Source organism: Bufo gargarizans, chromosome 3, assembly GCF_014858855.1.
Source record: "Bufo gargarizans isolate SCDJY-AF-19 chromosome 3, ASM1485885v1, whole genome shotgun sequence".
NCBI lineage: Eukaryota > Metazoa > Chordata > Amphibia > Anura > Bufonidae > Bufo > Bufo gargarizans.
Window position 1 is genome coordinate 218,224,591 of NC_058082.1, and position 144,179 is coordinate 218,368,769.

At 40.8% G+C, this 144,179-nt stretch overlaps 1 protein-coding gene and 1 long non-coding RNA gene across 2 annotated transcripts; one reads left to right on the forward strand and one right to left on the reverse strand.

Annotated features, from left to right (window-relative positions):
- Positions 1–36,584: 36,584 nt before the first annotated feature.
- LOC122930538 lies at positions 36,585–95,503 on the reverse strand. The gene is made up of 3 exons (XR_006388143.1): positions 95,380–95,503; positions 64,341–64,523; positions 36,585–36,804 (listed from the first exon to the last, which is right to left on the reverse strand). It is a non-coding gene; the product is annotated as an uncharacterized LOC122930538 (long non-coding RNA).
- Positions 95,504–98,234: 2,731 nt separating this feature from the next.
- Positions 98,235–102,945, forward strand: POU3F3 (POU class 3 homeobox 3). Its single transcript, XM_044286007.1, has one exon. It carries the CDS (start codon positions 98,687–98,689, stop codon positions 100,016–100,018), a length of 1,332 nt encoding a protein of 443 aa, XP_044141942.1. The 5' UTR covers positions 98,235–98,686; the 3' UTR covers positions 100,019–102,945.
- The last annotated feature ends 41,234 nt before the right edge of the window (positions 102,946–144,179 follow it).

The following is a 144,179-nucleotide window of genomic DNA, read 5'->3' on the forward strand; positions in this document are numbered from 1 at the left end:
ATGGTGGTTTATATTTGTGAAGCTGATGCCCAACAATATCTATTTTGTATTCATAGAAAGAACTGGCAGAAAAATAATGAGTATAATTGCATGTGATTCTTCTGTTTGCAGGACTGCTAAAGTGTCATTAGGCAGCATTTCTAGATAATATTCTGTATTAATCACACTATTTAGATGGCAAAATATATTAGATTAATATTGCTTTATACCTCAGTTCACAAGTAATGTTTTCAATGAAGCAATTTAACCGTAACACTTATTTTCTACACTAAAATCATTTAAGCAATTTCCACGGAGTAGATAAAAATTGTAAATGCATACATCTCATACTGATCTGTTCTTTGGTGATAATCCAGAAGCAGATCACAAATGTTACTACCCAAAAGAGCAGCATTTTATTATAATATAAGTATAAGATCAGTGGACTGTAGTCTGAACTAGTGTTGAGCGTGAATATTCGAATAGCGAATATTAATCGCAAATATCGCAACTTCGCTAATTCGCGAATATTTCGAATATAGTGCTATATATTCGTTAAATCGAATATTTGTCATTTTTTTACATCTGAAAACATGATTCCTCCCTGCTACTTTCTTGCGGGTCAATTAGTCATTGGCCCACGAGCAACTTAAGCAGGAAGGAATCATATGGAAAAAAAATTATTTCGAATATTCTGAAAAACAAATATATAGCAATATAGGGAATATATTCATTATTTAGAACATTCGCCTTTTTTTTCCAATCGGTACAGTTATTCACATACTCGTCCCCGACAAGCGTCCCCGTCACCATGGGAATGTCTGTGGGTTAGAAAATACCATTGGATCTGAGATTTTCCTGAGATCGTGAAAACTCTGATCCGATGGTATATTATAACCCACAGGCGTTCCCATGGTGACGGGGAAGCTTGTCGGGGAGGAGTATGCCAAAGTGGAATAACAGTACAGATTGAAAAAAAAAAAAGACGAATATTTTAAATAACAAATATATTCGCTATATTGCTATAAGTTTTTAGAATATGCGTAATATTCTAAAAAAACGAAGTTATAGAAATATAGCGAATATTCGTAAAATTCACATATAGACTGCAATTTAGCTAATATAGTGCTATAGTATTTATTTTTAATAGTGTACATTTTTTCCAAATCTGAAGTTCAGAAGAGACAAAAAAATTAGACTATAAAAAACATTATAGCACTATATTAGCTAAATTACAGTCTATATGTGTATTTTACGAATATTCGCTATATTGCTATAACTTTGTTTTTTAGAATATACGTCATATTCTTAAACAAGAATATATAGCAATATAGCAAATATTCGTCGCAATATGCGAATAATTAAATCACATATTATTCGCGCTAAATAGAATAATGACGAATATCCGATTTCGACTAATATAAGACGAATATTCAATCGAATATTCGCGAAATATCGCAAAATCGAATATGGCACCTCCCGCTCATCACTAGTCTGAACCTAAAAATAAAAGTTCTTCAGAACTGTATATTACTACACTACCTTTTTTTTTTTTTATCTTTTATATCACGGCAAATTGTTGATTAATTTAAAGGGGGCTTTTAAAGATCAATATTGATGCCTGATTCTCAGGATCTATATCTATATCTGATCTGGGGGGTCTGACTCACAGCACCCCACCAATCAGGTGTTTAACAAGTCCATAGTGCTCTGGTGAGCAGCACAGCTTCTTCCTAGCTACTACGAATGTGGAACCACTGTACCAAGTAATTAGTTTGACGTTGATCCAAACCCTAAGGGTGTTATTCCGGCATTTCATTTAACATCTTTACAAGGATGTGGACTTCACTGCAGGGGAGAAACCAGACTGCTACCTCCTGGGATGGTTCTGGTGTAGGTCAGAGACACTAGTGCAAAAGAGGAACAGATTCAGAACTTGGCAGAATAAAGCTCCAACACAGGACAAGGACAGAATCTAAGCTGATTCGAGCAAACATGTTACACAACCAGGGCAGGCCACAGAACTCAAGAAACATATGCCAGTCTGACACAAAACTCAGGAATAAATAGCTGTCTTAATGAACTCAATAAATGAGCACATACACACAAAAACATCCAGGGAATGATTAGCCCTCACAATACAGAACTAAGGGAAGATACAAGCACATTACTACAATTCCCACCACAAGTAATTGACTAGCTCCAGTTTAAACCTACCAACTATCAACACTGGCGCTCACGTTACAATGACACAAGTGAAACGCCATTGTAACACTAGGCCAGTGATGTCACATTCATTATTTGCATGGCCTATGTGCTTCTCAGTTCCATTCAAGTGAATGGGCCTGGACTGCAGTACCAAGCATAGCCATTATACAATGTACAGCGATGAGCTTGGTAAACTGAGATTAGACTACAGCACTCACCGAAGCGCCACAGCAACTGATGGGCAGGGATGTCGGGAGTTGAACCCTCACCGATCACATATTAATGACCTATCCTGAGATTAGGGCATTAATATTGAACTCCAAGAAAACCTTTATAAAAGAATTCACGATTTTTGCAGCGCTCCTTTGGTGTAATATAAACGATTACAAGACAAATACAAGGTATAGTGTGATTACCAATCCGAAGGATGGTCATCAATATACTAGAACTCCTGGAAAAAAAAATTTAAAGTATGTTCTGCATGAGGTCATATATAATGATGGACACTTTTCACAGTTCGCTTTCTTTTTCTTCTTAATTTACTATTGATCTGTTTTCTATTCTTTTATTCCTGACCACAGTTTACTTCCAGTTTTGTAACTTTTTCTCTTTCCTTACCCCCTATGGTTCACAGAATAAGGGTCCATTCACACGTCCTGGTTTTTTTCATCCTGAAAAACGGTCCGTTTTTTGCGGATCCGTTGTTCCTGAAAATGTTTCCGTATGTCATCCGTTTTTTGCGGATCCGCAAAAAACGGAAACATGTATACATTTCAATAATCAAATAAAGTTGTTTGGATTTCTTTGAAAAAAAATTGAAAAAAATAAAATAAAAAAAATTTGTTATGTGTTTCCAGGAACGGAATCCGCAAAAAACGGATGACATACGGAATGACATCCGAATGTCATCCGTTTTTTGCGGATCCATTGACTTTGTATTGTACCAGGATCCGATTTTTCAGGACAAGAATAGGACATGTTTTATATTTAAACGGACATGCGGAACGGAACAACGGAAATGGACAGCACACATTGTGCTGTCCGATTTTTTCCAGGACCCATTGAAAATGAATGGGTCCAGATCTGGTCCTGATCTGTTCCTGAAAAAACGGAACAGATCAGGAAAGAAAAAACGGACGTGTGAATGGACCCTTAAGATGTTTATCCCTCCCACTTCTCCCATTTACCCCTTTCCCGTCTCCAAATGCCATTGAAAATGTGTGGGGGATATCCACAACATCCTGACCATATCCACATCCTGACCCTTAGTGCCAATCAGCTGATCAATAGGGCTTTATGATTTGGATAATCCTCAGTTGTCAGCAGGATTTCTTGAAAATAAGCAGACCACAAAGTTCGCCTACTTTCCTTTCTTGGACCCCAAGTAACTAGCTGTAATGTGTGGCTAAACCTTGCAGTAAGCATCGAGTTTTCCTGCAGCGCCATCTCAGGGGAAATTAATCACTCACACACTGCTCATTTATTTCAGTGGGTTTTCTTTGCAGATATTCTCCATTCTCGCCAAGAGATAAGTATCCTGAACAAAAAAATGTTTTCTAAACTGTACGAACCCTTAAAAGGGTTTTCCAGGGCCAATGTATTGATGACCTATCTGTAGAAAAGTAGTCTCATAAATATGAGATTAGTAGGGGTCCAACATCTGGCACCCCCACTAATCATCTGCTAATGAAGCCAAAAATTCCTATAGCACAATTTACTGTGTAGTGGCTGTACTCTTATAGTGCAGCGGATGTTATACTTCTTATCCTATACAAGTGAATGGAAGCTGAGCTGCAATACCTGACAACGGCCACTATACAGTGTATGGAGCTGTAGTGTTCCGAGTCTGTACACCAATTACTTCTGAAATCTGCTGCTGTAGTGTTGCGGCTCTACACACCCCTGTTAAAATGTCAGGTTTCTGTGATGTAAAAAAATGAGACAAAGATAAATCATTTTAGAACTTTTTCCACCTTTAATGTGGCCTACAAACTGTACAACTCAATTGAAAACAAACTGATTTTTTTTAGGTAATGGGAAGAATTTGAAAATAAAATAATATGGTTGCATAAGTGTGCACACCCTTAAACAAATACTCTGTTGAAGCACCTTTAGTTTTTTTTACAGCACTCAGTCTTTTTGGGTATGAGTCTATCAGCATGGCACATTTTAACTTGGCAAGATTTGCCCACTCTTCTTTGCAAAACCACTCCAAATCTGTCAGATTGCAAGGGCATCTCCTGTGCATAGCCCTCTTCAAATCACCCCACAGATTTTCAATCGGATTCAGATCTGGGCTCTGGCTGGGCCATTCCAAAACTTTAATCTTCTTTTGGTGAAGCCATTCCTTTGTTGATTTGGATGTATGCTTTGGGTCGTTGTCATGCTGAAAGATGAAGCTCCTCTTCATGTTCAGCTTTCTAGCAGAAGCCTGAAGGTTTTGTGCCAATGTTGAAACTGTTCATAATTCACTCTAGCTTAACTAAGGCCCCAGTTCCAGCTGAAGAATAACAGACCCAAAGCATGATGCTGACACCACTATGCTTCACTGTGGGTATGGTATTCTTTCGGGGATGTACAGTGTTGTTTTTGCTCCAAACATATCTTTTGGAATTATGGCCAAAAAGTTCAACCTTGGTTTTTTAAGACCTTAACACCTTTTCCCACATGCTTTTGGGAGACTTCAGATGTGTTTTTGCAAAATGTAGCCTGGCTTGGATGTTTTTCTTCGTAAGAAAAGGCTTTTGTCTTGCCATCCTACCTAATAGCCCAGACATATGAAGAATACTGGAGATTGTTGTCACATGTACCACACAGCCAGTACTTGCCGGATATTCCTGCAGCTCCTTTAATGTTGCTGTAGGCCTCTTGGTAGCCTCCCAGACCAGTTTTCTTCTCATCTTTTCATCAATTTTAGAGGGACGTCCAGGTCTTGCCAAAGTTGTGCCATATGTTCTCCACTTGATAATGACTGTCTTCACTGTGTTCCATGGTATATCTAATGCCTTGGAAATTCTTTTGTACCCTTCTACTGACTGATGCCTTTTAACAATGAGATCCCTCTGATGCTTTGAAAGCTCTCTGTGGACCATGGCTTTTGCTATGGGATGCGACTAAGAAAATTTCAGGAAAGACCAACTAGAGCAGCTGAACTTTATTTGGGGTTAATCAGAGGCACTTTAAATGATGGCAGGTGTATGCTGACTCCTATTTAACATGATTTTGAATGTGATTGCTTACACTAATAACACACAAAGAACTAAATGTTACCATGTTTTTATTGAACACACCATGTAAACATTCACAGTGCAGGTGGATAAAGTATGTGAACCTTTGGATTTAATAACTGGTTGAACCTTCTTTTGGCAGCAATAACTTCAACCAAAAGTTTCCTGTAGTTGCAGATCAGATGTACACAACAGTCAGGAGTAAATCTTGACCATTCCTCTTTACAGAACTGTTTCAGTTCAGCAATATTCTTGGGATGTCTGGGTTGAATCGCTTTCTTGAGGTCATGCCACAGCATCTCAATAGGGTTGAGGTCAGGACTCTGACTGGGCCACTCCAGAAGGCGCATTTTCTTCTGTTTATACCATTCTGTTGTTGATTTACTTCTATGCTTTGGGTCGTTGTCCTATTGCAACATCCATCTTCTGTTGAGCTTCAGCTGGTGGACAGATGGCCTTAAGTTCTCCTGCAAAATGTCTTGATAAACTTGGGTATTAATTTTTCCTTCGATGATAGCAATCCGTCCAGGCCCTGACACAGCAAAGCAGCCCAAACCATGATGCCCCACCACCATACTTCAAAGTTGGGATGAGGTTTTGATGTTGGTGTGCTGTGCCTCTTTTTCTCCACACATAGTCTTGTGTGTTTCTTCCAAACAACTCAACTTTAGTTGCAAGTACTGCTGTGGAACATCCAGGTGCTCTTGTGCAAACTGTAAACCTGCAGCATTGTTTTTTTTGGACAGCAGTGGCTTCCTTTGTGGTATCCTCCCATTAAATCGATTCTTGTTTAGTGTTTTATGTATCGTAGATTCTCTAATAGGGATGTTAGCATATGCCAGAGACTTTTGTAAGTCTTTAGCTGACACTCTAGGATTCTTCACCTCATTGAGCAGTCTGCGCTGTGCTCTTGCAGTCATCTTTACAGGACGGCCACTCCTAGGAAGCGTAGCAGCAGTGCTGAACTTTCTCCATTTATAGACAATTTGTCTTACCGTGGACTGATGAACAGCAAGGCTTTTGGAGATACTTTTATAACCCTTTCCAGCTTTATGCAAGTTAACAATTCTTAATCGTAGGTCTTCTGAGAGCTCTTTTGTGCGAGGCATCATTCACATCAGGCAATGCTTCTTGTGAAAAGCAAACCCAGAACTGGTGTGTGTTTTTTATAGCGCAGAGCAGCTGTAACCAACACCTCCAATCTCATCTCATTAATAGGACTTCAGTTGGCTGACACCTGACTCCAATTAGCTCTTGGAGATGTCATTAGTCTAGGGGTTCACATACCTTTTCCATCTGCACTGTGAATGTTTACATTGTGTTTAATAAAAAACATGGTAACATTTAATTATTTGTGTGTTATTAGTTTAGGCAGACTGTGATTGTCTATTGTTGTGACTTAGATGAAGATCAGATGACATTTTATGACCAATTTGTTCAGAAATCCATATCAATCCAAGAGGTTCGCATACTTTTTCTTGCAACTGTATATTGTGGGGATTCGCTCTGATAGGTAGGGTAAACGGATGCAGTACAGAGGCAAAAAACAGTTTGTAAAGCAAAACTTCAGTGTTTATTCACACATAAGGTATAGCACAAAACGCAAGTCACTTTTCAGTCTTGGTGTTTGTTCACACACTCGAAAAGTTCATAAAGCACGAAAGTCACCTTATCTCCCGGGTGTTAGTTCACACCCTGCTGGCAGTTCTGCCTCGTCAAGTCCATAAGCAGGCTTTTAGGAGGCCTGTTTACCCTACACCCGGGTTTCAGCCCTTCAACTCGGCACAAGCCTCAAATCCCAACACAGAGATCCCCTCTGCTGATCCCAGCTGTCTTTTAAAGGGAGTCTTTCACCTAATCTGAGGACCAGAGGACGGCGGGCTGGGAACTGGCCCGCACCTGCGCACTGCTCTGCCCATTATGGGCAGAGGAACAGCCTTTCATATTGCGCATGCACCGGCCGGCTGTCTTTAGTTGGCCAGGACATGCGCAATATGAAAAAGTAGTTCCTCTGCCCATAATGGGCAGAGCAGTGCGCAGGTGCGGGTCAGTTTCCAGCCCGCCATCCTCTTGTGCCGCTCGTGACATCCGCCGGCTGGAGGTGTGTTTTTCTGGGCACATCGCCCAGTAACGCCGCCCCTGGGCACCTTCAGAAGATAATTTGCATAAGTTTAAACAGTGTTATTTTCATGATCTGGACGAGGGACACAGAAGAGAAAGGTACGATTGTAATAAGGGTCAAAGAGTCTATAACCTGATCTGAGCGGTCTAAAATGCTCAGATTAGGTGAAAGACTCCCTTTAAAGGCAGCTAGGTGTTAACAAAAACTCGGACCGGCACCTGCGATCCAGTCCGGTGTTTGACCTTACCTGACTGCTAATTAGTCCAGCAGCACACACTGGGAGGAAAATACCTGCCTCCACATACAATTCTCTTTACTGTATATATATATATATATATATATATATAGAGAGAGAGAGAGAGAGAAAGAAAGAGTCAAAAAAACGGGCAGCACTCCAGACTTGTAATGAAAAATTTTAAACTTTATTCCCCCATGTGACAAGGCAACGTTTCGGCTAAATGTGAGCCTTTCTCAAAAGTCTGGAGTGCTACCCACTTTTTGGACTCTATACATTGGGTAAGCTTATTCCCATTGGGCTTTGCACCCAAATTTTTTTCTATTTTTTTCTATTTTCGTTTTTTCCAGTGCTGCCATCTTTTGCATTTTGTATATATATATATATATATATATATATATATATATACACAGTACAGACAAAAAGTTTGGACACACCTTCTCATTCAAAGAGTTTTCTTTATTTTCATGACTATGAAAATTGTAGATTCACACTGGAGGCATCAAAACTATGAATTAACACATGTGGAATTATATACATAACAAAAAAGTGTGAAACAACTGAAAATATGTCATATTCTAGGTTCTTCAAAGTAGCCACCTTTTGCTTTGATTACTGCTTTGCACACTCTTGGCATTCTCTTGATGAGCTTCAAGAGTTAGTCACCTGAAATGGTCTTCCAACAGACTTGAAGGAGTACTTGTTGGCCCTTTTGCCTTCACTCTGCGGTCCAGCTCACCCCAAACCATCTCGATTGGGTTCAGGTCCGGAGACTGTGGAGGCCAGGTCATCTGGCGCAGCACCCGATCACTCTCCTTCATGGTCAAAAAGCCCTTACACAGCCTGTAGGTGTGTTTGGGGTCATTGTCCTGTTGAAAAATAAATGATAGTCCAACTAAACGCAAACCGGATGGAATAGAATGCCGCTGCAAGATGCTGTAGTAGCCATGCTGGTTCAGTATGCCTTCAGTTTTGAATAAATCCCCAACAGTGTCACCAGCAAAGCACCCCCACACCATCACACCTCCTCCTCCATGCTTCACGGTGGGAACCAGGCATGTAAAGTCCATCCGTTCACCTTTTCTGCGTCGCACAAAGACACGGTGGTTGGAACCAAAGATCTCAAATTTGGACTCATCAGACCAAAGCACAGATTTCCACTGGTCTAATGTCCATTCCTTGTGTTCTTTAGCCCAAACAAGTCTCTTCTCCTTGTTGCCTGTCCTTAGCAGTGGTTTCCTAGCAGATATTCTACCATGAAGGCCTGATTCACACAGTCTCCTCTTAACAGTTGTTCTAGAGATGTGTCTGCTGCTAGAACTCTGTGTGGCATTGACCTGGTCTCTAATCTGAGCTGCTGTTAACCTGCGATTTCTGAGGCTGGTGACTCGGATGAACTTATCCTCCGCAGCAGAGGTGACTCTTGGTCTTCCTTTCCTGGGGCGGTCCGCATGTGAGCCAGTTTCTTTGTAGCGCTTGATGGTTTTTGTGACTGCGTTGGGGACACTTTCAAAGTTTTCCTAATTTTTCAGACTGACTGACCTTCATTTCTTAAAGTAATGATGGCCACTAGTTTTTCTTTACTTAGCTGCTTTTTTCTTGCCATAATACAAATTCTAACAGTCTATTCAGTAGGACTATCAGCTGTGTATCCACCTGACTTCTCCACAATGCAACTGATAGTCCCAACCCCATTTATAAGGCAAGAAATCCCACTTATTAAACCTGACAGGGCACACCTGTGAAGTGAAAACCATTTCAGGTGACTACCTCTTGAAGCTCATCAAGAGAATGCCAAGATTGTGCAAAGCAGTAATCAAAGCAAAAGGTGGCTACTTTGAAGAACCTAGAATATGACATATTTTCAGTTGTTTCACACTTTTTTGTTATGTATATAATTCCACATGTGTTAATTCATAGTTTTGGTGCCTTCAGTGTGAATCTACAATTTCCATAGTCATGAAAATAAAGAAAACTCTTTGAATGAGAAGGTGTGTCCAAACTTTTGGTCTGTACTGTATATACTGTATATATATATAATAATCCAACTTTGAATAAGTTGAGCAGTTCATTGCATTAGTTTGCTATCCTACGAATAAGTTGGTCCAGGACAACCCATTTAAGCACTTCATACATTTAATTTACTGCTATTCAAACTTTTTATTTAAGCAAAAAGTTATATAAACTAAGGTGGTCATTTTTAAATAGATATGCGCCAATTTTTTGTGTATATCTGTAGCAGATTCGGTCGCAATGAAGATTTGTGGCCGAATTTGCGACTTCTTCTCTATTTATACCAAGTATGCCAGTTCTGATAAGGGGGGCGTGAAGTGGGCGGGGAAGAGGGCGGGTTGGACAACCCATTTAGAAATGAGCGAATCAAAGCTGATAAAGTGGAATTCGATCCGAATTTCAGGAAAAATTTGTTTCGCAACAAATGCAAATTTTCTTACGCTTCGTTTTAACGAATCACATTTTTCCTAAAATGGCGGATACATGTGTGATGACTGAGGACATGAGGCAAGGAACTCTGGGAAGGCGGGAAGACCCTGATTGACATGCATGCATGCATGCAGCCAATCAGCAGCCAGTCAGCACTGTGATGTCACAGCCCTATAAATACGGCAGACAATTTTTGATTCTGCCATTTTCCAGTGTTCTGAGTGCAGGGACAGACATGAGAAGGCGCTAGGGACAGTAATAAGAAAAACTTGATTGTGAAGGAAAAGGATAGGGAGGAAACATTTCACAGCATCTTAGTGCAGGGAGAGACATCAGAAGGCGCTAGAGACAGTGATAGGAAAGTGATTTGCAAGTGCAGGGAAAGATTATTTGGGGATCCAAATAGTCATTAGACAGTTCTGTCATTCCAGATCTTTGTTCTTGGGGTGCAAGTGTTATGTTGAAAAGCCTTTAGTGGCTTATATCTGTGAAAAAAGAAAAATATATACGCACTTCACTGCTGCAGTTCTTTCTGGTGAAAGCATATAGGGGCGTATTTCCGTCCTACAAGAAAAATATATACGCAGTTCACTGTTTATGTTTTTTCTGGTGAAAGCGTATAGGGGCGTATTTCATTAAAAAATATAAAAATATACGCACTACACTGTTGCAGTTATTTCTGGTGAAAGTGTATAGAGGCGTATTTTAGTCCTACAAGAAAAATACTAACTCACTTCACTGTTTCAGTTTTTTTCTGGTGAAAGCGTATAGGGGCGTATTTCTTTAAAAAAAGAAAAGTATATACGCACTGCACTGTTGCAGTTATTTCTGGTGAAAATGTATAGGGGTGTATTTCAGTACTACAAAACAAATATATAATCACTTCACTGTTTCAGAAAGCGTATAGGGGCGTATTTCAGTAAAAAAAGAAAAATACAGTGAGGAACAGAAGTATTTGAACACCCTTAGATTTTGCAAGTTCTCCCACTTAGAATTCATGGAGGGGTCTGAAATTCACATTGTAGGCACATTCCCATTCTGAAAGACAGAATTGAAAAAAAAAAAAGAAAATCACATTGTATGATTTTTAAAGAATTTATTTGTCTTGCACTGCTGAACATAATAACTATTTGAACACCTGAGAAAATCAGTGTTAATATTTGGTACAGAAGCCTTTGTTTTCAATTATAGAGGTCAAACATTTCCTGTAGTTCTTGATCAGGTTTGCACACACTACAACAGGGATTTTGGCCCACTCCTCCACACAGATCTCTTCTAGATCTGTCAGGTTTCAGGGCTGTCGCTGAGCAACGCATAGTTTCAGCTCCCTCCAAAGTTGTTCTATTAGATTTAGGTCTGGAGACTGGCTAGGCCACTCCAGAACCTTGATATGCTTCTTACAGAGCCACTCCTTGGTTATACTGGCTGTGTGCTTCAGGTCGTTGTCATGTTGTGAAGACCCAGCCACGAACCTTCTGACTGATGGAAAACATTTTTTTCTCAAAATTTCACAATAATTGGCCCCATTCATCCTCTCCTTAATACAGTGCAGTCATCTTGTCCCCTTCGCAGAAAAGCACCCCCAAAGCATGATGTTACCACCCCCATGCTTCACAGTAGGGATGATGATCTTGGGATGCAACTCATCCTTCTTTTTCCTCCAAACACGACGAGTGAAGTTTAGACCAAAAAGTTCTACTTTGGTCTTATCTGACCACATGACTTTCTCCCATGCCTCCTCTGGATCAACCAGATGGTCATTGGCAAACTTCAGATGGGCCTGGACATGTGATGACTTGAGCAGGGGAACCTTCCATGCAATGCATGATTTGAAACCATGACGGCGTAGTGTTCTACCGACAGTGACCTTTGAAACTGCGGTCCCAGCTCTCTTCATGTCATTGACCAGCTCCTCCCTTGTAGTTCTGGGTTGATTCTTCACCTTTTTATCATCAGTGATACCCCACGAGGTGAAATCTTGCATGGAGCCCCAGTCCGAGGGAAACTGACAGTTGTCTTTAACCTCTACCATTTTCTAACAATTGCTCCAACAGTTGATATATTTTTCACCAAGCTGCTTTGCAATTGTCCTGTAGCCCTATCCAGCCTTCTGGAGGTCCACAGTTTTATCTCTGGTGCCTTTTGACAGCTCTTTGGTCTTGCCCATGGTAGTAGTTGGTGTCTAACTTTGGGGTTAACAGGTGTCTTTAACCACCTCAGCCCCCCTAGCTTAAACCCCCTTAATGACCAGACCACTTTTTACAATTCTGCACTACACTACTTTCATGGTTTATTGCTCGGTCATACAATTTACCACCCAAATGAATTTTACCTCCTTTTCTTCTCACTAATAGAGCTTTCATTTGGTGGTATTTCATTGCTGCTGACATTTTTACTTTTTTTGTTATTAATCGAAATTGACAGAAATTTTAGCAAAAAAATGATATTTTTCACTTTCAGTTGTAAAATTTTTCAAATAAAACTACATTTCTATATAAATTTTTCTCTAAATTTATTGTTCTACACGTCTTTGATAAAAAAAAATGCAATAAGTGTATATTTATTGGTTTGCGCAAAAGTTATAGTGTTTACAAACTATGGTACAAAAATGTGAATTTCCGCATTTTGAAGCAGCTCTGACTTTCTGAGCACCTGTCATGTTTCCTGAGGTTCTACAATGCCCAGACAGTAGAAACACCCCACAAATGACCCCATTTCAGAGAGTAGACACCCTAAGGTATTCGCTGATGGGCATAGTGAGTTCATGGAAGTTTTTATTTTTTGTCACAAGTTAGCGGAAAATGATTATTTTTTATTTTATTTTTTCTTACAAAGTCTCATATTCAACTAACTTGTGACAAAAAATAAAATTTTATATGAACTAACCATACCCCTCACGGGGTGTCTTCTTTCCAAAATGGGGTCAAATGTGGGGTATTTATACTGCTCTGGCATTTTAGGGGCCCTAAAGCATGAGAAGTAGTTTGAAATCCAAATGCGTAAAAATGCCCTGTAAAATCCTGAAAGTACTCATTGGAATTTGGGCCCCTTTGCGCATCTTGGCTGCAAAAAAGTGTCACACATGTGGTATCGCCGTACTCAGAAGAAGTAGGGCAATGTGTTTTGGGGTGTATTTTTAAATATACCCATGCTGGGTGAGATAAATATCTTTTTTTATACAAAGTTGTCATTTTACAGAGATATTTCTCTCACCCAGCATGGGTATATGTAAAAAGACACACCAAAACACATTGCCCTACTTCTCCTGAGTACGGTGATACCACATATGTGACACTTTTTTGCAGCCTAGGTGCGCAAAAGGGCCCAAATTCCAATGAGTACCTTTTAGAAGGGCATTTTTAGTCATTTGGATTCCAGACTTCTTCTCACACTTTAGGGCCCCTAAAATGCCAGGGCAGCATAAATACCCCACATGTGACCCCATTTTGGAAAGAAGACACCCCAAGGTACTCCGTGAGGGGCATGGCGAGTTCCTAGAATTATTTTTTTTTTGCCACACGTTAGCGGAAAATGTTTTTTTCTCTTACAAAGTCTCATATTCCACTAACTTGTGACAAAAAATACAATTTTGCATGAACTCACCATGCCCCTCACGAAATACCTTGGGGTGTCTTCTTTCCAAAATGGGGTCACTTGTGGGGTATTTATACTGCCCTGGCATTTTAGGGGCCCTAAAGCGTGAGAAGAAGTCTGTAATATAAATGTCTAAAAATGTTTGCGCATTTGGATTCCGTGAGGGGTATGGTGAGTTCATGTGAGATTTTATTTTTTGTCACAAGTTAGTGGAATATGAGACTTTGCAAGAAAAAAAAAAATATCAATTTCCGCTAACTTCTATGAACTCGCCATGCCCCTCAAAAGTGATCTTTATAGCGCCACATCGATTTTACTGTGTTTTTGCAGTGATCAGAAAAAAATAAATTTCTGTCACTGCGGTGGGGCGAACTGAACGCACGTGTGTTTTTTGTAGAGCCTATAGAACATGTCCTATTCTTGTCCGCAATTGCGGTCAAGAAAAGGCATTTTCTATATAGTTCTGGCAATGTACGGTTCCGCAAAATGCGGAAAGCACATTGCCGGTGTCCGTGTTTTGCAGATCTGCGGTGTCTGTGTTTTGCGGATCCGCGGATCCGCAAAACATATACGGACGTCTGAATGGAGCCTTACAGGGGGTGATCAATGACAGGGTGGTGATCAGGGGTTAATAAGGGGTCAATAAGTGATGGGGGGCTGTAGTGTAGTGTGGTGCTTGGTGCTACTTATTACAGAGCTGCCTGTGTCCTCTGGTGGTCGATCCAAGCAAAAGGGACCACCAGAGGACCAGGTAGCAGGTATATCAGACGCTGTTAACAAAACAGCGTCTGATATACCTTTCAAGGGTTAAAAAAATCGCATCTATAGCCTGCCAGCTAATGATCATTGCTGGCAGGCTGTAGATCCACTCGTTTACCTTCGGATCCTGTGAACGCGCGCTCCTGTGTGCGCGCATTCACAGGAAATCTCGCCTCTCGCAAGATGACGCGCTGGCGCGTCCAGGAGGAATAACCCGGCCGTCCACAGGACGCAATCCTGCGTTAGGCGGTCGGGTAGTGGTTAAAGAGCTCAGACAGGTGCTACTAAGTTAGATTAATGAGTGGAGTAGAGGTGGACTTTTTAAAGGCACAGTAACAGGTCTTTAAGAGCCAGAATTCTTGCTGTTTCTCAGGTGTTCAAATATTTATGTTCAGCAGTGCAAGATAAATAAATTCTTCAAAAAATCAAACAATGTAATTTTCTTTTTTTTTTTTTTCAATTCTGTCTCTCAGAGTAGAAATGCACCTACAATGTGAATTTCAGACCCCTCCATGATTTCTAAGTGGGAGAACTTGCAAAATCGCAGGGTGTTCATATACTTCTGTTTCTCACTGTATATATGCACTGCACTGTTGCAGTTATTTCTGTTGAAAGCGTATTGGTGTGTATTTTAGTCCTACAAGAAAAATATATGAGCAGTTCACTCTTTAAGTTGCTTTCTGGTGAAAGCGTATAGGGGGGTATTTCAGTAAAAAAAAAAAAAAAAACTGCACTGTTGCAGTTATTTCTGGTGAAAGCATATAGGGGCATATTTCAGTACTACAAGACAAATATAAAAAATACAATGCAACAGCACTCAGCAAACCAAATAAAATACAAAAAAGTATTCTAATGCTATGCTTATTATGTAAATTAGAGATGCTTGGCAAATACATTTCTTACAAAACTATTTGGGCCCATCTGCCACACGTCTATTTGGGCCCGTCTGTACTTTATTTGGTTTGCATTTGGTTTGTATTTTTTACTTTGTGTTTTCAGCCACGGCAACGTGCACCTGAGCATTGGGATTTGCTGACTGACCCCCCTTTTTTTTCTTCGCAGTTTGTACTGGAGGTGTGGCTGACACTTCAGTCTTGTACTTCTGACCAGCCTGTCTGCCCCATAGGCTGATTTTAATTAGTGTGAGTATAAAGCTTAGCCTGCTCTCCCTCACTCACTGGAAGCCATTTGGCACCAGGAAAGGTATAGGCTGAACTTTCATTGTATTCGTTGGTGGCCATTTGGCACCAGGAGAGGTGTGGAGTGGGCTCTGCATCCATGTTAGTACCTGCATTCCCTGGATTTAATGGAGGCCATTTTGGAGGACAAAAATTAAGTTGGGCCCAGCATGCATGTGGAACCTATGCTTCCTGAATTGTATGGTAGCCGTCATGGCACATTTTACAGAGATCGCCTTGACGTGTGGCAGACGGGCCGAAATAGTTTTGTACAAAATGTATTTGTCAAGCATCTCTAATTTACATAATAAGCATAGAATTAGCATTAGAATGCTTTTTTGTACTTTATTTGGTTTGCAGAGAGCTGTTGCATTGTATTTTTTACTTTGTGTTTTTAGCTACGACAACATGCACCTGCGCATTGGGATGTGCTAACTGACCCCCCTTTTTTTCTTCGCAGTTTGTCAGGTGTGGCTGACACTTCAGTCGTGCACTCCTGACCAGCCTGTTTGCCACATAGGCTGATTTTAATTAGTGTGATTTTAAAGCTTAGCCTGCTCTTCCTCACTCACTGGAAGCCATTTGGCATTAGGAGAGGTATAGGCTGGACTCTCATTGTATTCATTGGTGGCCATTTGGCACCAGGAGAGGTGTGGAGTGGGCTCTGCATGCATTTTGGTACCTGCATTCCCTGGATTTAATGGAGGCCTTTTTGGCACCAAAGATGACAAAAATTAAGGTGGGCCCAGCATGCATGCGAAACCTACACTCCCTGATTTATATGGTGGCCGTCATGGCACATAACAGATAGAATTCAGTGTTAGGTTCCCGTCTTAGGCCGAATGCACACGGCCATGGAACACAGACGTGAGTGGTCCGTGGTATCCCGGCCTGGCATCCTGCTTACAGCAGGAGCGCATGGCGTCATTGGTTGCTATGACGCCGTGCGCTTCATGCCGCCGCTGCACTACAGTAATACACTCGTATAGATCATACGAGTGTATTACTGTAGTGCAGCGACAGCATGAAGCGCACGGCGTCATAGCAATCAATGACGCTGTGTGCTTCATGCACCTGCGCGTGGCAGACGGGCCAAAATAGTTTTGTACAAAATGTATTTGTCAAGCATCTCTAATTTACATAATAAGCATAGCATTAGCATTAGAATGCTTTTTTGTACTTTATTTGGTTTGCAGAGAGCTGTTGCATTGTATTTCTTACTTTGTGTTTTTAGCCACGGCAACATGCACCTGCGCATTGGGATGTGCTGACTGACCCACCCCTTTTTTTCTTTGCAGTTTGTACTGGAGGTGTGGCTGACACTTCAGTCGTGCACTCCTGACCTGTGGAGTGGGCTCTGCATGCATGTTGGTACCTGCATTCCCTGGATTTAATGGAGGCCTTTTTGGCACCAAAGATGACAAAAAGTAAGGTGGGCCCAGCATGCATGCGAAACCTACACTCCCTGATTTATATGGTGGCCGTCATGGCACATAACAGATAGAATTCAGTGTTAGGTTCCCGTCTTAGGCCTAATGCACACGGCCATGCAACACGGACGTGAGCGGGCCGTTGTATCCCGGCCTGGCATCCTGCTTACAGGATCATACGAGTGTATTACTGTAGTGCAGTGGCAGCATAACAGATAGAAGTGTCAGCCACACCTCCAGTACAAACTGCGAAGAAAAAAAGGGGGGTCAGTTAGCACATCCCAATGCGCAGGTGCATGTTGCCGTAGCTAAAAACACAAAGTAAAAAATACAATGCAACAGCTCTCTGCAAACCAAATAAAGTACAAAAAAGCATTCTAATGCTAATTCTATGCTTATTATGTAAATTAGAGATGCTTGACAAATACATTTTGTACAAAAAGTAAGGTGGGCCCAGCATGCATGCGAAACCTACACTCCCTGATTTATATGGTGGCCGTCATGGCACATAACAGATAGAATTCAGTGTTAGGTTCCCGTCTTAGGCCGAATGCACACGGCCATGGAACACGGACGTGAGCGGGCCGTGGTATCCCGGCCTGGCATCCTGCTTACAGGATCATACGAGTGTATTACTGTAGTGCAGCGGCAGCATGAAGCGCACGGCATCATAGCAATCAATGACGCTGTGTGCTCCTGCTGTCATCAGGATGCCAGGCCGGGATACCACGGACCGCTCATGTCCAAGTTCCATGGCCGTGTGCATTCGGCCTTACAGAGATCGCCTTGAGGTGTGGCAGACGGGCCCAAATAGTATTGTACAAAATGTATTTGCCAAGCATTAGCATTAGAATACTTTTTTGTACTTTATTTGGTTTGCAGGGTGCTGTTGCATTGTATTTTTTACTTTGTGTTTTCAGCCACTGCAGCGTGCACCTGTGCATTGGGATGTGCTGACTGACCCCCCTTTTTTTCTACAAGACAAATATATACACAATTCACTGCTTCAGTTTTTCCTGGTGAAAGGATATAGGGGCATTTTTCTGTAACAAAAAGAAAAATCTGTACACACTTCACTGCTTAATTTTTTCCTGGTGAAAGAGTATAGGGGCGCATTTCTGTAACCACAAGAAAAATATATACGCACTTCACTGCTTAATTTTTTCCTGGTGAAAGTGTTTGGTGGCCTATTTCAGTAACAAAAAGAAAAATCTATACACACAGTTCACTGCTAAATTTTTCCCTGGGGAAAGCGTATAGGGGCGTATTTCTGTAACAAAGAAAAATCTGTACACACTTCACTGCTTAATTCTTTCCTGGTGAAAGAGTACAGGGGCGCATTTCTGTAACCACAAGAAAAGTATATAAACACTTCACTGCTTAATTTTTTCCTGGTGAAAGCTTATAGGGGCATATTTCTGTAACAACAAGAAAAATCTATACGCACTTCACTGCTTATTTTTTTCCTGGTGAAAGCTTATAGGGGCGGATTTCAGTACTAGAAGAAAGATATATTCTCAGTTCTTTTCTGCAATTATTTTTTGGTGAAAGCGTATAGTGGCCTATTTCAGTACAACAAGAAAAATATATTTGTCGCTTTTAGAGGTGCTTTAATTTGCGTTTCATTTATCTAGTTCAGCTAAAAGTATGTCAGGTGGAGAAGTGCCAGGCCATGCACAGTGGCAAAGGCCAAAATGTTTCTGGGGCAGGCAGAGGTCGCAGCAGAGTAAGGGGGTGTGGCAGCAGACGTTGCAGCGAGAGGCCTGAGCTCCTGGTGTCATCTAGCGGTTGTGTCTTGACCAGCAACCCAGCGGTTCTTGATTGATTAACTTGGTCATCCACGTCATCCCAAGTGACATCAGACACCCCCAGCCAACAGTCGGTGGGTTTGTCAGACACAACCCTTAGTTGGCATGGCCAGGAGCACACCCTGTGCCCTCACCTGTCCTAAACCTGCCTCTGTCCTTTGCTGTTTCATCACCCACAGAAGTATTGCATGCTGTGGGCTCAGCTCCACTATACAGCAAGGAAGAGCTATTAGAGGACAGTAAGCATCTACTGCCCAGCCAAGATCTGGAGGAGCCATCTGCCGCTTCCTCTGCTAGGCGGGCAAGTAGTGATGAGGAGTGTGGCGTGGGAGGTGGTGTTGCGAGCGGTCAGGCTCCTGACCCAGAGACTGTTGAGGAGGACATCAGTAACGTGCAGACACTACTCGATGATGATGAAGTCGATCGCACTTGTGAACGGGGTGCAGAAGAGACTTCATCATCATCAGGAAAAGAGGGTGGAAGCTTACTTGTGAGCCAGCGGTGGAGCCAGCAAGTCGATAGGGTGGTCGGTAGTCAGCAGGGTGGCAGCAGTGGGAGGTCGGGAGCAAAACGGAAACAGGGTAGACCCCCTGGTTCGGAGCAGCCTACATGCCCGGTAAGTAGTGTTGAAGGGGTTCACAGAGGCAGTGGTGGTAGCAGTCAGTCAGTGCAGACTGTTGGGGCGAGAATCACCTACTCGGCAGTGTGGCAGTTTTTTGGGAAGCAGCCGGAGGAGGTGACCCTGATCATATGTAGAATGTGTGGGAAGAAAGTGAAGCGTGGCCAGGGTGCCAATGTTGGCACTTTGGCCCTGCGTCAGCATATGTAGCGTCGCCATACAGTGACCTGTGAGAACCGGGCTCCAGCATGGTGGTCCGGCCTGCCACAACAACCGCTGCATTACCCACTGGCACGCACCCGGTTTCAGCCAGTCAAGGCTTCACCACCTCAGCCGAAGGGAGCTGTCTGTCATTCCCAACTTCTGCTGGTTCATATGCTCCTGCTCCTCCTACTCCTCATCACGCATTCCATCAGCAATCGATCACCAAAGCGATTGCCAAGAGACAGCAGTGTGCGTGCATGCATCCAATGGCGCAGAAGCTAAACGTGCTCCTGTCAAAGTTACTAGTGCCTCAGTCCCTCCCTTTCCAAGTGATGGACTCTGCACCTTTCAGAGAACTGATGGCTTTTTTGGGGTTATTTTTATGGATTATTGAGCAAATGCTGACTGAGTGAAGGCGTATGCTCCACAGACGGTATCCGTTTTTTGTGGGTTATTGTTCTGACAGATCAGAGGAAGGGCAAATTAATCAGTGACATCAACACAAACTTACTGCTGACACCCTCGCCACTCTGTTGGGGAGGATCTAGTTGTATAAGCGTTTAATAGAACAGGTTCTGTAGACATCTATGTGGAATGCTGCCAATGGTGTTAAAGGAGTGCGCTTCTTCTTGATGCTAATATTGACCTGTAAGGCTGAGTTTACACTTGAGTTAGTTGGTCAGTTTTGGCCCCATAACTGCCCAAATAAGTGAAGTGCGCATTGATTCTAAGATTGATGTCATCTGCATGTCATACTGACTCATAGTATTATTTTACTGCCACATCAGACTCCCTATGTATGTTACTGCAAGGCACAGTGTTCTAAACCACTATAAAGGCTCTCTGTAGCCCAGAAATAGCTGTTTTTTTATGTAATTCGCAGTGAATAAATTCAGATCGAAGAAAATTTTTCCCCAAAAAATTCTGCGAACTGCAAATGGAATTTTTTGAAAATTCGCTCATCTCTAATAACATTTATCATTTTCTATGCCAGTTTTAGGCATAGAAAGTTATCTAAATCTGTAAAATAGGAAAATTGGATAGGGGGTCACTCAGTATCAAGCAAACATATGTTCAAGTTATATCCAAAGTAAAACCTTTATAATAGATAAAAGCATATCACATACAGATCATACACATATCGTATTACACAAAAGCTTAAAATATCGCAGATAAATATCCCAAGGCGCGTAACCCAATGTGTGAAGGTAAGTCAATCGGCAATCAGGTCTATGTCACAGTAGCATCAATTCGATTGAACTAGACATCAGGATCATATATTCGTGTATACTCGCATATATTGTAAGCCACAGAGAGTTAATGATACGCTATTGGTGTTTTACGTTACCACTTCTTCATCTGTTAACACCGGTTTGCTTGTGTGGCGTGGCGTGTATCTCCGCAATCATCTGCAAGGACCTGTAGATGAAACTTGCCCCGCTCCTAAGAGTATGTTGCAGCGGTATAGCGTAGTTCACCTTTGTGACCTGCCAGGACCTATGTGGCGTCCCACGTGGTTCATTGTCCGGTCATGTGATTTGGAAGTTTCAGGATGAGACTCGAATCGCCTTTAGACGTGAGTGGTTGACTCAAAGGAAGCGGTAACGTAAAACACCAATAGAGTATCATTAACTCTCTGTGGCTTACAATATATGCGAGTATACACGAATATATGATCCTGATGTCTAGTTCAATCGAATTGATACTATTGTGACATAGACCTAATTGCCGATTGACTTACCTTCACACATTGGGTTACGCGCCTTGGGATATTTATCTAAGACTGCGGTATTTTAAGTTTTAAGCTTTTGTGTAATACGATATGTGTATGATCTGTATGTGATATGCTTTTATCTATTATAAAGGTTTTACTTTGACTATAACTTGAACATATGTTTGCTTGATACTGAGTGACCCCCTATCCAATTTTCCTATTTCACTTTCTACTACACCAGCATTTGGGAGTGCTGTGGGGCAGTGCACCTTTCCAGAAGTGGAACAGTGAGTGAGCCAACATTTTTTCTATTTTTATCTAAATCTGTGCAAGCAAGAGAGCAGGTGTAGATTTAGGCCAGCGGTGGATGCGCCTCTACATAACTTAGGCGTCTCTACATAACTTAGGCGCATCGAGCTCCAATGGGTTATTAAGACCGGTGTCTAAAATGCCTGTCTTAATAAACAATCTCATAAGACTTGATTCTGATTTAGACTATTCCACAGCTTACCGTAAAGAACCCTTTTGGTGAGCTTGAATGTTATTTTCATTGCTTTTGAGACAGTGCCCTTTTATTTCTCGACAAATGTTGATTACATTTCCCAGAAAAACAATACATCTTCTCAAAGGCAGTTTACAGTCACACTAACAGCAGAAAGCATGAACAGGCTCTTTGATAGCAATTAAAAAAAAAAACCTATGAAATGAAAAGGTTCAGAAAGTGAGGGGCTTGGGAGATGTGTCTGTTGGACAACTAACATCCAGTTTTCACCACCCAGATAAGCTTTGTTGATAGGTCTCTCCCTATATGTGTATACTGAGAGACCTGTTAATCAAGCCAAGTTCGGTGGAGAGAAGTTGGAGTTTAGCTGCCTGGCAAATACTCTTTCCAGAGCTATACATTTCAGACAAAAACATAGTTCATTGTTATTTGGGAGGTTCTCTATAAAGGGAACCTGTCACTATGTAATGAGATACAATCTGCAGGCTGCAGGTTATAGAGCAGGAGGAGCTGAGCATAATGGTATATACTGTAGATTTGTGGGAAAGGGTCAGTAAAACTTCTTATTTATAGATTTATATCTCAGCTTTTTCTGAGCTCATTTGCAAATGGTTTACATAGAATCCATATTAGTCACATAACTATTAATGAAGACAACTGTTTGTTCCCATTTAATTGACCAAATGTATTTTATAAGGGTTTCCTTCTCATAGAATATACAGTGGAGAGACTTCAGTACAGCACACATCTGCTAACCATAGTCATTAGTTCCTGTATTCATATTGCTTAATCCCAATGACATTTCATTGGCTTCCTGCTGGGAAGTCCATTTCTTGACTTTTTACAAATGAGGTCTTGTTATCCATCTGAGGGGAAAAAACGGGCATCCACAACTTGACATCACATTTGCTTAATGTGCTGTAATATAAGCTGGAAACTGAAAGATGGCCTGCCTTCTGTAAAAAGAGGAAAGGGAGGGAGAAGAAAACAGAACGGCAAGACAGAGCACATAGAAACAGATAAAGACATGATGGGAGACTGAGAGAAAAGAGAAAGAAATTCACTGTAGTCATTATTCAGGTGTGTATGTGTGTATGCATGCACGTATATGTGTATGTACTAGATGTGTATGTTGTATACATGTGTTTATTTATGTGTGTGCACAAAGCCATGTCACCTTTTGCTTCCATTATTTGCATTCATCCATCAATATCCTGAACCCAGAAAATCCCATTAAACCTAAGTTTCAGAATGATTACTTTTTCGATGCAAAAAATACAAAGGCTTATTTTTTGTGTTAGCATTACTTTAAATTATAATGTTTCTTAAAGGATTGAATTTGTCCACACCAAATCATTTAACCACTTATATCCATCACAGGCAAGTGCTCTCTGATGAATATATCCATTACAATGATCTTATGATTGCTGCCAGTGTACCTACAAATCAGCAGCAGATTGTACTACATCTGCCAGGATCAGACGTCACTTTGATCCCAGAAGTTTAACCTTTTACCTTAGATGTCACACTAAATAGTGACTCTGGCACATAATGTGAGATATGGGACAAACCCTATAAACCTTTTGGCAGCTCAGAGGTGTGGACTATTGGATTGTCTATCAATATAAGGCTGAAATCACACATGCAGCTTTTATGGTGATTTTTTTGGAGCAAAACACAGGAGTAGATACAAAATAGAGGATCAGTGATTCATTGGTGTATATGTTTCTTTTTGGATCCACTGCCAGCCTTGACTGAGTCCAACCTAATACTGAGAGGCAATCATGCTTTGGAGTTGGACTATTAGTATCCCAAAGCATCATTTTTCTGATGAACTGATTGCAGCTTTAAAATAATTGTCTGTGAATATTGACTGTTTAGGGTCCCTGCTGCTCTGGGCCTGTGTGCTGGCTCCTGTTCCTCCATCTTCTAGTTCACGATTTGTTTTCTTCCAGCCAGGGTATGGACAAAGCCATTAGTGTTGAACGAACTGAAGTGAAACAAATTGACTTTGATCTGAATATCAGGAAAAGTTTGATTCGCCACAGAGACAAATTTCCTTGCGCTTCGTGGCAACGAATCAATTTTTCCAGAGATGGCGTAAAAAAATAATAATACCTCACCCATTTTCTCGCGAATTGAGCTTTGGATCAGAGATCTGAAGTCGATTCATTTTAGCATTTTGGTTTTAATGCTGTCTCCGCATATAACATTAAAATGTATTTCCTCCGTGTAGGCAAAATTAGTTTCACCCGAAGTTGCACAAGACTTCGGTGAATTAATCCTATCTGCATCTTTTAAAACATTTAAAATAGCTATCCTAAGGGTTGGTACCAGCTGGTACCTCGATACCAAACCGGACTTCTGATTGCTAATTTTAAATGTTTTAAAAGATGTAGAAATAAATGCCTTATTCATTCACCGAAGTCTCGCGAGACTTTGGGTGAAACGAATTTTGCCTCCACAGAGGCAATACATTTTAATGCTGTGCAGAGACAGGTCACCATATAGCATTAGAACTAAGTGTTTTAATAAATCGATTCGCTAAAATAGGGTCCGCAACCTATCGGGAAAAAAAAAAAAAACAGACACGGAAACAAACAACGTTCGTGTGCATGAGGCCTCAATGTCAGATACCACAATCAGCGATGAATGCAGCATCTGAGGGGTTCAATGACGGGGGGTAGCACGGTCATTGTGTCTACTACATACAATGGAAAGCGATTTGCGGCAAAGCAATTCATAGCAAATCGATTTTCTTTGTGAACTTTGGTGAAGCAGCCGAATTGTATTTTTGATAGCCATGTATGGCCAATGATTGTCTTCAGCATTGAATTGTCATTTGGGGATCATTTGAGAAGGGTATGCAGGCTGGGGACCTTTTCTTAACTGTTAATATTCCCAGAAAACCCCTTTAAGTCCCCTAGTGAGACAAAAAATATTTTACAAAAAAATTAAAACAAACCTCCCCCCTCCCAAAAAGAAAAACAAATGTTTTTTTTACCATTTAAACAAAAAGTAAACAATAAAAAATAGATAATACGGTAGCTACAGTATATGGCCCATGAAGAAAAAATAACACATTACTTATCACATGACCCATGGTGTAAATGTAATTTTATGATGTAACATTCCATTTATTGTAATAAAAATGAATGCATTTCCTTACTAGATTATGCACTATGGCATCAAGAATACCTCTGTCCATTCATTGATCCATTGAACCATCCATTTAGCCATCTATTTGTTTATCTATCCAATATTGCTTCATATTGCCAATTTAGGTATTTTTATGCACTGATCACTTTCTGGTGTTTTTGAAACAAGTTTGAAAAAAAAAAGTAGCACTCCAATCTTCAGTCCAATAGTGTATTTATTAACACCAAACAGAAGCCTGTTCGGTGTTAATAAATACACGGTGTTACTAAATACACGATTGGACTGAAGATTGGAGTGCTACTTTTTTTTCAGACTTGTTTCGGTGATTAAGGGGTCCCTTGGGCTGGGGCCTGACACCGCAAGCACCGCCGCCAAATGATGGACTAATATATTCAGTAAGTGATGCTGTCTTTTTCTATGCTTTAAAAAAAAAAAATCTGGTGTTTTTCCCATTTCTTTCTGTTCTACATATTCTATAGAATTGTTATGTTCATGGACACATTTAAAGACCAGCAGAGCAAGTGGAATGTACTGATCAGTCCCAGCCGATATGTCTAATTTTTTATAATAAAATTAATGGTTTTTATTCAGTGTCTTATTAAATCATATCAACCTTTTAATCAAGTACCACCAGCAGGTCATGTTTTATTGATTTCACTGTGTGATAATTAGACAGACAAAAACATAACAATTAACAGAAAATAGGCTAATTATGATTGTGTTTTCTTAACATGTACAGTACAATATTAATATTAATTAGAGAAATTATTCTACCAGCTCAGTTATGGCAGGTTCCAGTAACAGAGACTGATTTAAGCTATTATAAGCACATGCACATTTAAAGCAGGTTTTTACTATATGACTTTAATATTTAAGGGAGTTGTCCAGTTTAAAAAAACATTTTGTAAATTATCAGAGAATCAGGAAATTTTGAGTTGATAGAGAAGCGTCCCCAATTAAAGTTTTGGCCAGAGCAGATATCTCTTGATGTGACATGTCTGTGCATTTCGCAGACCAAACCTAGATTCAAATAGGATCTGTGTAATGATTCTTATCTCCTGTGGTGGACGTGTATGGAAATGAAAAACTTTTTAGCAGATTTCCCCACTGATTACAACTGACTTCTGGGAGTACCAGCAAAAGGACATCATGTCCTTCAAGAGATTGTTCTCACAAAATGGTATTGGCTAACGCCGAAAAATTGAAAGTTTTTATTTTATTGTACCAAACTTTTTCTTAGCAATCATTTCTATAAATATAGTTTAATTTACAGTAGATATAAGCAAATTTCTCAAAATTAGTTTCATGTCCAAATTTGTGAATTTTTCAAGAAATTCAATTCAGGTGCAAACCAGTATCTCAGATCAGTTGAAGAAACATTTGAGATGCCTTTGCCACTCTTTCTCATTATGGAGACTGCTTAGAATAAATGATGAGTATTTTATGCCTGGCAACACTGATCTGGGTTTCTGGGGAAAATGTATGCACATTAACATAACTTATATTTGCTGGCATCAGGTAGGCTTAGTGTTCTTTTCTTTTTGGAAGGAAAGCTAATACCTGCATATCTTTGAGGTTCTGAAAGATATTCAAATTAGCTTTCCTACCAAAAATAAAAGAACACTAAACCTATTTGATGCCTAATGATGGCAGTTTCCCTAAAAATAATAAGAAAGAACACCTCCTAAGAGCACCCCCAAGGCCACTCAGATAACCAGTGCAATTCTTGTGCTTTTGGAAGGAGAACTGGCTTGCATGTCTCAGAAAAGTATTATCTCTCTTTTTGCAAACCCTATGTGAGAAGTATTCTATAATTATGACGTGTGAAAAAACCACCAATGCATGAAACAAATATAACCAAAATAGGGTTGGACATATTGCAGAATAGTATATACATATATATATATATATATATATATATATTTATGTATATATATATATATATATATATATATATTCGAGAAAACAGGACTGCACTCCAAGTTGTGATGAAAAATCAAAGCAGTTTTATTCACCCATGTTATGGCATATCTTGCGATGTTTCAGCTCTTGCGAGCCTTTCTCAATGCTTGAGAAAGGCTCGCAAGAGCTGAAACATCGCAAGATATGCCATAACATGGGTGAATAAAACTGCTTTGATTTTTCATCACAACTTGGAGTGCAGTCCTGTTTTCTCGATTATATTATTGGGGATTGCCGTTGCCCCACTTTGGATTTTGCACCCACTCTTCAGGCTGGTGCTCCCGTTGGACTTTCTTTTTCTATATATATATATATATATATATATATATATATATATACTGTTCTCCCCCAAGCCATTTTGTAGGTGATACTTTTTATGTACCATGATTGAATAATAAGCCGTAAAATGCTACTTTCCAAATAGTCGAGTAATACAATCCTACTGTTTTGTGTATACAGCACTTATGCATACCTATATGTCTAGATAGCTAAAGACTACAAGCAAACTCTGTGTGTAGTCTGATCCTGTAGTAATGCACTACTCCCATCCCACTGACCTTCCTTATCTTAAGGCCCATTTACATGGGTAAATTATCAGGACAATTATGAGAAACAGATGTTTTTACAAGCATTCACGCCCAATAATTGCCCCATGTATATGTGCTGCCAATCACCCAACAAATAAGCAAAATGTTCATTTGTCAGGGGGTCCGTCGATTATGCAGCTCATAAAATCATTTGTAAGCAGCACATGCTTCTGTCGACAAATAATGAATCTGTATGAGGGATGTATAATCATTTTAATGATGGTTCCCCACCAGGGGCGTAGCTGTAGGGAGTGCAGTCGCTACCTGGCCCAGGGGCCTGTGGGGGCCCAAAGGGAAGGGGTTAGGTCAAAAACTTGGCATAGGGGGGTGCTGTTTCAATTTTTGCCTCACGCAGCATGAAGACTATGTGCTTCCCTGCCCCTGGTCACAAAGCACTGAGGGAAGGGGGGGGCCAAGCTGAACTCTTGCACCAGGGCTCATGAGCCTTTAGCTATGCCCCTGTTCCTCACCATAAAAAGGGGATAATTGCTGCATATAAATGCAAATTTTGCCAGCTCAATCATTGCCTTGAGTATCAGGCCATTAAATGGACCCTGCATAGAAGCTACATACCCAAGATGATGGCATATCTTTTTATTCACAATAAATAGTAAATTGGCTTTATATTGTATTCTAGATGCATTGGAGAAGGGGTGCACAACCTGCGACCCAGGGGCCACATGCGGCCCTCGATTCCATTTTGTGCGGGCCCAACCATGTGGTAACAGGTATGTATTTCTATGTCTTGTGGCTGCTCACATGTATTTTTCATGTATTCTCCCATTAGATGGGAGTACTAGAAGTGTAACTAGACATTTATGATATCTACTGTATGTTCAATATGCCAAAAATATTGTATTTCAGTTGGTAGTACCTCTTTAAGTTTTATTTTCGGCCGGAATTCATTTAGGCTGACAATGTGGCCCCCAACCAGAAAAGGTTGTGCACATCTGCATTGGAGCAATAAATACAAGTGGTTGCAATATTGTAGGTAGACTATGATAAAGGCTGCAGTGTAACCTTCAAATATAGGTGATATCTTTTTTATATTTTATTAAATATTGCATTAATCAAACTGACTTCAAATTAAGTGAAAATTAACTTTTTACTTTTTTTTGTAAGGTGAATAGAGCACATATAAAAGATCCCAGAGGTCATTTTATTCTAAATTAACACTAAGCCGCTTTAGTAACATAAAAGTGTTCTGAGCCATGTGACTTGTTCATAAGTCTCATTATGATTATTTCATTATTTTTTATGCAATTATTAATTAGCTGAGATTCTACATTTTCTGAAAGATGGTTGACAAAAGATGGCAAAGCATATTATACAATTTGACATATTAATGGTTTAAATATTCATGAAGAAGAGACAAAGCATGCAGAGTTTTTTTTTATTCAATTTTAAAATCCTATCATTCATGCAAAACTAGATTGTATTTGCCTTAGAACGGTTGTACTTGCCTGTTCTTACACCTGTATGATGGAAATTGTATGATGAAATACTTCTATGTATACACAATGGCGTATAAAGGTGCCTAAATGTTCTGCGGCAGAAAAATGTGGTTATATTCGTATAGCCTGTTACTATATACAGTAGCTGATTTATAATGTATATCTGCGCTCATTTATTTTCTTCCACTAAAGCTTCATGACATTTGACTATTACATATTTACAGTATTATAGTTTTCAAATCGTTTTGGGCCTTGAATCAGATAGTATGCAAGTCTACTGAACATTCTTTAGCATGACGTGACCTTACACCGCTCACGTGGAAACCATCAAGGTTATGTTGAGATGAGGAAATTAATGGACTCTCAATACGTCTGTGAAGTGGCAACAGCAAACTCATAAAGCACAGATTATTTTAAAAGCCTTTCAAGAGATTGGTGTATCCGCACTGGCAGACAGGAGCTCACATTTAAATAGAAATATCTCATCCATTGTCAAACCTAAAGGGAACCTTTAGGATAAGAAGGTAGCAGGCACACTCATAGATGGGATAAATAAAGTGTTTTTTTATTTTGTTAAAATCTTACATATGTTAAAATTGGGTACTGGTGTTTCAAGAAAAAGGTGGGTGTAATAGTCTGGGCACTTGTTACGGGTGCCAGATGGGAGGTGACTGATATTAGGTGATCTTGGGGTAAATTCGTGGAGAATGGATGGGGGAAAAAATGGACGGTATTGGTCCGTTGGGGTAGGTGGTGTGTTGTGATAAAAAAGGGGGATGGTCGGGGAGTACAGTCTTTTGAGACTGGCTAGAGTAGGTGGGGTAGCCTTTCCCAGTAGTTTGTGATATATGGTGTAGAATAGAGTGAATTGGGCTAAAAGGGAAAAAAACAATTCATGTAGTAGGTGAAATAAAAATGGATAAAAAATAGAAAAAATATATATAAAAATAGAAAAGAGTACAGTCTTATGTATTATAGTTCAGCATCCGGTGGTCCCAAAGATAGCGCTAAAAAGAAAAATTAAAAATAGTAGAGAGATAGTATGTGTTACGTATGTAACATATTGTCCCATAAGTAGCACTTTAAACAAGATTTCAGTAAGTTAAAAAGTGATACTTTTCTGTGTAATAGAAGGCCTTATATTTGTGGGAAGATGTATAGCTCCTGTGGGGGAATTGGTGCTCTGGACCTCGGTGCGGCGTCCCGCACTGTCTTAGGTACAGAGATCGCTTACCCGCCACGTGGAGGTGTCTTCCTTCACTGCTCCGGTCAGTTGTTGCTTGCAGTAGGATTCTCCGGCTGTCGGCGTCCCTCGTGGTCTCCAGGCGCGCGCGCTCGTAGTTAGGTCTGTAATGTTCACGTGACCTAGTGTCGGTCACGTGATCGGGATCTGCCGGGCCGGTTTGCAAGTAGAAATAGAGCTGGGGGAGCGCTTCTACTTCTATATCCACTATCACTGCCCCGTTTGGCAAGATTCCTCCTTTCTCCTTAAACGCGTTTCGGGACTACACTTGGTCCCTTCTTCAGTAAGACGGAACCTGTCACAGGGAACCTGTCACAATAAACAGGCAGTCCAATTGGCGTGAAGCATGTTATAGAGCAGGAGGAGCTGAGCAGATTTAGATATAGTTCTTTGGAAAAAGGTTTAGTAAAACTTGCAAATTAATTACTTAAATCTCTTCTTATTATGGTCTTAAGAGTCCAGTGGGCGGTCCCACCATGTGATTGACAGATATATTTGTAAGCACAGTTATATAGGTAAGGCTGTCAATCAGTGAGTTACTCAATCCACGGGACTAATAAACCCAGACGGAACAGGGATTAAAAGGGCTTCTGTCACCCCCATTGTGCAATTTTCATTAGCCGACATTAGCTATTTGTTAATGTCAGCTGAGTGCAACCATACATGTCCTACCTTTGTCTGTGGCTTATTTCTTGTAAAAATCATACTTTTATCATGTGCAAATTTCTTCACTATCAGCAAGTTGGGCGTGTACTTGCTGGTAGCCGCCGGATCTGCCGCTTCTAGACACGCCCCATCTCCTCTTGATAGACAGGGCCAGCGAGCACTCTCCTCCTCCCGTTGGCCCCGTCTGCTGCTGAATTCCCGTGCCTGCGCCGTAACGTTCCTCGATCGGCGCAGGCATACTGAGTGAAGGACGTGCGCTTGTCAGCCCCTTCCTCAGTGCACCTGCGCCGATTACATCACACTACACCCGGAAGAGAAGACTGCCGGCATCAGCGATAATCAGCAGTCTTCTCTTCCGGGTGTAGTATGACGTAATCGGTGCAGGCGCACTGAGGAAGGAGCTGGCAAGCGCGAATTCAGCAGCAGGCGGGGCCAATGGAAGGAGGAGAGCACTCGCTGGCCCTGTCTATTAAGAGGAGATGGGGCGTGTCTAGAAGCGGCAGATGCGGCGGCTACCAGCAAGTACACACCCAACTTGCTGATAGTGAGGAAATTAGCATATGATAAAAGTGTGATTTTTGCAAGAAATAAGCCACAGACAAAGATAGAAAATGTATGATTGCACTCAGCAAATAGCTAATGTCGGCTAATGAAAATTGCACAATAGGGGTGACAGAAGCCCTTTGAATTAGTAAAGTACAAGTTATACTAAATCTTGTACATAACACAATATATTGCTGTCCTCTGCTCCTGCTCTGTAAAATAGGACAACATATACCAAGCTCCTTTTAAAGGTACACTAAACCTAGAAATGCACAACAAAAATCTTAATAGTAGAGATCCTACAGAGAATCCAAGTTTTAATCCTCAGCTGATCTCTTCCATCATTGACTGGAGACCAGCTAAGGGGTACAGCTTAGATAAGGGTCAAGGCTTCACAATATTTTTGTCTCCCTGCAAACAGGGAGGGAGGCTCCTGCACCAGCCAGTTGTCTTACAGCTAGTCACAGGACAGTGCGGGGGAGGAGAATATACATGGCTGAGCTCCTGGGACAAGAGTAAGAAGGGCTCAAGCTTGGGGAACAGTGCAGGGTCTTTGGGAAAATGACAGTTTCTCACAACCACACCCACTTTGCAAGGTGGACTACAGCACATTTCCCTTCACAGTGTACAGCTGCACAGGGAAAGACTGTAAAGACTTACCTGGCAATGCAGCCCCTTCCTGGCAACCGAAAGGCATTGTAAGAGGACCAGAGAGAAGAGAGCAACACAGTACTGCAGAATCAGGCCTCACACATGGTTTGATATGGCAGGATTTATTTTAAAATATATTTAAACCTTAGATATTGAGTTTGATTATTTGACAGAATCCAAGCTTAGTGTTAGGTTGAGTCTCAGCTAACATGAATTTTAAATTGTATTTAAAAAATCTCTATAATAATTATGCTGTAAAAAAACTATATATACTAGACATCTAGTGATTTGCATACATTTAGATCACCATACCAAAACACTCCTTTAAGTCATATTGATTAGCATGCACTGGAAAGTTGTATACTGTAGAATGCAACCATAAGCTAGACTAATACTGCACTACTTTCACTAGATGTGATGCACTTCACTACAGCTGCATATACAGTGCTATCTTGACTTCAGGTACACCAAAAAGGTCATGATAATGTTAGCTACATTTGTATCTCTCATTAAGTCCCATTGGAAAAAACTCTGTATACAGTTATACTGAAAATAGTAGATACTCTCAATACAGAAATATTATACCGACATATAATGACCAAACATGGCAAAAGGTCACTTTTTGACATACTTTGGGGCTAATAATAATCTGTGGACACATTAGATGTATAAATTGGTAACATATTTTCCCACATATAAAGTAGATTGAATGTAGCATTACTATAGGTTCATCAGTCAGTATATAGTTGCTGCATATCATTTTTGATCACATAACTTGATAGATTACAGTAGCATTTATTGAATGGGAAATTTGGAAATACAAATACATGTGCAAAGAAAAAGATGAAAGTGGAAATATTCACAGACAAAAACCACTTGTTATGGTGACTTATATATTGATCATGTCCTGAAGGGGGCACACTGAAAATGCCGGCAACTTGTCGGAGTTTAACTCTATCGTATCCGCACCAAAGAGCAGTTCAAGTTTTCTTGTTAATTAGTGATCCTTTCTCTCTGGTATACATGAAGGCTGCTCTGTGTATCTAGGGCTGTGTGGCTGCATTTCATTCCTATATTATCTGAAGTTGTACAATGTTTTATGCTCAGGAATACATAAACATGTTTTATATCATTGCAGTTTTATTGTACGCTTGCATTGACATTTTTACATTTACTATTTATGGACGGAAGAGAGATTTGTTTATGAGGGTCATCAGGAATAAAGAAACTAAGCCCACATACAATATGGCTTTCAAAACATCTCTGGGGGATAGACTATCCCAGAAAGCCACCCATGTCAGGGATAAAGCATGTGTCTGAAAGAGCAGTAGATTACTTCTGGGTATTCAAAGACACAGAGGTTGTAAGTTTCCAGCTTTTTTAAATGATGTTAGAATTAAAATCATATTTTGCTATTTGCCCATGATTTCTCCTTTCCACTCTAGTGTCTTCGACACGTTACAGTAGTTTGCAGGTCAGTACACTCATCTCACACAAAATAAGACGATTTCCTGAGAGAGCTGAAAAACAGACTACGGAGTATGTGTTTAGACCTTGGGTTTGGACTGAGTCCATGTCAACCCTGCATACTACTGACTACATAACAAATTTGTTACTTTATAATATACAAACTCAAAATCTGTGACGAGGTATGAAACCATCAGATAAACACGCATCAATAGTAAATTATTTTTTATATGCTAGAAAAACTGTATACTGCAAGTAAAATAAACAACATGAATGAAGGAAATAGTATTATAATGCAGAAAATATTAAACTCTTATAGCTGATTTACCCGGGTATAGCTATACGGGAGGAATCTGGGCCATGGAGTCTGAGATGACACAAAGGGCCCACACAAATGCCATATGATATTTAGGGGAGCCCTGTTATAGATTTTGCATTTGGGCCCGGGAATTTCATGTTACACCCCTGTCACTCACTATTGTTCTAGACTAACATGTCTGTTTCTGTAACTACTTGTATTCCTCATGTAATAACAATTGTGGAGCATCAATTCTTATGTTGTGCCATTTCTTTATTATTCCTGCTAGAAGTTATAAATTAATTGCCTGAAGATCCATCTGGCTGTTACCAGTTGGGGGGTGTCCTGCAAGGTCTGACATTGACAACGCTGATTGAATAGTGTCAGACTGTGCAGAGTGTAAGAAGGTACAAGGAATCATCGAGGATTATAGGTATTTGTCACCGAGGTTACTGGCTTCGGTGGAGTAAGAGCCAGTTTTCATATGTCAGCAGCAGTTGCTGTTTGACACTTTGGACACTTTGTTATTTAGTATGGCTGTAAATAGCTGATCTGAGACAGCTCTTACTGGGAGTAGTCAAAGTGCTGGGTGGGTGACTACTCCCCACATTCCAGGCCGGGTTTTGTCAGGCCTATAAAAAACAGCCAGCACTGTTAGGTGTGGGGAATTAGCTGTCTCTGACATTGGAGCTCTGGCAATCTCTGTACCGGGATCTGAGCCTTGTGCCAAGCTGGAAGCCTGAATCCGGGAGGACTGCTCTGTTCTGAGCTATGCCGGTCGGGTGTGGATTAACACCCAGGACAAAAGGTGACTATTTTGTTTTTGAGTTATCTGGGTGTGAACTAACACCAATACTGCAAATGAACTATCGTACTGTGTACTTTCAACAAGTGTGAATAAACACTGACGTTTTTGAGTTATAAACTGGTCTTTGCCTCTATACAGAGCGTCCCCACAAGAGACACATCCCCAACTCCTAACACCTATATTGCAAACTGTTAGTGATTTATTCATAACTTCTAGCAGTAATAATCAAAGAATGGCACATGGTAGACTCATAAGAATAGATGTTCCAGAACTGTCATTACAGTGGGGAAAGGGAGGATGCAAGTAGTTGCTAAAACGGACTTGTCAGGAGAGGTCACAGGTCCTCTTCAAGAAATATTGAAAGATTTCATGATGCAAAACCACTTTCTAACTTATAATCATACAGTTGTACTGGCTGTCTCCCATGATCAGCCCATTTAAGCCACTAGCTGAGTGCTGGAGCGGAGAGGTAACTACAATATCTATTGTATCCATGCATACATATGTCTATTACATCTATCTCTGAGATACTGATGGGGTTGTACGCCATGACATACTATACTTGGCAATAATATGAAACACACAGAGAGAATGCACCAAACAGATATAACACTGACTATGCTGGCAAGACATAAATACAGGTATTAAAAGCTGAGACTTTTGCCAATATGTTCCAGTCATGGAGATATCGGAGCCCATCATGCACCACGTCACGGTTCTCAGCATGGCAAGGGGTCCTAACCGCTGCTCTAACTATGGTGTGAACACGGTCTGGAGGTGATATAATTCAGCTCACAGCCAAGCTTCCCACAATTGCCCAGCATGAATACTGCGGTTGTACAATGTGGATGAAGCCAGGCCGTGAGCCACACCCACATCAGACCATGTGATGGAGGTTACCAGGTGCAAAAGAGTGTTAGAATGCCAAGTAAAGGCAAACGCACTCAAATCTAACAAGGCAGAAAAGGAAAACAAAAAAATATAGCGGCAATTCTGGAGGAGCTGCTCAGCCCATGACACTGTGGCGTGTCTTTTATTAGGGGAGCAGCCCGACCGCATGTGGACCGCAGTAATCGACTAACCCCAGCAAAATATGCATACAATGGAGGATATCGGCGCGGTCCACATGCACCACAAGAGCAAACTACACAGAATGTAGCAATCATATGAAACACACAGAGAGAATGCACCAAACAGATATAACACTGACTATGCTGGCAAGACATAAATACAGGTATTAAAAGCTGGGACTTTTGCCAATATGTTCCAGTCATGGAGATATCGGAGCCCATCATGCACCACGTCACGGTTCTCAGCATGGCAAGGGGTCCTAACCTATACTTGGCAATATACTATACTTGCACCTAAGTAGATAGTAACGATATGCGAAATAAGGGAGCGGTAGCGATGACACATCTGTATACTGTACTTGCACATTTTGCCCTACAGACCTGGTTACAGTCTAGGGTAACGTAAATGGTATTGTTTACTAACCAGTAAATTCATGAAAATGAACAATACTATAAACTGATCTGTTTAAATACATTTCTTTTTTGTCCATCAGTGTTTTTATTTAACATTTTTTGGCATGACAATTAGATCAGTTTGCTGGACTGCCCATCTATTTTCATCCATAATGTCCCGTCCCGTCCCCCCGTCCCCCCGTCCCCCCGTCCCCCGTCCCCGTCCCCCCCAAAAAAGACACTGAAGCTTTTTAACATTCACTCAGATACTCTGCTAATATGACAATATTGGATTATCTAAGGGTATATTTTAGGTAGGTTTAATCATAATGCCCAACCATGTACAATCAATACAGCCTGTAGAAAGTGGATCTATCATTTAAGTTTCTTCCAGCAATATAAGAAAACATGGACAGACGGGCACTATAGAGTCATTGTATTTCAGATACTCCATCTTGAAAGGAAATTAACGTTTAAAGTATCTGAAATAGAAGAGAAATAGTTGACATTAGATACAATTTAATTCTCTGCAAGTTTAATGCCACTGTATTATTTGGCAATATCTTACTTAACAGAAGCATTATGATTATTACTTACTGTGAGAAATGCTATAAGCACAGATTACAGTAAATTTCTGTCACTTGGAGTGGTTTACATGCATACCGAAATGTACAATAATTCTAGTAAATTACTTGCTGCTTTATATAAATACAGAGAAGTTAGCCGCAGTCACTGATATTGAACATTTGCACATTCTGAGTCTCAAAGCTGTAGTGATACGTGTATCAAGCCCTGAATGAAGCACTCCATGCTGTGAATTCTATATATACAGTTCAAATATAAAATTGTGGGTCTGCCTGGGTTTATATTAAGTACAATCTATAAAGGATTCCTAAGGCTGGATGTTACGTATGATAAACATGGAACGTAATTATAATCAGGGAGGGATTTTGAAACAAAATTTGACCACTCAGATTTCATTGAATGGAAAGCATGCCAATATCAGCCAGAACTGTGCACCACAGTGGCGCAAATGGCACTTCTTATTGCAACAGTGATGATTACTGACATCTAATTCTAACATATAGAAAATATTTTTTTCTTTAAATCTCTTTGGCACAAGAAAAATATTTTTATAGATCAGGGATGCTCAACCTGCAGCCCTTCAGCTGTTGCAAAACTACAATTCCCAGCATGCCTTGACAGCCTACAGCTATTACGGCATGCTGGGAGTTGTAGTTTTGCAATAGATGGAGGGCTGCAGGTTGAGCATCCCTGTTATAGATGGTCATAGGTTTTATACATTTTTGAGGGAGATATTTTGCATGTATTTGCAGTCAACTGCATAAACCACCATGAGCTGTTAAGTGGGAAAGATATTAGGCCACATGTATAATAGCATATTTGGATTCCATATCACATAGTACCTGTACCCAATTTTACTGAATTACTGAATACTGAAATGTTGATGTGCTATTTCTGTTTTGCAATGTTTTTTCAACAAAGTTGTTTTTAATTGTTTTCATTGCATATTATAATTTGATCTGTATTAAAATTAACTGGAATTAGTGACATCAGATGGAAAATGAGCCATCAATCATGACAGATAGGAAGGCATGGGGCAGGGATTCCGGCCAAGAGCTGAGCACTTGCCGTGATGGGGACTACCCACTTTGCACTTGCAGTCTCATTTGCATTCACCTGCCCCACAGGGAACAGCAATATCAACGGCCCAATGTGTGTAAATCTTACAAAAGTGCAATTATTCTATTTCACATTTTCTGTTCAGATGCAACCTAGAGAGGGATATATGTTGTCAAAGTATTTTCTGGTTATATATTACAATTATTGACTGTGGAGTGTGAAATTTTCCTAATTAAACATAAAACATAAGGGAAATGTATCATGATAGGGAATGTTTGAATTCAGTTTTGCTTGAGTTTATGTTGCTATACTTTGTGCCCAATTTATAAAATGTGCACATCTTTAAACTTAACACTTTTGTCTAGAAATGCTACCCCCATTTTCTACATCAGTCTCCTATCGGAGTGGCTTTGAGGCTTTTTGGGGGCTTTTTAAAAAAGTAGCTGTCATAATTCGGGATTGAAACGCATTAAACATGCCTAACCATGCCCATCTTACTTTTAAAAACTGGAGTGGTGTAAAAATTCAAAAATGTGCAATAATTTGAGAGGAAGTGACCTCAAAAAGTCACAAAAGCCCTATTTGTTTACTTTTTTAACACAGAATGTAGGAGTGTCTGGCTTGATAAATTACAACCAGAATTTGTAGATGTGAAGCAAGCAAGTTCTAAATCGGTGACATTGAAGGGCTTATTTAAAGTGGGGCAGAATGGTTTAAAAATAAAAAAGAATCACCTGCACCGGTCCCTGCTGGTCTTTACTTCCTGCTCCCGGATATGACACAAGAAATGGCTTAATGATTTTTTTAATTTATTTTTAACACATTCCACCCTAGTTTTTTTTTATAAATATAGGCCCTGGAAAACCCCTGTAATAAAAAAAATCCCATACAATGTGTTTCTACCTTTAGTTACTTACCATTGGTATTTTACATGTCTTTTTGAGTCAAAGGGATATTCTTTTAAGTTGAATTTTCAACATTCAAAGGTTTGAATCCCATTGTTTTAGTGTTTGAAGACTGTAATATTGACAGCAGACACCTGCCTTAAGAAACAGGACGTCTGGTTATCTTTTGATTGGCATGGAAGACATCAAATAGTCACTCAGATCAGTAGAATTTTAGAAGCAGCTCAAATATATCCTATCTGATCATAGCAAAGCTGTAGTTTGATGAGCATGACCAACATGTACCAAATATTAGAGCTCAGGTGTATGATTGAGATGTTAGCTTATGAAGGGCATATGTAAGGAAAAATGCTATTGTATTGGAAGATGTATAACTTCTTTGCCACATTTACATTGTGGTAATAAAATAGTTGTTACTAGGTAGTCAAACCTCTTATATAAAGAACAAGAGTGATGTATTAGGCAGTCTTGTAAGCTATTGTTTAAAAAGTGAATGACAAGAAAATCCCCCTCAAAATAGATTTTCTGTGATTTTTTAGAAATGATCATTTCAAGATCACTACTTTTTGCCATGACATTCTAAGAGACATGTACCTACACATAGTACCAAAGTTCCAAACTGCGGACCTGCCTTTTCTGTTACTGTAGGATTTCAGGGGAGATACCAAAGTAGTATGGAAATTTATAAACCATCTGGAATCATGAGAAAAAAAACTATATGTGCCTCTGTAAAAAATAAAATAAAATAAATAAACCTTTGCACATGCACAGAATGGACAATGAGTTATGGGTACTGTATGGTGTATGTGAAATACATAAGGTCAAATAAATGATGTTTCACTTTAATTATAGCTCCTAGATGGGACAAACCCAGACACTCAGCATACACACAGATATGCAGGTAAAATATTGTGCAAAGTTCATTTATTTCAGTAATGTAACTTAAAAGGTGAAACTAACATATGAGATAGACTCATTACATGCAAAGCGAGATATCTCAAGCCTTTATTTGTTATAATTTGGATGATAATGGCTTACAGCTTATAAAAACCCCAAAGTCACAATCTCAGGTCCCTTTGCTCAGGGGGTATGGATTAATTAGCTGACCAGAGTGTGAAACTTTGAGCCTAGAATATTGAACCTTTTCACAGTATTCTAATTTTAAGTTGCATTAATGCAATTCCTTTTAAGTTGCATTACTGAAATAAATGAATTTTTGCATGATATTTAAAATTTTAGAGCTTTAACTGTAATACATAAATGTATCTTTATTGAAATCGATAAAACAAAAAATAAATGCAAAAATTGGCAAAGACAGACAAAACCACATGGTAAGTGGACATAATACGTCGGGACGTCAAGTTATAGCATTGCAAGTAGTGGAAAAGCTGGGATGGAAAAACAAGTATAAATAAATATAAAATCAAATCATGTGGATCCCCCACCTAGATAATAAAACATGATTCACAACATATACACAACACAAACCTGGCTAGTGGCACCTCTTAGAGACCCCAACACGTCTTTCGCGTCAGCTTCCTCAGGGGGAGTAGAGGCATAAGGCAGAGAGGCCCCTATATATATACCCAGTACTACCAATTAGTCACACATGATGAAAATTGTGGGCGGCCGCATTGTGGGCGGCTGCTTCAGACCAGGGTCACTAGGTAAACTTGTTGCACTTGCACTTTAAACTGTGTCTCCCCCCCCTGCAGTCTCTGCCTTGTGAGGGCTGCACCCAGGTCCACACTTCCTTAAGTGGTTGGAGTGTTTTACTATGCATGTCCTGGGTGCTATTGTTGCTATATGCGCCCCACTAAGCTGACACTGCTTTATTTGTGTAGGGGGGGGATACTAGTCCCTTGTTGGTCTGGAGCTCACTCTGTTTTTATACAATTAATTGTAACACCGTCGTGTTCCCATGATGTGCTGTTTTCTGTATATGTTTTAACAATGATATACCATTTTTTTGGATATCCAATAAAGGAATTAATTAATTAGAATCGCTCTCTGTGTGGATGCTTTTTGAGCTGTGTAGGTGGTAATACGAATAACTCCATGCGAGATATTTATGATACGTTTGTTTTGGTGTTTTATGATGAAAATCATGTAAGCTAAGCCCCACTTCACATCATACATCCATTCACACAGGGCATATCCTTCTGCAAGCATGTCTAGCAGATTGCGATCATGTGATCAAAGCGTCATGTGATAAAAAAAGAGTAGTAGAAGACTGCGCTTAATAATAGCATCAAATAATGAATGATAGCCTCGACACCTCCCCCGTCGACCACATGATCCAGTGTGGGTGTGGTGCAGGCACGGAATCGAGCAGTTGCCAGATCCACCATCTTGGATAAGGGCAAAATGCCCAAGGAGAAAAACCCAACCCATAGTCACCTCCAACGTGTCCGGGTTTCATGACAGCAGTGACAGTGCAGGAAAGAGTAAGCAAGTAAAAATAAACACCAGAAAAATGAGTGAAAAAAAGTGTGTGATTTGCCAGAGGGCAAAAACCAAGAAGTGTGAACAGAAGGCAAAGGGAGAAAAAATGGAAAGTACAAACGGAAAAATGAGAATATGAATTAAATATAACACAAGGTGTGCATGTGTAAAAGGTGCAGAAAAATTTGATGAATAATTATTTTTTATTATTTTATTATTTTTGTGTGGAAACATTTTTTGGGGTAAAAGAGTAGGAAATGTGAAGAATGTAAAATGTGTGGTGTACAGAAGAAAGAAAAAAAAAAGAAAAGAAGAAAGGAAAGGAAAAATGGTAGAGGAAGTGAGGAGTAGAAGGTGTGTGTCATGTGTGACCATGGAGGGAATTTTTTTTTTATCAAGTAGAAAAAAAGAAAAAAAAATTGAGAATGCAAAAAGTGAAATATAAAAAAACACAAAATGGTTGCATGAAAACCGACTGTGAAGGGAGTGAGTGTGAGAGAAAAAGTGGAAAAAAAATGATAAAAAAATTAAACAAAAATTTAAAATTGGGACCAGGTAAGGTTAAGAAACACACTAAAATAGTGATGAAAAGGAGGTACTACCTGCCAGATCTGTAATTAAATTAGAAATAAAACGGGCTCTTGTCAGAGATCAAGAAAAAAGCTGTCACAGAAGGCCAAGGCTAAAACGTTAAAGAACTTATATAATACAGCACAAGGAGGAAAAAGGTCTACATAGAAATCAAAGATTTTTTCTTTCTTCCATGCTGATAGATCCACAGCTGAAGACTGCACAGGTGTAGGCTCAACCACAACAGGAGTGTGAATTTTAAAAATTATTTTAAAAATGTCCGATAAAATAGAGGGGCGATTGCCCAAAGGAAATCATAGGCGGATTAGTACAGGAAAATGAAAAAAAAAAGGGGGAAAGAAACGTAAAAGAAAATGTGAAATATAAGTAAATAGGTAAATATACATAAAAGAAAAGGAAACTAAGAAAAAAAAACATCAAAGATAAGATGCAAAAGACAGATTTTCATTCAAGCCCCCAGTGGTCACCGTATTCAGAGTATAAATCCATTCGGACTCCCTCTTTAATAGCAGATTTTTCAATTACCCCCTCGTTGTGAAATGAGAATTCGATCAATACCAATAAATCTGAGGAGATCACCCCTACAGTTATGGTATTGATGAAAATGTTTGGGTTTCAATGTGGACATGTCCACCGTATCCTTCGCTGCCTCTATTCCCAAAACATGTTCACGAATGCGGCGTTTAAACTCTCGGGATGTAAGTCCCACATAAATCAGATTGCAGGGACAAGTATAGGTAGAGATGAAACATGGGATGTCCAATTACAAAGTTTTTCTGGTCTGTGAAAACAAAAGAGTTTCTCTGTTGGAATACTTAGCTTGAGTATATCCAGCCCTGATATCTCGTTTGTTGTATCCATGTGTCAGAAATCTCCATTGTAAATCCACCACCTGATTTTCAGAAAGCTCCAAATTAGAGCAGATTCTTCTGGCACGTAAAAATGTGTCCAACAGGGATACTTTTAATTAGAGATTTTGGATGTGAAGAACTAACATGTATGCGCATTGACAGATGTTTCCTTTCTAAAAAGATCAGAAACCACGGTCCCATCATCTGCCACCTGAAAGTCGACATTATATTAATAAATTCAATCTTCCATGTGTCCGCCTTATAGGTAAGTTTGATATTCATATCATTATGATTCAGACCCTCTATAAAGGCATGGAGTTCCTCCAACGAGCACTGCCAGATGAAAAGCACGTCATCTCTGAATCGGCACTATAGTTGTACCTCCTCAATTTGTGGTGCAGGTTCCATAAGAAAGATCTGTCTTTCCCACAGCCCCAAGAAGAGGCCAACCCTTTAAGTTACTTTTACACAGGCCAAGGTTGGGAGTCCATTCCCAATTATTTCCCTGTGTAAATTGCTGATCAGTCAACAAATGAGTAAACATAATATTCATCTGAGTATCTTTTATCTTTTTTGCACATCAACCTGGGTAAACAGGGATGTGCTTCCTACAAACAATCAATCTGCAAGTGCATGAACAATCACAGTAGTGATTATTCATCACCATTTTTTCGGTGAGCCCATGCTCAGGGGGCTTGCCTGCTGGCCAGGTACATAACCATCCGATGCTCTCAGCATTAATTAATGCTAGGAGTGTCAGGTATTTATGCACCTGGCCGCAGATGCCCTCCTGAATTCAACTGTATCACTGTCCTCAGTATGGTGATAAAGCATTATTTTATGCTGCACTGTAGTATTTTGTGTTGCTGAGGCGGTATTTTGTGCTGCACTACAGTATTGATGCCTACTTCTGTTGTCCCTGCCTACTTGTGGCTTGTGTTTTACCTGCCGACTTCTGTTGTCCCCGCATACTTGTGGCTTCCAGGGCCACTTTAAGTTTCCAGTCTGCCCCTGTTCCCCATACAGAGGGGATCTTTGCTGCATGTAACCCTGGCTCTACAAACAGGCAATTATCGGGAACTAGTGTTGAGCAAATTGTGTTCAGACTGCTGTATCGAATCCTGATTAGTTTAAAAACTTCATTAATAATATAGCCTCCGCACTACTGTAAAATATATGGGCTCTGGGGATCTTTGAGATATTGCTGCAAATATCGCAATGCTTGCTTCATCTCGCGTCTATGACGTGACACTTCGGTTATGCACTTCTTTAATGATGCACAAAGCCGAGTTCAGCTTCGGATTTTGACACCGTTATTTATGCGCATTACCGAAGTGTCACATCATGGACATTAGACAAAGCAAGTCTCGTGATACAGAGACTTGCAGCTAGATCACAAAGACCTCCACAGTGCCCAATACATGGTAGTATGGAGAATATTCGAGTTCGGACCGGATGAGCTCAGCACTATCAGGAACATTTGACTCATTCCTGAATATTCTCTGTACATCGGCCTATGGAAATCAGATCTGGACCAAGCTCAAGGATACCACTGATGTGATCTTCTGACATGTCATTCTGACTTTCATTTGTAATTAACACTCAGTTCTGTTTGTATGTCATAACTGAGCAGTTTGGATTATGTTTCATAACAACAAAAATAAAACTATTGTTGATGATAGCTGCTTTTTACGTTATGAAGTTGTTGAGCTGCTCCCTAGCGGTACTAAGCTTTAAATGCTATTGCAAACAAATGAATATAAAGAAGGTAAAAGCGCTAAAGTGAATTGAAGAAAACGATAAACCTAAATAGCCAGTAGCTTTGAGCAAAAAGATACAAAAGTTTTTGTAATTCACAAACATAATAAAAACATTATGTGCTTTTTTAATGATTTTATTCTGTGCTCTAAATAAACATTCCCACTTCTTAGCTGCAAGCCTTCATCCTTTGCTAATTTTATGGCTTAATCAGATTTGATTGAACACTTCTGTTTCTATTATAAGCTGTTAGTTTTCATTACCAAGGAATTTCCAAATAGACAGTATTCATCAAAAGTTTAGAAATATGCCTTCAACTATAGAATGAGATAACTCGTGTCACATTAATTAAGGTTCAAACGTCCAGACAGGTACAGTATACCGGCCATCAGATCATGGAAGGATGAAACATTCTCTAACATTTCCTTGGCAAAATGTTTACCCTCAAACTTTTTATCTTTTTACCTTAAAAGCCATAAGATCTTCTATAGGTGATGTGGAAGAGGCAAGAGGCTAAAACAATGTCAGTGTTTCCCATAGCAAGCAATCAGATTTCAGTTTAAATTTTTTAACAATTACAATCATTAGCTGTGGGCAACCCTTACTCTTTTAATGACATCACATTTTACTATTTATATGTGCATGTACAACATTAAAGGAGTTTTCAAGGAGTTTAATATCGATGGTCTATGCTCAGGATAGGTCACCACTGCACCACCGCTAATCAGCTGTTTTAAAAGGCTCTCCGTTGAGTGCTGCAGCCTCTTCCTAGGCCAGTGACGTCACGTTCATCAGTCGCATGGCTTAGATACAGCTCATTCAAGTAAAAGGTCTTGGGCTGCAATAACAAACACAGATGCTATACAATGAATATGAGCTTGGTAAGCTGTAAAGATTGCTGCAGCGCTCACTAAAGCGCTGCTGCCTCTTCAAACAGCTGATCGGAGACCCCACCGATCAGAGATCGATGACCTATTTAGAGGATAAGTCTTCAATATTTTACCCAAGGAAAACCTATTTAAAGGGATCCTATCAGCAAAATCATGCAGCATCATTTAGTGACAGTTTCCCTAATCCTTTTGATATGTTTTACTCTTAAGCACTAAGGTGTTTTGGAGAAAACAATATTTTAACGCTGGGTTTGGGGAGACGCATTGAGCAGATCCTCTCTGGCTAACAGATCTATCCCTATGCACAAGCAGAGTAACAGAGCATCTAGTGGACAGATTTACAACCCCATTGTTAAAATTGTGTTTTATCTGTAACAATGTTGTGGTATTTGAAAGTAAAATAGAGTATAATGGCCCAATTACTACATTTTGTTGCCTGCAGTAAAAAAGATAAAAAATCAGAGGCTTGCTAATAGTTTCTCTTTAAAATGTAAGAACCTGCAAATGTAAGGCAATCAGCCCAAAGTGATATACCCTAGTTTTTTTAAAATATTTTAGGTAGAATTGCTAATAAAAGATATTTTTTTTTAAGAATTTCCATGTTTTTAAGTTCAGTATATGATTTAATATACATTCTGAATCTCGATACTAAATAAATTCTGCTGCATTTGTGGCCTAAAAGTGTTTAACAGCTTTGTCCATTAAGGTCCTTTGTTTAGAAATTGAATCTATCCACTTGGCACCTCTCTTGGCAGTGGTGGTGAGTTACAAATTGTTTTTAATGGCACAGTGGCTAGAACAGATCTCTTGCCAAGCTGAGGTCTTGGCTTCTATTCTGACCAGGGCACCATCTGCATGGAATTTGTTCTTCCAGTGCCTTTTACCAGGTACACCAGGTTTCCTAATACAAAAACACATTGGAACTTAGCATGCTGTCTGTAACATTAGGTATATGACCACAACTCTAGTAGTAACACAACTCTAGTAGTAAAAATAAAAAATGTAAATACATTTTTACATCTAAAAAGATATAATGGGGAGCATCACAAATTTTTTTCCACCAACAGACCCGGTCACAAGTTCATTTCATACAGGCAATTCTGCAGTATGCAGGTTTCTTGGATTTTTTAAAGACATTTGATTATCTTCAGTATAAAATATAATAATAAATTAATAATGGAGTCCCACATTTTGCATTATCTTAGTCTCAAGTATTTTATAGTATTATATATATATAGTATAGTATATACATATATATATATATATTATAGTTTTATATATAGTATAGTATTTTTATATTTGGCATGGGGAAACATTACCGCTCAATGGATTCTAAGAAGTTGTTTCTCAAGTTACAATGGTCTCAGGTTACAATATTTACAACCTAAACCCCATTCAGCCTAAAAGAACAGTAATAGAACTGGCTCAAGGAACCACACCCTAAAAATGCACGTCACTAATAAAATGCCTATGAATCAGTATATCACACTGGGGCAAGAACAGTCAGTAAGTGAGCATAGTATTACTGAAATGCATGTGCCTACTGGCTGTCTAGTGGAACCAGTAGAATGTACAGTACTCCCCTCCACCTTTGACCAGATGATCTGCTTCTTTGCCTCCATTTTATTATTACTGTAGATTATTTTGCACTTTTCTACATTGAAAGTAATTTATAGCTTTCAGAAGCCATTTCTGTTATATTTTAGGATTTTAGATGCATTGATTCTTTAATATCCACCTTTTCATACTATAAGTTGACATTTGGGGGGGACTTTGGAAACAATTTAACAACAGCTAGTTAGAGTTACTGCATGCTCTCAAGTACTAGTTATTTCAGGTTATGGTGGTTGACCTGCAACCAATTAATGATCCTAACTAAAGGAGTTGTCCCATAATATACTACATGGGCATATGGATTTCAGAGAGGTGGTCTGCATTTTGATTGGGGTTGTCTCTAATGAAAAAGCCCTTTAAGAGACTGTAATTCATATATGAGGATGACAGTCCTAACTTATGATGTCATTTATAATAGATATACACCAATTTCTGGCATATATCTGTCACCAATTAGATCTCAAAGGGAATTTGTGGGCGAATCTGAGACTTCTTCCCCATCCACACCAGGTACGACAGTTCTAAAAAAAAAAAGGGGCATGGGATGGGGGGAGAAGGGGACCCGATGGCAGGCTCATCTCATTTATCATTTTTTACACCTGTTAAGGCAAGGGAACTGGTGTAAATTTAGGCTGGCGGTGGATGTGCCTAAGTTATGTAGAGGCCAGTGCCTCTACATAACTATGGCACATCAAGCACCAGCGCAGGGGTATTAAGACCGACATCTAAAACGCTGGTCTTAAAAAAATGTCCCTATATGTGCCTAAGTATGTGCTTCTTCTTTCTGTGCATCTTTGTATACATAGTTGTACATAATTTAGTATACATTTTTCAACAAAATTATATAAAACCAAAATAATTGACATGTACATAAACCTCTTACATGGAAGTTCTATGTGATTTATATGCACATATCTTATTACAGTGTGCTCCCTAATAACACACAAACTTGTAAAATGTTTTATTTCCATACGTATTTGAATTCATACTATATGGACAAAAGTACTGGGACACACCTCTAAGTGACTGAATCCAGGTATTTCTTTCAGTCCCATTGGCACATATGTATAAAATCCAGCCCCTAGCCATTCTGTCTGCCTTTACAAACATTTGTTAAAGAATGGCTCATTCTAAAGAACTCATTGAATTTGAGCATGGTACTGTATTAGGATGCCACTATTGCAACAAGTCAGTTCAAGAAATTGCTTCTCTCCTAGATATTCCATGATCAACTAAGAATTGTATTATTGTAAAGTGTAAGTCTTTAGGAACCACAGCAACTCAGTCACGGGGTGGCAGACCACATAAAGTTACAGAGTGGCCCAGGGTCTCCAAGTGCTGAAAAGCATAGTGCCACTGCTGACTCAAAAATGCAAAGTTCCAAACCTCCTCTGGCATTAACAAGAGCACAAAGATTGTGCAAAGTTAGATTCTTTGCATGAGGTTCCATGGCCAAGCAGCTTTTTTCAAGACTGTCTAGCAGTGTGATGTACAAGTGTGGTTTGGTGAATGCCAGAAGAACGTTACCTGGCTCACAGCGTTGTGCCAACTATTAAGTTTTTTACAGAGTAGAAATAATGCTATATGTAATTTATCTGGGGTCGCTCTAGGCCTCTTATTTCCAGTGAAGGGATTTTAATGCAAGACTTTTTGGACAATTGCAAGCTAACAACTATCTAAGAAAAGTTTGGGGAAGGCCCTTTTGTGTTCCACTGTATGAAGCAAGATACATAAAGGCATGATTGGGTGAGTTTGGTGTGGAAGAACTTGACTGGTCAACACAGAGCCATGACCGAAACCACATCAAACACCTTTTGGGATGTATTAGAATAAAGATTGAAAGCCAGACCCTTTCATTCAACATCAGTGTTGAACCTAACAAATGCTCTTGGATGAATGGCCAAAAATTCCCACAGAGACATTCCAAAATATTGTAGAAAGCCTTCCCAGAAGAGTAGAAGCTGTTTTATCTGCAAGGGAGGAACCAACTCAATATTAATGGCAATGTATTTAGAAAATTATGTCATAAAAGCCCCTGTAGGTAAAATGTGTAGGTGTCCCAATAGTTTTGTCCATATAGTGTTTGTGTATACACAATCTAATATACATAATATATGCACGGACTCAGTAAGTGTGTGCATTATAACATTTTAAATGAAGTAGCTTTTTTCTCCCTCCTGTTTACAATCCATGTTAGAACTAAAGCGATATTGTATGACAGAGAGATAACAAGGAATATATACTGAAGACAAACCGGTCTACCTGTCTTTCTTTAGCAATGACTAAATTACAGGTTGCCTTATCTTCATTGAGTGGTAGTCATTCTCTGCTCATAAAAATGTCAACATATTTAATTCCTTGACATTATCAGTCTATGCATTTTTCAGAGACATGCAAGTTAATGAGACTGATATCTTCTCTGTGTTCATCAGCATTTGAGTTAATCATTTAACTATTAAAATAGACTACAGTTTCAACAGAAACTAGGATTTAATTCTTATATTCTGTTGAATTTTACTCATGTATGCTTTTAAGGGAGAGAGCAGAGAAGCTATTGGATAATGCCACTAATAAAGCCTTTTTCCTTCTGATGGCATGATAAACTCCCACACTGGGAATCTGGCTTCAAAAGTCACCCTCCAATTTTACACCAAAAAAGTGCTATACAGACGCAAACAATGTTCTACAAGCAGTTTACATATATATATGCTATAAAATAGAAAAAGAACTAATACTAATCTTACCAATCCCCTAACTCTCCTGTACTGACTCTTCTCTGGCCCTCCACAGTCTCCATTTGCTAGACTACAGCAATGATGTGTTGACACATGACCAAAACAGTCAATCACTAGATTTAGCAGATGACATGACAACACAGAGGTCACCACTGTGGCCAGTGATTGGATGCAGCAGTTATATAATGTGAACATGTCATTGATAGAGCCAGGTCAACAGAGACTTGCAGGGGACCCAAGAAACATGAGCAGGGGATTGGTAATGTGGGTATTTCTTATTTTGTTGTTGTAAGTTTGTTTGTATGTGCGTATGTGGATGGACAGTCCCTTTTAAGGAAACGGTCACAAGGCTTTTTTCTAAAATACAACTGACGGTCCACCGGAAGTCAAATTCTCATTGATTCTTTGTGAATTTGTGAGAAGAAGAGGACGCTATGTTTTCTGATACTAAAAACAATAGGCCTCATGTATAAAATCCACTGGATGGAGACAACACAGGTCCTGACCATGAAAGACAGGCAACTGCAATTTTTACAAGCAACAGAGATTTCTTTCCTGTTTCATGCTATCTTTATTTGAAGCAGTTGCTATGCAGAGGTACTATTAAAAATGTGCCAGAATTCAGGCACAAAAAGAGTGGCATACAAGATTTGCACTACTCTTATTAACTATTTTAGACCTTTTTCACCTTAGGCAACAAAGGTGCATGGCTGTGTACATGACACAGAGTCTGATTTTATCATTTTTATCTTTATACTTCATACTCTGACACTGTGCTCCTGCAAACCAGCTGTAAAATGCGTTGAGAGGACTCCCATGCTCATGCACATGGTGAAGAGGAATCATAGAGGAGTTCTCGCAATGCATTTTACTGCTGGTTTGCAGGAGCACAGTGTCAAAATGCAAGTGAGTACGAATATAAAAATTACATAATAAGACTCCCTTAACCCTTTCAGGAACAAGCCATTTTTCACCCTTCTGCCCAGGCCATTTTTAGCAAATCTGACATGTGGTAATACATTTTAAACGCTTTTACCATTCTGAGATTGTTTTCTCGTCACATATTGTACTTTATGATAGTGGTAAAATTGAATCAAAAAATTTCATTTTTATTTATAAAAAAAATACCAAATTTACCAAAAATTTGGAGAAATTTGAAAATGTCAAAATATCAATTTCTCTACTTTTATGATAGTAATAACTACACAAATAGTTACTCATTTACATTCCCCATATGTCTACTTGCCATTTTATTTTTTGGGGATGTTAGAAGGCTTAGAAGTTTAGAAGCAAATCTTGAAATTTTTCAGAAAATTTCCAAAACCCACCTTTTGAGGACCCTTTCAGGTCTGAAGTCACATACATAATAGAAATCACCCAAAATTGACCCCATTTTAGAAACTACACCCTCAATGTATTCAAAACAGATTTTACAAACTTTAACCCTTTAGGTGTTCCACAGGAATTAAAGGAAAATGTAGATGAAATTTCAGAATTTCCCTTTTTCGGCAGATTTTCCATTTTAATCCATTTTTTCACGATAACAAAGCAAGGGTTAACAGCCAAACAAAACTCAATATTTATTGCCCTGATTCTGTAGTTTACAGAAACACCCCATACGTGGTCGTAAACTGCTGTACGGGCACACTGCATCACGCAAAAGGAAAGGAACCCAATGTGTTTTTTGGAAAGCAGATTTCACTTGGATAATTTTAAGCTGCCATGTCACATTTGAAGACCCCTTGATGCACTCCTAGAGTAGAAACCCCCAAAAAGGGACCCCATTTTGGAAACTACGGGATAAGGTGGCATTTTTTTGTTGTACTATTTTAGGGTACATGTGATTTTTGGTTGCTGTATTAGACTTTTTGTGAGGCAAGATAACAAAAAATAGCTGTTTTGGCACCGTTTTTATTTTTGTTATTTCCAATGTTCATCTGACAGGTTAGATCATGTGGTATTTTTATAGAGCAGGTTGTTACAGACACGGCGATACCTAATATATATACTTTTTTAATTTATTTATGTTTTACACAATAACAGCATTTTTTTATTTAAAAAAATCATGTTTCAGTGTCTCCATATTCTGAAAGAACTTGTTTTTTGGTTTTTTTGGGGGGCGATTGTCTTACGGTTTGAATGGTACTATTTTGGGGTGCGTATGACTTTTTGATCACTTGGTATTACACTTTTTGCGATGTAAGAAGACAAAAAATTGCTTTTTTGACACAGTTTTTCTTTTTTTACGGTGTTCACCTGAGGGGTTAGGTCATGTGATATTTTTTAGAGCATGTCGTTACGGACATGTAAATACCTAATATGTATACTTTTTTTATGTAAGTTTTACACAATGATATTTTTTAAACAAAAAAATAAATGATGTTTTAGTGTATCCATAGTCTGAGAGTCATAGTTCTTTCAGTTTTTTGGGCGATTGTTCTAGGTAGGATATCATTTTTCTGGGATGAGATGATGGTTTGATTGGCACTGTTTTGGGGTGCATATCACTTTTTGATCGCTTGCTATTACACTTTTTGTAATGTAAGGTGACAAAAAATGGCTTTTATTACACAGTTTTTATTTTAATTTTTTTACGGTGTTCACCCGAGGGGTTAGGTCATTTGGTATTTTTATATAGCAGGTTGTTACAAATGCGGAGATACCTAATATGTGTACGTTTCATTTTTTTTAGAGTTAACACAATAAAAGCATTTTTGAAACAAAAAAATCATGTTTTAGTGTCTCCATAGTCTGAGAGCGCTAATTTTTTTATTTTTTGGTCGATTGGTAGGGGCTCATTTTTTGCAGGATGAGGTGACGGTTAGATTGGTACTATTTAGTTTTTATTTAAAAAATTTGACGGTGTTCACCTGAGGGGTAAGGTCATGTGATATTTTTATAGAGCCAGTCGGTACGGACGCGGTGATACCTAATAAGTCAACTTTTTGTTTTTCCCTATTTTTTTCAATTTTTCTTTTACTTTATTTTGAGAAAAAGACGCTTTTTTTTCTTGAAACTTAAAATTATTATTTTTTAAACTTTATTTTTTAAACCTTTTTTTTTTCACTCTGGGACTTCAACTTTTGGAGGTCTGATCCCCTTTACAATGCATCACAATTCTTACACTTACAGCCTGCTTGCCTGTGAGATCCAGAGGGATGGATCTCACAGGCTCTCCCGGAAGGCAGCCACGATGCATCGGGGCTGCCTTCCCTGCCATCGGGTCCCCATCACAGCAGCACAGGGACACGATGGCTGCTTCCTCCCTGCACGGACATCGCACCTGCCGCGGTCAGCACTGACCGCGGCCGTGCAGGGGTTAATGGGCCGGCACATACAGCAGGGGTCCAGCTATCAGTGACTGCCGGACCCTTGCCGCGGATCGGGCGGGCGCAGCTCCTGCACCCGCCAGATCAATGATCCGTACATGTACGGCGCTGGTCAATAAGTTAAAACACATGGGCTGCATGCCCTGTACTAAAGTAAAACAGGCTCTCAAGCAGGATAATGGGGGTGGACCCATCGGGATAGGACTAAAAACCGAATTCCACCTCCAGAAACCAAGCCCTCACTGATCCACCCTACTACAGGGCAATTGGTGAACACTCACTGTGGGAGATTGGATTGGAAACCAGGATTGCTGCATAAATATCACAGAAGCTAACAGAGCCCCTGTCACTTTAGGAATACTGCCTATCATGATTTATGAAACTCTGTGCCTGTGTGAGCGCTAACATATATCAATAATGTTAAACAATGATAGCCACTTCTGACAGTGTGTGGCTAGCAGTGCCTCATGGACTAGTATATCTGTGCTGGCTGCCTGGAGTACATTGCATTTAACAGAGATACCCCTCCTTTGTGGGGGGTTTGGCAACTCCCCCCAGTCCTTTAGCAGACCTTCAAAGGAAAGCATACTTAACTGCTTCCCAGAGCTGGCTCCCACCTCCTTCTCTTCCCAGCCTTGGCTTTGGCTCCCAGTTTCATGCCCACTTCTGCCATGAGGCGAGATGAGGCAGTAGAACTTCACCATGACCTCCTGCATCGAGTCACGGGCAGCACAATGACAAGGCGTTTGTTACTACAGCATGTCATCGCACCACCAACTCAGGCTACAGGCAGGGAGCAGGACGCAGGTGAGTATTTTATTGGTTTTTTATGTATATATGTTGACAATATTGGGGACACTACAGGGGGCAGGAGGGAAGCATTATATACAGGTGTATTCCAATAAATTAGATTGTCATCGAACAGTTTGTTTCAGTAATTCAATTAAAAAAGTGAAATATATCGTATATCATAAGATTCATTACAAACAGAGTGATCTATTTCAAACGTTTATTCCTGTTAATGCTGATAATTAGTTAGTTAGTATCTCAGAAAATTAGAATATTACATAAGACCAATTAAAAATGACTTTTGATACAGAAATGTTGGCCTACTGAAAAGTATGTACAGTATAGGCCCTCAATACTTGGTCGGGGATCCTGTTGCATGATTACTGCATCAATGGGGTATGTCACAGGCTAATCGCCTCCATGCCATGCCACATTAATGCAGTAATTCATGCAACAGGAGCCCTGTTATGGAAGCCCAGATTGCTTTGATAGCTACCATCAGCTCGTCTCCATTGTTAGGTCTGATGTTTGCCATAATTCTCTTGACAATAACCCATAGATTCTTTATAGGGTTTAGGTCAGGTGAGTTTGCTGACCAATCAAGCACAGTGATGGTGTGGTTATTAAACCAGGTATTTGTACTTTTGACAGTGTGGGAAGGTGCCATGTTCTGTTGAAAAATCAAATCAGTATCTCCATTAAACTTGCCAGCAGAGGGAAGCATGAATCCTCTAAAACTTCTTGGTAGACGGCTGCATTGACTTTGGACTTGATATAACACAGTGGACCAGTGCACCAACAGATAACATGGCTGTGCAAGCTTCACACTGGACCTCAAACAACTTGGATTGCGTGCCTCTCCACTCTTCCTCCACACTCTGGGACCTTGATTTTAAAAATAAATGTAAATATAACTTGAGAACAGGACTTTGTACCACTGAGGGACAGTCTAGCCCTTTTTCTCCTTATCCCAGGTAAGACGCTTCAGACGTTGTCTCTGGGTCATGAGGGGCTTGGCGCAAAGAATGCGACAGTTGTAACCCATGTCCTGGGGCTGCCTCCTTCTCCACTGTGCCGGTTAGTGGGTGTACTGCAGGGTAATATAACGTTTTATGAAGTCACAAAAATACTGCAGTAATTAATAAATGGCGATATTGCCATTTCTTAATACCGCGGTATATCACTAAGCACATTTCATGGAGGCATGGCAAACTGTATAGTAACAGCAGCGACAGGCACATTTCATGGGGGTATGGCACACTTTATCATAGCAGTAGCCGACACAGTTCATGGAGGTATGGCAGACCATTCAATAACAGCAGCTCCAGGCATATTTCATGGGGATATGGCACACTATATAATAACAGCAAAATCAGGCACATTTAATGGGAGTATAGTGATCTATATAATAAGCAACAGCAAACACATTTCATGGCGGTATGGCACGCTATATAACTGCAGCATAGGGCATATTTTATGAGGGGATGGCACACTATAATAACCAAAGTACAAAACACACATTTCAATGCAGGGGAGTATGGGACACTATATAAAAACTGCAGCACTAGACACATTTCATGAGGGTATGGCACACTATATAATAACAGCAGCACCAAGCACATTTCATAGTGGTATGGCACACTATATAATAACAGCAGCACTAAGCACATTTCATGGGGGTATGTCACACTATATAAAAACTGCAGCACTAGACACATTTCATGAGGGTATGGCACACTATATAATAACAGCAGCACCAAGCACATTTCATAGTGGTATGGCACACTATATAATAACAGCAGCACTAAGCACATTTCATGGGGGTATGGCACACTATATAAAAACTGCAGCACTAGACACATTTCATGAAGGTATGTCACACTATATAATAACAGCAGCACCAAGCACATTTCATGGGGGTATGTCACACTATATAATAACAGCAGCACCAAGCACATTTCATGGAGGTATGGCACACTATATAATAACAGCAGCACCAAGCACATTTCATGGGGGTATGGCACACTATATAATAACAGCAGCACCAAGCACATTTCATGAAGGTATGGCACACTATATAATAACAGCAGCACCAAGCACATTTCATGGGGGTATGGCACACTATATAATAACAGCAGCACCAAGCACATTTCATGAAGGTATGGCACACTATATAATAACAGCAGCACCAAGCACATTTCATGGGGGTAAGGCACACTATATAATAACAGCAGCACCAAGCACATTTCATGGGGGGTATAGCACACTATATAATAACAGCAGCACCAAGCACATTTCATGGGGGTATGTCACACTATATAATAACAGCAGCACCAAGCACATTTCATGGGGGTATGTCACACTATATAATAACAGCAGCACCAAGCACATTTCATGGGGGTAAGGCACACTATATAATAACAGCAGCACCAAGCACATTTCATGGGGGGTATGGCACACTATATAATAACAGCAGCACCAAGCACATTTCATGGGGGGTATGGCACACTATATAATAACAGCAGCACCAAGCACATTTCATGGGGGGTATGGCACACTATATAATAACAGCAGCACCAAGCACATTTCATGGGGGTATGTCACACTATATAATAACAGCAGCACCAAGCACATTACATGAGGGTATAGCACACTATATAATTAGAGATGAGTGAAGTTTACAAAAATTTGATTAGGCTGCTTCTGTGAATTTCACAAAGATATTCACTTCATGACATCACGAAGTGCATTTCTTTGTGAGAAGCGGGCGCAATTATGGGGATCGGCAATTGCGCCATCCCATCATTAAACTCCTCAGATGCCGCGTTCATCGTTGATCGCGGCATCTGAGATAAAAATGATGACGTTCAAGGGTTAATCAGTTAAAAAAATAATAATAATACTCACCTTGCGTGCAAAAAGGCCACTGCAGCCATCTTCATTGAAGATTTTTGTGCGGGATCTTCAATCAAGATGACCGCAGCTAATAAAATTTTCCCAGAAATTCGGGTCTAAGTTCAATTGGGATACTTTGATTCGCTCAACACTTTATAATACCAGCAGCATCAGGAAGATTTCATGGGGGAATGGCACACTACATAATAACAGCAGCACCAGGCAAATTTTATAGGGTTATGGCACTGTACATAAGAACTGCAGCACCTGGCACATTACATAGGGGTATGACACACTATATAATAACTGAAGCGCCAGGCAAATTACATGAGGGTATAGCACACTATATAATAACTGAAGCACCAGGCACATTACATGGGGGTATGGCACACTATATAATAACTGAAGCACCAGGCAAATTTCATAGGGGTATGGCACTGTACATAAAAACTGCAGCATCAGGCACATTATATGGGGGTATGGCACACTATATAATAACTGAAGCACCAGGCAAATTACATGGTGGTATAGCACACTATATAATAACTGAAGCACCAGGCATATTACATGGGGTTATAGCACACTATATAATAACTGCAGTTGCAGACTCAGTTCATGGGGGTATGGCACACTATATAATAACTGAATTACCAGGCACTGTTTATGTCACTGTTTATTTTTCCGTTCTTCTGATCCATCAGAAGAACAGCCCAAAAAAGTGGATCCTGTAGTTTGAGCGTCCGCCTTTGCACCATCAGTATTTGGTTAGCATTTGATCAGTACTAGTAAGGCAAAAACAGGAGTGGGTCAAAGACGGAGATACTATGTGATGGAAATATTTGCATGTCTTCTGTGTTTTGGACCCACTCCTGCTTTTGGCTAACAAATCATGATCAAATCCTGATGCAAAATACTGGCTGTGTGATAGAGGCCTTCTGGACGCTCAAATGTCAGGACCCATTATTTTTTTTATTTTTTTTCTGTTCTTCTGATGGGACAGCGGAAAAATGAATGGTGATGTCAACACCACCAAACAGGGAAACTAGAGGCCTTAACAGACTGGTGAGGGTGGCAACAGCATGAAGAGTCACAAAAGTAGCCCTGGAACACAGTAGGAAGGGGGGGGCAACAGCCATGTTAGTAACGGCACAAGATGGTGGCAGCGTGTGGCATCAGGCAGGTTACATCAGAATAGTGGCAGCAGGACATGGGCAAAATTAACGGGCCATTTATCACAATGTTCTGGTGTGGCAGCACACTGCAGTCAGATCATTACTGTCAGAATAATCTAGTCTGTTGTATCAGGCACCAGTGTCTGGAAATCCTGGTTGATCCAGGCCTGATAGGTGGTTTCTTCAGTAGACGGGTGAAGAAAAGTGCTCATCAGAGACTCAAGACTTAAGTTGCTGCTGATGGAGCTGGTGCTGCTCCTGACCACCCACCCCCCTCAGTGGCAGTGGAGCATGAGCTCAGAGAGTCCCCCCGGTTAGACCTTTGTGAAGATGGGAAATGGGGCGCATAGGCAGCGACAAACTGACTACAAAGGATGTCTCGATAGTACTTGAGTTTTTCATTCCTCTCAGAAGGTGTTAAAAAAGGACCCTATTTTGGACCAGTAGTGAGGATCTAATATCTTGGAGAGGCAATAGTCATCCCTCTGCCGAAAGGTCATAATACGGCTGTTACTACGCAAGCAACTCAGCATGCATCTGCCCATTTTCGCAAGGGGCTCAGAGGGACTCCCTGCCTCCATCTACACTGAATACTGCCAGAGTTTTTCAAGGCAATCTGCATCATCCTACTCGTTGCTATTCCTCCTCTTTGTGCTCTTCTTCTGTCACTTGGGCAGAAAAAACACTTAGTTCTGTATAGAATTCCTGGGCATTTATGTCCTCCTCCTCTTCCTCCTCCTCCTTCTGTGCCAGTTCAGCCTCCACAAGGCTCAGGTGGTCATGAGAGGTAGGTGCCACATCTTGTGTCCCCTCGCCAGTCAGATTTATCAGCATCTCCTACAGGACATGAAGGAGTGGAATGATATCATTCATCCCTTAGTCCTGATGCCTGACAAATAAAGTGGCCTCCTCAAAGGGCTTGAGTAAACAACAGGTGTAACAAATGATCTGCCACTGTCTAACGTCAAAGTTACATCAGGAAGTAGTGCTGTCTGTCTGCATCATCAAGAAATCAGTCTCAGGTTTCCTCTGCTCATACAGTTGGTCCGACATATGGAGGGTGGAGTTCCAACATGTGGAAACGTCACATATGAGGTGATGTAGGGGGACACTATTCTACCTTTGCAACTCAAGGAGGGCATGTTTTGCAGGGTAAAAGTGGATAAAGTGCATGCACAGTTTCCTACACATTTTCAAGAATCTCTCAGTTAGGTGGAAGACTTTGGGAACCAGGTGACAACCAGATTGAAGAAGTGCTTCACGCAGGGAACACATTCAGCACATTCAGCCTTCCCTGATGCAGCACAGACAGAATGTCCTTCCCGTTATCATTGACCATGGTTCCTATATCCAGTTGCTGAGGAGACAGCCAGGATTCGATTTATTGGTTGATGAGGCAGAGCAGTTCCTCTCTGGTGTGCCTCTGGTTGCCCAGGCCATTCAACCAGTTGCAGAACCAAGTGACAACACTGTGCTTTGCAAAGGTGGTATGCTGGAGGACCACTCTGAACCATGCATACAGTGGAAGCTGAGGACAAGGTGGAGGATGAGGAGGACATTGGCGCAGAAATCCCATGATTAAAACACGTCACAGGGAGCAGTATCAGGAGCAATAGATGAAGGGAAGGAACAATAGTTTCTTTCTGCTGAGGTTGAGGACTAGTGATAAGCGGCAAAGGCAATATTCAAATTCACTATATTTTGTAAATTTTTGGACAGATATTCGCCATAAGTTCATAAATTCAAGAATTCATGATTAGAGTTGAGCAGACACCTGGAAGTTCGGCGGGTTCGGCCGAACTTCACAAAAAAGTTTGAGTTCGGGACCCAAACTTGAGCCCAAACCTCATTGAAGTCAATGGGGACCCGAACTTTTGAGCACTAAAATGGCTCTAAAAAAGTCATGGAAAGGGCTCGAGGCCAAATGGCAGCAAAATGTGGTTAAGAGCATGGCAAGTGCTCTGCAAACAAATGTGGATAGGTAAATGACTTAAAATAACATAAAATCCAAAAAATTATAATCTTGATCTAGGAGGCGGTTGAGGAGGCAGTGGATGTGGTGGTGTAGGTGGAAGCGACGGTGGAAGAGGAGGTAGCCTACACAGTTTTTTTGTTTTAATTATTATTTTTTGTTTAAATTAGGGTACACCCCAAAACATTGGGAAATTTAACCTGTGATAAGCCCCTCCAGTCACGCTAAACAAACGCTCAGACAATACAATGGCTGCAGGGCAGGGCAGCACCTCCAAGGCGTAAATGGCAAGCTCCGGCCATGTGCCCAATTTGGAGACCCAGAAGTTGAAGGGGGGAGACCCATCAGTCAGTACGTATAGGCATGTGTACACATACTGCCCCACCATGTCGCTCGTCCCCGTGATGTTCACGATCCATTTGGATAACTTCTCTATCAACTTTCGATGTTCTTTTCTGCGCCTACCATGTTGATCACCGTTATCGGCGAATCAGGGTTCCACGCCGGCAGAGGGAGCGTGAGAAAGGGAGAGCACATCCAAGGGAGGATCAATGGCTGCAATGTGATGGAGCGGAAATATGGGACAAGTTATTAAAGCAGAAGGATTGAATGAAAGGGCCAATTAAAGACGAATTTTAGAAATTTAAGTCTCTGTCACCTATGCAGAGCAGGGGTTTCTATCCATCAAAATTGGTAAAATGTCACCTGACAATGTAGCAGACGAATTTCTGAAATTTATGTCACCTATGCAGAGGTGCCCCCATGACGTCCACCATCCATTTGGATATCTTCTCTATCAACTTTAAATGTTCTTTTCTGCACCTACCATGTTGATCACGGTTATCGGCGAATCAGGGTTCCACGTCGGAGAGGGAGCGTGAGAAAGGGAGACCACATCCAAGGGAGGTTAATTGTTTCAAATTAAATATGATAGAGCGGAAATGTGGGACAAACTATTGAAGCGCAATATGGGACAACTTGTTAAAGTTTAAGCATTAAATGAAAGGAGGTGGCGCGCATCAATTAAAGAAGAATTTTTTTAATTTAATCCCCTGTCACCTATTCAGAGCAGGGGTTTCTACCCGGCAAAATTGGTAAAATGTCACCTGATAATGTAAAAGACTATTTTTTTTTTAATTTATGTTCCTGTCATCTATGCAGAGGTGCCCCATTGACATCCACCATCCATTTGGATATCTTCTCTATCAACTTTCGATGTTCTTTTCTGCGCCTACCATGTTGATCACGGTTACGTGCGAATCAGGGTTCCACGCCGGAGAGGGAGCGTGAGAAAGAGAGACCACATCCAAGGCAGGTTAATGGCTGCAATGTGACCGTGCGGAAATGTGGGAGAAGCTATTGAAGCAGAAGGCTCGAATGAAAGGGCCAATTAAAGACAAATTTTAGAAATGTAAGTCTCTGTCATATCCGCAGAGCAGGGGTTTTTCATCGCCAGAAATGGGTTAATGTCACCCACCAATGGAACAGATGATTTTTAAAAATTTCGGGCCCTGTTACCTATGCAGAGCAGGGGTTTATTGTCCTCCTCCAGTTGGCTCTGATTAAGATATAGAGCTCGGGGCCTATGAGGGAGATCCAGGCCCCAGAAGTTAAATTCAGGAGGGCATGTGCAGTCCCTGGCAGTGTATATGAGTGCCTGATTCTCACAGCATTAATTACTACTGAGATCTCATTATGTACCCAGCCAGCGGCAGAAAGCAGAACTTGGTCGGTCCCCTGGGCATCAACCCACCGGGAAGTTTCCCGGTAAGGTCTATGGCCATTCCGCCCCTGCCTTCAAAGTATACATTCTACAAAAACCCTGTAAATCTGATTGATTGCTGTGAACAATTTTCTCTGACATACTGTATTTTCCTGCGTATAAGACTACTTTTTAACACATGAAAATCTTTTGAAAAGTCGGGGGTCGTCTTATACGCCGGGGTTCGTCTTATATGCTGGTATACGGGGTGCTGAAACTTACTTCCTAGCCGGACTGGAGAAGCTGTCCTTCTCCAGCTTCAGGGGCAGGCACCCTCTAGCTGAGCCACCGTGCTCTGCATCCCGGCCAGCCGCTCCTGAAGCAGCCCCCTCTCCCTGCTCTCAGTGGTTTTCTCATGCCGGCAGTATCACACTGCGTACTACCTCAGATCGTCTTGAAGACAGCAAGGGCTGGGCAGGCAGGGAGAGCTGATCCACCCAATCCAAGCAGGCTTTGTATGCAGTGTGCACAGAAAATACTGGTACATCGCTTGCCGTGATTGGCTGGTTGTTGTATACTGGGTTGGATTGGCGATTCTGAGGGAAGGCAGGGGAAGCAGGAGCATCTGCACTTCAGCCAAATGAAAAAGCATTAAAGAGTATGCCAAGGGGTAAGTGTGCATTAAGAAGAGGCACCCCTCATTGGCCAGAACTCGAAAAAACATTTAGCAGACATGGTGAATGATCATCGCCAAAACAGTTATGTAGTGACACGAAATAAAATACGCTTGTTTCCACTTCAGTGGGCCAAATCTAACCCAGATCACAGCAAAAGATTTAAGGCCACTGTATCCTGGTGTACTAGATTCTTGGAAAGGTATAATATGGTACTGAGGCAAAAGACGAAAATTGCACAACAATTACCTGCAGATCTTAATGCCAAAGTAAATAGTGTTGGAGGGGTAGTCTTATACGGCGAGTATAGCCTAAATCCTATATTTTAACTAGAAAAGTTGGGGGTCGTCTTATACACCCGGTCATCTTATACGCCGGAAAATACGGTAGTCTCTTTCTAATAACACAAAACTTGAACACCAATATCAAAAAGTTCTGACTTTTGTGGTTAATATGCAATTGAAATACAAACAGTGCTTACCTGCTATTTGAGATTATTTGGTTGTTGCACTCATTTGTTTGTAATTTCAATAGTCATCTTTACCTCCATTTTGGTAAGAACTACTCCTTAGTCAGATTTTACTTCAAGCATACCACATAGTAACAGTATATATCTTGATTATGTGGAAAAGACAAATCCGCAGAGAATACAGCTAGACCTCTTCTTATACCAGAATATTATTATGCTATCATAATGATGGCTTGTAACTGTCTCCACTAGCAACAACTCCTAACTTCTATCCAAAATGGTGACCATGGTAGTTATTATATGTACTAAACTGTAAAATATTTTTTTTTATAGAAATATATTGTAAAAATAAGCACTCTGGCATATTTGATTGATTGAAGATGTATGTTTATTGTTGTACTATCCCTGTAATCACTGTATAATTAAAAGGACTCAAGGACTTATGGGGAGAGCTCTTTAACTAAAACTATGTGAAAAATGTTTTGAGGGTTATCAGATCTTGGATAAAAGTACTAATGGAAGTGGGAAGCAATTCTGAGGCCATACGCAATAAGAAAAATGGTGAACATGTAGATAGTATAAATCAGGTTTAAAGGGGTAGCCTGGGCTTTTACTATTGATGATCTATGCTCAGGATAGGTCATCAATATCAGATTGGCAGGGGTCTGACACCCGGCACCCCTGCCGATCAGCTGTATGAGGACACGGCATATGCTGTGCACACATGCCATCTCCCTTCTCTCTTCTTGTCCACCACTGCTGTCTATTGCAAAGCAGCAAACAGGAAGAGAGAAGGGAGACCACACGTGCGGACAGCATGCGCCGACTACATTTGATCGGCAAAGGTGCCAGGTGTCGGACCCCCGCTGATCTGATATTGATGACCTATCCTGAGGATAGGTCATTAATAGTAAAAGCCCGGACTACTCCTTTAAGTTGCCTATAAACTTGAGATATCAGACAGGATATAGGAATTTACAGTTAACAAATTAACAGTGTTGTGATTGTGCAGCTAATACTTTACTTGCCTTTTTCTCCACCTAGCAGTTTACTCCTCATTCCCTCCCCATAAATTTGGGCAGCATGTATGTCTCTTTCTCATATTCACCTGTACTATTGATGTATTCATTACAATTAGTTCCATACACTCCACTCTAGCTTGGGCATCCTCTTTCTTACCTGATATTACCCATATGATAAGTTGGTTATGGGAGTTTCACTGTCAGGAATGGGAGACAGACTTTTTGTAGCAGTACCCCAAGTGGGGTACCTATCAGCAAACTTCCCTTTATTATTTCCATGAACTCTAGTACAGCATGTGCATATGAATTATCTACAACAGATAAAAGTGTAATCAGGGAGGTCCAACAGCTGGGATCCAGGAAAAAGAGAGCAGTAGGCTTTGGGAACAGCCAAGTATACTCACTTTTATCACACTTTTCTAGCATTTTTACTGACATACCATAGAAGTTTTTTTTTTTGTTTTTTTTTGTGGGAACACCCTTTTAAGATGCTTCCTGGTGTCCAAATATCTTTTCTCTGGAGTCCACAGCCAAACTTCATTTGTGCCTAATATGACTTACCTCTTGAAACAGGATAGGTCTACCCCTTGATGTGAATTTTGCTACAAGGTTTATTTAGTCGTCCTATATATCACCAAGAAAATCCAAAACCCAGCTGGCATTCTTCTGCTTCAGTAGTCTTCAGTTTAATACATAAAACCTTCAAATATTCCCTATGGATCCAGATAGACAGAATAAGGGAAGCTAGAGGAAAAGAGAAAAAGCGCAAAGCCACAGTTCAAACAGATGAGAAAGCAGACCAAGGTCAGCCAAAAAAGACAAACGAGATACCAAATTACTCATGTCAAGGTCACAGGCAGAGGTCAGGTAACAAAGTTATGGTAAAAGCTACAGAGAGGGACTTACAATACACCAATAATCTTGAAGAATACTGCAATTTTAATGCATGCATAGGCATCAACGTGAAAATATGAAAAATGTTTATTAAAAAAAAATATATATATCATTCAAATATTCATTACAGGAATAAGGGCAAGGATTGATAGACTAAACAGGTAAACAGAGAACAGTACATCATACCTCCTAAATGACCCTATTTGTCAGGTCAAGCTTCTTGTTTAAATCCAAAGGGCTCTATTTTGCATTTGAAATACAGATATGCATAAATAATTCATAAAAGGATTCTGAAACGTAAACATGGCTGATCCATCTATCTTTTATATCAGGGTGCCTTTTGGGAGCCACAATAATGTATAGCTGCCGCTCAGAGGCCTAAGTCATGTAAGCCAAGAAACACATGCCAAAGCATGTTTTCCAGATGTATGCCACACAAGTCTAGCTATACTCTCAAGACACCCTGATTGTGTGTGCTTTAAGTATTAGTATCACTATTGTATCCATGTTTAATCTGGGTACTGACCAGTTAAAATACACCCCTGTAACATATCTACCTCTAGTAGAAAATAGGAATGTCATTTTATAGCCTTTTGTGATATTTGTATTGTATATTACAGTGATTTTTCTTGTTATAATTGCAGTGGTGTAGCTATAGGGAGAAAAGCAGCTGCAATTGTTGCTAAGAAAGGTCTCCTGCTCTTTGGTGCTCTCAAGTGCAAGAGTGGAAGAGACAGGGGAAGATGATTCAGGTTACTCTGCTGCCCAAAGTACAGTGTCAGTAAGAAGTGAATTGAAGAATTAACAACACAGTCATGAAATAATGGCTGATGACTGCAGACCACAACCTCTCTCTTCATTACTTTCTAAGGGGCATTATTACAAAGGGAGTATTTTTACTATTTGGGTGTACAAAGGGGAAATTAATACTGTGCAGCTATCAGTTTGTGGTGGGCACAGTGGAGAAATTTTTACTTTGTGGGTCACAAATGGGGACCTAATACTGTGTAGGGTCACTGAAAGGGTACTGAGGTTAGAAGCAGGATGGAGGGTTGTGTGCAGAGATGAGTCATGGCTAGAAGCCTTCATAGTGGTCTTCTGGGCCAAGACAGAGGAAGGTGAACAAACTCATCATCAAAGATGATAACTAGAGATGAGCGAATAGAAGTTGACGAAGTGGAATTCGATCAAAATTTCCGGAAATGTTGAATTTCCTCATGCTTCGTGGTAACTAGGGATGAGCGACTCGACTTTGGAAGAAACAAATAAAGTCGATTTGCATAAAACTTCTTTCTATTACTGTTCTAAGTTCTGGAAATGTTTTTTTTACAGTACAAATTAATTTATGAAGTTAACTTCGGCTCATCGGAGCCAATACATTCTAATACTGTACGGAGCTCTTGCTCCGTACAGTATTAGAACTAGGTTTTATGCGAATCAACTTCAGATGTTTCATCCGAAGTCGATTCGCTCATCCCTAGTGGTAGCGAATTGCTTTTTTCACTAAAATGGCTGCTGCACATGTTGAGATATGGAGAAAAGAACTATGGGAACAAGGGTTCACCCACAATGCCATGGATGAAGCCAATTAGCAGCCAGCCAGCCCCTGTGATGTCAAAGCCCTTTAAATAGCCATCTTTCCAGGCTACTTAGTGCAGGGAGAGACATGACAGTATTAGGAAAGACTTTATTGTTCTGAAAAAAAAGATTTACAAGTTCAGGTAAAGATTATACAAGGTGTAAGGAAAGGATACGGAGGCATCATCCACACTATAAAAGGAGAACAGGGTCCAATAGGACGGTGTACAGCCTGGGTAATAGGTGCGATTCTATTACACCATGCTGCACTAATTGGGTATCCAAATTGCTATTATACTGCTGATTTTAGGTTTGCACTATATGATAGCTCAGTAATTCAGAAACCTTACTTGTTATTGGGGTGCAAGTGCTGTGTGATACAGCCATTTACGCGGTCTATTAATACTATACGTACGTCTTATTAGCCATTTTACGGTAAACGTGCATTTCTTTAAAGACATTTTTGTGGTGTATTAGGAAAAAAAGTACGTCTTATTAGTTGTTTTGCGGGGAACGTGCATTTCTTTATAAACATTTTTCTGGTGTATTAATAAGAAAAAAGTGTACGGCTAGTTCAGCGGTGAACATACATTTCTTTATAGACATTTTTCTGGCGCATTAATAAGAAAAAATAGTACGTCGTATTAGCCGTTCAGCGGTAAACGTACATTGTTTTATAGACATTTTTGTGGAGTAGTATTAAGAATAAAATGTACGTTTTATTAGCCGTTTTCCAGGGAACGTGCATTTCTTTATAGACATTTTTCTGGTGTATTAATACGAAAAAAATAGTACGTCGTATTAGCCGTTCAGCGGTAAACGTACATTGTTTTATAGACATTTTTGTGGAGTAGTATTAAGAATAAAACGTACGTTTTATTAGCCGTTTTCCAGGGAACGTGCATTTCTTTATAGACATTTTTCTGGTGTATTAATATGAAAAAATAGTATGTCTTACTAGCCTTTTAGCGGTGAATGTAGATTGTTTTATATAATTTTTTGTGGTGTATTAATAAGAAAAAATAATACGTCTTATTAGCCGTTCAGCAGTAAACGTACATTGTTTTATAGACATTTTTGTGGTGTAGTAATAATAACAAAACGTATGTTTTATTAGCTGTTATCCAGGGAACGTGCATTTCTTTGTAGACATTTTTTGGGTGTATTAATAAGAAAAAATTGTATGGCTAGTTCAGCGGTGAACACACATTTCTTTATAGACATTTTTCTGGCGTATTAATAAGAAAAAATAGTACATCGTATTAGCCGTTCAGCGGTAAACGTACATTGTTTTATAGACATTTTTGTGGAGTAGTATTAAGAATAAAACGTACGTTTTATTAGCCATTTTCCAGGGAACGTGCATTTCTTTATAGACATTTTTCTGGTGTATTAATACGAAAAAATAGTATGTCTTACTAGCCTTTTAGCAGTGAATGTACATTGTTTTATAGAATTTTTTGTGGTGTATTAATAAGAAAAAATAATACGTCTTATTAGCCGTTTTGCAGTGAACGTACATTGTTTTAGAGACATTTTTGTGGTGTATTAATAAGAAAAAACCTATGTCTTATTAGACGTTTTGTGGTGAACTTACATTGTTCTACTGCGATTTTTGGGGTGTATTAATTTACTTTTGATTTAATTTAATTATTTTATTTTGCAGTATGCCAGACAGACAAGTGACAGGCCCTTCAAAGAGAACGGGCAGTGGCCCAAATATTTCTGGCGCAGGCACAAGTAGTAGCAAAAGAAGGGGGTGGCAGCAGGAGTCAAAATGAGAGGCCTGAGCTCCCAGTGTCATCTAGCAGTCGTGTCTTGACCAGGAACCCAGCAGTGCTTGGGTGGTTGACTTGGTCTTCTACTTCATCTCAATTGACATCATACACCCCAGCCAAAAGTCGGTGTTTCGTCTGACACGATGCTTAGTTGGCATGGCCCAGGAGTAGGCCCTGTGGCCCCCACCCCCATCCTCAACCTGCCTCTGTCCTTTTATGTCCCCTCAGCTCAAGAAGTATTATATGCCGTAGACTTGGCTCCACTTTTCAACTAGGATGAGCTACTAGAGGACAGTCAGCAGCTACTGCCCAAGCCAGTTTTTTGTCAAGCCGCCGGAGGAGGTAAACATGGCCATTTGCCGAATCCGTGGACAGAAGGTGAAGCGTAGCCAGGGTGCCATGTAGCTTCACCATAAAGTGGCCTGGGAGAACCGTGGTGCTAATATAGTGGTCCAGCCTGCTGCAGCAGCTCCTGCTTCACCCAGTGGCCTGCACCCCTTTTCCTGCAGTCAAGGCTCCAACACCTCAGCCAAAGGGAGCTGTCTGTCCTTCCTATCATCTACTGGTGCTGATGCTCCTGCTCATCTTCCTCATACTCTTCGTCAGTCATTTTGTCAGCAATCGATAACCGAAGCAATTGCCAAGCAACAACAGTATGGAAGCACTCATCTAACGGTGCAGAATCTGAACGTGCTCCTGGCCAAGTTGCTGGTGCTGCAGTCTATCCTTTTCCAAGTGGTGGACTCTGCACCTTTCAGAGAACAAGAAAAACAAAAGAGGACTTGAGCTGCTAAACAACTAATTATAAAAAATACTTTATTGTTACATAATAATTGTTACATATATTGCCATTAAAAAGGGGAGAAGGGACAGAAAAAAACACCATACCGGCATACAATAGACCAGTAAACACCAATAAAATACATGTATAATCAGAAGTTCATCAATCAGATGTATACTATCTTTATAAATTCTGGGATGAGTCCTTAGCACTGATGGCATGAAGGGGGGGACAGGGGTGGACAAACAAGTATAAGGGTCCTCATATAAATATAAATGATATATTATAGATAGAGTGTATACCAACCTATCCACAATTAAACATAGCCTAGTATCATAACAAACAGACAAACAGTCTGGGCAATGTACTCCACACACATGGACTCACCTGGCAGAGATAATGTCTATATGCCGGGATGGCGTTACCCCGACGCGCTTTTCGGCATGCCTTCGTCTTGGGGTCGAAGGCACGCCGAAACGTTACAGATACTTGATTGCTATGGACAAGCTTTTCTCGCCAGCCAGCAGTGTGGCATCAGAGCAGGTGTTTAGTGCGGTAGAGGCCATAGTTACCCCAATGAGAACTCGCCTGTTCACCCAAAATGTGGAGAAACTGACCTTTGTCAAGATGAATCAGGCGTGGATCAGCCAGGATTTCTAACCACCAGTGCCTGATGCATCAGACTAGATCATCTATGGTGCCACAGCTAAACTTTGTCAAAAGAGACCTGTTTTTTCTGGCTACCTACTTCAGCTAATATTCTGATGTTGCCACTCGCCTGATGCCACACACCTGCTGCCAGGTGCTCCTACTGCCACCTAACATCTTTATCTGGTACTGGTATTGCTCCCTACCTCCCGACTCTGTCACTGGGCCACCCTGTGGTCTCCTCCTGCTGCTGCCACCTCACCTCTCTGTCACCTCATAACTCTGTGGTCTCCTCATGCTGCTGACACCTCACAACTCTGTCACTGGGCCACTCTGTGGTCTCTTTATGCTGCTGCCACCTCACCACTCTGTGGTCTTCCCATGCTTCTGCCAACTCAACACTCTGTGGTCTCCTCATGCTGCTGCCAACTCATTACTCTGTCACTTGCCCACTCTGTGTATTATTATTTATTATTAAAGCGCCATTCATTACATAGCGCTGTACATATGAGAAGAGGGATACATACATAATACAGACAATTGTGGGTGAGTGTAAAAAGTTTAAATAAAATAAAATTGCAACAAGTGCAATGACTGACACAGGATGGAGGCATTGGAGTGGAAGTTAAATACATTAGCCTGGCTGCTGCTTTCAGAATAGATTGGAGATGGAAGAGTTTAGTGAGGGGAACACCTGACTAAAATAATAGATGGCGGAGGTGCAGTAGACATTGCTTGTCTAGACTTTAGCAAGGATTTTGATACTGTCCCACATAGAAGGCTAATCAATAAATTAGAGTCTTTGTGCTTGGACTCCCATATTGTTGAATGGATTAGGCAGTGGCTGAGGGACAGAGGGTTGTAGTCAATGGAGTATATTCAGACCATGGTCTTGTTACCAGTGGGGTACCTCAGGGATCTGTTCTGGGACCCATATTGTTTAATATCTTTATCAGCAATATTGCAGAAGGCCTCGATGGTAAGGTGTGTCTTTTTGCTGATGACACAAAGATTTGTAACAGGGTTGATGTTCCTGGAGGGATACACTAAATGGAAAAGGATTTAGGAAAACTAGAGGAATTGTCAAAAATCTGGCAACTAAAATTTAATGTTGATAAGTGCAAGATAATGCACCTGGGGCGTAAAAACCCAAGAGAAGAATATAAAATCAGTGATACAGTCCTAACCTCAGTATCTGAGGAAAGGGATTTAGGCGTCATTATTTCAGAAGACTTAAAGGTAGGCAGACAATATCATAGAGCAGCAGGAAATGCTAGCAGAATGCTTGGATGTATAGGGAGAGGTATAAGCAGTAGAAAGAGTGAAGTGCTTATGCCGCTGTACAGAACACTGGTGAGACCTCACTTGGAGTATTGTGCGCAGTACTGGAGACCATATCTCCAGGAGGATATTGATACTTTGGAGAGAGTTCAGAGAAGAGCTACTAAACTAGTACATAGATTGCAGGATAAAACTTACCAGGAAAGATTAATGGACCTTAACATGTATAGCTTGGAAGAAAGACGAGACAGAGGGGATATGATAGAAACTTTTAAATACATAAAGGGAATCAACAAGGTAAAAGAGGAGAGAATATTTAAAAGAAGAAAAACTGCTACAAGAGGACATAGTTTTAAATTAGAGGGGCAAAGGTTTAAAAGTAATATCAGGAAGTATTACTTTACTGAGAGAGTAGTGGATGCATGGAATACCATTCCTGCAGACGTGGTAGCTGCAAATACAGTGAAGGAGTTTAAGCATGCATGGGATAGGCATAAGGCCATCCTTCATATAAGATAGGGCCAAGGGCTAGTCATAGTATTCAGTGTATTGGGCAGACTAGATGGGCCAAATGGTTCTTATCTGCCGACACATTCTATGTTTCTATGTTTCTATTAATAATGAGTTACAGAGTTACAAAGACAATAATGGGTCATAACAATAAAAGTTTTTGTTGTGTCCACAGAAATAAAAGGGTGAATTCTAGAGATGTTTTTGAGGTGTTGGCAACATGAGAGGATGGGAGGTTGAATATAGGGGTGAAGGAAAGATCAGACTCAAACATAACATAAAGACAGCAGGTGTGCTGCCTAGGTGTTATGGTGGTGCCACACACTGAGAGAAATATCAACTTAGTAGTTCAAGAAAACACAAGTAGTTCTGTTTTTGAACATTTCAGTTTCATATGGAGAGAGGAGAACAGGATAAAGTCAGAGACAACAGACAGACAGTTACTGGTGTTCTGTAGTACAGCAGGAGGATGTCCCGGGATGAAGTGTACAGTTAGGTTTCATCAGCATAGAGATGGTACTGAAAACCAAATCTACGGATAGTCTGTCCAATAGGGGCTGTGTAGGGAAAAATAGGACAGGACCTAGCAGTAAACCCTGAGGAACCCTAAAAGCAAGAGGAAGGGGAGAAGAAGTAGAGCCGGCAAATGGCACACTAAAAGCACAGCTAGAGAGATAGGAAGAAAACTAAGACAGAGCAATGTCCGTAAGCCCAGTAGATTGAAGCATACCGAGTAAGAGATGGATAGTCCACATTGTCAAATTTTAGGAGAATGAGTAGAGAGTAGTTACCATTACATTTGGCTGTGTGGAAGTCATTTGACACTTTGGTAAAGGCAGTTTCTTTAGAGTGTACAGAGCAAATACCAGATTATAAGGAGTCAAGGAAAGAGTTAGTATAGTGCCCTAGAGAAAGGGTAGCTTGGAGTTTGGACGTTTGTGAACATTTGCCCCTAGTGCCACTACACAAAACCATCAACTCTCTACTTCATGGCACTTTAAAGGGTTGACTTGTACTATTATTTATGCTGTTGTTGACACTTTTACTATTTTATATTGTTGAACTGCATTTTATTTGTTTATTATAATATATCCTGTCCATTTGTCCTGTCCATAATATATACAGTTCATTTGCACTATTATTGCACTGTATTTGCATTGCACCATTGAAATAGTTAATGCACAGCCAGCTAATACCGACAGACTTTGGGACTTTCAAGTATGAACACTTAGAAACTAGTAATTTTACATTGCGCAATAAGGGACTATGAAGAGTTGTGTTTTGGAGGAAAAAAACAGACACAGCGAACCTCTGACTGTCTGGTTTAGCTCTGCCAGGCAGTTATTTATGTGTGGAAACTGCTTAGTTCTTCAATTTACTTGTATTGAGGCCCAATACAAGTCTATAACAGACTTGAACAGCAATATTGTTTTGCGAAAGAGTATTTAAACTAGGAAGGGGGGGCAAAAGAGTGAAAATAAAAGAGTCCAATTGCCCCCCGAAACAATGCCAGAACAGGTCAGATGCACAGAGGTTAAGAAATGATAAGCTCAGAGTCCTCTCTACAAATGCTCGCAGTTTAGGTAAAAAAATCAATGAACTTGGGTCAATAATGGCATCTGAGAATGTAGATTTAGTGGCTGTTACGGAGACATGGTTTAATAAAAGAAATGACTGGGACATAACCATACCAGGGTACTCTTTATACAGAAGAGACAGAGAAGCAAGAAAGGAGGAGGAGTGGCCCTGTATGTGAAAGATAGCATTAAATCTAACCTAATACAAGTTGGTGAGGCCAACATAGAGTCAGTTTGGGTTACGTTGCAGTTTGCTAATCATGCAGTAACTCGTGTAGGTGTGATATATAGACCACCTGATCAAGTTAAAGAACTAGATGATCTACTAGTTGAAGAAATAGCTAAAATGACAATGAAAGGAGAAGTTATCATTATGGGAGATTTCAATCTTCCAGATATAAACTGGAAAACCAAAATAGCAAGTTCTACCAGGAGTACAGATATTCTAAATTCCCTACTGGGGTTATCCCTACAACAAATGGTTGAGGAGCCAACCCGGAGGGAGGCCATTTTGGATTTGATATTCACAAATGGGGATTCGGTATATGATGTCATTGTAGGCGAAACCTTGGGATCTAGTGATCACCAGTCAGTGTGGTTTAATATAAGAACTGTGAAAGAGTCCCACCACACAAAAACAAAAGTTTTAGATTTTAGAAAAACAGACTTTTCAAAAATGAAATTAGTCATAAATGAGTCCTTATCAGACTGGAACGGATTACATGGAGTCCAGGAGAAATGGGACTACTTAAAAGGTGCATTATTGAAGGCAACAGAAAATTCAATTAGACTTGTCAGTAAAAGCAAAAAAAGGAAGAGACCACTGTGGTACTCGGCAGAAGTGGCCCAAATCATTAAAAATAAAAAGCTAGCATTTTGTAATTATAAAAAAACCCAGAGCAATGAAGATAAGGAAATCTACAAGATTAGGCAGAAAGAGGCCAAGCAAGTTATAAGAACTTCTAAAGCGCAGGCAGAAGAAAAACTAGCTCAGTCTATGAAAAAAGGGGATAAGACATTCTTCAGATATATAAATGAAAAAAGGAAATTAAAACAAGGAATAACTAAATTAAAAACAAAGGACGGAAGGTATGTAGAAGAGAATAAAGGGCTAGCCGACTGCCTTAATGAATACTTCTGTTCAGTTTTTACAAAAGAAAAAGAAGGAGAAGGACCTCCACTAGAAAGGATGACTAATAAATCGTTTGATGCATGTGTCTTTACAGAGGAAGATGTTCTAAGTTTGCTGTCTAAAGTGAAGACAAATAAATCACAGGGGCCTGATGAGATACACCCAAAATTATTAAAAGAGCTTAGTGGTGAGCTGGCAAAACCGTTAACAGATTTATTTAACCAATCATTAGTAACAGGAGTCGTCCCGGAAGATTGGAAATTGGCAAATGTCGTGCCCATTCACAAGAAAGGTAGTAGGGAGGAATCGAGCAACTATAGACCAGTGAGTCTGACATCAATAGTAGGCAAATTAATGGAAACCCTATTAAAGGATAGGATTGTGGAACATCTAAAATCCCATGGATTGCAAGATGAAAAACAGCATGGGTTTACTTCAGGGAGATCATGTCAAACAAATCTTATAGATTTTTTTGACTGGGTGACTAAAATAATAGACGGTGGAGGTGCAGTAGACATCGCATATCTAGATTTTAGTAAGGCTTTTGACACTGTCCCACATAGAAGACTTATCAATAAACTGCAGTCATTGAGCATGGACTCCCATATTGTTGAGTGGATTAGGCAGTGGCTGAGTGACAGGCAACAGAGGGTTGTAGTCAATGGAGAACATTCAAAACAAGGTCATGTTACCAGTGGGGTTCCACAGGGATCTGTACTGGGACCAATTTTGTTTAATATCTTCATAAGTGATATTGCAAAAGGCCTCGATGGTAAGGTTTGTCTTTTTGCTGATGACACAAAGATATGTAACAGGGTTGATGTTCCTGGAGGGAAACGCCAAATGGAAAAGGATTTAGGAAAACTAGAAGAATGGTCAGAACTCTGGCAACTGAAATTTAATGTGGATAAGTGCAAGATAATGCACCTGGGGCGTAAAAACCCAAGGGCAGAATATAGAATATTCGACACAGTCCTGACCTCAGTATCTGAGGAAAGGGATTTAGGAGTAATTATTTCAGAAGACTTAAAGGTGGGAAGACAATGTAATAAAGCAGCACGAAATGCAAGCAGAATGCTTGGATGTATAGGGAGAGGTATAAGCAGTAGAAAGAGTGAAGTGCTTATGCCGCTGTACAGAACACTGGTGAGACCTCACTTGGAGTATTGTGCACAGTACTGGAGGCCATATCTCCAGAAGGATATAGATACTCTAGAGAGAGTTCAGAGAAGAGCTACTAAACTGGTCCATGGATTGCAGGATAAAACTTACCAGGAAAGGTTAAAAGACCTTAATATGTATAGCTTGGAAGAAAGAAGAGACCGAGGGGATATGATAGAAACTTTTAAATACATAAAGGGAATCAACTCGGTAAAGGAGGAGAGCATATTTAAAAGAAGAAAAACTACCACAAGAGGACACAGTTTTAAATTAGAGGGGCAAAGGTTTAAAAGTAATATAAGGAAGTATTACTTTACTGAGAGGGTAGTGGATGCATGGAATAGCCTTCCTGCAGAAGTGGTAGCTGCAAATACAGTGAAGGAGTTTAAGCATGCATGGGATAGGCATAAGGCCATCCTTCATATAAGATAGGGCCGGGGCTATTCATAGGATTCAGATATATTGGGCAGACTAGATGGGCCAAATGGTTCTTATCTGCCGACACATTCTATGTTTCTATGTTAGGCTTTGCTTCTCCAGCCTCACCCTCCAACTAGACTGTCCTAGATCATTTAGAAACTGTATAAAAGTACAGCAGTCAGAATCCCTAGATGTCTGCTAATAGAGACCAGTGTTTAGTAAGAGAGACTCTGCCAGACTGCATAAGTGACAAGGAGAAGAAACTGAGACAGGGATACCGTTCCTTAGGCTTAGACTGACCCATAGGGGAACAGGTAAATCCTGGCCCCTCTTCCTTCACCCCCTTCAGAAGTGGTACATGGAACTGCAGAGTGACTGCACTATATACAGATAGGCAACAGACAGCATCTCAACCAGCCTATGTTCATATAGAAAACTAAATACATTATTTAACAAATCACTCAGTTTATTATTATAGATGCATCTGGTGGGTGAGAGAACTTGCAGGTATGGAGGCAGGCAAGACAGTATCCCTGTTTCCTAGAGACCCGGCTTATTGAAGTTGCTGCAGGGACCCCCACAATCAGTCATCTTGTAGATAATATTTGCATGTATCTGTGCAGTGAGTACCCAGAGTCAATATTACTAATGGGCCCTAGGCATCCTAATCCAACACTGCCCTGCATGACTACCGAGGCACAGACCCTGAGCCACCAACCCTTTGAATAGGGTATCTGCCTTCTGAGAGAAGACTAGAGAAGCCAGCTCAGTGTATTGCCTGTATTGTTTTGCACTTGAGTTCCTCCAGAAAAGAACAACAGAGGTTTACTGCAAGGCCTGACTCTCTGGGCTTACTTCCAATTGGGGTACACCATGTCTTTCCATCCCCTCCAGGGAGCAGCAACACGTGGTGACACTTCAACAGTGGCCAGGGGATTTAACATAGTGTTTGAGCGACCTCAAACCCAATCACTGAATTAGCAGAAAGACAGTGAATAAAGCAAGAGTAGACCAGGCATTCCAAAAGTTTAGAGGTGATGGTGAGAGTAGAGATTAGAGACAGTTATGTAGTTAGTTCTGCAGCATAGGTCAAGAGACTTTTTTTCCGTAATGGGGTTATGACAGAATGTTTGAAAAAGAGGGGAGAATGCCAGAAGAGAGAGAGAACAGAAAGAGACTAGAGGGGGTGTGAGGGAATAGGGTCACTAGTGCAGGTAGCACCGTGAGAAGAAGAGAGGAGCCTGGAGACTTCTTCTGTGACTGAGTCAAATGTAGAAAGAGTACCAGAGGAAGTGCAGGGGGAAGGAGATTGTTGATGCTTGGAGACTGGAAGCTAATTTCATGATAGATGTTTTAAATTTTCTCTTTCAAGTAGGTGGGCAGAACTTTGGCACAGAGATCAGTGATGAGCGCCACAAGGATAGAAGAGAGAGGGAAAAAATGTCAAATAGTTTTTGGGATAGTGAAGAGGTAAGAGAGGTGAAATTGGTCTGTTTGGCGAGGTGGAGGGCAAATTTTTTGTAGTATAAACTTAAAATGGAGGAAATCTTCTGGTTTATGAGTATTTCTCCATGGGCGTTCTCTATAGCACTCCTGGAGCGAGTTTGAGGTGTGTGCCAGGGTTGTTTCCTTCAATGTTGGGAGGTTCTAAGTGTAGGGGCAGTACTTTATCCAGGATGCTTCTTAGGGTATCAATGTATTGTTTTGCAGAGAGATCAGTACAGGAGAGGGAAGAGATTGGGGACAATGATGACTGTACAGTGTCTTTAAGTATCTGAAGGTCAATAGCATATAGATTCCTGAATGTGCAATAAGGTGCTGGGGTGGATGATTTGTGACAGAAGGTTGTGGTCACAGAGTGGGAGAGGAGAATTAGTGAAGTGACAAACAGGTCAAGTGTATTAACATCTGTATATGCCTGGTAATTAGTAAGCTGTGAAAGGCCAAAAGAGGAGGTTAGAGATAGAACCTGGGAGGCAGATGATGAGCTTGGGATGTCTATAAGGATGTTAAAGTCACTCAAAATCAGAGTTGTTTATTCAGAAGACAGGTAATGGGGAAGCTAGGCAGTAAACTGAATCAGGAACTGGGTGGGTGCGCCAGGGGTTAGTATACATCCTTGGACCTAGGAGGTGCATTGTGGGGAAAGAAGTATGTTGACTGGGAAAAGGATGGCTTAGGGGAGCTTAAATTACAATTTACAAATGTATGAATAGACGGTGCAGAGAACTAATATCTAATGGTATTTTTATACCTAGGCCTGTAACTATGACAGGAGGGCATCATATAGCCTTTAGGAAAGAAAGTTTCACCATCATCATAGATGGAGATACTTTACTGTAACAGTAATATGAATATTGAACTCTCATGTTGTGATGTTTGATTCATTGAACAAGTGGAAGAAGGGCCTGGAATGCCTTTATTAAACGTAAAACTAGTTCTAAGTAGGTGATACTCCATGTTTCACTCTAACTTTACCGGAAAGCTAAATTAAAGGGGTTATCCAAGGCTATAAACTGCCCCCATATGCTGGGCCCCTCACACTGAATATACTTACCTGGCTTCCTGATCCCTGCGCCTCTCCTGGTCCCCACACCACCCCTGCAGCTTCTCCCTGTGAGCGGATGAAAACATCCAGTGTTGGATGGGAGCAGCCAATGGCAGGCGGGACTAGGGAGGCTCATCCCCGCCCACACGCCTGCCAATGGCTCCCCCCCGACACAGGATGTTTTCATCTGCGCACAGGGAGAAGCAGCGGTGCAGGAACCAGGAGTGGCGCAGGGAGCAGGAAGCCATATAAGTATATTCAGTGTGAGGGGCACGGCATATGGGGGAGCTTTTTATCATCTCGGATAACCCCTTTAAATCTCCACAGGTCCATGAAATTCACCTTATAATCCTATCATGTTGATCCAGAAAAGAGCAAAAACATGAGGCATAAGCCAATTGACCCATTTTAAGAGAGAAAAATTCCTTCCTGACTCCAAATATGGAAATGTGAATGTAAAAATATTGAAGGTTTTGGATACTAGATTTCTGGAGATAGGACATTGATCCGGTGATTTATTCTGGACTCCAAATTTGGAGTCAGGAAGGAATTGCGAACTGTAACTATCATTGGTCACCTGGACGATGGTCAACATCGTCCAACAAGCTGATAATGATCCTATGGGCAGGATTGGTATGAGTAATGAGAAGTGATTTCAAGCCACACATCTTGTGATTCAGATCAAATGCCCAACACAATTCACACCATAGCATGGTCATCACAGCATGATTCAGGTAAAATGCCCAAGGCAACACAGTAGAGAATGCATTTTCCAGAATTGTCTGGAATGGAGAACATTAAAAATACAGTATAAACTTCATAAACACATGCACAAATAATTTATTTCATGTATCATGATATACAGTGGTCCCTCAAGTTACAATATTAATTGGTTCCAGGATGACCATTGTATGTTGAAATCATTGTGAGTAATTGGTTCCAAAGCCCCAAAAATGTCATCCAAAATAAGAGAAAATGCATATTTAAGAAAAATAAGCAGATAATGAAGACAGATAAAACACGTTCTTACACGTAACAGTCAGAAATAGCTGCTAACTAGTAACTAATACAGCTATTTTACCGGAGAAGTGTCCTTGATTGGTTGGATCGGAGTCTAAGGCATTGTATGCTGAGTCTAGTTTCAACTTACGATGGGTCAGAAAAGACCATTGTATGTTGAAAATATTGTATCCTGAGGCCATTGTATCACTGAGGGATCACTGTATATGTAATGTTAAAAAATCATTTTATTCAGCTGTATGGCTTTATTTAAGACAGAAATTACATTAAAGAAGCACTCCAGACAAAAATGATGTTCTGTATTATGCCTAGCACAGGGTCAGAAGGGGTGGTGAACTACAGATTGGTTCTCTCTTTGATGATCTTTGAGTCCTTATGTCATACGAACATTAAATATTATATACTACAATAACAGCAATAATATTAACATTCTTCATATTATGATATGTTTTATAAAAAAAAAAATCTCTGAACATAGTGGTAAAGATATATATTCAGTAAATACCCAGTAGATAAACAGAAGTTAAATGTTGCTGGATGATTAAATGTTCTGAATTATTTGTTCAGTCGTAAAAAAAAAATATATATATATATATATATATATATAATATATACTTATGAGAAGGGGACCTCGAAGCAGACAGATTCCTAGCATGCAATATGATATTATACTGTCACTTTTGACTTTAGCTAAATAGCTCTCTTAATTAGCTTGTCCATCCTCAACTACTAGTCTTGTAAGTCTCCAGATTGTTTGCAGTTCTCTGTCAGAGAAGTGCTAGAACTTTTTTAAATTAATTTTGTTTCCGACTCACCAAATTTTTCAAAAAAGTCAATGTGTGGCCAAATCGTTTGTAGATAAATCATAAGTGTTCTAACTGTCCTGAAAATTGATATATGACACTCTGAAGTCTCCTAAGACTCATATTCTTAATATCTAGTTTTTTTTCATGAATGTAAGCTTTTTCTCTGCTCACCCATACACCCTCCCTCCCGCTTGCCCCTTTTTAAGCTCTTTAAAGCGGCTCCGTCACCAGGCTCAACCCAGACATACAGGCTGGTAGAGTTCATCATGCTGATTAAAAAAATACCTTTCTTTGGTTTGTATGCTAGACAGCTGCAGAAAAATCTGTATTTTATTCATATGCAAATGAGAAGTTCAAGCAATAGGAGGCGGAGCTTAATCCTTTGTGCAGTGCTTTGTAACACCCCCTGTGCTCTGTACACTCCCCTATCTCATTCATTGACAGGGCTGGACATGAGGGCAGAGCTGAGTCCTAGCATCTACATATCATATACTCTATGTACTATAGCTTCACCACACTGAAATATGCTTAGAAAGCTAATATACATATTATTGCTTTATTCACAAGCACATTATATGATGATAAACTAGTAATATGTGTTATCTTATAAACACTGAAAAAAGATGCATTTCTATGTGGTAAAGCTATAGCTTTGTGGTAAATACTTAGTCTTGCCTATAGAGATCCCAGGTTTGAATCCTGGGAAAAACCTACATGAACTTTTTTTTCTGTTTTTGTATCTCTTTCATTTAACCCCTTCAGGACCCTGCCATTTTTCACCTTAAGGACCAGGCCATTTTTTGCAAATCTGACATGTGTCCCTTTATGTGGTGATAACTTTAAAAGGCTTTTACTTATCCAGGCCCTTCAGAGATTGTTTACTCGTCACATATTGTACTTCATGACAGTGTTAGAATTGAGTCAAAAATATTTATTTTTATTTATTAAAAAAATCCAAATTTACAAAAAAATAAAAAATTTGCAAATTTACAAATTTAAATTTCTCTACTTTTATAATAGATAGCAATGCCTACAAAATGAGTTATTACTTTACATTCCCCATATATCTACTTCATATCTGGATCATTTTGTGAATGCCATTTTGTTTTTTGGGGACGTTAGAAGGCTTAAAAGTTTAGAAGCAAATCTTGAAATTTTTCAGAAAATTTCCAAAACCCATTTTTTAAGGACCAGTTCAGGTCTGAAGCCACTTTGTGAGGCTTAAATAATAGAACCCACCCCAAAATGACCCCATTTTAGAAACTACACCCTTCAAAGTATTCAAAACTGATTTTACTAACTTTTTTAACCCTTTAGGTGTTCCACAAGAATTAATGGAAATAGAGATAACATTTCAAAGATTTTCCATTTGAATCCATTCTTTCCAGTTACAAAGCAAGGGCTAACAGCCAAACAAAACTTAATATTTATAGCACTGATTCTGTAGTTTACAGAAACATCCCATATGTGGTCGTAAACTGCTGTACGGGCACACGGTATTGCACAGAAGGAAAGGAACGCCATATGGTTTTTGGAAAGCAGAATTCACTGGGATAATTTTAAGCTGCCATGTCACATTTGAAGACCCCCTGATTGAAGACCCCCCTGATCCCATTTTGGAAACTACGGGTTGGCAGAATTCGTACAATATTAGGGTACATATGATTTTTTTTTTGATCTATATTACACTTTTTGTGAGGCAAGGTAACAAGAAATAGCTGTTTTGGCATAGTTTTTATTTTTTGGTATTTACAACATTCATCTGACAGGTTAAAGCATGTGGTATTTTTATAGAGCAGGTTGTTATGGACGTGACAATACCAAATATGACTATATTATTTAGTTTGATTTTTTTAGTGTCTCCACATTCTGTAGTTTTATTTATTTTTTGGGTGACTGTCTTGTGCAGGGGCTCATTTTTTTTCGAGATGAGATGACGGTGTAATTGGTACTATTATAGGGTGCATATGACTGTTTGATCGATTGCTATTACACTTTTTGTGATGTAAGGTGACAAAAAATAACTTTTTTTACACCATTTTTATTTATTTATTTTTTACGGTATTCACCTAAAGGGTTAGGTCATGTGATATTTTTATAGAGCAGCTTATTACGGACGTGGCGATACCTAATATGTCTACTTTTTTAATTTATGTAGGTTTTACACAATGATTTCATTTTTTAAACAAAAAAAAATCATGTTTTAGTGTCTCCATAGTCTGAGAGCCATTGTTTTTTCAGTTTTTGGGCGATTGTCTTAGATAGGGTATGATTTTTGTGGGATGAGATGATGGTTTGAATGGCACTATTTTGGTGTGCGTATGACTTTTTGATCGCTTGCTATTACACTCTTTATGATGCAAGGTGACAAAAAAATTGCTTTTTTTACACTTTTTTTTATGGTATTCACCTGAGGGGTTAGGTCATGTGATAGTTTTATAGAGCAGGTTATCACGGATGCGGTAATACCTAAACCGTATACTTTTTTATTTACTTAAGTTTTAAATCCAAAAAAACAATGTTTTAGCGTCTCCACATTCTGAAAGCCATAGTTTTATTTATTTTTTGGGCGACTGTCTTGTGCAGGGGCTCTTTTTTTTTCGAGATGAGATGACGGTTTAATTGGTACTATTATAGGGTGCAGATGACTTTTTGATCAATTGCTTTTACACTTTTTGTGATGTAAGGTGACAAAAAATGGCTTTTTTTACACCATTTTTATTTATTTATTTTTTACGGTATTCACCTAAAGGGTTAGGTCATGTGATATTTTTATAGAGCAGCTTATTACGGACGCGGCGATACCTAATATGTCTACTTTTGGGCACCACTTCGCCCCATAAAAGGAGGCGCAATCATGGACTCAAGCCTGTGAGGAATTAGAACAGAGCAAGAAGCCACAATGACCTCACTGCAACCTCCTGCTCTGGGTCTCGCATGATGACATCATCACGTGAGACCCGGAGCAGGAGTGGTGATGTCATTGGGACCGCATGCATCAGGACGCAGCAACACAAGCTATAGAAAAAACTGTGGTCTGCATCGCAGACAGCGGCAGAGGGAAGGGAGAGAGGCGTTTTGTTTTATTTTTAATACTAAAAAACTAAAAGTGTCCTCATGTTGTAGGCAAATTGACATAAGGCAGGGTCAATATAAGTAGACAGGGCCAACAGTACTATAGAGCAGCACACAATACTGCCCCAGCAGAACCAAATGCACCATGCATCACAAAATGCTGCTGCAACATTCAGAGTCCAGAGTTGAATGCAGCAGGGCATGTTCTTCTGCCAGCCAGTTGCATAAGTACCAGATGCTCCTAGCATTAATTAATGTTGAGAGCATCATATTGCTATCGACCTGGCTTATGTCCACAAGAAGACCTTGGTTGGCCTTCTGGGCATCGACCACCAGGGAAATTTCCCTGTATGGTCTATGGCCAGTCCACCCCTGCCCTCACTCTCTATGCTATGGTTTTCATGAAAAAAAAAACTAAAATCTACCCAATTATATCTCCCTATATTGTCCCTAGTACAGCCTAAGTTTTTATCAGACACAGCCAAGACACCTGATCTCAGGTCGCAAGTTGAACACAGCAAAAGGACCTGCCTCAATCCTGGCCCTGATTGAACGGCCCTCAATCCCAGCACACCACCCTCATCATGTGATCCTGCATTTTTAACATTCCTATCATTTTCCCCATTCATTTTCCCCTAATAGTCCCCTTCCCCCTCCATAGGGTCATATAGGGCACAGTTCTGCATCGCCTTTACAGACGCCACCCCACAAAGTGACCTCGTATCCGGCCTACATCTGATGTCCTTGGACAGACCCACCCGGAAACTCTCGCTGATCCCAGCAATTCTATTGGTCTGGTAAGACTGCTCGCACCTTTCACCAGGTGGAGAAGATTTATTACTTCTCTCTACCAGTACTAGGTTACCAGGCTTGGACCCCATCCGTTTTTAAGATTTTGCATCTTAGTGGTGTGTTTTAGTTGCACATTGAATTAAAAGTTATATTTTAGTCAACGATACTCCTCCCCCTCTGGGGGCCTATTTGCTATAATACACCTACCAAATTTAAAAGTGTAGTTATCTCTATTTTCATTCTGCATGTCTTCTATCCTCTAGGTACTGCACTAGGACTTGGAAGGCTGCCATTAGTGCTCTTAGTTTTAAAATATTGTCACTGTGGTATCTTACAAAATCTCGTAAATGTATTTTTATCTTTATGATGGGTAGCCCATATAATGGAGAGATGGACATTTTTTTTTTGCTAATTTTAAAAACATAAAACATTATGTCAAATATAATCAAAGAAAATAAAAGTTAAATATTACTAGATTGGTAGACACCTTACCTCACATTTCAATATTTTATTCCTATGGTACGTAAGTGGGCCATGTATTGCTATAGAAATAATCGTATGCAAAGGTGCGGGCAGATACCATCACATTATTTCACCATGTGCATAATTAGAAATTACTATATGCCCATTTGCCTTAGGTAATATGTCAAATTCAACCAAGGTACTCTGTTTCTGTGTCAGACACTTTACAGTCATATACTGTGCTGTAGTTAAGATCTCTTGTGCCCACAGTGCCCTTGTCATACTAGTCGCATTCTTCCTGCAGATTTTGTTAGTTTGGCCCTGTATGTTTTAGAGCATCAATACATTATGTATTCCACATGCACCCCAACAGCTGTATCCTAAACTGTGTCAATGGATTCCCAAGCAGTGATGTGTCAGACTAAGAAAGTAACTTCAGTCCCAGATCCTTTTATCCCTTACTTATTGTGTGCCTTCCAGCATTAAACCGCTAAGCTCCGATACATTTCCAAGACTCCGCAGCTTCCTCTAATTAGAGAAAGTAGAACGTAAAGAATCCTGCCCTCACATGTCTGATGTATCATCCCACATCCACTGCCCTCTAACCCACCCTGATATGGCAGAGTGGGGACGTGCTTTGGATTGTGCTAAATTAATTTGCAGGTCTAAGCAGTGATACGAAGCTGAGAAATGGTAGAAATGTATTTGTATGGAGTAACTGTGGCAGAATATATCACATACCAGCAGTACAAATATTTCAACATAATGGAAACCCTGGAGAATAAAACTAATGTAATGCTCCCTATTTTGGTGAATGTGGCACTAAGGCTGATACACTAGAAGATACAACTCACAAATAACATTATTTTGGCCATTATAACTAGACATAGGTAAGATAAAGTAGGGATCTTGGGGCAGATATTTCTCTGGACCTCCTGTCAGTAACCTAAAGAAGAACACTGTAGTCAGCCATAGTCATAAATGCTTCTTACAGAACACAAAACATTGCATGCATGAATAATGTTCTTATAATAATGGGTTAGTGAGCAGAACTGTTGGCTATATACCTGACATGATGTAGGTCTGTCTATGGCACTTATTTCAAAAAAATAATACAATGATATCCGTTTGTAAAATAAAACTAAATTAACCTAGTCACAGTGGTAGTTTTTCTAAGGGGTTGTCCAAATGTTACTATTGATGGCCTATCCTCAGAATTTGCTATCAATAACTGATTAGCTGGGGTCCAACACCCATCAATCAACTATTTCTAGGTAGCCGCAGTGACAGAAGCTGGCACAGGAACTATACGGATCTAACTGTTGTGTAGTGGAGGTAGCTGGTTACTGCAGCGCTTATCCCCTTCACTTCAGTGGGAGCAGCACTACAGTTACCAGCTCCATCCACTACCTAATGGACGATGGTGTGTAATTCCAGTGCCAACTTCCAGGGAAGGTGAAGACAGACCATCAATGGTAAAATCATATTTTGGTGTAGTTAATGCTTCACTCAGATTTAATATTACGCAGATATATACTGTACTAGCAGAAGGACCCGGCTTCGCACCGGTATATTTCATCTATTTAATTTAATGTTTCTGTGTGTCGTTAAAAGATATCGACAGTATCCCCCATAACAGTGACCTCTACAGCACCCCGACACATTAACAGTGAACTCCACAGTCCCCCACCCCTTAACACTAACCCCCTCACTGTGCCCTGCCCTGGGACCTCCACAGCAGCCCATTGCAATCACCTGCTGTAACTGACAGCCAACATTGCACTGTAGTGGTCAGCTTCAGAGATAACCTTTATCTCGGCTGTCCCCCTAGTGGGACAAAAAAATTATGAACCTTTAAAAAAAAAAAAAAAAACATACCCTTTGCCATCAAATGAAACTGATTTTTATTTTTTTTAAATAGCATAAATTATATTACTATTTGTTATTATTAAAGTGCCATTTATTCCATGGCGCTGTACATATGATAAGAGGTGCACATACATAATACAGACAATTGCACTAATCATAAACAAGATGAGTTACAGACTGGTACAGAGGGAGAGAGGACCCTGCCCACAAGGGCTTACAATCTATGAGATATGGAGGAAGGACACAGTAGGGATATATATCGCTATAACCAGGGATGTTGCTAGGGTCTCAGAAGATCCGGGGCCCAAGCTCCAATGAAAATGGCCCAGTTCTCTAAGTCTCTAAGCCAAACACTGCATTTTGCTGTACTTGCTATACAGCAGCACATACCTGTCACATTCAGGGCCTCCCAGGTGATGTCTCCTCTGATGTAGATCTTCTCTGTCATCATCTTCTCCACTCGGTCCAGACTTCTTTCAGCCGCCTTGTCTCTACAGAGTGTGACACACAGACATCTTAGCTTCCTCACATTTTTATCATCATCCCCTAACCTGGAGTCCCCACAGTGTTATCCTGCTGCTCGTTGTGCTCCCCAATACCCCCAAATACTATCCCACCAATATTAATTCCCTTCTAATATGCCCTCATTAGTAATACTAACCCCAACAGTGATAATGCTCCCCAAGAATGCCCCCATTAGCAATACTGCCCCCCACAGTGCCCCAACCATGATAACGCTCCCCAAGAGTGCCCCTATTAGTAGAGGAGCCCTCCAATAATACCCTCACAGAGCCCCCAGTAGAAATATGGCTCCCTATTGTTCCCCCAGTAGTAATAAAGCTCTCATCAGACCCCTCAGTAGTAAAAAGCCCCCATAGTGCTCTTAGTAGAAATAAAGCAGATCTATAAGTCCATCCTATAGAGCCCAAGTAGTAATAAGAACGCCTATAATATCCCCTGTATTTGCGGTGCCCCCTGTATTTATATTGCTCTCTCCACCATACAGTCCCATGTAAATAACATCATACCATCTCTCCTGCCCCCTCCAAAATATATTTCTATGTAAATAACATCACTCCCCTACCTTCAGCCCCTCCAACATACAGCCCTGTATAAATAACACTATTTCCTTCCCTCATCCATAGAGTCCATGTAAATAACATCACACCATCTCTCCAGCCCCCTCCAATATACAGTCCCATGTAAATAACATCCCTCTCTATCTACAGCTTCCTCTAAAATACAGTCCCATGTAAATAACATCACCTTCTCCCCAGCCGCCTTCAATATACAGTCCCAAGTAAATAATATCACCCCCTCCCCAGCTGCCTCCAACATGCAATCCCATATAAACATCACCCCCTCAACATTCAGTCCCATGTAAATAACATCATTCCCCCCACCAGCCACCTTCAACATACAGTCCCATGTAAATAGCATCACTTCCTCCCTCAGACCGATGTAACATTTAGTCTCATGTAAATAACATCACTCCCTCCCACAGCCGGCATCAACATATAGTTCCATGTAAATAACACTGCCTCCCCTAGCCCCCTCCGACATACAGTCCCATGTAAATACCATCACTCCCTCTTACAGCCGCCTCCAACATACAGTCCCATGTAAATAACATCACTGCCCCCCCCCCGCCCCCTCCGACATACAGTCCCATGTAAATAACATTACTCCCTCCTACAGCGGCCTCCAACATACAGTCCCATGTAAATAACATCACTGCCTCCCCCAGCCCCCTCCGACATACAGTCCGATGTAAATAACATTACTCCCTCCTACAGCGACCATCAACATACAGTCCCACATAAATAACATCACCCCCTCCCCAGCCACCTCCAACATACAGTTCCATGTAAATAACATTCCTCCCTTCAGCCCTAACATACAGTCCCAGTTAAATAACCCCAACTCCCAGCATTCCTTTGCCTCTCCCTTTACTTATCTCTCCTCGTGTAGTAGACATCACCTCAGCTTCTTCCCCCAGGTCTTCTCCTCTTCACTGCCATCCTCTCCTGCACTGGTCACATGATGGTGACATAATTGCAGATCCTTCTCAACCACTGCTTGTTTTAATGGTCATATGACCTGTGATGTCACCACAGGTCCTTCAGATCTTCCACTGCATTAGATTCCATTGTATTGCCGTCCTGAGGACAGCAATACAGTTGTATCTAGCAGGCAGACAGGACATTCGGGCCTGGGACAAAACATCAGGGGCCCAGGTCCCGAATGTTTTAACCTAGCAACGCCCCAGGCTATAACCATACATAACACACTGAAAATGTTATGTATCCCATAATTAATGTTGTGTCTACATACGTCAGTTGTGTAGTTGTGTCCAGTAGTTTTATGCTGGAGCTAGACATAAGTGATGATATTTGTGTGCATTTTGTATATCGGACCAGTGGCAATGGCTTAACAGTACAGTACAGAAAAACTATACCTTCTACATATTTCTGCCTGCTGCTGGGAGACATCCAGCATTGAAACGGATGCACAGAATGGCAGAAACAACCCATGAAATCCCTAAAAAAACACAGGATCAGTTCTGGCATCAGATTGCTTCCAGCGTTTCTGTACCACACCAGAGGAAACTACAATGGATATATCAGAACCCTTACTACCAAAAATGACAGACGCCACTCAATTTTAAAAAAAAAGCTCAATGTTGGACTATAGGAAAACTCCTCTAACATCACACAGTCTTAAAGGGATTGGGACACAAAACATATTCTACATTTTCAAACCAGCACCTGGATCTAAATACTTTTGTAATTACATGTAATTAAACATTTAGTATAGCCAGTGAGCTATTCAATAAAATGTTTCTGTATAGCGCCACCTGCTGTTTGTTCTTTTCCGTCTTTTTTTTTTTTTGTCCGTCTCACTGAGTTGGTCGAACTTGCTCAGTTTAAATCTTCAACTGCCACCAGCCATATGTTCTGTTAGAAGCTGTGGCAGTTACAGAGAGAGAGGCCTGCAGCAGAAAGAACATGCCCCCTGAGCTGCCAGGCTGAAGATATCCTAGCAGAGGGATTGGAGCAGTGAATTTGGAGATCTCTGGACCCATGTGAGGCACTGGGATGGTTCTAGCTTTTTTTTTTTTTATGTATTATCATGTGCTATATGCTTTCTCATTTTTATTTATTACATCAATCATGGGATAACCCCTTTAATAGATTAACACCCTTTCTACTTTGCCATATCTTCATGAATAGCCCATAAAGCACTGATGGCGAACCTTTTAGAGGCCGAGTGCCCACACTGCAACCCAAAACCCACTTATTTATCACTAAGTGCCAACATAGCAATGTAACCTGAAGACTACAGTCCCATATGGTATATATTCCATGTACTTTATCATTTAGATATAATAACCTGCCTACATTCAGTGCGCTGCCTGTGCCGTTCATAGTGCGCTCTGCGCTGAAGAATGGCAGGAAAAGTCCAAGGCATATTGGTACACCATAGACTTTTTCCAGGGTGTGGGTGCCCACAGAGAGGGCTTTGAGTGCCGCCTCCGGCACCAGTGCCATAGGTTCGCCACCTCTGCCCTAAAGTCTTTGAGCAGATTTTAAAATGTGTTCTAAGTGAAAAGCTGGTCCTGATAACCGCCTTTGATGACCTGATCTAAATTTCTCCAACAGTGAGGTTTGATGATGTCTGTGTGGGACTTCACATAAAGGTTGTTATATCTGGTCAGTTCTTTTTTGTCTACATTGGACACAACTATGTGCACCACTTCAGCCTCCACAGCTCAGGCCAGATGTATCACAACTGGTGCCTCCAGATACAAAACTGTCCCTATAGGATACTATGAGAGATCTATGTTAAAGGGAAATGACACAGGAGGGCTCTTTTGAATTTTGGAAAAAAGGGACCATGCAGGGAGGGCTGTGATGAGAAGGCACCTGTATGACAGGTAGGTTCCACCTGGCATAATGCTTGTGCTATAATCCAGAATCTGATTTTTTTTAGACATTTATCTGGGCTATGCCACATTTTACTAACATAACCTAGAACAGTTTTGTATATGTCACCTGAAGTGATCCCTACCACAGATACATCTACCTATTTCTGTTTAGAGTCTCCACCAGTCAGCCTGGTGACTAACTGTAACTTGGACAGTCTATCCACCTGTCCATTCTATGTATCTGATTGTATAGACAACTTTTTCTTCCTGATGCCTTTGTTTTAATCTAACAAGAAAACATAGTTCCTGCCACCAAAATTTCAAGGAAAGAATTAAGTGCAGCTTTAAATGTGTGAGGGAGCTGCAGATTACTTTTGGCTATCCAATTTTATCAGGATTTATGGTCATTTGTGCTGCTCCTCCCCAGGGAAATAAGGCTTTGATGAATGTAATCCCAGGCCGGGGTCTGCCACATGCCCCTCTCCCCCGAGAAGAGCAGAGCTGGCAGACAAAGAGCAGTCACTGCTCACCCTGCACCCCCATTTTACACGGATGAGGGGGCTCCCTGCCAGTGTATTACACACACAATGATACAGCATGCTACAAAGCTGTACAGTATTGATTGTCCTCCCTTTATAACTCCTGTACTGTATGCAGAATAAAGCCAGGCAAGTGCATTACCATCCCCCACACCTTACCACACAGAGGAACACTGCAACAGCATCTTCAGGATTTCCAGCATTTTCATTTCTCATTTCATTTTGTCCTTTCTTTATCTTATGTCACTTGTCATTTACACGCCTTTGTTGTTATCATTATTGCTACATTATTATAATATGATATATTATTCAAAAATAAACACTAGTATTATAATTATTATTATTAATTATTTTATTATTACAAATATTAACATTAAAAAATAAATATTAAGATTTATTTAAAAAATTGTCTTAACCTATACACATTAAATTTGGAGTGTGTGTGTGTGTGTGTTTAGCATTTATTTCCTATGTGTGTGCGTCTGAGTGTGAATATATATCTGGGGCTTTGGAGGTACATGGGTTGTGTGTGGGTGTGGATATCTATGTGTGCATGTCACAGTCCCTGCTTGCTTTTATGCTGCCAGCCATTGAGATATAAAACCAGCCATGGGAAGCTGTGCACTCTTTATTTGAGCTCTCTTTGTTCCCCTTGGCAGGCCAGGTCGCTGGATGCTCTTCTCATTGAATCCTCCAGCAGCAGAATACAAAGTGCACAGACCTGACTATTAAGCTCACTCGCCCACTCTGAGATTTTACAAAAGCCTAAGCCCCCTCTGTACTGCAAACACGTCTATGAAGTTACTGAGCTGTCCCGACACCAGAGATTGGGGAAGGGGCTTATCCCATGCAGGATAAATGATTGCGAAAATTACTATCTGGTACTGCATAGCTTTTTATCATTGGTAATAAAATATTATAAAATTACCAGGAGATATTGAGTGCACCAGATGTATCATCTACTTGATGTCTAGTATTTTCCAATCTTCTGTCCATATATTCATTTATATTCCTATATCATAGCACTCATCTACCTACCTACCAGGGATGTAACTACAATTCATAGGTCCCCATAGCAAAATAAGATGGGGCTCCCACCACCTAGAGTAAGAAAATTAAAACAGCACAAGTAGCAAGAATTAAAGATATGTGACATGTATAATAGCACCAAAATAACACATCATTGCAAAAAGCCAGCATATTGTTATTTCCTCACCCAAAAAAAAGAAAACTCTGGGCGCCATAGCGAGTACTATGGTGGCTATGGCTAAATCTACACCCATGCTACCTACATATGTATCCATTTACTTATCTTTCCATTCTTTATCCATCTATGTACATAGCCTCCTTTCAGAAACATCATATATAGGTTATAAATAATCACTAATTACAATAAATTGTATTTTAAGGAATTCCCAGGCTTTGTGGCTCATCTAGCTGGAGTTACTCTTTAGCCGGCAAATTCATTACAATATGTAGTGTAGTGAGAAAGGATTTAGAAGCAATGTATTCACTCCTCCAGGGAGAAAGTCTATTAATCTTGTGTGGAAAGGCCGGCCTCCAATCAATCATTGTGTGTGTGCTATATGACTGCTTCCCTGCCTATTACTACCGGCGAGTCTACAGTAGAATGAATATATACAGTATATATATATATATATATATATATATAGTCGATCTATATACTTTGGAGACTTGGGCCGATGTGATCTGCTACAAAATATCGTCTTGAATTTATAAACAGAACATTACATATCCCTATACGGTGGTTTTATTGACTTGAAGATGTCCCACTGTGCTCTAGGAGTCCTGCAACTTTGGTTCTCTACATTTTATGAAAGCCCCTTGCAGGGGCCAAGGCAGTCATTCAATCTCTAAAATGACCCCGGTCCCTTATCACTCCAGCATACAAAGTGACTTGTCCTCTTACACAACATCAACTACAAATATAGCATAATTTCCTATGTACCTTTGCACAAGGAAAGCCAACTGTGGGATTCATCCTATACACGTGTTCTAGATTATATATATATATATATATATATATATATATATAGTGCATTCTGCAGAAATTTTGTATCTACTGTCTCGTCCAAGGTGTATCTTCTTACTGTATTAATTAAACTTATTAATATATTAATTAAACTCGGGGAGCACTAATTGTATTAAATAACTCACTACAGGTGTATGTGTGACAACATAGTATTCTATATATGTGCCTATGAAGAAAGAAAGAAAGAAAGAAAGAAAGAAAGAAAGAAAGAAAGAAAGAAAGAAAGAAAGAAAGAAAGAAAGATTACAGACACTAAAGAGTCCTCTTCTCAGCAGGTTACCTTCAGTAGACATTATTAAAGAAGGTCACTACTCTGTATCACATCGTCTTCGTTGGGCCGTATTTATAGGATATTAGAGACTATTTCAGAACCTCTGCATGTAACATTATAGTAAGCTTAGGTTCTATAGATGTATCTTTACATACATTAATGAATCTTGGGAGTATGAAGCAAAATACTTGCGTGGTACACAAGCGATAAGTATGGTGGGAATATGCCATGGATGTACATCGAAATAGTGACAGAAGTTGTGGGAACCTTATATTATTTCTTTAAAATATAAAGAAATAAACCATTAAATTTATGTTTGAAATCATTTGGGATATCTATATGTATAGCTATATAACATGAAAGAAATCAAACCATTCAGAAGGAGTGAATTCCAGCCCTAATTGTAAATGGCTACTTGATTAGTTGTAATTAGTATCAGCCAATAATCGATTGTAAACGTATGCTCACAGTGACAGCCATTTAATTGTGGGGCAAGTGATGACATCAATGCAACAATTTTGTTAACGATTTTCTGCCTCTTCTACAAAACTTTTTTTTTTTTTTTTTTACTTCATTACCCATCTCCAGCTTAGATCTGCCTGTATATTTTGATATAAAGGAAAATGCAAGGGTGTTTTAAATATGATGGCAGAGTATATGTATATATATTTATATATATCTATATATATATATATATATATATATATATATATATATATTCACTAATTGTGTAAATCCTTTACTAAATTTCTAAATCTTGCTAAACAGCCATAAACTAATCTCATAAACTATTCTCATAAAGTAATATTCTCTTCCTGTATGTATCCTTTTATGTTCCCTCCAGTGAAGCTGCGATGCCCTAAATTCTGGCGTCCCTCTCCAGTGAATGCACTGCACAAATGTTCTTACACAGTTACTGAATGACATCATCAGCATTGCTCACCTATTTAAACATGGATGTAAATCCTAATTAAAATCTCCTTATCATAATACAATACTATACACTATAACACACATACCACTTATCGAAGTAAATTATGACATATAAAAAATAAATAAAAATGATATGCCACAATATCCTTGTATAGCAATTATATGGTCCATAGCAACTAAATAGCAACCAAAAATAGTTCTAAAAACCTGACACTTCTTAATGCTAATCCAGCCAGTACTCGGTGGGTTAGTAAGGAGTTAATGGTGAAGGAATGATCCACAGCTTCTCCCAGAAGCTTAACAATAAGTGAATAGATAAGTCATCTGCCTGTGTATATTTACTTACCAGCTGCGCCCCCTGCCGGACAATATCCCTTTAACTATACTCTAAAAAGTTTATTTTGCTCAGCAAGCCGTATCATATAAAATTAGAGAACAACCCAATAAAATCACTTGGTGCGTTTTATAAGAGAGACAAGTATATATAAATAAAAATCTAGCACAGTATACAGCTTCTGGTAGCAAGTGAAAAGTCTTCTGTCCCTGCTCCCTGAGGCTGCTTCAAAGCTGAGCTCTTTTATCTAAAGCCCAGTGCACAAATATATAGCTTAATGTGGCTAGTGTTCCTCCTTTTCTTTCCTCTCTATGGCAACCGGAATGCTCTGCTCAGAAATGTTCCCTGTCAGGAAAACAAATGATCTTCAGGGAGCTGCTGTAGATGGCATCTGTTGCATTGGGGCACACAGAGTTAATCCCTCTTAAAGAGATCCTCTAAGGGTGCATGAAAGGAGTGCAAAAGGAATGGGGGTCACAGGGTGTAACCAGGTATCAGCTCCTGGTACCTTCACTTTCTCTAAGTTTCATGACTGCATGGGCAGATATATAAAGGACTATATATATACACACACACAAATAATAATGAATAATAATAAAATAATACTAATAATACATGTTGGCTTCTTCTTTCAATCCTCCTCCTGACTCATGCTGCCAGGGCCTCTAACGTCATTTTCTTCCTTTGACTGTCAGATATTCATTTTCTGGAGATTAAACTGAGAACCCCCTCCCCCTTCCTCCACCATATAAAGGAGATGGATCCCAGCTCTGTATCAGTTTACTAGATAAAACACTCATTTCCACCAGAAACCCTTAAAGCAACCACTGTAAACATCCCATCACAATCGTTTTGTTAGAGAAGAACCTGCACCTAAACTGCTCTACTAGGAAGGGGGGGGGGGGGGGGTCCAGTACCCCAACAACAAACCTTCATATTCCTCACAGAGACTCCCACCTCATACCACAGATCTCCACCCATATTTCCACCACCCGTTAGAAGAAATAAGACTATAGTCCTCCCCAAAAAAATGACCAATAACGCATCAATTGTATCCAGAATGATCAATATTTACATTAAAGTCTCCAGAATGATCAATATTTACAGTAAAGTCTCCAGAATGATCAATATTTACAGTAAAGTCTCCAGAATGATCAATATTTACAGAGAAGTCTCCCCTCAGCCCAGAGAGAACGGACAGGACACTTACCAGCAGATGCCTCTGGTGATTACCAATCAATACCTGAATGATCTGGGGCCATTTCTAGCTCTAGTGGGTGATGATAGAACAGGGCTGCTGTGCTCTCCAGCGAAACGAGCCTGCTCAGGTCCCCCCATGCACTGACTCCTCGAAGACAGGCTCTCCACTAGTCTATTATTTTCTCCAAAATATATGAAAATTTATGCAAATGAAAATCAGCACTAACTGTTCTCCCCTTGTTATACTTTAGCTTGTTTTTTTCGTTTTTTTTTCTGCAGACAAAACAATGGCATTGTATGAAGGAGGGGGAGGGGAGGGATGGCAGTACCTATAGGTATTGATACATAAGGTATGCTCAGGAGGTGGAAGGTGAATGTGTTTGCTGAGCTGCGATCACGTTGCCGGGGGCCACCTGAGACGCCTTGAGAAAGCTTGTACTGTGAAATTCATAGCAGTCATTTAGACAGAATCCTCAGTGTATATTAATGAAAGGCGGCCCCATGGCACGGCTCCTATCCTCCCCATTCAGTGTAAACAAAACCACGAGACTCGCTCGCTTTCTTGAGCCGGATCCAAGCAAAATCGGCTGGAAAGGAAAACATGGGGTCTGGCAGCGACTCTAGAACCGCCTGCACCTGGAGATCTCGGCTCCATTCAATGCGATCTGTGTTATATGTCGGCTCCAGAGCCCCGCGCCACCCGGGGAACAACAGCCCGTTGTGTGCCCACCTCTTATCACCCATTTACTGCATGTGGGGGAGAAGGGGACGGGGCCCCACTGCAGAGCCACACATATAGCTGCCCTGCCCGGGGGAGGGGGCACCTGCTCACTGCATGCCAGCAAAGTCTATATATCTAATGAAGATGAATAAGATGTAGACAGGGATGTGTATATATATATATATATATATATATATATATATAATGCATCTGCATATAGTGCACTGATGTGCCATTCTCCCCCTCCGCCCACCAGACTATGGCAGGAAAGTACAGTGCAGGCTGACACTGTTGCACATTACAGGCCTAGTAGAAGCTTCTCTTACAATTTCTAGATTGTCTGTTTCTATTGAAATCCTTCCTGAAGGAGTTAACAAGAAGGGGGAGATGAGGTGGAGGCAGCCAAGCGGAAACATAGCACAGGCAACCTCAGTGATCCAGGGCAAAGAAAGGGAGAGTGGCAACCAAAACAAGGGCCAACTGAGCTCCCCTCTGGGACCTGCTCTACACTGCAGACTTCCCTCAATGGCAATCCTAGGGGAAGTACACTGGTCGTATCTGTCTGTCTATTCATATCTATCATCCACATAGCTATATTATCTGTCTATTCATATCGATCATCCACATATCTATATTATCTGTCTATTCATATCTATCATCGATCATCCACATATCTATATTATCTGTCAATCAACATTTTATCCATGTCTTTCACATCCATTATGTGTGTGTGTATATATGTATATATATATATATATATATACATATAGATAGATAGATAGATAGATATGAGATAGATAGATAGATAGATAGATAGATAGATAGATAGATAGATAGATATAATATTATGTATAGAAGCATACACACTTCAGATAGATATTAGATAGATAGTTAGATAAATATATGAGATAGATAATTATATATATTAGATAGATAGATAGATAGATAGATAGATAGATAGATAGATAGATAGATATAGAAAAATGGCAGCACCAGAGCACTAAACAAAAACAGGAGAGGTGCAAGCCTAATGGGACTATTGCCCAAAAGGTAAAAAATGCAAAAAGGCAGCACTTTCAATTGAATAAAAAGATAAGTATATTTATTCACCCATTCACATGGATGAAAATACACTTTTTTTGTTTGTTCATTTAAGTTTGCTGCCTTTTTGCATTTTTTAGATAGATAGATATGAGATACATACATACATACATACATACATACGAGATAAATATAGATAATAGGTATTAGATAGATAGATAGATAGATAGATATTAGATAGATAGATAGATATTAGATAGATAGATAGATAGATAGATAGATAGATAGATATTAGATAGATAGATAGATATTAGATAGATAGATAGATAGATAGATAGATAGATAGATATGAGATAGATAGATAGATAGATAGATATTAGATAGATATTAGATAGATATGAGATAGGTAGATAGATAGATAGATAGATACATACATACATACATATGAGATAGATATAGATATTAGATAGATATATATGAGATGGGTAGGTAGATAGATAGATATTAGATAGATAGATAGATAGATAGATAGATATGAGATAGATAGATAGATAGATAGATAGATAGATATTAGATAGATATGAGATAGGTAGTAGATAGATACATACATACATATGAGATAGATATAGATATTAGATAGATGGATAATATATAGATATGAGATAGATAGATAGATAGATAGATAGATAGATAGATACATAAATACATATGAGATAGATATAGATATTAGATAGATAGATAGATAGATAGATAGATAGATAGATAGATAGATAAGAACAGGTAGAGATCCATTATTGTGTGCTGCTGGTCCAGACAGTGCAGAGGCGGTGGTGGCCTGAGCTGGGTGTGAGGGGACTCCTATACATCTAGCTGTGTGTACATCAGGGGCTCCACATTCCCAGCTCCTACGACACCTTCGCCTAAATGACGGAGCAGCCAATAGGAAGGGCCGGAAGGAGGGGGTGCGCGCCCGGAGCCAGTCAGCGCCTCGGTGTCAATCACGCAGCGTGGAGCCAATCAGCGGGGGCCGTGCGCTCGGCGTGCTCGTATTTGGGATAGTGTGGTGGTGTGCGCGCTGCGTGCAGGGTAAACACTCTCCAGTCCCCGCTCAGTGAGGGAGGGACACACAGCTGTCAGGGAGCCGCACAAGTTCCAGCGGAGTTGTGGAGCGCCCAGCCCGCTGCCCCTCAGCCGCTCCAGGGGATGAGAAGGACGATGTGTCAGTCACCTGTGCACACACAGCGGCAGCGGGGACACGGCTCCTGTCACAGAGGGGACCCACAGCTCCAGCACAAGTTTCTGTAACGCGTCCTCCTCACCACTGCAGGAAGTTTACTGGAGGCAACTTGTCAGTAATCTATGCGCTACAGTGCCGGCCGGGAGAGAGCAGCGACCGGGGAACAGGTGACCGCGCGCCCCCCGCACTACTTCTCCGCACAGGGAGCATCCTCCAAGGACAAAAGTGCATCTCAAGGGGGAAACGTACACAGGCTGCGGGGGAGGAGGAGAAGAGCCAGCCCCAAACCTGTGGATAGCAACGGCCCGGGGGGAAGCCATGGCCACGGCTGCTTCTAACCCCTACCTCCCCAGCAACAGCATCCTGTCGCCAGGCTCCATCGTGCACTCGGACTCGGGGGGAGGCGGGGGGATGCAGCCCGGCAGCGCAGCTGTCACCTCGGTGTCGGGCGGTTACCGGGGGGATCCCACGGTGAAGATGGTGCAGAGCGACTTCATGCAGGGAGCCATGGCTGCCAGTAACGGGGGGCACATGCTGAGCCACGCACACCAGTGGGTCACGGCGCTGCCACACGCGGCGGCGGCGGCAGCGGCGGCGGCGGCAGCGGCAGAGGCAGGTTCTCCTTGGTCGAGCAGCCCCGTGGGGATGACCGGCAGCCCGCAGCATCAGCAGCAGGACGTGAAGGGGGGAGCGGGGAGGGACGAACTGCATCCGGGGGCCGCCCTGCATCACCGACCGCCTCACCTAGGACCGCACCAAGGACACCCGGGAGGCTGGGGAGCCGCGGCCGCCTCTCACATCCAGTCCATGACGGGAGGGGCGCAGCAGCAGCAGCAACAGCAGCAGCAGCAGCAAGCACTCCTGTACTCCCAGTCCGGGGCATTCACTGTGAACGGGATGCTGAGCCCTCCCCCGGGGAGCCAGAGCCTCGTGCACCCCGGCCTGGTCAGGGGGGACACCCCCGAGCTCGGCGACCACCCCGGCCATCACCACCATCACCACCACCAGCAGCAGCAGCACCAGCACCACCAGCAGCAGCAGCAGCAGCAGCACCACGGGGTCAACAGCCATGACCCCCACTCGGACGAGGACACCCCGACCTCGGATGACCTAGAACAATTTGCCAAACAGTTTAAGCAGCGCCGGATAAAGCTGGGCTTCACCCAGGCGGACGTGGGCCTGGCCCTGGGCACCCTCTATGGCAATGTCTTCTCCCAGACCACCATCTGCAGGTTTGAGGCGCTGCAGCTCAGCTTTAAGAACATGTGCAAACTGAAGCCCCTGCTCAACAAGTGGCTGGAGGAGGCCGATTCCTCCACGGGCAGCCCGACCAGCATCGACAAGATCGCAGCCCAAGGCAGGAAGAGGAAAAAGAGGACCTCCATAGAGGTGAGCGTCAAGGGCGCCCTGGAGAGCCACTTCCTCAAGTGCCCCAAGCCCTCTGCCCAGGAGATCACCAACCTGGCGGACAGTCTACAGCTGGAGAAGGAGGTGGTCAGGGTCTGGTTTTGCAACCGGCGGCAAAAAGAGAAGAGGATGACCCCACCGGGCATCCAGCAACAGACGCCAGATGATGTCTACTCCCAGGTGGGCAATGTGGGGGCTGACACACCGCCCCCTCACCACGGGATGCAGACTAGTGTGCAATGACTGGAGTGGGCATCCAGCAGCTGCCTGGCCAGTGATGCCCCGGGAGGAACCCTCCACACACAGCCCCCCTCACCCAGACTGCTCTTTTTATATAAATAATGAGATATATAGACCCACAGGGCAAACACTGGCACCGGGCGAGTACTATGGCATTGTGGCAGACGGGTGGACGTGTACAGTGCTGCCAGAACTGCAGATATTTCTTTTTAATATATATTATATTTTTAATATTGTTTTTATTTGCCTTACGACTCGTTCCCAGTTTCACAGAAAAAAGACTATATAAAAAAAAAGAAAAAAAAAAAGAACCCTCTTGATGCCACCCTATGATATGTCCAGGCTGTGCCCACATCCCTGACTGTGGTTTCCCTCCTTAACTTGTGAAGAATAATGTAGGGCCAATTACTGGACTGCTGCTTGGAACTTGCAGCACCTCTTAGCCACCTACCCCACAGATACCCTGCCAGGGACAATGTGTTCTCTCACCCACCCAGCCAATAAATACGCACATGGCACTACAGTGACTGTAATAAATGCATTGGAAATACAAACACGCAGGGTCCAAGAGATGTTCTGCTTCCTGAACTTTATGCCCAGTAGGCACCAGAGGAGAATCATTCCAAGATGTCAAGAAGAAATCCCTTTTTTCCCCCCTCTTTCCTGGCTCCTTCTTAAAGTTCCGACCACAAGTCCCGAGATGTTCTGTTCTTTTCTAGGACTACAAGTAAACTCTAATAATACGGATTTAATCATCTACCAAAACTGACCCCCTGTCTGTCCAATTACCGTCACTACTCCTCTTCTGAGTCCGTTGCCAACCCCGAGGATTAGATCCACTCCTGCAGTTTCCAAGCAGTGTCTTTTTTGTTAGGTTGTGGTAAACAGACTGATAAAAAAACAAAAAAACAAAAGGAAAAAAAAAAAAAGACAGCGCTAAAATAATAAGAATAAGAATACTATTAGATCCCTGGCTGATCTACAGGAAAATGTGCTTTATATTTTCATCAAATGACTCCTTTTAATATTTTATTCAGAAAACCTATAAACTGCTGCAGAACGGTAATTTATTTTCCCCCCAGATCTTGTATTATTACGTGTTTGTTTTTTTATTATTATTATTTTATTTGTGGGGTTTTTTTTGTTTATTTTTTATTTTTTTTGTTCTTTCTTTTTACCTTTTTTTTTTCCAGACGAGCACAAATCACAATGGAAGAGAAAATACGGACAGGTGACAATGGTCTTTTTTTTTTTTTTTTTACAATTTAATTTTTTTTTTTTTATGTGATCATTTTGATTGTAATTTAATTTTCGTAGTGGTTCCGTAAGAGATGATGGAGAAAAAATAAATTTGTTAGAATGAGACAGATCTGTGTGTGATGTATAACTGGAGAACCTCCTTCCATTTCCAGAGGCTTTAGGAAAGCCTTTTTTTTTACATTTCTGCCTGTCATTGCTGTCTTCCATAATTTAATCAATGCCTTTTAATTCATAACAATAATAATAATGTGCCCGTGCGGAAGTTGGCATCGAGGGTATTGATTTATTGATTCTTTATCCATGAGGATTTTTTTTCCCCGTTCTAGATATTTGTGAAAACTCCCATCAGTAGAAGCATTTCAGCTATTTATTTTTTTTTTTTAGGGTAAATGGAATTATGATTAGTGTTAGTAACAATGAATTATATTGATGATGATTATGATGGTGGTGGTGATCATAATAATACCATGCTCAGGTTTGCATTGTTTGCGTTAACCCTCACTCTGCCATACAAATCATATAAGTTCTGCAAAGAGGTTCTTATTCCATTCATCGATTGAGATGGTGCCTGACTGATTAACCCTTTTTTGTGCTGGTGTGTAGTGGATTACATTGCCCTGTGTTTATGGTAGAGATCCAGCGAGATGTCCCTTTTCTGGTCTCCTCATGGATGTGGGGGATCTTGTACACTGCAGCTCATCACTGGGTAGTCTTTTCTTTTGTGCATCCTCTCTGCCAGGCCTCTTGTCATTGGCATCCGGGGCAGATCTCATTGTTCTGAGCAGCTTTCTTTGATCTCTCAGGGTGACAATTCATCTCCATAGAGCTGGGCCCGACCCCCAGTCCTCCTACTGATCCTGGTGCAGTGAAGTTAGTAACGTGGTGCCTAGTGTGTATATTGTGTAAAAGTAGGGCTAACCTCAGTGCACGATCTCCCAGCAGCCAGGCTGCTCCCTATTCACACATGGACTCCAATCCTATTTTATACACATGAAGAATAGAGGTTTGTAGAGCCAGGGAGTCGCTTGACATGAATGACTGTAGCATGGCTGCCTTCTTGGCCTGACATTGAGAGTGACACCAGCATGCCTGGGATGTGCCTATGAAGGGCTGCACTGGGAGGCGATTATCTTCCCTTTTTAGTACCATGGTTCCCGCAATAAGGTCAGCCAATCCTTTGTATAATGGAAAGAAGATGGATCTAAAGCTATGTGGTGACTGTTTCTTGTAGCTCTTCCCATTGTGATCTTCTATTAGACAATAGATTCCTTCTTCTGTTCCTGCTCCTCTGGCTGTGCCAGGTGCCTGGCAGTGTAGTGTAGGGCCAGGAAGCCGATTAACCCCTCCTGCCCTATGTATAAAGACACTTTTTTTTTTTTTTTGTATTATTGATGATGGCTCTTAGTGATCATCAGTGGCCTAGGTGGTATATCTAGATCTCCATGATGTGCTGTGATAAGTCTCTCTCCTCTCACCCCTCCCCATGCTATGTCTCATAATAATGAATGATTTGTAATGACAACTGTAGAGAGTTCTCTACCAAATAATTGTCTGCAGTTTTACAACAAGTGTAACTTGATTTCATATTACTTTTTTTCTACATTTGTTTTGTTCCCTTTAAATTATATATTTGTAACCTATTTATCTTGTTAAAACATTTTTTGGTTGTATTTATCCGTTTATTTTCATAATAAAATAGCCCTCTGAGGTGACTGAAATGAACTGCGGCCACGTCTGTTGTTCTTGGCCTGGCAGGAGTTCTCGTGGTGCTTGGTGTGGGGCTCAGTGCCACTAAACAGGCGTTTGCTTTGCCTGGGATGGGAGTCATTTTGGTGATCATATACCTATGACAGGCAGGAGTCTGGGGGCATCTAGATGACACGGGCCTGGAGTCTGTAAAATGGAATGGAGTAGTTGGGAGTTGATGGATGAGGGATGAGCAGAGATGAGCTGTGTGTGCTGTGTGTCTATCCATCCTGACAGGCTATCTGCGAGGAAGGTGGGGGTCAGTGCCGTGACGTCACGACTGGCAGCTCCAGAGGAGGCTTTGACCTTGACATTAGCAGGCAAATCAGTCAGCTCTTCTCTGTACCCTGCCACCGCACACACAGGGCATGTGCCAGCCACGCACATATTACTATATATATACCATACGTCCTCCTTTAAATATGCAGTGTTGCAGCCTGTTTAATCCTGTCTACGTGTATGGGAGAGGTTCACAATAAAATTATCATTATAGTCAGTTAAACTCAAATAACTGTACATTGCATGGATTAAGAGTTTAAAGAATGTATCATTTTTTAAGTGATAGTAGTGATATAAGGTATTATTACGTTATGTATATATATATATATATATATATATATATATATATATATATATGTATATATATATATAGCGCATTCCGTTTGATAAAGTACTGGGTGTGTGATCTGTACAAAACAGCAATCTATTCATTCTGAAGGTTAGTTTCGCCAAAGCAATCTACTATCTATCTATCTATCTATCTATCTACTGTCTATCTACTATCTATCTATCTATCTAATCTATCTACTATCTATCTACTATCTAATCTATCTACTACCTATCTACTATCGATCTACTATCTATCTACTATCTATCTAATCTATCTACTATCTATCTATCTATCTATCTAATCTATCTACTATCTATCTACTATCTAATCTATCTACTGCCTATCTACTATCGATCTACTATCTATCCACTATCTATCTACTCTATCTACTATCTGCTATCTATCTAATCTATCTACTATCTATCTGCTATCTATCTAATCTATTTATCTATCTATCTCTATTCATTTGTTCTATCTATCTAATATTTATCTGTATATTTATAGCATCACTTATCTCTCATTATCGGTCTGTCCGTTTATCTATTATCTATCTATCTATCTACTTCATCTATTTATTTAATCTCTCTGCCTATCTATTAATCTACCCATTTATCTTGTATGTATTTGTCTATCTATCTAATCTATCTATTCATCCATCTCATAGCTATCTATCTATCTATCTATCTATCTATCTATCTATCTACTTTATCTATGTATTTATTTATTCTCTCTCTCTCTCTCTCTCGACAGAAGTCGCCCTTTGATGGACATGGTATTCTTTATCATGGAGCATCCATGTCCCACATACAGTATTACAGTATACATCGTATATTGATGAATTGCTTTGTGAATACTTTTGGTGGGCAGACTTTAGCGATTAAGTTTTATTATTGAATGTTGCTGAAAAGCCCAGCCCCAGAAAAGTCTCCATGTCCTGACTGTGGCAGGGGTGTGGTGAGGACTGCTGTTCTCAGCCTTGCTTCACCACTCTTGGGATACTCCGAGGTTTTCATCAGTATCTGACCTTATCCTGAGGACCTAAATGATCTCTTGTTCCTCTAGTTATGTGCTATAGCCGAGTGTATCAATATTTGGGAACTGTGATGGTTATGTAGTGTGTCTGACTAATGGCTTAATATTGTTTTTTATGAACTTTATTTTATGAAGTTATAAGTACTAGAGTGAGGGAACCTGTAGCTCATCGGTTGTGCCCAAGGAGCTGGAAGAGTCGGCATCTAATTGTGATGCCAAGCATCTGAAAGATGGAGAGCTGGGAGCCTCCTATTCGAAAGGTGCTGGTCTGATCTAGAAGGGCTTTCTGCTGTTAGTTTATATATTCTTAAGATTTCCCATCCCAACAATTGAGCAGGTCCTAGTAAAAAATGTAGTATTGTCTGTACAATATAGGTGGTTACATGAAATGTGATCATATCCTAGATCAGACCCCTGCGAGAATAGCCGATTACATCAGACATGATAAAGTGCTTTCTTTATATAACTCCCCAGGAAGGTGTCACTGGGTCCTGGTATTAGATGGGTTCAGCTTTATGTAGCACAGTATCACAGGGCAGCGCACATGGCACACTGGAGGAGAGGAGCAGCCTCTGATGCTTACACTGATTTCAATTTCGCGGGTGAATTGCCATCCAGTGGTTGTCTGAGAACTGCACCGGTGACTCTGGATCCCTGGTGTCCTGGGGCAGTGTTCAGAGGCATTACAGGTCAGGAATGTTACCATGTATGTGGACTGAAATGGAAGATCAGGCATGAAACAGTGTATGTGGACTGGTAGTACACATCAGACATGGGGCAGTGTATACAGACTGGTAGTACACATCAGGCATGGGGCAGTGTATACAGACTGGTAGTAGACATCAGGCATGGGGCAGTGTATACAGACTGGTAGTACACATCAGGCATGGGGCAGTATATATAGACTGGTAGTACACATCAGGCATGGGGCAGTGTATATAGACTGGTAGTACACATCAGGCATGGGACAGTGTATGTAGACTGGTAGTATACATCAGGCATGGGGCAGTGTATATAGACTGGTAGTACACATCAGGAATGGGGTAGTGTATATAGACTGGTAGTACACATCAGGCATGGGGCAGTGTATGTGGACTGGTAGTACACATCAGGCATGGGGCAGTGTATGTGGACTGGTAGTACACATCAGGCATGGGGCAGTGTATGTGGACTGGTAGTACACATCAGGAATGAAGCAGTGTATGTAGACTGGTAGTACACATCAGGCATGGGGCAGTGTATGTAGACTGGTAGTACACATCAGGCATGGGGCAGTGTAAGTAGACTGGTAGTACACATCAGGCATGGGGCAGTGTATGTAGACTGGTAGTACACATCAGGCATGGGGCAGTGTATGTAGACTGGTAGTACACATCAGGCATGGGGCAGTGTAAGTAGACTGGTAGTACACATCAGGCATGGGGCAGTATATATAGACTGGTAGTACACATCAGGCATGGGGCAGTGTATGTAGACTGGTAGTATACATCAGGTATGGGGGAGTGTATGTGGACTTGTAGTACACATCAGGCATGGGGCAGTGTATGTGGACTGTTAGTATACATCAGACATGGGACAGTGTACGTGGACTGGTAGTACACATTAGGCAATGGACAGTGTATGTGGACCGGTAGTACACATTAGGCAATGGACAGTGTATGTGGACTGGTAGTACACATCAGGCATGAAGCATTGTATATAGACTGGTAGTGCACATTAGGCATGGGGCGGTGTATGTGGACATGGTAGTACACATCAGGCATGGGGCAGTGTATGTGGACTGGTAGTACACATCAGGCATGGGGCAGTGTATGTGGACATGGTAGTACACATCAGGCATGGGGCAGTGTATGTGGACTGGTAGTACACATCAGGCATGGGGCAGTGTATGTGGACATGGTAGTACACATCAGGCATGGGGCAGTGTATATAGACTGGTAGTACACATCAGGCATGGGGCAGCGTATGTGGACATGGTAGTACACATCAGGCATGGGGCAGTGTATGTGGACTGGTAGTACACATCAAGAATAAAGTAGTGTTTGTGGACTGGTATTATAAGCAATGGACAGTGAATGTGGGATAGCAGAATAGCAGTGCAACTTTGTAGTGGGACAGCTTTCTGCCTGTATGTGATGAATAAGCGCAATGTCCGATGACGATAATTGTAGAGAAGGTGAAGGCACCAGTTTGGGCACTGCTGTTAGTTGGGGCCGATGTTGCTTTGTTTTATAGACAAAACATAACTAACTTATGGGGACATCAACATGTAACAGCAACAAGTCACTTTCTAATTTCCAGGTCACAAAGGGAAACTTCTCCAATATTTAAAAATAATGCAAATATATATATATATATATTTGCATTATTTTTAAATATGTCTTATATATTAGATGGGTTCTGTATATATATGTGTCTGTCTGTTTGCCTGTCTATCTATCTATTATCTATCTATTGTTTGTGTATATATATATTCTTAGATCTTTCCCCTCCTTGCAGTTAGTATATATATATATATATATATATATATATATATATATGTGCCCCTATGTGCAGTAGGAAGGGTGCTAGTCAGTATAAGGACTCGTAAAACATTTAGTTACAGTTTAAAGCCCTGTACATATTCTGCAGTGTCTGCATTCATGCAGAATTTAAATTAGTAATCTGCACTTAAAACTTCAATAAAACGGATTTGAAAAAAGTAAATCGTTAATAGATCTCAGAAAAGTATTTCCCCTTTTTAGATTTTCAGCAAAGTCGCCCAAAGTAAAGCAGTAACCGATACAGTGGGAAGTGTAAGCCAGTCTCCGGCAGCAGTGGGCTGAGTGGGAATCCCTGGGAAAGGCTGGCAGCAGTGGTAATTGCTCCGTATAAACCCCTCCTGATACATTGTATATCGCACGTGTATGTACAGTATTATAGGCGTGTGTAGAAGAGAAGCCACATGCAGCGGTTATTAATGACATTGCAGAGAGAATGTATACAATTAGTTGCTCCACAAATTATACAACACAACAGATCTCCCACTTGTGCAATTAGGACAATACATCGGAAAGCTATTTGCATTTAGGAAGGTATATGTTTTCCTAGGGCTTGTATCCTGCAGAGGAGATGAATAGCAATGAAATCAATATTCCCAATAAAAGAGAACAGATTGTTTGGCGGGTGCAGGCCAGTCAGTGAGATATGGTGAGGTCAGTTACAAATGTCTGCATTGAAATCTGTGTGTGTGTGTGTGTGTGTGTGTGTGTGTATATATATATATATATATATATATATAGATAGATATATAGATATATATACTTTTTTTACACAGATACAAGTGTGCTGCCTTTGCTCTTTTTTGGTATATGTTGCTAGACCTTGGTCTTTTGAAGTTATTGCACCCCTGATTTGTTTTGTGTGCTGCTCTTTAACTTTTTTGTGTATAGAGAGAGAGAGAAAGAAAATAGAGAGAAAGAAAATAGAGAGATTTTGCAACTAGGGTATTAATAAAATAAATAAATAAATCATAACTCAGAAATAATTATAAGGAAACAAAAATACAGCAAAAAGAAAAAAACACTGCTGGAGTAGATGGCAGCATATATGATACAGCATATATTTGAAGAGAAATACCTGCATTTTATTTAACTGATTCAGGACAGTTTATTGGCAGGCATAATCCATCATTGAGCTGACACATATCAGTGGTTTTATGCAGGGACTAGACACAACTGATACATGTACTGTATATGTGCACTTTGTATTCCAGTCCAGCATAGACTGAAAGTGTAGGACAGAAACATGCTGAATGCTCCATTTTTCTGTCTGGAGCTATTTTACATCTGGCATCAACACTGATGAACTAAAATGAAATTTATGTGAAAAACTATGTGATCAGTTCTGGCATCAGTTTCCCTCCAGCCTTTCTGTATACTACACCAAAGAGAAACTGAAATACATAGCGTATATGTGAAGCCGCTTAAGTGTATAGTTATATGATAGATAGATAGATATTCAATGCATACATATGACTACCGTATATACCGAATGATGGAAACTGTGGGAATTAATATACTGCATATAACGGCGGTAAGAGCCACCACACCATAGGGCATTAGTGAAGCTGGGCACTGATGTTGGGCTATAAACATAGATGCTAAAAGTCTACTTGGCTCTTATATTATTTACTTTTTATTTTTCTCATACAATATTTATATATGTTTATCCTATGCATTTTTACATTAAATTACCTTTGATGATGCAACCACCTACTACTCTTTCAACAAAATGTCATTTTCCTAAATTGCTTCTGATCTGGCCCCCAACTAATTTCAGATTGAACCCCCTTGTTCCAGCGTTCAATTTCTTATTAAACTCTTCCCTCCTGAACCTTATTTAAACCTTTAACATAGTTAACGTTTTTCGATCATGCTGCCATCCTCTGGACCAGGGAAAGGCAACCTCTGGCACTCCAGCTGTTGTGAAACTACACCTCCCAGCATGCATACTGTCTCTGCTCTTTGACAAACTATCATAGAAATGAATGGAGCATGCTGGGAATTGTAGTTTCACAACAGCTGGAGTGCCGAAGGTAGCCTACCCCTGCTCTAGACTGTACTATTCGAGGGAACACCAAGAGTGTTTTATGAGATGGAAGCTATGCAAGCCAGTCAAACTTGGCAACCAATTTTTTAATGGAATGTACATTTCAGAACTAGTAAGAAACAAAAAAGGACAATCTGTTGATGTAAGAGTTTCATAGTGCGTTGCTTTCTTCGGGTGCATTTACAATTTCTAAAATAAATTGGGGTCCCCACCCTCCATGTCCCATTTATAATACTGATGTCTCCCCATGTGGCAGATGGGCTTTAGGCCCCTCAGACACAAGTGCACAGGTGCAACTGCTACATCTGCACCTCCTATAGCTCTGCCCATGTGTCGTGGTTTTTTTTTGTTTTTTTTTACAAAATTAAATCATTTTTTTCCTTTTTTGAGGTCAATAAGTGATGGATTGAAAAAACGGAGGCAAACAGTGTGTCAATTTATCAGCAGGTTTTCAGTTAGTTTAGGCTCGGTTCACACTTGTTCTTTTCTGTCAGGTTCTGCTTCTTTTTGATGTCCAGAATGGTTTAGCATCTTGCCCTATTCAATGGTATTCGTCGTGATATGTTATAAACTGATGATCATATTTGCCATGGCTTCTGTAAATATGTAACTTCTAATGTTAATAGAGCTTTTAGCTGCAGAACAAAAAGCAAAAAACATGCAAGTGTGAACAGCTCCAGGCAACCTTCTGTTTTAATAGCCGTAGTGAGCGAAATTCTTTTCTATCTTTGTTGTTTATTAGATTTTCTAATGGACCCAGCCTTAGGCCTCGTTCACATTTCTGTGTCAGTGTCACGTCCGTGAAAAAAAGTGTACGTGTTTCATCTGTGAAGATGTCCGTGAAGGATCTGTGGTTTGTCCGTGTGTACGTTTTTACCATCCATGTGTCATCCATAATTCACTGACGTTGCTCAGCTGAAAATTAATTCCAAAGAATCTCCTATTACTCTTTATTGATAAATGGACACGGATGTGTGTCAGTGATTTTCACGGGCCCATAGACTTCGATGGGCGTGCTTGGTTCGCATCATAGATCAAAGTAGTGCATGTCCCCGTGATTTTTGATTGACCCACGGCCAGTAAAAAAATACTGAAATGTGAACAGACACATTTACATCAATGGATATGTGTGCTGTCCGTGGAAAATGCGGACAGCACACCTCAGTAAAAAAATTGAAATGTGAACGAGGCCTTAATAAATTGTCATTCAGAACCAAAGAGAAATGTCAGTGCTATCATTTAGGGATGAATATCTGGAAATTCATTTAAGGTCTGATTCACATATATTGGTTATAGGTTTGATTTGGGTCCAAATAAATGAGACCCGAATCCAAGTGTCTAAATTGCCCCAAAAAGTTGTGTATGGATCTGCGGTTGTGTATGGAGTTTTGTGGTTTTAAAAAAAATACATTTTCTTGGGGAGAAGCAACAGGTTTGGTGTTACGTTAAAAGGAAAAAATTATATATTTATATACACACACACATATTATATTCTCCCCAACACATTGTTACAGTAACTGTCTAATCAACCAATATTTTTGTAAAATGGTCAGTTGGACAGAGTCCAGAAAGATGCAGGCAAATGAGAGGCGGTATGCTATCATCACTAGGATAGATATTGTAAAATATTGGAGAGATACACATAAAAAGGGTTGTGCAAGTTCCTCCCTTGGCATACTTTACCTGCTACCCGGCGCTGTTTCCCATCTACTTCTCTCCCCAGCCTTGGCTGCTCCGCTGGACTCCCTGGATGTAAACTTCCTGTTTGATGTTACTGCAGCCAATCGCTCGCCACAACGGTGACCTGCTCGCCTTGCTACATGTGACCATTTGTCATGACGTAAGTGGAGCAGGTTACTGCTGCAGCCAGTGATTGGCTGCAGCGGTGTCAAATAGAGCAGGTTACTGTGGCAGCCAGTGATTGGCTGCAGCGGTGTCAAACTGGAGGTTTACATCCATAGAGACCAACGGAGCAGCCGAGGCCAGAGAGTGAAGGAGTCAGAAGCCAGCACCGGGAAGCAGGTACAGCAAGTATGCTTCCCTAGCCAAGTCTGCCCAGGAGAGGGCATTTGCCAAACCCCTCCTCCCAAGTTGCACAACCCCTTTAATACAAAATTGATGGATACAGATTCAAATGCTGCTGTAGCACTCGCTGACAATGGCAGGCACAGTGACGCACTGCACTGATTCCTGGCTAATTCTGGGTTTACAAAGTTTGATGCTCAGGATGATTATCAGGAACCAACAATCTTACGAAGGTGATGCAGATCATTGGGTGAGATAATTATTAATGGAAACACCTAAATTATCGTCTCTGGGCAGAAGATCATGCTTTCGAAACAGCACTCTACTGCCCAGAAACAAAGCACCTGAATGAGGACGAGTTATAGAAGTAGCCACCACTTTGTCTTCATACTGTGGAGGCGATTGCTGCATGTAAATGCAGCTCTTCACTTCCACTGATGAGCAGGCAATTGTCAGGAAAGAACGCTTCCTTCCTAAAAAGTGGCTGCTGGTTGGAGCATGTAAATCCAGTAAATCCACCTTCTGTCTGTCTATTAAATCTAAGTAGCTATTGTCCCACTAAAGTCCCTGAGACTAAACTAGCTGTATTCTGTGTTTTAAGATAAGATTTCTTTTCTCTCTCTCTGTAAGAAGGCCTATCACATCAAATTATAAGCCTTTCCTGGTTGGACTCTTACTTAGTCCCTATGTCAGTATAGTCCCTCCTGATTGGCTGAGGCAGGCTGCAAGGAATTATGGGCAAGCCTGTCGGCCAAGGTGCCAACCGGGGTCATGTGATCCTCTTTCTTCACTTCCCTGCTGTCTTCTGATCTGTAAATCTGTGGATGTCATTTTGAGTGACTTATTCTAAATGAATTGTAAAAGTAGACTGCTAGAATCTGAATTTTTGGGGACATTTAGTGCAAATTTAATTTGTTTACAATCAATTTTCTCATATCTATCTATCTTTTACCCAACAAACCCAGATATTCACCAAACCCTGACATTGAGATTTAGAGTCTAAGGCTAGGTCTACACAACGTCAGATTGGGCACAACTACACTGCAACATTTGTCGTGCGACATTTTGTCGCACCAATGTCATGCGACAATTTTATAACGGTGGTCTATGGTGTCGCACTGCGTCATGCGACATGCTGCGACTGCGACGCGACAGTCGCAGAAAAATCCATTTTGAATGGATTTTCTGCGACTGTCGCGTCGCAGTCACAGCATGTCGCATGTCGCAGTGCAACAGCATAGACTCTTCATTCTAAAAATTGTCACACGACATTGGTACGACAAAATGTTGCGCGACAAATGTTGTCGTGTAGACCTAGCCTAATGGCGTAGTAGTTTACACCACCACAACTGTTTCTTGACATTATATATCGTGATCTCAGGTTTGTATTTATTTGCCTAGCCATGAAAACCCAATCCAGGAAGCACCAAGCAAACAGTTCTAGTGATGACTTTGCTTCTAGAGGCAGTTAGTTTTCGTTGCAACGAAGGACAGATAGTTTTTACATTCGCACCCCAGCACTTGGCAGCCCCCTGTGATCTTGCTTTGCCAAGTGCCAAGGGTATCTTTAGCAGGGTGGAAATGTAATGAATCACCTTGTTGGTGTCCTAACATGTAGAAAGTATAATGTGTGTATAGAATATTAGCATTGCTGCTAATGTTAGAATTGCAAGCAATGTTATAAATGTCTGTCAAAGGAGTATTCCCATATAATGGTGTTCTGGCATTCCCCTAGGACGTGCCATAACATTATTATTATGGGGTCTGACCTTTGGGACCCTGCAGATTCCCTGAAGGGACCAATGTCTCTTTGCTTCTTGCCTGCACAGTGGCTCTGCTGAATAGGCGATCATTGTAGTATCCTGTACAGCAAAGCGCCTAACCACCAGCTGTGCAGAAAACTACAACATAGCTCCATTCACTTGAGAACCGCCATGAGCACTGCTATGCAAGGAAAAAGCTAAAAGGTCCTCAACTGGCACTGCGGCTGCTTCATTCTGCGAATGCGGCAGTCGGAAACCCCACTGATTAGTATAGGATACCACGCTATCTGTACCTATAGTGAGAAAACCTCTTTAACTCTTTGTGAAAAAATATATCATGTAAACAGAATTCTTAGTATGCAATAAGGTGTGTACATTTCTTCTATAATCCGTTAACGTAGCAGAAATGCAGAAGTATGCCCGAGTAAATGCCAACCAATGAAAACTATTGATATTGCCAGTTCGTCCCCATACTACACCGTTCGACAGGTCATTATGGTCTATAAGCCCATGCAGAAAGGAGATATATACGTCAGGGAGCAGCTCATATGGGAATATGTACTGCTCAATGGAGGCCACTTCCCCACTGCCTGATGATGAGGCTCTGGGAGAACTCTTGAAATGGAGAAATGATAATCATTTACAGTTTCTGACAGGTTTCATAATAACATACAGTGGATATAAAGCAAGCACATTACACATATGATCATAATTAGGTGTACATTCCCACTGCTGACTCATATTTAATGCATTATATCACAGTACTTAACACACTAAGCTTTAACGTATGTAGCTGTGCTGCACACTGAACAATAGCAGCAGATAAAATAAGCTCACAGATATTAGGACTACCCGTAATCTAATATAAACGATACATTTCCACAGCCCTTTGCCCATTTCCTCAGGGGCCATAAGGAAATGGATACCCAAGAGGACCAGCACCTAAGTTGAAGGGACTTATAATTTTTTGGACCCAGCCCTGGTTTTGCAGAATAGATGACAGGCTGGGTTTTAATGTGCTTAATCCTTTGTTCCCACTATGTATAGATAAAGCCTCATTCACACGTCAGTGTTTCATGGATGTGTGCTGTGCGCGTTCTCCACGGACACCACACGTCCCTAGTCATTTAAATGTGTGTATTCAGACATCAGTGATTTCGCACGGTCCGTGGGTCAGTGTTTTTAGCACGGACGCATGCTCTATTTTGTCTGTGTTCACGGATCCATCACGTCCATTATAGTCTATGAGTCCGTGAATACCATGGATGCAACGCGGATGCCAAGAATAGCCGTAACTGATGGCGGAAATGATCCCATAGTTTTCTGTGGGATACTTCATAGCATCCTGCACATCAGAGGCAAATCATGCAGCATTTGTGTCTGGGCTTATCAGGCTATGGATGCTGGACCGTGCAATAAAGTGCATATGTACAAAATATATACCGTATTTTTCGCCGTATAAGACGCACCGGCGTATAAGACGCACCTAGGTTTTTGGGGAGGAAAATAAGAAAAAAAATATTTTGAACTAATTGTGGTCTGTGGGTGATGCACTGTTATGGGGATCTGTGGATGACGCACTGTTATGGGGGATCTGTGGGTGACACTTATAGGGGATCCTCTCTGGATGGCGCTGTTATGAGGATCTGTGTATGACAGTTATGGTGGGGATCTGTGGATGACACATATATAGCATCTTATGCTTTGTGTCATCCACAGATCCCCTCCATAAGTGTGGGGGTCGCATTTGCTTTTATAATGGGGGTGGGGGTCGCATCTGCATTTATAATGACAGCGGGGCCCGTGCAGTGACTGTATTCTACTACACGGGCCCCGCTTACTGTACAATCATATCCCTAATACCGTAGTTAATTGTTGTGTGCACTGCATGTAAAAGCATAATGAGCGATGATGAGCGCTATTACTTACAATTAGAAGCGCTTGCCGTTCGGAGCAGGGAGGAGGGAGGAGGCAGGAGGCAGGCCGGGAGGACGGGCGCTGGCAGTGTGAGTCATCCGTCATGCGCCCACGCCGCCTGCTTCATTCATGAAGCAGGCGGCGCAGGCGCGTGACGTATGACTCACACTGCCAGCGCCCGTCCTCCCGGCCTGCCTCCTGCCTCCTCCCTCCTCCCTGCTCCGAACGGCAAGCGCTTCTAATTGTAAGTAATAGCGCTCATCATCGCTCATTATGCTTTTACATGCAGTGCACACAACAATTAACTACGGTATTAGGGATATGATTGTACAGTAAGCGGGGCCCGTGTAGTAGAATACAGTCACTGCACGGGCCCCGCTGTCATTATAAATGCAGATGCCGCCCCCAGCCCCTCCTCCCTCACAGCTGATATACCCGCCGCACGGCATCGCGGCGGGTGTATCATTGAAAACTAAGCAAAATCGGCTACATTCGCCGTATAAGACGCACTGCTATTTCCCCCCCACTTTTGGGGGGGAAAAAGTGCGTCTTATACGGCGAAAAATACGGTAAATAGCTGGATACAGCTGATATATCTTTGCAAAGCCTTACTTAGGCCTCACGCACACAGCCTTTGCATCTCTGTACAACCTCTTTGTTGTATGGCAGTGTAAGGGTACTTTTACACTAGCGTTAAAGTTTTCTGGCATTGAGTTCCATCATAGGGGCCCAATACCGGAAAAAAAGGCATCAGTTTTATCCTAATGCATTCTGAATAGAGAGCAATCCGTTCAGTATGCATCAGGATGTCTTCCATTCCATCTCTTTTACGGTATTTGGCTGGAGAAAATACCTCAGCATGCAGAACACTTGCTGGAATGCCGGAGCCGGCATTATTTTCCATTGAAATGTATTAATGCCGGATCCGGTACCAAGTGTTCAGGAAATTGGCGCATTGATGGATCCGGTTTTTGGGTTTGCGCATGGGCAGACCTTTAAAAAAATAAATTAAAAAATACCAGATCCGTTTTTCTGGATGATAACGGAGAGACGGATCCGGTATTTCAATGCATTTATCAGACGGATGCGGAAACAAATGATATCCTTTTGCATGCGGATAAGTGTATGCTGTACCGCCTGATACCTATGATTTCATGTGGAGACACATTTTGTTTGTGTACTAATCCAACAGAAAAAATCATGACATATTGTATGTTCCACTTCAAATTTATTTCACAATTAAAGGGGTTATGCCATTATTGATGTAAAACATGAAGATCAGACATCATATAGTACATGAGAATCTCTTTCTAAGGCTACTTTCACACTAGCGTTCGGCTAGCGTTCGATCGGATCCGTTCTGAACGGATCCGATCATAATAATGCAGACGGAGGCTCCGTTCAGTACGGATCCGTCTGCATTATTTTAGCAAAAAAAAGCTAAGTGTGAAAATAGCCTAGTACGGATCCGTCCAGACTTTCAATGTAAAGTCAATGGGGGACGGATCCGCTTGAAGATTGAGCCACATTGTGGCATCTTCAAACGGATCCGTCCCCATTGACTTACATTGAAAGTCTGGACGGATCCGCACGGATCCGCACGCCTCCGAACGGCCAGGCGGACACCCGAACGCTGCAAGCAGCGTTCAGCTGTCCGCCTGTCCGTGCGGAGGCGAGCGGAGCGGAGGCTGAACGCCACCAGACTGATGCAGTCTGAGCGGATCCGCCTCCATTCAGACTGCATCAGGGCTGGACGGCTGCGTTCGGGTCCGCTCGTGAGCTCCTTCAAACGGAGCTCACGAACGGAAACCCGAACGCTAGTGTGAAAGTAGCCTAAGGCCTCATGCACACGACCGTATGTATTTTGCAGTCCGCAAAAAATACAGATGACGTCCATGTGCATTCTATATTTTTTGTGGAATGGAACAGCTGGCCCCTAATAGAGCAGTCCTATCCTTGTCCGTAATGCAGACAATAATAGGACATGCTCTATTTTTTTGTGGAATGCAGTCAAACCGAATGCACACGGAGTAACTTATGTTTTTTTTGCGGACCAATTGAAATGAATGGTTCCGTATACGGTCCGCAAAAAAAAACAGAACGGACACGGAAAGATAATACGTTCGTGTGCATGAGGCCTAACAAAGCCAGAACCAGCCGTGTACCTCACATGGATCCAGAGATCTCCACATTCATTGGTCCAATTCCTCTGCTAGATTTATTTCTGGCAGCTCATTGGGAGTGTCCTGCGTGCTGTAGCTCTCTTCTGTAAGCGTTATGGCTTCTAAAAAAAAGATATGGTTGGTGACAGTTGAACATTTAAATTGAGTGGACAGAGAAATAAGGCGGTACTACACAGATACATGTTATTGAATAGCTCACTGGCTATACTACATTTTTAATTAAATGCAGTTACAAAAGTATTCAGATCCAGGTGCTGGTTTTAAAAATGTTGAATATTTTTTGTGGCGCAACTCTTTCATTTTTTTTTTGCAAGATTTTTTTTATCTGCATCTTTTCTAGTGCCACATAAACTGATTGAAAGACTGATGTCAAACTGCCAGCAGTTATTTCAATTTATAACCAATTTATCAATCCATACTGTAAAATGACTGGATTTATAAGTTTCATTCCCATAGAAATGGATAGGTTCTGGTGTTTACTGCAGGTTACAGTCTAGTGTCAAGACTTCTGTTTCTAGAAGAGCCACAGGTCCAATATTGATATGTATGTATATATACTGTATATATACAGACGTGGACAAAATTGTTGGTACCCTTTGGTCAATGAAAGAAAAAGTCACAATGGTCACAGAAATAACTTTAATCTGACAAAAGTAATAATAAATTAAAATTCTATAAATGTTAACCAATGAAAGTCAGACATTGTTTTTCAACCATGCTTCAACAGAATTATGTAAAAAAATAAACTCATGAAACAGGCATGGACAAAAATGATGGTACCCCTAGAAAACACAGAACATAATGTGACCAAAGGGACATGTTAATTCAAGGTGTGTCCACTAATTAGCATCACAGGTGTCTACAACCTTGTAATCAGCCATTGGGCCTATATATATGGCTCCAGGTAATCACTGTGTTGTTTGGTGATATGGTGTGTACCACACTCGACATGGACCAGAGGAAGCAAAGGAAAGAGCTGTCTCAAGAGATCAGAAAGAAAATTATAGACAAGCATGTTAAAGGTAAAGGCTATAAGACCATCTCCAAGCAACTAGATGTTCCTGTGAGTACAGTTGCACATATTATTCATAAGTTTAAGATCCATGGGACTGTAGCCAACCTCCCTGGACGTGGCCGCAGGAGGAAAATTGATGACAAATCTAAGAGACGGATAATCCGAATGGTAACAAAAGAGCCTAGAAAGACTTCTAAAGAGATTCAAGGTGAACTTCATGCTCAAGGAACATCAGTGTCAGATCGCACCATCCGTCGTTGTTTGAGCCAAAGTGGACTACATGGGAGACGACCAAGGAGGACACCATTGTTGAAAACGAATCATAAAAAAGCAAGACTGGAATATGCCAAACTACATGTTGACAAGCCACAAAGCTTCTGGGAGAATGTCCTGTGGACAGATGAGACAAAAATCGAAGTTTTTGCCAAGGCACATCAGCTGTATGTTCACAGACGGAAAAATGAAGCATATCAAGAAAAGAACACTGTCCCTACTGTGAAACATGGAGGAGGCTCTGTTATGTTCTGGGGCTGCTTTGCTGCGTCTGGCACAGGGTGTCTTGAATCTGTGCAGGGTACAATGAAATCTCAAGACTATCAAGGAATTCTAGAGAGAAATGTACTAGCCAGTGTCAGAAAGCTTGGTCTCAGTCGCAGGTCATGGGTCTTGCAACAGGACAATGACCCAAAACACACCGCTAAAAACACCCAAGAATGGCTAAGAGGAAAAAATTGGACTATTCTAAAGTGGCCTTCTATGAGCCCTGACCTCAATCCTATTGAGCATCTTTGGAAGGAGCTGAAACATGCAGTCTGGAAAAGGCACCCTTCAAACCGGACACAACTGGAGCAGTTTGCTCATGAGGAGTGGGCCAAAATACCTGCTGAGAGGTGCAGATGTCTCATTGACAGTTACAGGAAGCGTTTGATTGCAGTGATTGCCTCAAAAGGTTGCGCAACAAAATATTAAGTTAGGGGTACCATCATTTTTGTCCATGCCTGTTTCATGAGTTTATTTTTTTACATAATTCTGTTGAAGCATGGTTGAAAAACAATGTCTGACTTTCATTGGTTAACATTTATAGAATTTTAATTTATTATTACTTTTGTCAGATTAAAGTTATTTCTGTGACCATTGTGACTTTTTCTTTCATTGACCAAAGGGTACCAACAATTTTGTCCACGTCTGTATATATATATATATATATATATATATATATATATAATACGGAAACCTTAGGCCTGATTCACACATCAGTGTTTTGGTCAATGTTTGGTCAGTGATTTTGTTTCCATCTCTTATCTATGTGTAGCATCCACTTTTGGCTTTGGCTAACAATCACTGATGGAAATCACTGACCAAAACACTGAGGTGTGAAAGAGGCCTTATGGAAAAGATCTAACAGAAGTGTGATCCTTATACAGGTCTGATACGCTTACAGAAATACCCATGGCCCCATTGATTTTGATGGGGGTTTTCTGATAGCTAACCCCATGGACTGGCATCAGCTTTTATTAAGACAGGTTCTAATTTTTCTATTTCCAACAAGAATAGCATAGCTTTGACCCCTCCAAAAAATGGAATTTGATGGTCCATCATTTGTAGAATTGAAATCAGTGGATAAACCATTGACCATACCTGAAAAACAGAAATGTTACACTAGTGTGAACATTCTTTCTCCTTGGAACATCTTATTAATTACCTAGCAATAATGAGAAAATAACACCGTAGTGGTTCAAATAAGAAGGTAAATAAATCATTGCTCATGAATATACAATGGGCAGTGTGGCTGAAATGGGATTTTATGTATGTACATAGCACAAATACGCAGTGAGGACCTATGACATTGTGTTAGTTGCTTTCATAATAACACATCTATCCGTATTATAAATAAAGTATATCTGTAAAAAATTATCTAATAGTACCAAATAAAATAATTCCCAGAAAATAGAGCTGAGAATATATAGCCGTTATAGCGGAATATCCACACAGCTCAGAAAGAAATACGTCTCTGGCAGTGTTCCCAGAAATAAATATGCCACACACATATATAATCAATATGAAAAGAAAACCAGGACACGACTGTCTAAATACAAAGTGTGCAAAGTGAAATGCCCAATCGAACCCCCTGTGACTACAAAATGTCAGCCGACCAGGGCTAAAGAGAATAGAAAAGTTTAATGGAAGAGCAGGCAACATAAGCCCCCCCAGAACATGAATATTTGCAGTGAAAGGTTCAATGGATACATAGATGATTTGTTTAGTATTAGTGATCTGAATTAATACTAATACCTCATGTTCCTCAAAATGATGTTCCAGGACAGTTCATGTATTTTTAATCTTGACTTGGACACCTTTATTTTGATAGTAAAGACCACCATACATGTGCTCATACATACTGTACTAAGAGTTGATGGTTCATAATCAGGCCAATAGCATTCTGTGAGTAATGTAATGCTAGGATCTTCAAGGTTAATAAATTCTATATGAAGCAAAACATCGCTTTCTGAAAAAAATGATGTGAAAAGGGACATTACTGGGCCAGGGTAAGAACTTCTTATTTGGACATCTGTGGCCTAGACGTCCTCCGTATTACATGTAAATCTAAGTACAGCCACTAAATTAAAGGCGCTATCTACACATAAAATCAACCAATTCAGCTGCTCCACTCCTGTAAACCATGTACTTGCACCTTGTGTGCATTTCCTGCTGAGGAAACGACATACAAGAGCATTTCTGTTAGTCGACGTTCTGTGAGTGTGCAAATTCCGTCCCCTGTGACTGACTGGCATCATTTGTAAATTAGAATGAAAAAAAAAAACATAGATCAACATTGAAAGGGCCTTATGTAGAAAAAGTCTCCAAGTTGACCACAGCAACCACTGAGATCACTTCTTTCATTTCCAAATGGGAAAAATGAAAGCAGCATACGGATTGGTTGCTATGGGCAACACCAACACTTTTTTCTCACTTTTTCAGTTTTATGCATGAGCTCCAATGTGTCGGCAATTTTTGATTACATTTTTGTTAATTGTATATTTTTAGTAACTTTTTTAAATGTAGTTTTTTTAAATTTTGCATTATTTATCTAAATTTGACTTTAACTTAAAGGTACTGTCTCATCTCGCTGTTACTAAGGCGAGAAGAGACTAAGTCCAGATCGCCAGGTGGCCGGGAAACAGCAGAGCGGCCAGTGTTCACTGTTTCAGTAGCTCTCATTGCACTGCCGGGGAGCTACGGATACAGTGCAGGACAGGAAGCTATGCTGTTTCTGAGTTAGGGAAACTACATAGCTTGCTGTGCTGTTTCCATGGATCTCATGCACTGTAATGGGAGCTACTGAAACAGTGAGTGATGCTCCGCTGTTTTCCGGCCACCTGGTGGTCAGGACATAGTCTTATCTCACCTTAGCAAAGGTCAAAAAAGAAAAAAAGTAGCAGCACTTACGAATCTATAGCAAAAAGTCTCTATGGTGGTGGTGCCCGCAGTGTTGCATACCAGTCTGTAGCATCCCCAAATCATACAGAATAAATAAAAAATAAAACTGCAGCACTCGCCGGTCTTCAATTCATGCTGGTTTATTCACCAAAAATTGCAACGTTTCGACCTCCCAGTGTTTCTCAAGGCTTGAGAAAGACCGAGAGGTCGAAACGTCGCACTTTTTGGTGAATAAACCAGCATGAATTGAAGACCGGCGAGTGCTGCAGTTTTATTTTTTATTTATTCTGGACCTTAGCAAAGGTGAGATGAGACAACCCTATTAACTAATAATGCATAAATCACATATAGTATATATAAAAAAAGAAAAAATATATATTTTAAACACATACTTCTATTTGAAAATCAAATTACGGGATTTTTTAAGCCCCATTTCTGTTCCACCGAAGAATACTCTAAAAAAGGCCCATTTTGCTGGAGATTGGCAGAAACTCTGTCCCTTTCATGGTCTGGCCTTGACAACTATGTAAATATTATGTATAACAGTGACCCAAATTTACTATTGTGTCAGCACCAAAAATCTGCCAGAAAACTGGCGCAAATTAGCGCATCTAGGGTTTCTCTACTTTTTCCTGATATGTGCAACAAAGGGTGGGACTTAGAAGATGGGGTGGGGCTTCACAGAAAAGGGCCTAAAAGGCACCATTTTGCGGCAACATTCTGGCATAATAATCTCAAAGTATGCAAGCCAATAGTAAATCTGGGCCAATGTATTGACTGGGAGAAAATCGATATCCCAGTGTTAGTAAATGTACAAAGAATACGTAGGCAGCAACCTATAGAGAGAGGCCACACAAGAATATTTATGTATAAGTATATACCTACTTCTAAGAGAACCGCACTGCAGAGCATGGGCTTGGTACTCGCCTCAGGGAAACACGAGATATTTTCTAACAATCAGAATCAAGAGTGGCGGTGGGATTAATAAAGTTTGCAGAATGGAAATGTGGGGAACAAAAATCAAAATTCTTGCTGTATTTTGACCACATACCTTTGCAATTAAGAAAATATTAGACTTGAAAGAGCACTTATGTATTTGTGATTTGTGTTTTAACTTTTGTTTCATACTTCTAACAATTGGATTTGAATCCACTGTAGTACCAACCCTGTTACTGATCCTTTACACAAGAAACCGGATACTTTCCAGTCCTCAGCAAGGTGATGATTATTTTAAAAAAAACGCAGGCAAAGGTAACCGTTCAAATGGAAACATATGTTATTTTTATGTTTTACTTCACTTTAAAGAGCACTCTGCCATGAGATGTAAGAAGCTCTATATGTCTATATATCCTATGAGTGTAATAAGATCTGAAGGCAAAAATGTACTGACTTAGCAATCATCCCAGTGGAGACATGGGGCAAAGCATTTATACTGTGGGGATGAATGGATTCTGGTTTTACAAAACATGCAGATATGCCTGACTTTCCACTAGCATCGTGTGCAATTTCCACTGATATTAGCCAACATAAAGAGGCACAATGTATAATTTGTCACATATGCCTGTCTCCTCCTATTCATTACACCCACACATGTACACCACATATGCATCCTATGCTCAAAAGATAATGCCCTTTGCGTGTTCTTTTTTTGTGCCTCCAGCTCTGTTGCTTCTTTCCCTCCTGTACATTTCATGTTTTAAGTCTGCTGCACCTTCTCCAAGCTCATACCATCATCTATGTTGAAACAGACTTTATTGATTCATCCTTTAGTTTTGATATTGCTTCACTGCAGATGTTCATCTATTCTGAGAAGCCATCTGCTTATACTACCTACCTAAGCCTACATTTTTACTGCATATTCATGTGTTATATCTGTATGGTATTTGTTGATATTTTATATCAATATGATAGGATTTTTGCCATATTTTAGATTCCGAAGAAATCTAGATGCAGAAAATACTTCTTCTATTTTCACATAAAATCTGTATCACTGTATTTTGGTATGGGAGCAACCCAATAACAGCATGCAGGGCTATGGCCAACTTGAAGTTTTCTACAGCTTTGCTATAAGGCTAGAACTGCAGTGCTACTTTGGTTATGCAATAGTATAGACACGCTATTTCAATGGCAGATGACTGCCATAGTCCCATACAGTTCATTTCAATGGGAGACGTTCATTTTCTGTCCTCACAACTTACTTAACTATTACCTTACTTAAAAAAAAGAATTGGAGAAAAAAAGCTGTGTGACTAAGTCACATAAAAGTTGGACCAATGAAATTGTCGAAAAGCCCTAGCTTCAATCTATAAGCAAACTCTTGACTGTAATGGGAATGCCATGCACAGACTAGACACTAGCGTAAACGGAAACCTCCAATCTACTGATGGATTTTGAAACAGCTGGAGGAAATATCAAAATCCCCATAAACCTAGACGCTATTGAGAATATTGCTATGATGCGGATATAAATGATTCAATGATCCTATAATATTTTTAAAAGCCAAATTTTAGATCACAAGGACTTGCAGATCTTGATCTTGCAGTTTTATATTGAAATGAATCATTGGCCAATTCTATTAGCGGCTGTTGGTGTTGCACACCCTCTCAAGGGTATGGCAGTGCACATAGGCTGTACAGGGTCACACATCCTTCATACAGGTTTATTGCATTCTGTGTGTATGGAAATATTCTTCTCTAGAAGTAATGCTTCAATGGAGGAATACTTCTATATATATATGGCATACAATGGAGTATGCCACAATTTTTGCCATAAATATGTTGTTGCATATTATGGATGGCCAAAGAAACGTTCCCAGGGCAGCCATAGGCAGTGTTGGACTTTCCCACCAGAGAACCAGATGATTCTGTGGTGGGCCCAGGCTCTGATACCATGGTAGACCCAAAGGTCCATGAGAAAAAAAAAAAACATTTGGCGCTGCCTTTGGAGATAATACATTGCCACTAGGGTCTACTTATTTGAATCAAAAGCTATCATTGATAACATGGAGATTGGGCCCTGAGAACAATTTGCCCTGGTGGCCTCAAGGAAACTCAGTCAAACTATTGTCACATGCCTGGGCCTCCATCACCTTGTGGATCTAGGAGGTCTCTAACACTTAGACCCTTCCTTTCAGCTCTTCCAATTCACTCCTAGCAGCAAGACATGGATGATTGGAAAGATTTAGTGTTCCTTCGGCAACATAAAATATGTAATATGAAATCTTTTTGCTTTTATTACAAAGGGTTTTGGCTCTATGCTTCTTGTTTGGTTCTCTGATACCACATCTGCCTGCTCTGTGCACTAAGAAAAAAATCCAGTGGTACATTTGTATTATAATAGGAAGATGGAGCAACTACCAAACACCTATGATTCTGCTTATATCCCAAATAGACAATTTTTTATTGAGGTGCTCCCACCAACCTTGATTCAGCCCCGGTCGCATGAGATTTTGATCCAGTCTTTTTATATCCATTTTACTAGCAGCATCCATGCCTTGCCGAATACTCCCTGTTCAACACATGTAACGTTGAGCTGGTGGTTTCTATTTTATGTAATTATTTATGCCTATTTGTGACTATATAACTCTTATTATTATGTTAACCTTTCTAGTTCTGCTGTATGTCACTTAAGGGGAACTATTAATCAAGTCTGAGGTTTGAATTTTTGTTTTATTACTTAGGGAATTACATATAGAAAGTAAAACAGAGATTCAGCAGAACTTGATGGCCTCTGTCAATTAGTCAAGTGTCCGTCAAAGCTATGCCTGATTCAGGGAAGTTCCCCATTGAGGTTGTTGCAGAGATTCATGCCTGGAGGTGAAGAATAGGAGAAACTGTTATTTGCTGACCTACCATGTAGGAAAGCAAAGGAAGAAATTTGGATAAGTAACACATTTTAACATATTTTAAAAGTAAGGCCTAAGGAAGCATTCTAGAGGTCTACAGCAAGTCTTAAGCTGACAGGGGATACTGGGAGTACGAAAGCTGAATAGTGGCATTCTGACTACCTTTATTGCAGGAGAAAATATAGTGAAGTACTGCAGGAAACTAGACCTTGAAATAGTTTCAAGAATCCTTTTTTCTTGGCAGTGAAATGTTTACAGACATAGGATACAGCACAGAGCAGAGTTATGTGTGTAAGTTTCTCATCACAGAATTTAAGTGCACAATGTGCTCTTTTACATATTTAAAGCTTCTGTGTTCATCAGGATTAACATGAAATGTTTACCAATGTAGAATATTAAGGCAGGAATTTTAAGATTAATAAAATCCTCATCATAAAAGATGAATGCGGCAGCTGAAAAATACGCTTTTGGGTTATTTATTTGCTTTATTTATTTTTCACAAGCTAGTCCACATTTTTTATGACTTTCTAACCTTAAAACTATGGTCAGCTCTGAGCTGTTAGGGCATCTTCCACTGATCCAGCTCAGTTTCCCTCTGGCGATTTCTTAAGCTAGAACTGATACCATCATTTTCTATGAGACTGTCCATATTCATACGATGCATCAGTTGCTGAACAAAAAAAACATTGCATGCTGCATGTCAGTCTGTGGATGCCAGACCAGTGCAGTAAAGTGCACATACTCATACCGTGGTGCTTGAAAGTTTGTAAACCTTTTAGAATTTTCTCTATTTCTGCTTAAATTTGACTTGAAATATCAGTCCTAAAACAAGTCCTATAGGTAGATAAAGATAACCAATTCAAACAAATGAGTCAAAAATAATACACTTGGTCATTTATTTACTGGCGAAAACGATCCAATATAACATGTCTGTTAGTGTCAAAAGTGTGGAAACCTTTAGAATTAGCAGATAATTTGAAGGTGAAATTAGAGCCAGGTGTTTTCATTCAATGGGATGACAATAAGGTGTGAATAAGCGAGCTGTTTTATTTAACCTCTTGGATAACGGAGATTTTTTCATTTTTTCATTTTCATTTATGTCCCCTATCTTCATTGAGCCATAACTTTTTTATTTTTCCATTCACATATCCATATAAGGACTTATTTTTTGTGGGACAAGTTGTACTTTCTAATGCCACCATTTAATTTGGCATACAATGTAGTGGGAAAAACAGTTTTATGTGTGTTCCCTTTGTGGCAAAACTGACCCATGCCCTTTATTCTCTGGGTCAGTATGATTGCAATGATACCACCATATTTAGAGGTTTTCTATGTCTAAATAGTGTAAAAATAAATTATAAAATATATATTTTTTTTACATAACATCACCATATTCTGGTCTCCATAACCTTTTTTATAGTTATATCTACTGACCTGTGTGGGGGCTAATTTTTTGCAGGGCAATCTGTATTTTTTTATTAATACCATTTTGGAGTGTGTGATGTTTTGATCACATTTTATTACATTTATTTGGGTAAGAGAAGCATTTAAAAAAAATGGCGAATTGGCCATTTCGACCCTTTTTTCTGTTACGCCATTCACTGTATTGGAAACATATTTTTATATTTTAATAGTACAGGTGTTTTCAGATGCAGCGATGACTATGATGTATATATTTTTTGTTATTTATGTATTTATTTTTTATTCTCTGTTAAGGGGGTGATTAAAATCTATATTATTATTTTTTTTATAAACTTTTTACATTTGTTTTTACTTTTTTATGGTTTTGTAGCTCGTGTTTGAGGCTACAAGACTCACTATTTTTTATTTATTCTAGAATTGCTCATTTATTATGTTGGCCTGCCACCTGCTTGCCAAATTAAGAATTGCAGCTCCAATACCCTGGGTCTCTTCAAAGAGACACAGCGTATTAAAACCGATTACCATCATCCTCATTCGTCACAGAGGATGCTTGTAAGAAACCTGGAAGTATGTGCTTCTGTTTTTTTTTAGCTTTTGGATGCCATGATCACACATGATCACCGCATCTAAAGGCTTTAATGACCGCAGTCACGGTCATTAGCAGCGGGTCCCTGCTGTTTGAAACATGTACATGTACTCCACTGGTAGTGAAAGGGTTAAAGAAAATTGATCTATCAAAGTCTGATCTTCACAACACATGTTTTTGGAAGTGTATTATGGTATGAACAAATGAGATTTTTGAGGACCTCAGAAGAAAAGTTGTTGATGGATAGGTTACAAAACCATCTCTAAAGAGTTTGACTCTTCCAGTACAAATTCAGACAGATTGTGTACAAATGGAGGAAATTCAAAACCATTATTACCCTCCTCATGCTAAAAGCAAGGAGTATAATAGTCACCAAGGTATCAAAGGAGCCCAGGGTAACCTCTAAGCAACTAAAAGACTTTCGCACATTAGCTAATGTTTATGTTCATGAGTCCACCATCAGGAGGACACTGAACAACAATGGTGTGCATGGCAGGATTACAATGAAAAAGCCACTGCTTTCCAAAAAGAACTTTGCAACCTGTCAGCGGTTTGCTGGTGATCACATGGAAAACCCAGAAGGCTATTGGAACAATGTTTTGTGGATGGATGAAACAAAAATATTTTTTTTTGTCTTAACCCCTTCAGGAACCTGCGATTCTTCACCTTAAGGACCAGACAATTTTTTGCAAATCTGACACGTGTCACTTTATGTGGTGGTAACTTTAAAACGCTTTTAATTGTTAAAGCCATTCTGAGATAGTTTTCTCATCACATATTGTACTTCATGACAGTGGTACATTTTAGTCAAAATATTTCATTTTTATTTATAAAAAATTAAAAATTTACCCAAAATATTGAAAAATTCACAATTTTCAAAATTTCTATTTCTCTGCTTTTAAAACAGATAGTGATACCTCCTAAAATACTTATGACTTTACATGTCCTATGTGTCTACCTTATGTTTAGATAATTTTTTTTATGACATTTTCTTTCTTTGGGACGTTAGAAGGCTTAGAAGTTTAGAAGCAAATCTTGAAATTTTTCAGCAAATTTCCGAAACCCACTTTTTAAGTTCAGGTCTGAAGTCACTTTGTGAGGCTTACATAGTAGAAACCACCGATAAATGGTCCCATTTTAGAAACTACACCCCTCAAGGTATTCAAAACTGATTTTACAAACTTTGTTAACCCTTTGGGCTCATGCACACAATCGTTGTTTTTCTGTGGTCCGTTTTTCACAGGTCCATAGTTTTTTCTCTCTGATTTAAGTCCTCTTCCATTCCGTTATTCCACGAAACATGTCCGTATGGTTTCCGTATGCGATCCGTTTTTTGAGGATTGGAAACGGAAACAGAAACTTATTAACACTTGAGCAATATGGGCTGGGCATAGCATTTCTTCAGTATGGATCTGCAAAATACGGATGAAATACGGATGACATACGGATGTGTTCCGTATGTTCCGTATTTTTGCAGACACATTGACTTGAATGGGGCCTCGGACAGTGATTTGCGGACAATAATAGGACATGCACTACTTTTTTGTGGAACAAAAATGCGGAAATACAGAAACGAAATGCACACGGAGTACCTTCCGTTGTTTTTGCGGACCCATTGAAGTGAATGGTTCTGCATACGGCCCGCAAAAAAAACGGAACAGAAGCGGAAAGAAAATACGTTCATGTGCATGAGCTCTTTAGGTGTTTTTTTTTTCAATTTTAATCAATTTTTTTCAGCTAACAAAGCAAGGCTTAACAGCCAAACAAAACTCAATATTTATTACCCTGATTCTATAGTTTACGGAAACACCCCATATGTGGTTGTAAACTGCTGTATGGGCACACGGCAGGGCGCAGAAGGGAAGGAATGCCATATACTTCATTTCAAACAGACGTCATGTTTATGTGAAGACTAGTTTTTATCGAGCACCAAAGTTCTCAGGTGCACTGGCCGAACACGGGATGCTCGGGTGCTTGAGATAATAGAAGTCAATGGGAGAACCCGAGCACTAAACCAGGCACCCCCTGCTCTGAAGAGGAGAGGATGCCTGGTTCATAGGTAAAGGTCAGAAAATGATAGAAACACCACCTAAATGGTTCAGGAACAGCATGGGGAGGATGTCTGGATGCATCTTGGACTCCTATGTCGCTTCTGGGAACGATGTTGTCCGAGTAGTATGCCACTTTTACAGACTGACAATAGCATGTACCAAACCAAAGATCAAATCGATTTTAGAGGAAAAAAAATACCGATACCACCTGTATGTCACATAAAGGAGGGCCTCATTCACATTGTGGTACAATTGTTCAGGTAGTGGGACTCCTATGCTCATAAAGCCTATGCATTAAGTGAAAGGGCTGCCAAAAATTACAAGGAACTAGCACTCTAATACACCCTTTGTTACACATAAAGGAGGGCATCATACACAGCCTTAAAAAATTATGATTGATGGCCTGCTGGTGGCCCTCAAAAACATCTGGAGCAAGGGCCTGCTGATCTGACCATCTAAAACATTATGGGTGAGGGCCTGCTGCCGCTTTGGTGACTCTAGATAACCTGGGGCCGATCGCACGTACCCGTGATGGCGACAATCTATTCGGATGTCTGCCCTATCAACTTTCAATGTTGTTTTCAGCCCAAACCATGTAGACCATGGGTTACTGGGGAATCATGGTTTGATTCCGGAGAGGGAGCCTGAGAAACAGCTATGGCTACCACATCCAAGCAAGGCAGCATATGCGCAAATTACCTATTAGGTAATATTTAGGTGAGGGCCTGCAGGTGAGCTGACCCTGTAAAAGATTGTAGGTGAAGGCCTGCTGGTGACCCTCAAAAACATTTGGAGCAAGAGCCTGCTGATCTGACCAGCTAAAACATTATGGACGAGGGCCTGCTGCCACTTTGGTGACTCTAGATAACCTGGGGCCGATCGCACGTCCCCGTGATGGCGACAATCTATTCGGATGTCTGCCCTATCAACTTTCGATGTTATTTTTTGCCCAAACCATGTAGAACATGGGTAACGGGGGAATCATGGTTCGATTCCGGAGAGGGAGCCTGACAAATAGCTAAGGCTACCACATCCAAGCAAGGCAGCATGCACGCAAATTACCTATTAGGTATAATTAGGTGAAGGCTTGCAGGTGAGCTGACCCTGTAATAGATTTTAGGTGCAGGCCTGCTGGTGAGCTGACCCTGTAAAAGATTGTAGGTGAAGGCCTGCTGGTGAGCTGACCCTGTAAAACATTATATGCGAGGGCCTGCTGGTGAGCTGACTCTCTAAAATATTATATGCAAGGGCCTGCTGGTGAGCTGACCCTGTAAAACATTATATGTGAGGGCCTGCTGGTGAGCTGACCCTCTAAAAAATTATATGCGAGGGCCTGCTGGTGAGCTGACTCTGTAAAACATTGTAGGTGAGGGCCCGTTAGTGAGCTGACCCTGTAAAACATTATATGCGAAGGGCATATATGTGAGGGTATCATATGCGACAAATAAGCATGTGTTGATATGATGGAAGAGGAGAAGGAGGATGAAAAAAGGAAGATTCAACCATATACCCTTGCTTGTGGTGGAAGGGGTGCATGGGAATACAGTGTATTCATTACATTATAAACAACACTTTCAAAGTGCCTTTATGTTCATAAGCTTTCCTCTGGTGGAGTCGAGAAGTCATGGTCAATCCAGGCCTTGTTCATTTTTAAACAATATCGGTCACAAAATACACATAGATTTACGTTCACATATAGTGATCCTATGTGAAAAGAGTACCCTAAAATAACATACCCACTCAGTTTACATCAACATACATGAACCAAAGAAAAACTGAGACTAAACAGGTTTTTGTAGCAAAATATATATATACTATATTCAATAATTATAAAATATTAAATGTGATACATTGGATAAAAAGTGGACTACACCTGAGGGGACATAACACAATAGACCAGTAGGTGGAGGACAATAAAAAACAACCACAATTGACTGAAATACACACTAGGTACACTGATGTATACAAAAATCGCACAAATGTCCAAGTTGTATCAAAATGCAAGTGCAAAATTTTTTCCCCCTTGTTACACTAGGCTGCGCATCAGGGTAAGGGTGGGGTGTCATGAAACTGTCCCAGGCTTTGGAGAGTGTTGCCCTGCCTCTGTTGGAACTGCTGTGTGTTCCCCTTGTCTTCCCTCCTCAGTTGGCCAAGGAACTACGTACTCTGCCGCCAGCGTTGTCAGATGGAAATTTTTGGAGCAATTTTTCAACAAGGATCTTCTGGTATTGCACTGTTTTGCTCGCACCAGAGGAATGAGAGATGAGAAGTTCTCTTTGTAGCGGGGGTCGAGAAGAGTGAACAACCATTAGTCTGTGTTGTCTAAAGTGCGTATAACGCGTGGGTCGCGGGAAAGGCAGCCTAACATGAAGTCAGCCATGTGTCCCAGAGTACCAACAGGCAAGACTTTGCTGTCATCATCAGGAGGATCACTCTCAATCCCCTCCTCCTCCTCTTCTGCCCACCCACGCTGAACAGATGGAATTAAACTTTCATGGGTACTACCCTCTGTAGCGGAGGCAACCGTCTCCTGCTCCTTCTCCTCTTCATTGTCCAGTTTGCGCTGAGAAGACGAACTGAGGGTGGTCTGGCTATCACTCTGTGTAACGTCATTCTTAATTGTGAGCAGCGAGCATTTGAGTAGACACAGAAGTGGGATGGTTATGCTGATAATAGTGTTATCCCCGCTCACCATCTGTGTTGATTCATCAAAGTTTCTTATAACCTCACCGAGGTCAGACTTCCATGCCCACCCCTCGCTTGTGAATAGCGGACGACCATGTTGTAGCTGGTATACCACTACTGCCCTCTGCTGGTCACAAAGCTTGGTCAACATGTGGAACGTGTGGAACTCGCTCCCTGCCTCCACAACATTCACCCAGTGTCCTGTCAGGGAAATGTAGCGTCCCTGGCTGAATGCACTTGTCCATGTGTCCGTGGTTAAGTGGACCTTCTGAGTAACTGCGTTGGTCAGGGCACGTGTGATGTTACGGGGCATATGTTGGTGTAAGGCGGGCACGGCACACCTTGAAAAATAGTGGCAGCTGGGGACTGGGTAACACGGAACGGCCACCGACATAAGGCTGTGGAAGGCCTCAGTGTCCACAAGCCTAAATAGAAACATTTCCAGGGACAGTAATTTGGAAAGCTGCGCATTTAGTGCTATGGCCTGTGGGTGGGTGGCTGGTTATTTGCGCTTGCGTTCAAATGCCTATGGAAAGGACATTTGTACGATGCGCCGGGACACGGAAGTGGATGGCGGGAGGAATCTGGGCTTGCGTCTTGGACAGGGGATTGGCAAGCACGTAAAACAGGGGAAGAGGAGGCAGTGGTGTGACCCACAGACACAGATTGTGGACCCAGGCGTTCGGCCAACCTATTACAGTGTTTTGATGCCATGTGGCAGATCATGCTGGTGGTGGTGAGGTTGCTAGTGTTCACACCCCTGCTCATTCTTGTATGGCACAGGTTGCAAATTACAATTCTTTTTTCGTCCACACTTTTCTCAAAAAAGCGCCAGACTGCGGAACACCTACCTCTTGGCAAGGGAAATTTCAGCAAGGGTGTGCTCTGGGGAACAGTTGTGGGCCTGTTTGGTGTGGTCCGCCTTCTCCCTTTTGCCACCCCACTACCTCTTCCAGCCTGTTGTGGTGCAGCAGATCCCTCCCCCTCAGTACTGCTGTCCTTGCTCGGCTTTCCACCTTCCCAGGTTGGGTCAGTGACTTCATCGTCCACCACCTCCTCTTCCACTACTTCCCTCTGCTCGTCCTCCTCAGGGAAGTGCACACATAGGGTTCAAAGGGGGCTTGAGCCCCTGCCCCCTTCTGCCCCTGCCCTTTTAATGCCCTTTTTTTATGTTGTCCCAAGCCCAGGGCCATCTTTAATGCGGGGCAAAAGGGGCAGCTGCCCTGGGCCCAGTTGTTCCTGTGGGGCCCAAAGGCAGCTGCCCCAGGTGTCAGGCTGTCAGCTACAGGGGGGTGCTGCCATGTCTCCCTGCGTGCCGGTAAGGTATAGTATTCTGACAGAACACCGGCACTCCAGAGTGAACTGTGAGAGAGTGAGAGCTGTGGGAGAAAGGACCTTACATGACATCATCACCTTGTGACCAGTAGCATAGCGATATTACTGGTCACATGGCTATGAGGTAATCAAAGGTCCTTTCTTTCTTCCAGGACTCAGTGTTGCTGCAGCCTGCAGGAGAAGGGTGAGTCACATGGGTGGCAGCGCTCTGCTATCACAGGCACTGGCCGACTGTCTGCAGAATAGGAAGATCAGAGATGACTGCTCAGCAGCGTCTGTAGAGGGGAGAGAGATTGTCAGCACTGGAGAGGTGGATGTGACTACTGGGGAGGGTCTGAGGATTGTATGCTGGGGAGGCTGTGTGGGATTATACACTGGGGGTCTGCTGTGTGGGATTATATACTGGGGGCTGCTGTATGAGATTATATACTGGGGCTGCTGTATGGGATTATATACTGGGGCTGCTGTGTGGGATTATATACTGGGGGGGCTGCTGTGTGGGGTTATATACTGGGGGGCTGCTGTGTTGGATTATATACTGGGGCTGCTGTATGAGATTATATACTGGGGCTGGGGGGACTGTTGTATGGGATTATATACTGGGGGCTGCTGTGTGGGATTATATACTAGGGGCTTCTGTATGAGATTATATACTGGGGGGCTGCTGTGTGGTATTATATACTGGTGGGCTGCTGTATGAGATTATATACTGGGGGCTGCTGTATGAGATTATATACTGGGGGCTGCTGTATGAGATTATATACTGGGGGCTCCTATATGAGATTATATACTGGGTGCTGTATACTGTGGGGTTCTGTATGCTGTGTGGTGCTATACTGTATACTGTGGGTGCTGTATATTGTGGGGTGCTGTATACTGGGTGCTATACTGCTCTACTGTATACTGTGGGGTGCTGTATACTGGGTGCTATACTGCTTTACTGTATATTGTGGGGTGCTGTATATTGTGGAGTGCTATACTGCTCTATTGTATACTGTGAGGTGCTATACTGTATGCTATAAGATGCTATACTGTGGGGTGTTATACTATATATTGCATACTGTGGGGTGCTGGGGTGCACTGTAATGCTAGGGTGAGCCGAGCGCCGATCTCCTTCCTAAACTGCAGAGCGGTGCCCACTTCCAGCCCTGAGCCTAGCTGCCCAGAGCACTGATCCTGAGCCTGCTGAAGTCTTCAGAACTGTAAGTATTTACAGTCATTCACTGCATGCTATATTATATATAGTGGTGGAGGGCGTGATTGCCTGCTAGGGTGTGGGAAGGCGGGATCCAAGGGGCCCAAGTAAATTCTCGCCCAGAGTCCAATCAATATTAAAGATGGTCCTGCCCAAGCCGACCCACTACAAGCACGCTGCGAGTCCGCATGCCCCTCCTCCATCCCGCCGGCGGCAGTGCAATTTATTCACCAGTCCGCCCGCTCACCAGTGCAGGGTCATGGTGACAGGGTCCTTTAACTCCTCAAGGACCGGGCTCATTTTCACCTTAAGGACCAGCCAATTTTTTGCAAATCTGACCAGTGACACTTTATGTGGTGATAACTTTAAAACGCTTTGACTTATCCAGGCCATTCTGAGATTGTTTTTTCGTCACATATTGTACTTCATGACACTGGTAAAATGAAGTAAAAAAAAAACTTTTATTTATAAAAAAATACTAAATATGCAAAAGTTTCAATTTCTCTACTTCTATAATACATAGTAATACCTAAAAAAATTGTTATTACTTTACATTCCCCATGTCTACTTCATGTTAGGATCATTTTGGGAATGACATTTTATTTTTGGGGGACGTTACAAGGCTTAGAAGTTTAGAAGCAAATCTTAATTTCTCTGAAATTTTCAAAAACCAACTTTTTATGGACCAGTTCAGGTCTGAAGTCACTTTGTGAGGATTACATAATAGAAAGCACCCAAAAATGACCCCATTCTAGAAACTACACACCTCAAGGTATTCAAAACTGATTTTTAAACTTTGTTAACCATTTAGGTGTTCCACAAGAATTAATGGAAAATAGAGATACAATTGAAAAATTTCACTTTTGTGGCAGATTTTCCATTTTAATAATTTGTTTCCAGTTACAAAGCAAGGGTTAACAGTCAAACAAAACTCAATATTTATGGCTCTGATTCTGTAGTTTACAGAAACACTCCATATGTGGTCGTAAACTGCTGTACGGGCACACGGCAGGGCACAGAAGGAAAGGAATGCCATACGGTTTTTGGAAGGCAGATTTTGCTGGACTGTTTTTTTGACACCATGTCCCATTAGAAACCCCCATGAAGCACCCCTAGAGTAGAAACTCCAAAAAAGTGACCCCATATTAGAAACTACGGGATAGGGTGGCAGTTTTGTTGGTACTAGTTTAGGGTACATATGATTTTTGGTTGCTCTATATTACACTTTTTGTGAGGCAAGGTAACAAAAAATAGCTGTTTTGGCATAGTTTTTATTTTTTGTTATTTACAACATTCATCTGACAGGTTAGATCATGTGGTATATTTATAGACCAGGTTGTCATGGATACCTAATATGTATACTATTTTTTTTATTTATGTAAGTTTTACACAATGAATTCATTTTTGAAACAAAAAAAATCATGTTTTAGAGCCATTGTTTTTTCAGTTTTTGGATAATTATCTTGGGTAGGGTATGATTTTTGCAGGATGAGGTGATGGTTTGATTGGCACTATTTTGGGGTGCGTATGACTTTTTGATTGCTTGCTATTACACTTTTTGTGATGTAAGGTGACAAAAAATAGCTTTTTTTTTACATAGTTTTTTTTTACGGTATACACCTGAGGGGTTAGGTCATGTCATATTTTTATACAGCAGGTTATTATTACTGATGCGGCAATACCTAATATGTATACTTTTTTTAAATTTATGTAAGTTTTACACAATTATTTCGTTTTTGAAACAATCACGTTTTAGTGTCTCCATAGTCTGAGAACCATAGTTTTTTCAGTTTTTGGGCGATTTTATCAGTTTTAGGGTCTCAGTTTTTGCGGGATGAGATGGCGGTTTGATTGGCACTATTTTGGGGGTGCATATGACTTTTTGATCGCTTGCTATTACACTTTTTGTAATGTAAGGTGACAAAAAATGGCTCTTTTGACCCTTTTTTTTTTTTTTTTTACAATGTTCATCTGAGGGGTTAGGTCATGTGATATTTTTATATTATTATATCATTTTGTACAAAATTATTTGAGCCCGTCTGCCGCACATCAAGGCAATCTCTGTAAGATGGGTTCCTAACACTAAATTCTACCTGTTATGTGCCATGACGGCTACCATACAATTCAGGGAGTGTAGGTTCCACATGCATGCTGGGCCTGCTTTAATTTCTGTAATCTTTGGTGCCAAAATGGCCTCCATTATATCCAAGGAATGCAGGTACCAACATGCATGCCGGGCCCACTCCACACCACTCCTGGTACCAAATGGCCACCAAAGAATGCAATGAGAGTCCACAACTATATCTCTCCTGGTGCCAAATGGCTTCCAGTGAATGAGGGAGAGCAGGCCAAGCTATATACTCGCATTGGGATATGCTGACTGACCCCCTTTTTTCTTTGCAGTTAATACTTCTGTATTGGAATGCATTAGCTGTATGAGTAATACAGTGTCTATTACTCATACAGCTTCCTGCCTGTGAGATCCAAGGGGCTGATTCTCACAGGCTCGTCACCGGAAGGTACCGGAAGTACCAGGAAATCAGGGTGTACCTGTACGCCCTGTGTCCTTATGAGATTAAGGCTAGTGCCTGCTATGTCACGTGACTCCCCAGCGGGATTAATGCAGGGGAGCAAGCGCCGACCTGTGTGACTCCGTCTGCTGCCTAAGTTCCTTTAGTGCCTGTCTGCCCTCAGTGCCCGCCCTGGTAAAATATTGTATATAATTTAAAGTCCAGGAATAGAGTTGAGGGGACACCTGGATGTTCGGGTTTGACGGGTTCGGCCGAACTTCACAAAAAAGTTTGAGTTTGGGAACCAAACTTGACCCCGAACCCCATTGAAGTCAATGGGGACCCAAACTTTGGAGCACTAAAATGGCTGTAAAAAAGTCATGGAAAGGGCTAGAGGGCTTCAAATGGCAGCAAAATGTGGTTAAGAGCATGGCAAGTTCTCTGCAAACAAACGTGGGTAGGGAAATAACTTAAAATTACATAAAATACGTAAAAATAAAAAATAATAATCTTGATCTAGGAGGAGGAGGTCCATATGAAGTAGGAGGTTGAGGAGGCGGTGGATGTGGCGGTGTAGGTGGAAGCAGTGGTGGAGGATGAGGAGGTAGCCAACACTGGTTTTTGGTTGTTTTTTATTTTATTATTATTTTTTGTTTAAATTTGGGTAGACCCCAAAACATTGGGAAATAATACCTGTGATAACCCCCTCCAGCCGTGCAATACAAACGTTCAGACAATACACTGGCTGCAGGGCAGGCCAGCACCTCCAAGGCGTAAAGGGCAAGCTCAGGCCATGTGCCCAATTTGGAGACCCAGAAGTTGAAGGGGGCAGACCCATCAGCCAGTACATGTAGGGGTGTGCACACATACTGCTCAACCATATCGCATGTCCCCGTGACGTCCACGATCCAATTGGATATAATCTCTATCAACTTTCGATGTTCTTTTCTGCGCCTACCATGGTGATCACGGGTAGCGGGGAGTCAGGGTTCCAAGCCGGAGAGGTAGCCTGAGAAAAGGATACCACATGCAAGGGAGGTCAATGGATGAAATTAAATGTGATCGAGCGGAAATGTGGGACAAATTATTAAAGCAGAAGCTTCCAAGTACAGCACGTGGCAAGTACCCACTCCCGACTCGGGGAGGTAGTGACGATAAATAACAATACAGGACTCTTAAGATGCCCTGTTATTGGAATGATTAATAAAAAATTACAGGGAATGTCACTGGGGTATTTTAGATTTGGAAACGTTAGACAGGAGAGGCCCTGCTGCCGCTTTGTTGACTCTAGATAACTTCTGCATGATCGCACGTCCCCATTCTTTTCTGCGCATACCATGTTGATGACAGTGAGCGGCGAATCAAGGTTCCACGCTGGAGAAGGAGCATGAGAAAGAGAGACCACATCCAAGGGAGGTCAATGGCTGAAAAGTGATTGAGCTGAAACGTGGAACAAGTTATTAAAGCGGAAAGATCGAATGAAAGGAGGGGGCGCTCATTAATTAAAGATGAATTTTAGAAATTTAAATCCCTGTCACCTATGCAGAGCAGGGGGTTTTTTTATCGGCAAAAATGGGTTAATGTCACCCACCAATGGAACAGACGATTTTAGAAAATTTCGGGCCCTGTCAACTATGCAGAGCAGGGTTTTTTTATCGGCAAAACTGTGTTCATGTCACCCACCAATTGAACAGAATTAGGTACCTGTCAACCATTGCAGAGCAGGGGTTTGTATACGGCAACATTGGTAAAATGTCACCTGACAATGTAACAGACGATTTTTTTAAATTTAGGTCCCTGTCACCTATGCAGAGCAGGGGATTATTCACAGCAAAAATTGTAAAATGTCACCCAAGAATGTAACAGACGCTTTTGCACACTGCTCCCTCTTTTGCTGTGCTGGTGCCTCTGTGCGACCACCACCTCTTCCTCCGATCTAGACAGGTCACTCGCTTGACCTTTATTCCATGTGGGGTCTAGTATCTCATCATCCTCCACATCATCTTCCATCCACTCTTTACCCCTGCCCTCCTCGTTGGTCTGCAGACTTCAGAAAGCCGCAGCAGTTGACACCTGTGTTCTGTCATCATCAGAGACGTGCTGCGGTGGTCTTCCAATGTGCTCATTCTGAAACATAAGTGGTTGGGCATCAGTGCACTCAATTTCTTTCACTTCTGTGGCAGGGCTATGTGGATGGCCCACGAAAACCCTGCTAGCAGAGTAATCAAAAATCAGAAGAGATTGCTTCATGACTTGGGGCTCAGACTGCTTGGCTGATTTGCAAGGGGGTAAGGTGAAGGACTGATGGACATGGGCTGCAGGTGCCAACTCTGATCTTTCAGCAGGAGACTGGGTGGGAGACAATGTGAAGGAACTGGAGGCACTTGTCAGCCACCCAATCTACTATCGCCTGTACTTGTTCTGGCCTCACCATTCATAGAGCCGCATTCGGCCCTACCAAATAATTCTGAAGGTTCTGTCGCCTACTTGCACCGAAGAAAGGTGTTTCACTTGTGCGTGTAGCTGGCACGAATCGACCACGTCCTCTCCCTGCAACAGGAGCTCCACCAGCAGCACCACAACCGGGGCCACGTCCCTTATTTGACGCTCTCCTCATTCTTTTAGTTCACCCACCAAACTAACAGATGGTTTATGTCAGGCGACAATGTAACCGCCAATAGTGAACAATTAAGTTCACTGAGAGTAAGGCTGTGCCGGTGTCATAAAGAGGAAAAATTTATTGGGGTCACACAACAGTGTGCCAGGCGAATTTTATACAACTACTTCATGGTCACAAAAAATGTTAATTTGTCAACTAACAATGTAACTGCAGTATTGACTGGTTGTATTTGGCCCCAGATGTAGGGTCTTTCCCAAAATGGGTGTTTTTTTTAAAACCACAATATAACAGCAGTATTTAACGCTTGTATTTGACTGTGACAAATACAGCAAAGGCCCCAGATGTATTATCTTGCCCAAAATGGGTGTTTTTTTAATACCAGAATATAACAGCGGTATATAACACTTGTATTGGACTGTCAGAAATGCAGCAAAGGCCGCAAATTTATTATCTTGCCCAAAATGGGTGTTTTTTTTTATACCAGAATATAACAGAACTATCTAACGCTTGTATTTCACTGTGACAAATGCAGCAAGGACACCAGATGTAGGGTATTAAAAAATATGGGTGTTTTTAAAATACAGTATATAATTGCAGTATTTACAGCTTGTATTTCACTGTGAAAAATGCAGCAAAGGCCCCAGATGTAGGGTCTGGCAAAAAAATGGGTGTTTTTTTTAACACAGTATTTTTCGCCCCATAAGACGCAGTTTCCCCCCGTCAAAAGTTGGGGAAAAGTGCCCCTGCGTCTTATGGGGGGAATGCTGGCAATTTACATCGCAGTCTGCCATGCTGCAATTAGTGAGGAGGGAGGAGGGACTGTAGTAGGCGGGGAGAGCGGCGGGGCACGTAACTCACGGAGGTCACGTGCCTGCTCGGCCTACTTCATTCATAAAGTAGGCTGAGCAGGCATGTGACCTCAATGAGTTACAGCCGGTCTGCCTGCTAGCTGCTAGTGCTTACTACAGGAGCGTGACATGTGTGTACCGGTAAGCACATGGGGAGCAGGGGGAGCGCATCATTATTATTTAGTTTAGATCTGATGATTAGCACTACGTATAATACAGTACATACTGAGCTGCGGGGCCAGAGTACAGTGCCTGCACGGCCCTGCCGCTCTTACCGCATACTACAGTCCCTCCCTAGGAATCTGTGAATGGGATAATGATGGGGGGGGGGGGGGTCTGTGGATGGGACTGTTATGGGGGATCTGTGGATGACACATGTAGCAGTGTCATCCACAGATCCCCCATAATAGTGTCATGCACAGACCGCCATTAGTTTAAACCCACCAAAAGCACACCTTTTGGTTAAAACATTTTTATTTTATTTTTTCCTCCTCAAAAAAACAAGAATATAACAGCAGTATCTAATGCTTATATTGGACTGTCAGAAATGCAGCAAAGGCCGCAAATGTATTAACTTGCCCAAAATTGGTGTCAGCCGAGTACCGCCATGTGCCGAGCATAGAGATGCTCGAGCCGAGCTGGTGTTCGGCCGGGCATGCTCGATCAACACTAGTGAAGACATCACATCCCATGTCACTATCTAACTGTAAAAAAGTTTTAGAGCTCACCAGTGAGAAGTACAATTATATAAATTTATTTGACTTTAGTGCATTTTGTCTTGATATGACTAATGACATAAACTAAACAGTAAAATGTAAAAAATTAGGCACGTGTACCCCACTGTGATTGTGGCCATGAATGCGAACCATAGCCTGTGTGACTGTGACCCCCGTGTGATCATTTCATGTGACATTACCACATCTTCCTTGTCTCATTATTCCTGTATCAAACTGGGCATCTGCGAAGAGCAATGTGAGATGGGACTTTCTGGTTAAAGGGGTATTCCAGTTTAAGGATTACATTTATTTGTTTAGAGAATAGGATGTTGAACAATTTTCTAATATACATCTATTTTTTAATTTTGCCCCCAGACCTTTATTATACATGCAGTAGCCTCTCTCTAAAGAAAAAATAGTTCTGAAAAATCCATCCATTGGAGAGCTGGATAGGACTAAACATGACGTCAGTCATGTGATCCTTACATGTGTCATGTGATCTGGCTTTCAGTTAACTGCCCAGGTATCTAACAGGTGAATAATAATGTATTGGGGTGCAGAACATATACAGTAGATTCAGTATTACTACCTGCATCTCATCATGTCTGTCAGTGTCTGAGTAGATGTAGATGTAGGCTGCATTCACACGACAGTATGTGTTTTTGCGGTCCACAAAACACTGATTCGTCAAAAATACAGATGACGTCCTTTTGGCATCTGTATTGCATCCGTTCTTTTGGGGCTGCATTATAACAATGCCTATCCTTGTCCGCAAAACTGACAAGAGTAGAACATAGCTCTATATTTTTTGCGGGGCTACGGAACGGACATACAGATGCGGACAGCACACAGTGTGCTGTCTGCATTTTTTGTGGACCCATTGAAATGAATGGGTCCTCAACCAATCTGCAAAATAAATGGAAAGGACATGGAAACAAAATACGTTTGTGTAAATGTAGCCTTATTTAGAGGCAGTTTTGGATAAAGATCTAAAGGTTGTAAGCAAATGTCAAATGTGAATCTGTAGAATACACTCACATTTTTGGGGATTTTGGAACTAACAATCCAATGTCACTGCTACACATACATGCACAACAGATATACATTGAATAACCTTTCAGAATAAGGAATGTCCATGTAGATGGTAATGTCCTTACTGGCACTGTTTTCACTTCGAGGTGCTAACCATTGTCTCATTCTTTTTTTTATGTTTGCATAACTTTGCACAATTTTGCTTTGCTTACTTTGAGCTATATTATGTGTTTTCTCTCCATAAATAACCAATGCTGATTTCATAATTTCATGTGTTGCCCTAAAGTGTCCTCCAATAATGTATGAGCAGTCTAGAAATAGGAAAATAGAACAGTAGAATTTAATTCTACATTTTGCTTAGGGTGTTAAAGATTTTCTCAGTATTGTCTATAGATTTCAAGTGTGAAATATGTAAAAATGAACAAACACTATAAAAATAAAGTTTGCTTTGCCGAAAAAGAGCAAGGAATTCACAGCACCTTGTTTTCCTTTTAAAATCCACTTGTAAACCCACGGCTGTTAAGATTGTTTTCCACATTTCTAAATTCCAAATGCCGTTTTCCTTCACTTGTTCAACAGCTTAAAAAAATAAGCAATGTGCTAATTTTTTTCATATCCAAGGACGAGCTGTGAAGAACTTAAGTGATTACTTAACAAATAGAAATATAAATCACATATAATGAATACCATTAAATAAAGGTGATTTGCTGAATTTGCCTGATTTCCGTTTGCTTGCAAATGATTTGCGCACCTCTTACTAAATGGGTGCAATTTGTAAAAAAAATGAACTACAACTGTTATGAAGCCTCTTTACTTCATAATTGCAGAACATGCTCCACTTTTTTTATGCAATTGAGTTAAATTGTTAATGCAAGTTCTTTCAATCCCAGTAAGTGTATTTCATAAAAACAACTCCAAATGCTCAAATTGCATCAATTTAGTGTTTGCAGGTCTCCAAACTTCTTGTAATTGTCCCCAAATGACTGGCTATCTTGTTATATTTTCTGCTACTGTATTTTCCCTTGATGCAGTAGACTTTTTGCCCCCTCATCTCTTTTAGTTATTAATGTCATTGAAAACTTGATATATAAATTCTTCCTCTAAAACTGCACAGGATATAAATACATAGTTACAAAATTGTACAGGATATACGTACATAGTTACATAGTTAATGTGGTTAAAAAAAAGTCCATCAAGTTCAACCAAGGGATAGGTGGGGATGTGAATTTTAGAAACCCAGGCTTAGTATTAGTCTTATTTAATTTAATTTAACTGTCCACTGTTCCTGCTGTGACCATGTCCCGAGGTAGACTATTCCACACATTTACAGTTCTTACAGTAAAGAAGCCTTGACACCTCTGGATACTGAACTTTTTCATCTCCAGTCGGAGGCAGTGCCCCCTTGTCTTTCGAACGTATTTTACATGGATCAGCTTTTCACCATATTTTTGTACAGCCCATTTATATATTTGTATAGGTTAATGATGTCCCCTCTCAGATGTCTTGTCTCAAGACTAAATTTAATTCTGTTAATCTTTCCTCATAACTAAGACCCGCCATGCCCCTTATCAGTTGAGTTGCTCTCCTTTGTACTTTTTACAGCTGCCGTGCATCCTTTCTATGGACTGGTGCCCAGAACTGAACTGCATATTCCGCACCAAAGCTTTATAAAGTGGTAGTATTATATCCCTGTCCTGCGAGTCCATGCCTCGTTTAATACATAACAATATCCTGCTAGCCT

Bases quoted from the DNA above. Each gene is read 5' to 3' on its own strand.
- POU3F3 (XM_044286007.1), top strand. From the start codon at position 98,687: ATGGCCACGGCTGCTTCTAACCCCTACCTCCCCAGCAACAGCATCCTG.